At 42.1% G+C, this 140,889-nt stretch overlaps 17 protein-coding genes and 1 long non-coding RNA gene across 44 annotated transcripts; 8 read left to right on the top strand and 10 right to left on the bottom strand.

Moving 5' to 3' along the window:
- Nucleotides 1-23,678: 23,678 nt before the first annotated feature.
- Nucleotides 23,679-108,012, top strand: LOC6527303 (calcium/calmodulin-dependent 3',5'-cyclic nucleotide phosphodiesterase 1). 9 transcript variants are annotated; one of them, XM_039371026.1, is made up of 10 exons: nt 46,482-46,745; nt 61,612-62,293; nt 82,548-82,820; nt 85,183-85,735; nt 87,727-87,840; nt 88,354-88,416; nt 90,241-90,771; nt 103,029-103,278; nt 103,467-104,604; nt 104,856-105,111. In XM_039371026.1, exons 2-10 carry the CDS (start codon nt 61,822-61,824, stop codon nt 104,888-104,890), a joined length of 3,429 nt encoding a protein of 1,142 aa, XP_039226960.1. In that variant the 5' UTR covers nt 46,482-46,745; nt 61,612-61,821; the 3' UTR covers nt 104,891-105,111. The 9 variants fall into 9 exon arrangements, with proteins under 9 accessions (XP_015053143.1, XP_015053138.1, XP_015053141.1 ...); XM_039371025.1 differs by lacking the exon at nt 104,856-105,111 and adding an exon at nt 105,377-108,012 and having other exon boundaries at nt 46,495-46,745; XM_015197657.2 differs by lacking the exons at nt 46,482-46,745; nt 61,612-62,293; nt 104,856-105,111 and adding exons at nt 23,679-24,203; nt 105,377-108,012.
- On the bottom strand, nt 67,139-71,310 carry LOC6527311 (maltase 2). 4 transcript variants are annotated; one of them, XM_039371031.1, is made up of 7 exons: nt 71,247-71,310; nt 69,727-70,888; nt 69,516-69,666; nt 69,263-69,458; nt 69,056-69,196; nt 67,760-67,846; nt 67,139-67,685 (listed from the first exon to the last, which is right to left on the bottom strand). In XM_039371031.1, the coding sequence occupies exons 2-7, from the start codon at nt 70,864-70,866 to the stop codon at nt 67,526-67,528; spliced, it is 1,875 nt and encodes a 624-aa protein (XP_039226965.1). In that variant the 5' UTR covers nt 70,867-70,888; nt 71,247-71,310; the 3' UTR covers nt 67,139-67,525. The 4 variants fall into 4 exon arrangements, with proteins under 4 accessions (XP_039226965.1, XP_039226963.1, XP_039226964.1 ...); XM_039371029.2 differs by lacking the exon at nt 71,247-71,310 and having other exon boundaries at nt 67,139-67,435; nt 67,492-67,685; nt 69,727-70,970; XM_039371030.1 differs by lacking the exon at nt 71,247-71,310 and having other exon boundaries at nt 69,727-70,980.
- Nucleotides 71,787-74,266, bottom strand: LOC6527310 (maltase 1). The gene is given in 3 exon segments (XM_002088367.4): nt 71,787-72,392; nt 72,470-72,816; nt 72,876-74,266. Coding segments are annotated over 3 exon segments (1,755 nt in total). The 5' UTR covers nt 74,067-74,266; the 3' UTR covers nt 71,787-72,175.
- On the bottom strand, nt 77,237-77,550 carry LOC120320422. The gene has a single exon (XM_039371034.2). The coding sequence runs from the start codon at nt 77,543-77,545 to the stop codon at nt 77,312-77,314; it is 234 nt and encodes a 77-aa protein (XP_039226968.1). The 5' UTR covers nt 77,546-77,550; the 3' UTR covers nt 77,237-77,311.
- LOC26535341 lies at nt 77,623-78,140 on the bottom strand. The gene has a single exon (XM_039371033.2). It carries the CDS (start codon nt 78,138-78,140, stop codon nt 77,829-77,831), a length of 312 nt encoding a protein of 103 aa, XP_039226967.1. The 3' UTR covers nt 77,623-77,828.
- On the bottom strand, nt 77,623-78,487 carry LOC6527309. The gene has a single exon (XM_002088366.3). It carries the CDS (start codon nt 78,454-78,456, stop codon nt 78,322-78,324), a length of 135 nt encoding a protein of 44 aa, XP_002088402.3. The 5' UTR covers nt 78,457-78,487; the 3' UTR covers nt 77,623-78,321.
- LOC6527308 (trypsin inhibitor ClTI-1) lies at nt 79,045-79,766 on the top strand. Its single transcript, XM_002088365.3, has one exon. It carries the CDS (start codon nt 79,105-79,107, stop codon nt 79,342-79,344), a length of 240 nt encoding a protein of 79 aa, XP_002088401.1. The 5' UTR covers nt 79,045-79,104; the 3' UTR covers nt 79,345-79,766.
- On the bottom strand, nt 81,056-81,438 carry LOC6527306 (ovomucoid). Its single transcript, XM_002088363.4, has one exon. The coding sequence runs from the start codon at nt 81,389-81,391 to the stop codon at nt 81,185-81,187; it is 207 nt and encodes a 68-aa protein (XP_002088399.1). The 5' UTR covers nt 81,392-81,438; the 3' UTR covers nt 81,056-81,184.
- LOC120320674 lies at nt 83,270-83,625 on the bottom strand. The gene has a single exon (XM_039371037.1). It carries the CDS (start codon nt 83,599-83,601, stop codon nt 83,458-83,460), a length of 144 nt encoding a protein of 47 aa, XP_039226971.1. The 5' UTR covers nt 83,602-83,625; the 3' UTR covers nt 83,270-83,457.
- Nucleotides 86,034-86,311, bottom strand: LOC120320673 (serine protease inhibitor dipetalogastin-like). The gene has a single exon (XM_039371036.2). The coding sequence runs from the start codon at nt 86,276-86,278 to the stop codon at nt 86,075-86,077; it is 204 nt and encodes a 67-aa protein (XP_039226970.1). The 5' UTR covers nt 86,279-86,311; the 3' UTR covers nt 86,034-86,074.
- On the bottom strand, nt 86,508-87,272 carry LOC26534959 (serine protease inhibitor dipetalogastin). Its single transcript, XM_015199080.3, has one exon. The coding sequence runs from the start codon at nt 87,224-87,226 to the stop codon at nt 86,531-86,533; it is 696 nt and encodes a 231-aa protein (XP_015054566.1). The 5' UTR covers nt 87,227-87,272; the 3' UTR covers nt 86,508-86,530.
- On the top strand, nt 90,781-94,032 carry LOC26535667 (polycomb protein esc). Its single transcript, XM_015199164.2, has 4 exons — nt 90,781-91,936; nt 92,009-92,142; nt 92,213-92,384; nt 92,832-94,032. Exons 1-4 carry the CDS (start codon nt 91,877-91,879, stop codon nt 93,741-93,743), a joined length of 1,278 nt encoding a protein of 425 aa, XP_015054650.1. The 5' UTR covers nt 90,781-91,876; the 3' UTR covers nt 93,744-94,032.
- Nucleotides 108,013-108,353: 341 nt separating the features above from the next.
- On the top strand, nt 108,354-112,163 carry LOC6527301 (cyclin-Y-like protein 1). Its single transcript, XM_002088358.4, has 3 exons — nt 108,354-108,430; nt 109,562-110,636; nt 110,728-112,163. The coding sequence occupies exons 2-3, from the start codon at nt 109,817-109,819 to the stop codon at nt 111,108-111,110; spliced, it is 1,203 nt and encodes a 400-aa protein (XP_002088394.1). The 5' UTR covers nt 108,354-108,430; nt 109,562-109,816; the 3' UTR covers nt 111,111-112,163.
- Nucleotides 112,164-112,795: 632 nt separating this feature from the next.
- On the top strand, nt 112,796-127,568 carry LOC6527299 (gastrula zinc finger protein XlCGF57.1). 15 transcript variants are annotated; one of them, XM_015197663.3, is made up of 8 exons: nt 112,797-113,104; nt 115,931-116,043; nt 118,112-118,218; nt 118,329-119,631; nt 121,638-121,805; nt 122,463-123,203; nt 123,891-124,103; nt 124,191-127,568. In XM_015197663.3, the coding sequence occupies exons 4-8, from the start codon at nt 118,563-118,565 to the stop codon at nt 124,805-124,807; spliced, it is 2,808 nt and encodes a 935-aa protein (XP_015053149.1). In that variant the 5' UTR covers nt 112,797-113,104; nt 115,931-116,043; nt 118,112-118,218; nt 118,329-118,562; the 3' UTR covers nt 124,808-127,568. The 15 variants fall into 15 exon arrangements, with proteins under 15 accessions (XP_039227614.1, XP_039227613.1, XP_015053149.1 ...); XM_015197660.3 differs by having other exon boundaries at nt 112,798-113,104; nt 118,329-119,097; nt 122,466-123,203; XM_002088357.4 differs by having other exon boundaries at nt 112,798-113,104; nt 118,329-119,097.
- Nucleotides 127,569-127,685: 117 nt separating this feature from the next.
- On the top strand, nt 127,686-129,430 carry LOC6527298. Its single transcript, XM_002088356.4, has 2 exons — nt 127,686-127,886; nt 127,962-129,430. The coding sequence occupies exons 1-2, from the start codon at nt 127,865-127,867 to the stop codon at nt 129,263-129,265; spliced, it is 1,326 nt and encodes a 441-aa protein (XP_002088392.1). The 5' UTR covers nt 127,686-127,864; the 3' UTR covers nt 129,266-129,430.
- A 67-nt stretch (nt 129,431-129,497) lies between these two features.
- On the top strand, nt 129,498-130,736 carry LOC6527297 (tetraspanin-12). Its single transcript, XM_002088355.4, has 3 exons — nt 129,498-130,363; nt 130,423-130,530; nt 130,587-130,736. The coding sequence occupies exons 1-3, from the start codon at nt 129,617-129,619 to the stop codon at nt 130,704-130,706; spliced, it is 975 nt and encodes a 324-aa protein (XP_002088391.1). The 5' UTR covers nt 129,498-129,616; the 3' UTR covers nt 130,707-130,736.
- A 147-nt stretch (nt 130,737-130,883) lies between these two features.
- On the bottom strand, nt 130,884-132,165 carry LOC6527296. 2 transcript variants are annotated; one of them, XM_039371682.1, is made up of 7 exons: nt 132,091-132,165; nt 131,879-131,998; nt 131,764-131,820; nt 131,643-131,687; nt 131,552-131,584; nt 131,437-131,493; nt 130,884-131,370 (listed from the first exon to the last, which is right to left on the bottom strand). In XM_039371682.1, coding segments are annotated over exons 2-7 (639 nt in total). In that variant the 5' UTR covers nt 131,881-131,998; nt 132,091-132,165; the 3' UTR covers nt 130,884-130,925. The 2 variants fall into 2 exon arrangements, with proteins under 2 accessions (XP_039227616.1, XP_002088390.3); XM_002088354.3 differs by lacking the exon at nt 132,091-132,165 and having other exon boundaries at nt 131,879-132,004.
- LOC120320838 lies at nt 131,776-133,729 on the top strand. The gene is made up of 4 exons (XR_005560422.2): nt 131,776-131,812; nt 132,132-132,215; nt 132,270-133,131; nt 133,180-133,729. It is a non-coding gene; the product is annotated as an uncharacterized LOC120320838 (long non-coding RNA).
- Nucleotides 133,730-140,889: the final 7,160 nt, after the last annotated feature.

Genomic DNA, 140,889 nt, shown 5'->3' with positions numbered 1-140,889 from the left:
TCTTACACAAAATTCTTTTTTTTTATTCAATAATAGTAGAATTGCAATAAATCCTACAAACTTAATGGTTGGATTCAAGATATTATGCAAGAAAAATATAGTTTTTAAATGTTCGTTTAATAGTTAGTTGGTTTCATTCAGAACCGAAACTAGGCCAAATGGGCAACACTATGTGGCAAAGAGGGCTTAAAAATGGAGTGGATGGGCCGGGAGTGATGTCCCTCATCATCAAGTGGTCCAAAAGTGAGCTTAGCATGCCCGTCGCCGCCACTCGAGGAAGCAACATGGCAAGGCGAAATTAGAAGAGTTGCCATCGCCTGCCTCACATTTGCCCACGTTAAACATATCTCCTGAGTGGAAACTGTTTTCCCATTCACTTTTCCCGACACCCCCAATCCGAATCCGCTACAGAACACACTCATGTCAAAAGGCCTGCTGGGTAAATGGGCCACTTGCACTGCCAGCGTCGAAAAAGGCGAATGATGAGCTCAGGAAGGAGGATCCTGTAATGCGGGGAAATGTTCTTTCAATCTGCTCTCCTTGAAGCCATGGCGCCAACAGGAAAATATCTCACTCGGTAGCCGGTTAGGTAACGTGTTTTTCCACCTGGTAAACTTTAAAACAAAAATGCAGCCAGACAATTAGGATAATAATTAAGTGCACATGTGGGGTTCTCATGAAATTGTTTGTGCACCTGTTTTTCAAATATTTTGCGCCGTTCGGCAATGAAATTAAGGAATGCTTGAGGTCAGTTTGTACTTTTGGAAGTGTTTTTAAATCAATTGCTGAGAGTTATTCCTACTATTTAGATTAACTATCAAAATTAGACATTTTATTTATAGTTATCTCTTTTTTTAAATTGTTGAATGTTTGTCTTTAATTCATGCATTTCTCCATTGTTGGAAATTACTAATTCATGAAATCATGATCTCAATTATTTATACATTCATATTTATTTGGCTCAATTCAAACTTTTTCTGATTCGTTATGCAAATGCCATTAAGGTAAATGCATGGCAATGAAATTGTGTTCCATGAACTAGGTAAAAATTGCATTTGTTCAAAACGAATTTAATAGCAAACCAAACTTCGTGTCGTCCTTAAAAAAGTATAAGCAATAAACACATGTCACGTATTTTACTCTTCCACTTGCTGTTCTCCTCAACCTTTTGCTTTTCTATACTTTCTTTGCCACTGCCCTCGGCGGAATCAGATGTCAGCGTGGCTCGAGGATTTTCCGGCCGTGGATGTGGATGTGGATGTAGATGGGTATGGGTATGGGTATGAAGATGGGAATGTCGTCGGACGGCTCGTGGCTGTGGCCTCGGTGCTAAGGTCTCGGATATGTCATTAATTGCCATGGTCGCCATTTTGGCTGTGGGGCTAGCCGCTCCTTCCGGTTACCAACAACCCGTAACCGTAACCCGTAACCCGTAACCCATAGCTCGTAGCCGTAGTCGAAGCCGTAATCGTAACCGTATCCCTGTCGCCTGCTGCCCAGACTCTGGGTAGTTAAACAAATCAACGGTTTCATGGCCACTAATGCAATCAGGCCGCAATAATTTTAACGCTCAGCGTACTAGCAATTTGTCATTTTCCAATCCGACCTGCAGGGATTGTGGCGAGGGGCGGTTAGCCAGGGGGGCGTGGCAGGACGAGCAGCTTTGGCATTTTCATTTCCATTTTTATGCGCTTGTCATCGCTGGCTCGGAATGGGTATGGCTATGGTATATGGTATATGGGGTATGGGGTGGGCTTAAGTGCTGCCATTTGCAGCTAGAAGCGCCTTAGTTGCCTCAGTCTCATTTGAGATACACACACACACATAGTTATTCACGCACACACAGATACTCTCACTTACGTGTTAGCGCGTGTGTGTGTGCGGACACACGTTGAGATGCTTTTTAGTTGATGGGATTGCTTTAGTTTCTCCTTCGCTTGCTTTCATTCTCCTTCCACTGCACTTAAATGTGACCAAAAGGTTGCAGATTTCTGCAGATAAATATGTATTGTCAAAGACTTACATTCCATGCCATGGCAACTTGATTTACTAAATAGCATCGTAAAGTTGGAATCGAAAATCTGGAACTATCAGAGCTGCGCTACTTAGTGGTATATAAATGGCGTGTGTTAGCCAGTAGTTATTGTCAATGAAATAACTGACATAACCTATACTGTTTTTTTATAGATTCCTTGAAATCTTTTTTTTACTACTACATTACATTGAATTCTTATTTTCAAAGACACAAAAGCTTCCGATTTGCTTGCATCCACATATTTTCAACCCTTGTCAACAAATATTCTACAAATCAGACAATAAATATTCCACAAAAGCAAAATAAACAAGAATCTTTAAATAAACGTACAGATCGGTGTCTGATTGTAATATTTTTTTATTGGATGCTAATATTTAGGTTATACATAACTATCCAAAGTTAGTATGCACTTCCTATGGCAGAGGAATGAAAAGAATAACAAGCAGTCAAAGAAAAAGCCAAAGGCCAAGTTATTTTCCATCGAGTGATGCAAATGAATCACTTCCCTTTTGTGGTGACCCAATCAATTGGTTTACAATTATGTCGAAACCGATAAAACACAGAAAATCAATTTAATTCCCCCAGCAGCAGTAGCAGTAGCAGCAAAATGGGGAGAAAAAAAGCAAATCCAAGTCAAAGTTATTCCGCCTTTTCTCTAGTCTTGTCTAGTCTTTTTGGTTTGTTTTTTTGGATTGTGGTCAGCCAAGCGTTGAATAGATAACAAACTGACACATATAAGCCACACCAACACACCCACACACACACACACACATGCGAGGCTCACTTACGCACACTCACACTCACTTAACATCCATTAAACACTTCATAAAATGGTCATTTCTTGTTCCTTCGTTCACACTGCCTCTGCCTCGTGTTTCGTTTATTTTGTCATTTTATGGCGGCATACTTTTAGGCGTTCGCTGCCCTTTTTTGTTTGTGTGTGTGTTGTGTATGTGTATGTGTATGTGTATTTGTACAAATGTATTGTGTGACCCTTCTTTAGTCACTCGGTTAAGCGGAATTTTTGGTAGTGCCGCCGACTGAAACGCTAAATATCAGTCAATAAATCGATTTCCCATGTATTATTTATAATGAGTGCGGCACGCAGTTGGTTAGTTAGCAAGGCCAGAACCAAAAACAAAATACAAAAACCCTTCGGGAGTTTTTCCCACCGATCCAAACAACCAATTCCATTGTCTATCATTACAATCAGTGTTTTTGGTGTTTTTGGTGTTTTGGTTTTTGTGCTGCCTTGTTGGCTGATGTTCATTAATTGCTTTGGCTTGACTGATTACTTTTATTGATTCCGATTGAAACGAGCAAATCACAAGAAATCTACGCAGTTCTTTTGTGGCTGAATAAATCATTTTAATCATTGGACATCAAAAAGAAGGTATTTTCATGAAATATGTTTCTCCCAATGATGTTTGGAAAATATTTTATCTGGTTAACTAAACTATGCGTAGAAATTCCATTTCCGGTAAATAAGTTTTAAGGACTCAATGGGTTTGTAAATATAATTTATTTAGTATTTTTGTTTGGCACACATGAATTCCTATTTATCTACTCTTCACCTTTGGCCAACATCTGCTTGGCAAATTGTGTTGTATTTTATTTTATCTGCAAACATTTGGCTGTCTTCTTGCTTTGCCATTTTAAATCGTTTCAACTCGGCCGAAACTCAATTAGAGTTTGTTGTGATTCCATTTGGAAGCCAGGCAACAAATTCTGATATAACAAATTTCATCCTTCTTTTGGGGCCTTTGGTGTTGGCTTTTCGATTTCAAGGCTCTTGACGCTCTTTGCCGAGCACTTTCCCAGTTTGGCCGGGTAATGGGAAAAGTTTGGCATTTCTTGTTATTTTTTTTTTTTGATTTTATTTTATGTGCTGATATAGTTTTGGGTTTCAAGCGCGTGAAATTTGGTAATTGGCTAAAGGAGAGATTGAGTTGCGAGATTGTCGTGGACCTGTTGTCGATAATGTGCAGACAATTGGCCGGGCATTTAAATGGGCTCCTCCTATGCAGTGGCTTGTGGCTTGTGGATCCCCTCAGCTGTGGTCGAGAGAGTCATACATTATGTATGACATGATTGGCGTATTTGTGGCGGCATCAAATGGGATTACGGCCTTGAACTTTTTCATCCCATCCCATCCCATCCGCCCACACGAGGGCCCATCTCCATCTCCATCGCCCATTGCCCATCCATTCCCATTACCAGCCTTCTTCGCTGGGCTTGTCATTGATTTATTGGCTTTCAGCCCTCAGTCTCAGTCTCAGTCTCTGTCCTCGAAGTCGTGTGTGTACGTGTGTGTGCCATCGAGTGGGTGTATTTTGTAGTGGGTGGAAATTTCATTTAAACTTGCTCTACGCATATTACTTTTATCTAACAACTCCCACTCAGCACATTGTTTTAAAAGTCCTCTTCGCCGCAAAAGCAAACGCAAACGCCGCCTACTCTTGCATAATTAAACAATGGCAAGACAGGTGCAAATGAAAGAAAATACTTGTGAAAAAAAGAACACGGAAAAGTTTTCGCCATGACATACTTTGCGTCTTACGCCACTAAGCGCCTTTTGGTCCTTTAATTATGCAGTTGACAGGCCACCAACCGCCTACTTCTACTTCCCTACTTCTACTTTCCTATTCTCGAAGCGCGACACTTCCCATATTCCCCCATTAATGCCCAACAAATTGCCAGCGATTGACATAATTTATGTCAAACACAAATCGGCCACGGTGTCCCGACTCCCGAGGGATCAATAAAAATGCCCAACAGGGATGAAATACTAGACCTGACAGCCAAATGGACAAGGCCAAAATCCTCCTCCAAACGGCAAAAAAAAAATAAGGAAAAATAAAACAAAAGGATTTTCCCACCGTCACCATGTCCAATCATCTATGTAAAGTTTCCCAAAAGCTGGTCAAGCTGATGTCCTTGGGACCCAAAATTCACCAGTGATCGATCTACTGCAAAAAGGGAAAATGTATAAAAATATATAAAAATGCTTGTGTCAAGTGCTGACAATCAATTTCGTTTTGATTTCAGCAACTCGATGAGTGAGTTTGCTCATCCATTCGCTTTGATTCGAGTGAGAAAAGTAGAAAAATCGCCACTGTGACATTGATGAAATACAATTGCAGATTGGTTTCAGATTTTGTGACAATTCTATCAAATCAAAAAAAGAGCATATCATGTTTTACGAAAGCTCAAAAGTACTGCAAAAATTTTGATCGATTGGGTTTGATTTTATCTTGAAAGATTTGTATCTTAGATTGATTAATATTCCCAAGGGAGTGTGCCTTTTTTAATGAAATTGTTCCCAGCTTAAAATAAGACTTTATCAAAGTAATGAGCACATCGCTGCTAGTAAAATTAAATCAATCAAATATTCATAAGGTCATAAAGAACGCTTATAATTACCTCAATAAATCATAATTGTTCCCTAAACTTAATTAATTGTCACGGGCTTTGTGAACTGGAATAAATGATGTGCTCCTTCTAATTACAATATTTACTGCTCTTAAATGTAACTAATTTACTAAATGTTTCAAACAGAGCAGCAAAGCCAAATCAATAGACAATTTCCGAATAGATAACACTGCAAAACCAAAAAAAAAACCATCAATTGTCGTTGTTTTGTCATGGACTCACCGTATTTCATACGCGGCGACATCGAGTGAAATGGATGAAGAAGGTTCAGTCGAGCCGACGTCATCGTCCATCACCCATCATCGTCCATTCCATCACTCTGCCACCAAATCCCATCACAATAGCTATGGAATGGGAGTGGGAATGGGTGTTCCAGATCCCAACCCCCATGGTAGAGAAGTATAGTAGTAGATCCAGCCGATGTCCGCCCTGTCGCTTAAAGCAATGAACTTTAAGTAATTTGCTTTTACTGCCTGACAAGTGACGAGTAAAACAAAATGTGGCGTTTACTTTCGTATTTTTTATTTCTGCCGCAGGACCTTCCATCCAGTTATTTCTTTTTTTTTGGCAGATGACGTGGGGACGTGGGGTTGCGGGAGCGGTGTCATGTTATCAAAATCAATTTGCGGGGTCCGAGAATAAAATGATAGACGGGGGGGGAAGCACTGAAGGACTGGCTCAGTTTGTCGCCTATTTCGGTGCTCTATTTTTGAGTTTGCAACTTGCTACTGCTGCTGCTGCTGCTGTTGCTCTGCCATTTTATTGTGCAATGTTCCGGAAGGCTGCTTTGTTTCAGCAAAATGCGCTATAAACAAGAGCAGCGTATAAAAACACAACAAAAGTGTTTTCACCATTTGCTAGATATATATCTCGACCTGCGCTCCTCCGTACATACAATGTTTGTCGGATGATTGAGTTGGCCCAGCTGCAATTTATGCTCCTGCTCTCGAGCAGATCACTTTGCTTCTGCTTTCCTGCTCCCCGGACGGGCATTTATCTAAATTTTCAAGCTTTGCTGCGTTGTAAGTGCTGGCTTAGCCTGGGAAATGCTTAGAAAAGTTGGGGATTTCATCTGAAATATGTGGTCAAATGAGATATTCTCAGTCGCTATGCATTACGGCAATTGTTCTGATGGCGGAATTTAAATAACATTTGTCTTCTTTTTTTTTTAGAGCTATAAGGCAGTACATTCATAATTTCAACTTTCTTTTTACCATTTATAAGGCATGTATCCAAATTGCAATTTACGCATTTCAACATTTCCGCAAAAGAGAAAAGCTTATTAAGGAAATTCCTCATCGCATTAGCCTCCCTATCATTTGCGATTCCTAGTTCCAATTTAAACAAACTGTCAGGTGAACGAGCAACTGACTTGAAGCTTTGTATTAGAGATTGTTTTTCATAAGCTGCTTATTACAGCCAAAAGAAAAAAAAATGTGCTGGCTTGCAATTTTGAGGAGACGCAGAATTGTCAAAAATATATTTAGGAAAATAAGTGAATCAGATTTAGCCCAGAACCTTTGCTCGTTGCCATTGTGACTGCCGTGTCCCAGAATTCTCAATACATATATAAATACATATAAATAAGAAAATACCAGCAACGTCCGAGGTGAGCTCGTAACATTGTTTTAAAATGGCAAACGCCTTTCGTATTTGGGTCGAAAAGCACTCAGACATCAGGGCCCCGGAAAAGTGGAGTGCCTCCGAGAGGGCGCCCTCTTCAAAGGAAAGGAATTCCACACGTCCACAGTGGCTCGAAGGAGTGGTGGTGGTGTGGGTGTGGGTGTTGGTATGGGTGAGATTGTGTCTGTGTTAGCCAGGTGACAGAGTAAGCGCCTTAAGCCGCCTCAGAGAGCACGCACACACACACACCTAACACACACACCTGCGGGAAGGAGCACAGTTGCTACTTGGAGGGGGAAAAAGAAACCTACTAAAGCACAAGTTACATAGAAACGGATATTTAGTATGTAAGTGCAAGAATACACTCAGAGAAAGTTTTTTTTAGCAAGGAAAACACAAAGCTGCACTTCTCAATATCTGGAATTGTAGTTTATGTGTCCTTACTTTTAAGTAGGTAGTATATATATATATTTATTATATTTTATTTTATTTTATATTAAATTACACCAATAACCTTTTATAAATTGGCTTCTGTTGCAATTGCTTATCAAGGATTCCAACAGCACTCCATTTTGCCACAGTGTAACTACCTTTCGCTATATATAAAATGTACTTTATTTCACGTCGTATCTGTGACCATCTTCTGCACTCTTGACATCCTTGGCTGAGCAACCTAAATTTAAAAGTTTTTCCTATACACATATGAGTGAAAACTTTCCACTAAATTGAATTGTCTGTGTGGGCTGAAGTGAACGAGGAAAATCGGATGGGGCTGTGGGTGCTACCGGTTTCCCAGCATCTGTACTTAATTTTCACTTCCGTAGCAGATTGTCTAGCAAATTGAGTAATTTAAATAAAGCGCAGCACAAATGCGCTTGACAGCCCTGCAACCATGCAGCCCAGATCCTTGCCTCCTTCGCATGCCCCACCATACGCTTTCCATGTTAAGGAGAAGTCATTACACCAACACTGTCAAACACACACACACACACATATAAAGACATTCTGTTGCAAGCAAAAGCCGATGCAGCATCGGATACAAAGATACATTCCACAGTGTGCAGTTGTGCTGACGTTTGGCTATTTGATACAATTTGCCATCCCGGACGTTGCTCAATTTTCGGGGCAGTCAACTGTGCAATGAGTCGTTGGCAGAAAGAGAGAGAGAGAAAGAGAAACAGGACGAAAAGGACATTGCGAGCTGGTAACAATCGCATAGATGCATATCTGCCACTGTGCCGCCACATTCATGCGAACAGCACCAGAATTTGCATATTGCTGTCCCACGATTCTGCTGCTAACGCTCTAAACATGAACACCGAATGAAATTCTGTGCATTTGCAACAGCTTTAACGCCTCGAATACACTGCCTAATTGGAGCAAACAAATTGTTTTGAATGGCAAAACATCTAAATAATGCAGAAGCAGTAAGCGAGGGACAAGTAAATTTTGTACACTGCCACCTCTTCTTGCGAACTCATCAAAATTTCATACGTTGAAGAAATTGCTTCTTCGCTACCCCAACAAAATTCAGCACTTTACATTTTTATTTTTGTTTATTGCCTCGCCGTGTCCGTTTATGCGCATAATTTATGCATAAATTTCAATTACCTAGCCCTCGAAAGTATGCCACGAAAATGTGCGCCTGTTCCTGTGACTCGCTTTAATTCACTTACACTCGAGAGTCGAGTGTGCAGACCCAAATCGCAAAGGACATTGTCATAGTCATCCCGAAAAGCCGCGTGGTGGAGGGTCCTTTGCCTATACTTTGATTTGATTTATAATCTGCGGTGTCTTGCGGGGAAAAGAGTGTAAACTGGAGATCGTTCTAGTATTCCAAGGGGAAAAATTTAGGTAGGGTAATAAATTCAGCGATGAGATCATAACATTTTATTTTAAAAATATGGTTCTAGAACAACTTACAGATTTATTTATACTGATGTAAGAATTATTGTTTTGTAAAATATTTAGTGTATCTAACAACGCTATATATACCTAAGTGACCTTTATGAGATATTTCTTATTTTCATCCATTCATCATACCCACAAATATTATGCAAAATTACATAGAATTCTACTTCATATACCCAAAACGCTTCTTAAATTCTATTAGCAGATATAAATACTGCCGAGCCATTTAATTTCAATTATTTCTGCTTTAAAAACAATAACCGTATGCCGTATCATGCGATCCATTAATTTTATGCCCCAACATTACGTTCTCGAAATTCATATGGCTGGATAGCCTCCAGTAAAATTTAGATCTCGTTGGAACCTCGCATATTGGCGCCCCGCCTCCAGTGACCTAGCAGTCATGTCCATATTTTTGTGTGAGAAAAACAAAATGATGGAAAAAAGTGAGTGTAATTTGAAATTCAAAGCACGTAAAACGTGCCACGCGTTGTCGCTGCCACGCAGATACGAGTATGTCTGTAATTTATATCAGCAAATATTTGCGTGCCCCAATATCAGGATAATGCCACGACGAGGGGTAGTCACAAGGCTGCAGTTTGCCAGGACCTGCGACTTCCCCTCGACTCATTACAACTTCATTAAAATGTCGGGTCCTGCCCTCGTCCAAAATGTTGCACACTCGGCAGAATTTTCGCCCTCAGGGAAAAAGGATTCTCTCGCACACATGCACATGTGCCCACTTAATCGAATAGCAGGACCGCTGCCTCAGTGTGTGTGTGTGTGCAAGTGTGTGCGAGTGTGTGTGAGTAGGCGGCAGCTGCAGCTTAACGTAATCATTAAATTTTTATTGATGACCAGGGCTTTTGGGTGTGACAAAGTTAATGGAAATCCAACCGAATGTCCGACTGGCCAACCGGCGTGAAAATATGCAAAGCGACAAAGCGAAAGCAAAATCCGCCGCTAATTCAGATGGATAATTAATTTTGTATGACAGTGCACTGGGAAAAATAACGTCAATACCTCAAATTGGTCCATACTAAGAATATTTCAAATATAACTTCAACTTTTAAGAAGTCTTTAAGTACATAAATGCTTAAGTTGCTTTTCAATGTAAATAGTACACTTGCAAATTAAAACAAATAATACAGTTAGAAAGCCCACACAATTTTTTCAGTGCACTTCTTTTTCGATGCCCCTCCTAGAGAAACATTAATGAATTTTCACAGCCCCATAATTAGATTGCGCTAAGGGGAAAATGGCCAAGAAAAAGTTGTTCTAAAAATAAAAATTTGCACACAAAAAGATCCAAGGAACGCTGTCTGGCATTATGCAAACGGTGCAAAAGCCAAGACGATTAGCAAGGACTCCTTGGTTCCTTGGTCCGAAAGGACTCCCCATCGTTGTCCCTTGGGCTGCGTTAATGAGTGTCATTACCACGCCGTCCAGCCAACAACTTTCGTTTCGACCTCAGCAGGACCCCAACCACGGCTCCATTAGCCAACTCAGCTTGTTTGGGTCAAGTTGTCGGCAATATCTTTGTCCGAGTTGGCCAAGAACCATTAGGGCCACGACCTGGCGGACAGCTTCAAATGCCACATATGTTTGGTTGGTTGTCATAAATCCGAGATGCCCAGCATCAATCCATCAGTGGCCACTCGAGTCACACTTCATCTGCAAAATTTTCCGGCTAGAATGCTAATGACTAATGGGTGACAATCTGCGCAAAGTTAGGGGATCCTTTGGCCTTTGGCCCATAAGCTTATTGAGCCGTAACATAATATTTATAAGCTGCAAAAATATGCAAGTCAAGTGAGTGAGAGTCCCAGTGCGGGCACTTCAAGTCGAGATGTCCTGGCAATCGGCTTAGATACCCAACTTTTTTGGGGGCATCTCTTGAGCAGTTATCCATCCTTCGGACAGTCAATCTCCATCTCCATCTCAATCTCCATCTCAATCTCAGTTTCTGTTTGTGCTTGTGCTAAGCTTTTAGTTCTCCATAATTTGATATTCATGCATGTATGTGAATCCTGTTTATGCAGCGTTTAAGTCTCTGTCTTGCCCTCCTAATCGACTCCCTTACCATTCTCTTTCTTTGCAGGCGACGGGAAAAGGCGAAAAAAGGTAAGTCCTGGCCCTTTGGATGTCCATTGTGATCGAGTGAAGCACCCTTTCGAGGGGTCAAAGGAACAGACAAACAATTTGCATATTTATCACGCCTGACGAATGCTTCACTTTCTGCTGCCGACATGGGTATACATAAATAGCCAGTAAAATATCATTTTTCAACGTCAATCTGCATTTGGCATATGGCTGTGAGATTGGCGAGTCCATAAGTTATGAAGCTGCAAAGTGACTTTAATGGCTGTAGAGCTCTTTACATTGATTAAAACTTTTAAAATAACATACGGGTAAATACAAAACCAGAACTGCTTTACTTTAAAGTAAATTGGTAGTAGCTTAAAACTGGTTAATTTATAGTACTATGTACTATGGGCTTAGTTTTCAGGGATCCATTTTCTCTGCAGCAAATTCTCTAAGTAAGATTCTATGTTATATACTTACTGTAAGTAGTCGAAACGAAACAAACTTGGTTCTTTCTTGCATAATTAGCAGTCTTTGCCTAAACTCTATCCTTTAGATAACGGCTTAAAATGAGTATAAGTCTCGAAAGCCAATCCTCGACGCAAGTATCCTGTTTTAAATTTTGAGTTATATATGTATCTACTAAGCTCGTGCCCGAATATTCTGTGTGAGCATTGGTGCGTATTTGCCGTGATAATTAAAAATCCACACATTAACATTGTGCCGCACGTGATTAATTGTTCCTGCTGTGTCAATATTTATTAAGACCCCACCGGGAGTTGGGACCCCCACAGCCAGTTGTGATTTATGAGTTTTTTGGGCAGGTGATGAGCTTTGGACCCCCACAAAATCCATTTTCCGTTCCGGCAAACAGACATCGGCAAATTGACTACGAACTCGTAATTAACAAAGATTTTGCCCGTGGTCAAACAAAAGTGCAACAAAGCCTGTCCATCTATAATGCGCATAATCATTGCCATTTAAGCCCACCAGATGGTTTTAAAAGGCTTATTGTATTGGGCTGCCTTCTTTTCTCTTTATTATTGGCTGTCACTACTGACAGCTTTATCGTCGCAATTGTTTGCCTGCGGATTTCCCGTCCAATTAATGGCATCGATTACCAATGCAAGCAAACAAGTTAAAGTTTCAGTGCATTATTGTTTGTTTTCAATTTATTTTATTAAGGAACAGGACATATTTACTCATTATTTGCAGTTAATTGACCATTATTTGCGTTTGTAATTACGTTAATAATATTTGGTGAAATTAAATAATTTATTAAAATATAATCGTACTGACGTGCAGACGATTAAAAATAAATATTAATTTAAATTACACACATATCTGAACTAGCATTACATAAAAGTGGAGTCATTTTTTCCAGCACATTAAACTAGATATTGCCGCGTTAGCTGTGATTTTTCCCTATGCCAAATGATTAAAGCTGCCGCTTGAAATAAAATAATTATTTCAGCATCAAACTTCAGTGCCACTCGCTTTAACGACACAATTCTGATTTTAAAGCTGGCATAAAAAGGCGAGCAGGAAAGAAGGCGAAAGCCACTTTCATGGGCGTTTCCATAAAACGAAACCGACAGTTGGCGAAAAGTCGGAAAAAGGGGGGCGTTGTGTGTCGACTTCTGGTTTTTCCGGGAGTATCACGAGAATCCCATGCTCCCCGTCGAAAGAACGGCGTTAATTTTGAGCGGCGGCACCAGGCGAAAGCTAAATAAGTTATGTCATTTTGGGGCGCATTTCATTTTACTTGGTTGCCATAGAAATTTAATAAAGCAGCGTCGAAAATTATTAGCATATTTAAAGGGCCAACAGCGCAGCATGAACCTGAATGTCAGCCAAGGATCAGTATCAGGATACCAGGATACCAGCTCAAGTTCACATGGGGTGGCTAACCGAAGGAGCGCCTAATAAAACGAGCTCCTTGGTTATGCACAGCTCTTCTCGGCCAGAAATGTGACAAGTGGTAAGAGGTTTTTCCTTCTCACCTGGCCATCTATATGCAAGCAACTGCATTTTCCCCACCGGAATTGTGGAGCGGATTAGCAATGGAAATGCGAACAAATTGAATTGATGAATGGCAAGTATCATCACTCACCCAGGAGGCAGCCAACTTTATTTAAGTACACCACTTTATAGTTCTCCAGATGTGAGCGGTTGTTTATAAGATTGCGTTTTTTAATGAGCCACATTTCTCTGCCACTTTAGACTATCATTACATTCACCTGGTTTCTTCTATGCTGTTTACTTACTTCTATCTTACTTCTTACTTATTGCAGTTACCTTGAAGGAAGAAAATGAATTTCGCTTGTTAGGTGACAAAGTACTTCGTATATTTTAATTTACCCACAGTCATGGGCGCAGTCCAATGTATTGAAATGGCTACAATTGTCAATTGATTTGCCCCTTAAGCTCTCTGCAAACAGTCCTCATTCCTATTTGTGTGCAAAGTGTGTGAAATGGTCAAGGAAGTTGCTCAGCATTATCGATGGAGCAAACTGAAGGCAGCCTCAATCTGTGGTCGCCTTGGCATATTTGCCAAATCCGAAAACCATTAGCTATGCCGATTATTTATGGAGGCCTTTGGGGGGTACTCTTGGAACTCTATAAATAGAAACTATGCTCCTTTGTGGGTTCAACTACCAGGAGCTGCCTGGCAGTGAAAGTATGTGTGCAGTTTGTAGGAGAAGCAGTTCGACCCCAGATAGCTGACAACAGATGTTAATGCCTTGGTAGGCAAAGTGCGTTTTGCTGTTGGCCTTTTGTCTGCTATCTGGCCCGATTGCCAGCGACCAACTTGGCCATTTTCTTGTGGCCAGTATACATCCGTTGGCTGTTTGTGGTCAGCATGGGCATGGGCATGTTGGCATTTGTTGTTGGCATACGCAATGTGGCCGCAAAATTGTTTGGTCTACATGGCTATATAGCTATATGGCTGGCCCGGTTTTTATGACGGTGGTTGGTTTGGTGTACCGCTAAGGGCATTATATCGAATTATGTTATAAATATGAAATATATTTGGGCATTCCGGGGCAATACGTGTGAGCATGTTGACGCTCTGGTCTGCTCTTCTCTGGTCTCTGGTCTCTGGTCCTGGCCCCATGAAAAGTGCTGTCAATGGCACTTGGCAGGGCTTTTATGGAATTTTATGCGATGTTCGTGGCCCGAAAAAGGGAATCCTTGTTGCATAATTAAGGCATTATCATTGCGCCCCTTGTCACATTTTCGCCGCCTGATGGTTGTGGACGGCACTCATTGAAGCGACGCGGACATCCATGAATATTGAAAGTGGACACAACGAAATATGTGGCACGACATTGAATGGCATTAAATTTAACATTATTAATTTTTTGAAATTATAAATCGTTTCCCAACTAATTATTTGTATTTATATATTTATTTATATATTTATAATATATATTATATGTATTTATATATTTATACCAAGTGCACTTATTTCCCAAAATAGAGAATATGCTAATATAAAAATATACTTATTATGCAATATTTTGTGGAACACTGTAATAGCTTTCAATACATTATATTTGGTTCAAAAGAGATAGGATACACAGATAATATATATATAATAATTATGCAGTATTTTTCAAATCACAACGATATTAAAATGGCAAAGAATACATTTTGACTCAATAATTGTAAAGGCATTCGTTGGAAAAGCCAATAATTGAATTGTTCAACAGCGGACACAATTTTTGTTTAAATGAGTTAGGCCATTAACTATTTGGTAATTAAAACTAATAATAAAATGATTTAACCCCCATGTGCCCGTATTACATAACTTCAATTGCATTACAACCTTTACGCACTTAACCCTTTGTAGCATATGCATGTGTGTGTGTGAGCCTTGTTATCCGCTTACGGCTGATAAATCCTCTTATGATTGCAAATTAGTTATCGCGGACATTTGCCAATAAAAGACATCGTCTGGTGGTTTTTGCTTCCGGGAAATGTTGAACCATTTGCGGTTTAGCTGGAAATGGCAAAAATAGTCAAAGCGCCAGGAATTCGCTGTCCGAATCAAATTGGCTTTTCAACGAGCAGCTGCACAATATTATCGTTGCATAATATCCGCTAATTTGTGCGTTCTCAAACGCAAAAAGGGCGACAAATGTGGGCCAAACATGGAAATGCAGCCAAAAGTGGGTACACCACCCACTTTCGGTCAATGCCGCCAGCTGTGTGGGTCATTTGCTGGTTAATGCTGACTGCTGACTGCTGACCCCTGACTCCTGACTCCTAAGACCTGCCGTTTACATAATGAGCGCACAATAAGTGACTCATAAATGTTATATTAATAATGTGGCACAATGACTTGCATTTCAATGGCGAGCTGTGGGAGAAATACGACCGAGTGGTGGTGTGCTTGTAATTTGTCCGTTTGTCGCATTAATCAGCTCGCATAATAATAATACCAAACAATTACTGCAAATCAATATTTGGATTGCATTGTATTACATTGAAATCCCAGAATGTAATTTCGAGCAGGCGTCTTTTGTGGGCGGGTGCACTCAAGCGAGCCCCGAGGTTGATCCAAGTGGGCACTCGAGAATCGAGACCGAGACCGAGAAACCGTCTCAAACTGAAAACCGAAACCCAAACCAAAACCAAAACCAAGTCAAAACCAAAACCTAAACCCATGTCTCGGGCCAAGAGTTTTTCATGGCTGCCTCGAGAACATTTTATGCCTGGCCATGCTTTAGTTTTATTGATTTATTCGCTTTGCCTTGGTCCAAAAGCAAATTACAAGTGCCTGTTGCGGTCCACATTTTTTTCGCTCTTGTATTTTGGGGGAAAACTATTTCGATGTATTTTACGGCAGGATGAAACGAAGGAAAGGAAAAATAAGCTGGGCTTTTCCGCAACTCTGCGTTTGAGTGCAGAAGCTGCAATGCTTCCGCACAAATTTGTTAGAAAGCAAACCCATAATTTAATGGAGTCGTGATGGTAGATCGTTGTCAGGTAACTTTAATAGTTATAAGCAAACGACATTTTGAAGTAATGTTGATATAAAAACTGATTTAGTTGCTTTTTTAAAAAAAAGGCCTACAAATGTACAAAATTATCGCCAAATTTTATAGTTATAGTTAATAGTTATAAGCAAACGACATTTTGAAGTAATGTTGATATAAAAACTGATTTAGTTGCTTTTTTAAAAAAAAGGCCTACAAATGTACAAAATTATCGCCAAATTCTTTACTATTTTTAACTTTTCTTTCCGTTAACTCCAAACCATAATATGTTGTATTTTATCGTATAAATAGGAGGTAAACATTAATTTACTTAAAACACAAATATTTTGAAATATGAAATTTTCACGTTGTAAATGATAAATTTATTTTAATTAGTATATACATATTTTTTTAAGCTTTCCTCACAATTTTCGGGTTTTGTAAAAGTGCCTTGACATTTGTGCAACTGCAACATTTTGGCCACTTTGGTTATGTTATGCATGTTGTATTTTCGCATTACTTTTGCCTGGCCCAAGCTGGCATGGCAATTTGTCTTGCACATTTTGGGTGTTTCAGTTTTGTTTTCCGCCTTTTTTCCTCTTGCGAATTGTTTTGTTTTCGCTTTTCCGAGCTCTAATTGCTGCGGCTGTCGCTGCTGGGTCCGCAGTTCTCGTTGCCCCATTGTGGCAAATTATAAAAACACAAGCAGCGGCGGTTACTAAGGGCGGTAGCAACAACAACTACAATAACTACAACAACACCTGGAGCACCGGAGAGGAGCAACAATTGTGATGGCGTCCTTGGCTGACCTTGCGCTCTGCGGGACTTGCATGGAACGCTCATTATGCGCTGCCATGTGGGTGGTGGTGGGTGGCGGTGGGTGACGGTGGGTGGCGATGGGCGGGGAAAAGCGTCGAGTTGCGCTTGCATCTTAATGGTAGCAATCAAAATTTCAATGCATTGTTATGAAGAGCTGGCAGCAGCGAAAAACCGACCAAGGCAAAGAGGCGGTAATAATAAGGAATTGCTGAGAAAGTGTGCGACAAGCCAGGGGAAAATTGTGTCTGGCCTACGCTGCGTATACTTAACCTTCTAATTGGAAAGTTTACCCAAAATTATGGCCCTCTAAAAAAGAATTGTTGCAAGCTTCACTTTTACGGCAGTAACAATGAAAAAGTTCTCCAAGCTGTAATTAGGCCACGCCCCCAATGGGCGGGCAGAAGCACAAAAAAAAAAGTAGAAGGTACATAAAGAAAGAAAAGATGGCCAGCTCATTCCACATCCGCCCTGTGGGCGTGAGCGAAGTGATGAGACAAATGAATGAGAATTTAATAGTAAAGGCAAATAAAAGCTGAGCAACTCAAGTCAAGGACCAAGGACAAAACGGGAGCAGTTTAATTTCATCAGAAGATGATGCGTCCTTTTGTTGTAAAAAGGAGCGCGGGGCAGAAGTGTAAGCACATCAGCAAATGCCTGATGATAAAATAAAATGCCAAATGTGCTCACATTATTCAAATGTCATGATAGCATAGTCTAGTGGCATACACAAGCAGTGGAGGCATTGGGGCAGATAGCACAGCTTGAGACCGAGGAGACTCCATCCATTCCACTCTACGCAGTTCCACTCAACTCGACTCGACTTGACTTGTGGCCAACATGCGAGACTTGATATCCAGCTAGATATATGGCCAGAGAAAGCCACAATATTTAGGGCCAATGGGGAAGTGGGACAGCATTGCAGAAATTTGAACTATTGTTTAATTTGCCGTGAAATTTGCAATTTAAAAGACTGGAAAGCGGAGTAAGTGGCTCACAAATCAGCACAGAAAGCTATTAAATGGTGGAAAAGAATTTAATTTAAAACTTGTTCTTGAGAATGCTCTTTTTATTGGTAATATTTTGGGTTCAGAATAATTTTTTATGAAAGAAAGTCAGGCTTTCTAAGAATGGAAGATATGTGAAATATTTATACTGCATAAAAAATATACTTCCACTAAAATAATTTCCAACTCAAGCTGGTCCAGTTTAATAAAGCCTTAAATTAATAATTACTTGTAGTTATAAGTTGGGTTGATGTTGTTTTAGTTACGCAGAGTAAATATACAATTATGTTTGCAACAAAAACGACTACCTAGAAACCAGATCATTCTAAAGATATGTGTGTTAAATGCATGTCAGAAAACATCCCAGCTTTTAATTAACAAAATTTCTTATTCATTTAATAGTAGTTTCACTGCGATGCAATCTACCCAAATGTTGAAAGGCATTCCTTAATTATGGATCACAAAACACTTGTCCCTCCCCCGGACAACTTTTTCAATTAGAGCTGTGCATATCTTAGCAGTCACATTATTTTCCGAAAAACAAACCATCAACATGTAAATGTGCATACTTTAACTTGGCTGAGGCAGCTGCTCAAATCTCGTTTATACGACCGCCCAATAAATGTTTTTATTGGAGTATTTTCGGCACTTGCAGAGCAGTTTGAATGCGGGAAATGGGACACAGTGAGTGAGTAGAGTCGAGGATTGGGTCAAATCCTTTATGGCTGAGCCAAGGAGAAACCCATTCCGATGATGTCTGCTCGCACTCAGCAAGGAGCCTTTGTTTTGTTGCTTTATTTAGCATGTGGAATGCAGACGTCGGGTGACAAGGCATAAATAACTAAACACCTGCAGAATGTTGGGAGACAAGGACTCCTTAACTTTTCCTAATCTTTTTTTGGGTTTTTTTCCTTTTCTTACTTAGCTGTCCCCGGCTGTTTGTCGTGTCTGCAGTGGCATTATAAATTACACACGACTCGTCTGCTTTACGCCGCACATTTGTCAATATATCCTTGGTGCCGGGTCTAACCAAAGGAATGCCTTCAGATTTTCCTCCGAAAGGAACTTGGAATTCTTACAGGCGCCATCCTGCGGCCAGTAGCGGAAACTCAACTAAAGAGTACCCGAGCTTGGCGTGGTGAAAAGCTTTCGCAGTTAAGAGCGAAAAAAGGTCGTTTTCAATCAGCTGTTGCAGGATAAGCAAAACATATGCACACAGCTAATCAATAGAAAACTCAAGGCTGTTTCGGTTGATAAGAAGTGTGTGGAGTGGAAGTGCCTAAAAATCATATTTATGTGCTAAGCCTATCAAGATCTACATAATCTTCATAATGATAAATATGTTATTTACAAAATTAACGCCTGTTTGTTTAGTTTATGTATTTCTATACAAGCCAAATAAATGCAAGGGCCTAATTTAATAATTTTGCTAAATATTTAATAATAAGATTAAGGTTTATTCATAAATTTCTACAAAAGCACTCTTGCGTTTATTGGTATGTTTCTATTCAAATATTTAAATAACCATAAAACCATGCATTAAGAGAACCATTTATTAATATATTTGAACTGCCTTAAAGCTACACTAAAACGCATTAGCTGAAATGTAATCAAATATTGGCCTCATCAATTAGCGCTCCAAAACTATTTGGTGGATAAATATACTTTCTATAATTAGCCAATTGTGTGTTTTCATTTTGGCTGATAAACAATACAATTTAGAGCATTTTCTGAGCATTTTCGCTCTTTGATTTGCCCAAAGCTTTTATCACTGAGCTTCCGCTCTTGAAACGCGCGCTCTTCCACTTCGAAGGAGCAACACACAGCCAGCTGAGGCAAGGACATGATTTGCAGCCAGTCAGTTGATTGGCAACACGTTTGCCGGAAGGTAATACGTCCAGTCGAGAGCAACAGGAAGTGCCTACAATCGCGACTTGGCCACTTCCGAATCGGGCTCGTAGTTGTCGGCCTCACGGCTTCGTTTTGGCCCAGTGTGTGTATAGTGTGTATGCATAGTTCGTGTGGCCCGCGTTCAAGTGAAGTTGCTGGCTGAAATGAAAGAAAGAAAAAGTGATTCGAGTGGCAATTTTAATTACTCAGGAAATTACTAACGAAAATATATGCGAGGCAAAAGGAGGCAAATTGCGCTGAAAGTGGATGGGTTGAGTTGCTGGGCCAAGTCAACTTGTTGCTTTGAGTCTGTTTTCAGAACCTGTTGCCATTCTGGCTGATGGCTAGTGGCTGATGGCCGATTCCCCCAATAGGAGGAACCACAACAAATCGCTGGCTGACAGCAAATATTTGCACAGCAATTTGTTGGCTTTGTCCTGGTTATGCGCCTCGATAAATTAACAGCTTAATGCACGGCTTGGTTGTCAGCAATTAGAGCATTAGGGCATAAGGACAACTGAACTGCACATTAAACACGTTTTAAATTAACAATTATGTAACCTAAAAGATGGAAAACCTGAAAACCTCCCGGCAAAGGACACCTGATCCTCAGCTGTGTGTGCCAAACAATAACAAAAGCGGATTAACACTTAACTCGACGGCAATGATATGACCCGCCGACCTGAAACAAAACCCTTCTTACCTTAAAACCAAAAAATAAAACACCCGCTGGCGTTTGTTTGACCCAAGAACCTTTTGCTCAGTCAATCTAACTGGGGTTAGGAACCCTTTTCAGGTGTTGCTCGGACTTTTTCGAGGCAACTTTTTTGCCTGGAAATAAAAACTCGAAAATTACACTATGCAACAGGAAACGAGCTACAGGAAAGCACCAAAAAAACGAAACACGAATAGCACAAACCCAATTTGCATAGGCCTTTGATCGCATTTGGGGGAAAACAAGCCGCACAACATTTTTGATTAATTTTCATTAGAAGTTCAAAAGTTGCTGCCTTTGCTCTGCTGCCTTTTTGTTGCCCAGTGCACCCAGAGAAGTGAGCAACCAATTGTTGTCCTTAAGCCGCAAAATTTACCCAAACTTTCTATTTGCTGGCCCTTTATTTTTATTTATGTCCGCACACACACATATAGACACAAATATATATTTCTGGACCCAGTCTCAACAATTTGCCTTTGTCCATTGCGGGTTATTCTTCTGTCTCGTTTCTGTTTTTTTTTTATTATTGGTTTATGGCTTGGTAGCTTGGCATATCTGCTTTTCCGGCAGTTTCCCGTTCAGTTTCAGTTTCAACGCGAAAATGTTTCCAACTGAGTTGATTATACTGGGCGCAAATCAAAGGCTGCCAACGGCCGCCCCTTTGTAGCCTTATATCCTGGAATCCTTAAATTTTCAACATTCTCTTTACTTTTCCACTCCTTGTTCAATATACTCGTATATATACATGGCGTAGTCTTTTATCTGCGTCGAGCTTCCTCATGACGTGACCTTGTGCGAGGGGTTGGATTTTCGCTTTCGTGGGGGTCGTGTGTCCATTGGGGGGATGGGTTGGATACTTGCGACCTAAATATTTCAGAATTAATTTACCAAATTAAAGCCGGTCTGCTTATCCGACCCACTGAGCATCGCAATTTATCTGCGAACATGCCCACACACACACCCACACACACAGATAAGCACTAACACCTATGCATGAGGAACACCCAAAGGTATTAATTAATCTGGCCCAGCGAACAAAAAATCAAGTGAAAGCGCTGGAAAACACACAACTATACCTGGCAATGCATAGAAAAAATGCTTATCTTCAGGCTTGATTTAAAAAAAGTAATAGTATTAATTTAAGTTGGTTTTTAAAACATATGTACGTAGATTTCGTTTGAAACCAAATTCACTTTTTTAGGTGTGCAAAGTCGTAATCCATTCATCCAAGTTACATATGTGGAAATTTGTATAAAAAAGGCTTTTTAAGAATATAATGCCGGAAATTCGGTTGATTATTTCCATTCACCTAAAGTGTATGACATTTTTCCTGTGCGTACATAAAACTCAGGGATATAAAAATCCATAATCCCAGCCTGGTAGTTCCGCCTCTTTCAGACTATCTTTTAAGGTATTGACACAGACACAGATGATAAAACCTGGATCGTCTATATAGCACAGTAATAGCAGCTTTTTTAGCATTTCGACAGGTAGAAAAATGAGCAACAAAACTGTCATGTCAATTGATGGCAGACAGACAGAGTCACAAAAGCCAGATAGAAAGTTCAGTGCTTCTTTGTGTGGATTATGATTTGTGCACTGCGGCAGGAGGAACCACCAGTTGCGGCTTAAAATCCTTTTGAAATCAGCTTAAGTATAGAGTATTATTCCAGAACTCTGCTATTAATAACGCACCATTCATGAATAGTGACCCATCTGCGATTGAATTTATTTTTACAGCCATTGTTTGTGTACGCTTTTTGCTTCTATTTTTTTTCCCATGGCATTTGATGTGGCAATTCCCGGCGCCTTTTCCGCAGTGCGATAAGCGGGGAAAAACAGCGTAAACCTCATACCACTAATGTATACATTTGAATGCCATTATCACAAAAAGCTGGCTGATAGGCGGCGGGCAGGAACCGGTGGCAATTTAGCCGCAGAAAGCCAGCCACTCATTGTCTGCTGGTTTTGCCTGTTTGTGCGGGTGTGCCTGTTGTGCTTGTGGTCGTGTATCTGTGTCCCTGTGTATCTGTGTCTCTGTGTATCTGTGTCTCTGGGTATCTGTGTATCTGTGTGCTTCTAGGCCTGTGTATGGCACTGGATGTGATTATTTCCAAGCAATTTACTTTAATTCGTCGCATTTTAGAGGGCCCGGCCAGAGAAATATGCCAGAGACAGCGGCAAAGTCATCAACTCATTGCCAAAGTACCGCCAACCCCGTTTTCCCCCCGTTTTCCACTTAACCCCACTTTGCATTCGCTTAACCTGTGCCGCCCCCCAAAAACCCAAAAACTCCACCCACCGAAAAACGTTGGTTCAGCCTGGGTAATTCCGTTTTTATTGACTGCAATCATCATCGTCGTCATGATCACCATCGCCATCAATGCCTTGCTTGCTTTACGGGGGGCATTCGACATGTGTTTGTATGCGGACAGTAATTTTCCAGGATTTTGCTTTTCACACACACTCACACACACAGAGCTCAGCTGTAATTGCAATTTTGCTTTAAATTTTCGATGAAAGCAAATTGAAACTGCAAATGGCGAAACAGTTGGAAGATAGAAGGTGAAATATATCTATTGTGGAGCCGCACATTCCCGCACAGAAATACAAATTGCTGTTTTGCGGTTAAAGCAAAATATTTTCGAAATTTAAATTAACTTCGGTAATGAGACATTCGGATGTTTTTTATTGCTCAATTAAATGTTTCAAATTGGGTTTGGCTGGCATGCTTGCGGCAATTCCAAAAATACTTCGTGCTGTGAAAATGGAAACTGTCCGAAGTTCGCATTTAAACTTTCTAAACAAAAGTAGTAATTTAAGAAATAAATGTCTTTGAATGGCAGAAGAGCACCGATTTTATCGAGTTAAAAGTTTCATGAATGTTTGATTACGATTTGGAAAAAATCACTCGGTTTGTAGGAGTCAGCTTAAAAACAATTCAGGCAAATAAGTAATCCGATTTCGCAACTAAAACTATCATGTATTTACTTTTTGAAACAACCAAACGATTGAAAAGCCAATTGATTTCCGTGGGACACATTTTCGATTTACAAACGGGACCGATATTGCCATTTAATCCGTGCCACAGGCGAACTAATTTCTGTTTGCCTTTCAATTTCCCAACGTTAATTGCAACAAATTGGCTTGGTCAAAGGACCAAACTCGCACCATAACTATTTTTTTCGGATGAGCAGGTGCCTAATTAAAACGCTGACCTTTGTTCAGTGCCAAGCAAAATGAGTGTTATCAAGTGACCAGCGACCGAAATAAAGTCCACATAGCAAAAAAGGAAACGAGCGACGGGCGAGTGTGCAAAATGTCCAATTTGAATCTGTCGAATCTGTCGAATGCTCCACCACGTCGCTTGGCCCCCGGTACGGCCACACCTGTGATGAGTAGAGCTCCTGTTCCCGGTTCCAGTCCGGTTATTCCGGCGGTTCCGGCGACTCCAGCTGCTGTGCCCGCGGTGCTCACGGCACGACTGACCTCGGACAACACGGTGGCCAGCGAAGTGGCAAGCCAGCAGGTGCTGCTGCACCATCCGGTGTCTTCGGAGCGGCATGCACCCAGTTCCTGTCCGGACTCACCCATTCGCCGGGTGTCGTCGAGCTTGAAAAACTCAGCTCTGGACTTCGCATCGCGGTTCTTCAACAAATGCAAAGCGGCCACATTTACGGTGGATGGTGCCACCTACACAATCGGTGAGTTAACTGCTTAGTACACTGAACAAAATATAGCAATGAAAATTCAACTAACACATGAAAATTCATCTAAAACAGTAGATAAAAAAGAATTTTTAAAGGTGCCAAAAGGTGCACTAGAAAAACATATCCTTATTCCTTTGGGCTTCCAAACTAATACCAATACTGTTGCATACTTTCATGCGCTTGGAGAAATAAAATAAACATTTTGCCTTTGAAATACCATAAAAGACATCTTGGTAAGACAAAGTGCACAATAAGTACTTGTAAATGAATTAAGACCCCTGTAGAACACAATTTCGCAGACGAAAGTAACAAAGTTTCATACGAAATGGAAATGAAATCTTTAAATTTTCCCGTGTGCATCAAAGGCAATTACAAGGTCAACAAGTGGCTGTGTGGAGTGTGGATGCATGCATAGCAAATGCGTTATTTCGGCATTTCCACCTTTGTTTTATATGCCAACCACGCCCATCGTCCATCGCCACCGCCCACCTGACATTGTGTGGCAAGGTCACCGATTGACATTGGCCAGGTGTTTCCCTCACTCTGGTTCGATTTTGTTTTCGCTTTTCGTATCGATCTGCCACAACTGTCACAGCAAAATGGGTAATTCAGTGTGAAGCGTCTTCGTCTTATGTGTCATGTTCTGCAGAAAGATGGATTGATTGATGTGAAAACTAAATCAAAAACGTTAGATATGTCTTTAAGAATTATATTTTTCAATATTGACAAGATCCCTGAGCACCTTATTAGTTAAACAAAATCATAGATTCTATTGAAGATTCCAGTGAAGTATGCCTTTTTCAAGAACAATATCTGATGGCATGTCATTTCTTATTCAATTAAATGCGATGCCTTACCAGCAGAGACGTGTGTTGACATAGCAATTGTCGCCGAAATTGGAAATCACGTGCCTAGGTGTTAACTCTGTCTTACTGGTCCATCCTTGAGCGCCGCTTTTCCGCTTTTCCCAGTGATATGCCGAAGATAACTTTGATACGGCACGCAACTTTGAATCCTGCCAAGTCCCAGGAGGAAAACAGAAACAGATTTTGCTGACTAAAGAGGATTTTGCTCGCTACCTTGCCTAAATTTGTGTGCGTATCTGTGTGGGTGTGTGTGTGTGTGTGTGTGTTTGTGCGTGGGTGTGATGTCCTGGAAATCTGCGTGAAATCTGCGTCGGCTATATGCAAATGGTTTGATATCGAACCTTCGAGCTTCGCGTTGCCAAGTGGAATTTAAATTGCGCGCAGACAAAAATATTTTTAATTGAGAGGGCCGTGAAGCGACAATGAAATGTAATTGCATCTGAATCGCTGTATCTATATCGCTGTATCTGTATCTGTATCTGTGTCAATGACACACGTGTCACTTAGCATTTTTTAATGACGTGAGGTTCGTTTTATTTATGGTCAGACAATCAGAGCACCTCTCAAAGGAAATGGAAATGGGAGAGAAGAAAATGCCTCAGCTGTGTGCCATCAATTAAAACTTGCAAATGGAATGGGGCTAAGAGTGCAGGGACTCTGGTTGCATCCATGGCAATTTCCACAGGGCGTAATGCAATTAAGAGTGTCACCAGCAAAATGGCTAAGGAAAATTGAAGAAATTCCCAAGTCCAGGCGACCTGGCAACATGTGCGTCTCTCACTTCTCCAAGAACCTTTTATTAATAAGCCTGCCTGCTGGCCAAACTTTGTCTGTGGCGTTTTAATCTTTAATTGTTGATTATGTATGCACAAGTGGCAGCGACGGAAGCTGCCCCACAAGTGTGCATCAGCCTTTGCCGGCGACCCAAGGAACCACAGCCCAACTTCGTCCTTCCACCTTGCAAAGTCACCCCCTTTGATTCCTGTGTTCCTGTGTTCCTCGGTTCCTCGACTCCTTGGTTCCTGGTTCCTGTGCTCCTGAGCTCCTAAGTTCCATTTCAGCCGTCGTCGTTGTCTACTTGTATACTTTGCAGTCGGCGGAAATTGCTTTGTCAACCAGTCTGCCAGTGTGCGAAATTCAGGCCAGACTGCAGCAGAAGGTCCTGCACGATGGTAAAAGCTCCTAAGGTCCTGCAGCTCGTCTGCTGGCTGACTGATGTCATAGATGCGCAAATTAAAAATAATGACAACGGAGATTTCCCAGTTAGAAGTTCAGATTGGCCTTTATACATATATATGTATGTACTAGGTTTCAACAATCTATCTATTCTATATGCAACTCTATTTAAAGACGGGTGCTATATCCCACGTATATATGTATGTATATATTTCAAGTATTGCCCATTAAAGTAACTTGGCAACTTTGCCATTTACAAGTTTAATAGCCATATCAAGAAATCAAAAGTGAAACTTCTCTTTAAACTTTCCGAATGACTTAAGCCCTTTGTGACTTTGTCTTACAACTTTGTGAGCTACCTCGTTCACACAAGGGTATTTGGCAATCAACGCCTTTCTGCACCTTGATTGCAGTTTAAGGCGACAGGAGGGACAAGGGAATGGCACCACAAATCCAATAGCGATCCCAGTGGCCATTCCGCATCTTCCACTCGCCGATCCATTCTGCAGAACGACATTAATCAAGGCAGTAAACGATAGTGGGATGGGCATGACCAGAGCCATTACCATAGCGCAGAGTCGTTGATTTAGTTGCTTTCCACTGGCCATTGGAACAGTCGTACCTGTTGCAATCGTGAATTTATCGATTTTCGCCATAGAAAGGTCCTTACGGTCCTTGCAGCAAGTCCTGCCGTTAGGCGAGCAACAAGCGTGGGGGGAGAAAAATGAAAATCGATTTCACGCTCAAATTGATTTGGTTTTTATTGCTTTGGCCATTTAATTTATGTGCCCACGACAAAAGCTGACTGCTGTGCCAGCATGCTAGAGGATATAACACAATGCAAAAAGGATCCGATCCGACGGAAGGACTCCGAGTGGAATTCTTTGTTGCGTTACGCTTTGACAATATTAGCGCTTATAAATTTAAAACGCTTATAGGGCTGGCAGCGGCGGCAGAGGCGTTGTTCTTTGTAGAAAAACAAGGAAACAAGGAAACATGTCGACTTGTGGGCGGAAAACATTCCTTAGCCATCGAGGTGACGACCCTGACAAGATGTCTCCGCTCCTCGTTTCTCTCGTCCTGTTTCGTCCTCGTTCGTCCTGTTCCTTCAGCTCCTCTGGTTCTTCCTGTTCTCCCTGTTCTTCCTGCCCATGCTGTTGTTGCTGGCAACATTGATTTTCTGCCCTGCCACCAACTGCCACCTGCAGACTATACCAAAACCCAACCCCACACCAAAAACCAAACCAAACCAAACCGAAACGAAACGAACAGAACCCAGAACGCAGCCTTTAGGAGCCACGCACAGCCATACATTATTTGGTTGTGAATGTTGGTTTTCTTTTTTCCGGGCAAAGAGTGAACAAGTGGATTCGCCACTAACTCCATCGTCCCATGTCGGAGAATTCTGTTGAGGTTTGCGGGCATATTTTGGCAAAAACGTTTTTCCACCAAGCCAAACAGAAAGCTATAGGGGTATATAGGGCTTATCTGTCTGGCAAATTTGATGGCCTGAATGCAGAGCTAGAAACAAGCAAAAAAGGAATTAAATATTATTTAACAATCAAGTTAGTGTGCTATAAAGTTTATACAATTAAAAATAAAAATGTTATATTATATATTAACAGGAAGCATTGGTTAGGGTAGCAATGCATGCCATAACTACCCGCTCATTAGTGCTCCCATAGCAGAGTAGCTGTTCCATCGTTAGACATCCTGTTGGCATCCTTTACTTCCTGCGCCTGTCGCTGACTGCCGTTGTCACTTTCAACACTCTGCCACCGCCTTTTGCAATTTGTTTCGAATTTGGCATTAATTTTTCACACGGGACTAGGGAAATTGAAATGTTGCCATAACGGAAAGTCGTTACGTAGATGGTGACGAGCCACAGAAAATGTGGGGATGATGGCAAATTGTGCAGGTTTTCTAGTTCCTAGTTTCACTGAAGGCTTAAAATTCAATTAAAAGTTTATTAGTCAAGCAGGAGCACGGACCAAGTTAACTCTGTGGCTAAAGCTGTGTTAATCGAATGAAACTACTTAGGCCGAAAGTTTTCAAGCCTAACATTTGCGAACAGCCCCCAAACGTCGAGTGAGAAGCTCATAAAACACTGAGACCAGACACTGGATAAGTACTTAGAAATCAGTCGAAAATAAATATACATTTCCAACACCCACACCGGCGGCCATCTAGTCATCTCATCTTTAATGGCGCTGGCATTCAATTTAATTGCCATCGTTTCCGCAGCCGATTGCTCTCAATACCCAGCCACCAACTAGGCCCAGATCCATAGGCCTTCCTTCTGGCCTGGTCGCCATGGCCAGGTGTTTGGCAAGTCGTTTGCCAACTTCAATCAACGGAAATTGAAACGCAAACGTCGAGCATCCATTTCGCCCCCTCGTGCCAGTGATGAAAGTGAAAGCAAGTTTGCCTCGCCATATTCCCTGTACTACGCGTATACTATGCCATTCAATACAATATACATTTCGGGCTCTGTGGCCATATCTATTCCGTCAGTTATTGTTTGCCCAATCCATTGCTGCCTTCATATTTATTTTATCGCCGGAATAGAGAATGAAAAGCAAACCCAAACCCAAACCCGCCCGCGTGAATTTCCACTGAGGATAACGAACTTTTTGTTTATTTCCAAAGCCCAAACTGCAGAGAAAGAAGCGAGAAATTTAATTTAAAATACAAGCAGCTCGATTGGCAGCAGTCTCCACCCAATGTTGGGTGAAAAAGAGGTGGGAAAAATAAAACTGAATTGTTTACATTTCATGGCCCAACGCCAAAGCCTCTGCGTGGCGGGTGACAACATTGCGAGAAAGAGGAAAAAAGGAAACTATTTTGAATGGATTGTCTATGGTGTTAAAAATGCGATTCGGGCTTATGCTGATGAAGGGCGAAAAAAGCACAGGGACTGCTTTTATTTGTAGCAGTTAATAAAGGCAAAAAAAAACCCAAAAATTAAATACTATTTTTTAAAGCTCGTGTAAAGTGCGCTCGAGTGTATTTGAAAAGCTGAACATTTTAAGAGCTCAAAGGGCACATTTTCTGGCTGGAGTGCTGCGCACTTTTCACAAATATTTCACACACTTTTTTCCCTCCAATTCATTTACATCTCGAATGCAAAACCATATATAACCCAACGTCAATGGCTGTATACAAATATCTCGTGCATGACGGGAGAGTTCATCTTTCCATCGTGCAGACCGCAACCTAATTGAAATTGTAGTAGCATCATCAATCATAGCCACATAACGTATACGCAGCGTATGCGCACTTCAGAGCCCGCCAGCATAAGCAATATTCTTATCAATTTACCAAAACACACTCCACACTCCACACAGCACACCAGAGTACACCAGAGCACCTTGCTAACCGACAGCCTCGATATAAATTATTATGGCAATCATCGGTGACTTTTATTCAGGTCCCGCGTCAGCTGAGGAAAACCCAAAGGAAAATGGTTTTTGGCCAGTCCGAGAACAAGAACGAGAAGCAGAGAAAAACAATAACACAGCAGGCGATATTTTTTATGGCCAGCTCTCGCATACCTTTTGGCTCCTTTATTTTTTGGGTACTTTTTATGGCTTTCTCTCGTGAATCAAACTGCTGGGCATTCATTAAGCATCCCTATTTGCTTTGCCCTCTTCACCGTTCAAATTCCTCGTGTAAATTTAATTTAAAGTAAACTTTTCAACTGCAGCCGCTAAAAGTTTTCCACGCACAATAGGGGCGTGACTTGCTCGGCACTTAGCAGTAGTGCACCTGGAAAATGATGATGCCCCGCAATGATCACGTTCTACCGACTTTGTTAACCTCTCGATGGTTGAGAAAACCAGTTTATCCCAATGCCGCGTTCGCACTTTGCATAATTTGTAGCCGCGGGCCACTTTTGACTCTTCTGAGCCGCTTCGTTACTTATCGAGGTTTGGTTTATAAATGTCCATAGACAGTTTTCCATTTACCAGTCTCTGGCAATTTATCTGCAAATCTTTGCGACAAAGAAAAACTTTCTGCTTTATACTTTTCCCCCTTTATATATATATTTTTTCTTTCAATTTTTACTCAACCAACTGGTTGTGGGTAAGCGGAAATGTAGAGTGAAAAAAGTGGGATGCGATGGGCATTACTGGGTGTGTCGCACTATGGAGGACGTCATTGCCATCGCACACGCTAGAGAGTTGTGTTCTTGGGGCGTGCCGGCCAAGTTAGTGCGCTGCTGCTTGGGTTTTAGCCTGTTTATTGGCCTGCCCGCAGTTTTGCTCTACCTCCCCTTTTCCCTCGGGCGCTGATAAAAATCTACTAAACTTCGCGCCGCGTAATTGAAAGGCCAGAATGGATGGATGCACACACAAGTTTTCGCTGAATTTCGTTCAAACATGGAAAATTTAGGCACTGTCTTGAATCATTGCGATTGTTAAAGTGTACATAATATGAGCTCCCTTTGGTTGCTCAGCAATAATGTTGAAAGAGCTTCAGTTAAAATATTCGCCCTGATAGTCCAAAGTCCAAAGTTGAGTTGTGTTTATCTTTCAAAAGTCCATTACAGATAGTTGACATTAGAAGGAACATTTAGTCTGCGGAAGATAAAATAAACTTTTGTATACACAAATGTAGGTTTTTTTTTTGTTAAAATGTATAATATAACTTTCAGCTCAACATTATGAAATTAACTATAAAGATCTTAAGATTCTTTTGTAACAAAAACGTTGAAAACTTAAGAACATAATCTTAAGCAATTTTTTTCGAACTGTGAAAATGAATTACAAAGTGAATGAAAATGATAGTCACAAAAGAACAACAACACATAAACCGATAAAAAGCACAAGCTCCTTTTCATATCTCTCGCCAACCGTTCGGAATCAATCTTCATTTCGCTGTCACACGCTGCGTATACGTAACATTTTTGCAGCTCCCTCTGTTTTATGGAACACAAATCAAATTTATGCGCTGGTCAACGATTTTGATGGCCCTCACTCGCCACTTCATCCCCACTAACGTGGCCCAAACCCCACACTTCACCTCCTCCTCCTGCGCTCCTCGAACACTTGCTACGTGTTTGGAAAACTGATTCCACTGCAGCTGCTGGTTGATGTTATTATTATAACCATTCCCCGCGATATGTGTGTATATGTGTATTTGGTAAAAAAAATCCATAGATTTGTATACATGTGACCTTTGATGGTTCCTATTCCCATTTCCGCTGGAGCCGCAGTACCCGATGCACACGTTGGCCCGGGCAAATTGAAATTGAATTGCGAACTTTAAAAAGTTTATGGCCAAAACGAGGCGAGTGGGCCAAGAGCGCACTTAGCGGGCCAAAAAAAAAAAAAAGGGGTGTGGAGTGGCTTACTGGAGGATTCCTCTACGGCATAAATAGAAAAAGTTGTCTCCTTCGGCTCGACGCTCTCCTCGTTGGCAAGTTTTGTGGCAACTGCTTTGCCCCCAGGACTTTGGTTCCTCCACTTTGGCATCCTGGACTGTATTCTCTATATCCTTGTACAGGATAACACTTACATCCATGTGCGTATGTATATATTTGTTTGTGTTGTGTTTCAACTGTAATCAGACGCACACGAGCAAATAAACAAAATTTCATTTTTATTGTTGACTGCACTCAATTACTTATTTATTTATTTTTCTCCTGCTTAGAACTCGAAGGGAAGGGGGTGAACTGGACTGTACTGGTCAAATGTGCGCAATGATTTTTATTCGATTTGTTTGCAAACTCATTTAGCTAAAAAGAGCGGGTTAAGGCAAAGGATGTGCGATGGTTCGATGGTCAGGCTGCGGTTTATACACGCCAGTTGAGTATCTTTAATGATATGTGGGTTATTAGGCAGACTGGCTCTGACCAATGAAGCGATTACGGAAAACCTTTCGATCAATGGGTCTCAGCATTTGAGTTATGTTAGTGCCGGGTGAGTTTGGGTACGAGATTATACAGGGTGCTCTTCTCTTAAAAGGAAACTAGATAAATCGGTACAAAGCAAAGATAAGTCTTATCAAATCTTAGGATTCCTGGAGTTCATAAAAAAGTATGCATTTAAGTAAAACTCTTTTCAAAAGCACCCTGTATTGGAATCCCTGGCCAAAAGCCTGGGCAGTAAGTCATGCATGAAGCGAAACTCACTCGTCTTTTCGTCAGTCGGCCTAGAGAACATAAGGACCTCCGGTGAATTCAGCAGGAAGGATATTTACCATCTTTCCCCTTCATCACCACCACCATTCGTTTTTATTCCCACTGTGTTGTCATTGATTTCTGTGCTCCGAAGTGCTTGGCAAAGTTGTTTGCTTTTTAAGCAGGCGACTTGACCAGCAGATGCCTCAACGAGTCCAATGATTACATCTGGGCCTTGGGCATCGGGATTTACTGAATCCTTCGTGCAGGCACACAATTGCAATCAGCATCGAATCGTACGCATAAATAATCAAAAAGATTCCGTGATATCGCACAGCAAGTCAATAAATTAATGGTGAATGCAAACCAAATCGATTCTCATTCGCGACCCGTACAATTTGTTGATTAATTCACAATGCGACTGCTGAATATGCAATGCACTTGATACACTCACAAATTATAAACTCATTTCGCATGCTGAACATATGCTGAAAATATGCTGAAAATATGCTGAAAAGGCCCGAAAAATGTTCAAACTTTTCGCTGCCCGGTAAATAATTAATTTGTATTTCGCAGCCAAAGGACATGGGGAGAAACGAGTATGTGTGCATATATGCGGGCATATTTGGTCGAAAGGACGAAAGTGAAGGGTATGGGGCACTTGAGCCAAACTAATTAGGAGCGAAAATTTAGTATACTAACAAGCTCGAGATTGTTACTGTGGCTGCTGAATGTTTACCCGTTGCCGGCAGCAGTTGTTTTGCGGCACTTGCACTGAGAGAAACTGGCACAGCTTGGGATAGAAATTCATTATTATGCTTTTGGTTGTGCGCAATGCACTGCCTTGGAAATAAATCTAGTTCTTGCACAAATTTCAAGTATATGATGATCTATATTTTTCTCAGTGTATGTCATACTTCCTGCTTCCACAACGTTCGCTTTAGAATTAACCCAATAAAGTTTAAAGGCGGAGACCCCAAGCATACATACCAACGTATTCCCTCCGTGCCAGGTGAATTGCTGCCAAGTACCTGGCAGCTCTTTAACACTCTCTTACAGCTCTTATGCTCGTGCCCAGGACTTTTAAGTGCATTAATACATAAAGTCATCCTGCGACTTCTCCACTTCTCCACTTCTCCTGCTCCCTGCCTCGTAAAGTCAAGTGGACTGACTGTGATTTAAGAGATCTCTGCATCTCGCACGTAGCATCAGCTGGCCCGAGCTGTCACTTTTTGGATTCCGTACTCTGGATTCTGGGTTCTGGATTCAGGATGCTGGATTCCAGATTCTGGGCGACTGTGACCGAGAGGCATCAAAATAACACAGCGATTGCAGATGGCAGCTTTACAGGCCATGGTCCTTAATAAAACTTTTATATTGCATGTCAGTTCATGAGAAGAAAAGCAGGAAAAATCGCAAAAATACATGAAAGGTGGAGGAATGGCAACGAATAAGTTGGAGTTGAATAAAGTTCGCTGCTCTTTGTTTCTCGCCAAGTGATTTACTTCGCATAAACGCACTTGAGTTAAATTGAAACTGTGTGCGAGTGGTTTAAATTATGGAGATTAAGTGCATTGTTATGCACAAACATTCAATATGGTTCCATAGGAATCGACAAACTTAAAAGTATTTTAATCGGTCACAAAAATGTGATATTCATGAATGCCTTTTGAGCGAATTAAATAACAGCGAACATGTATTCATTTAATTTCCACCACTAAAATATTCACAGTTCATTTTTATGCAATTGATGAATATTTAAGCCATTTGCGTATTAATTACATTTGAGCACATAACTCATTTCGTAAGTGCATCGCAATCAACGTTTAATTTTTTGTCAGCTTCAAAAGCCTCTCGTTGAAATTAATTCGAGTTCCTTTGCGTATAAAAGTTTACCCAACTGACGGCAAAATCGATCGGCAGGGATGGGTGTTATCCTTTTGGCTATCGTCGCCTCTTTGCCGGCAATTCAATTTGGACAATTTTCATGCTAGCCTACGATTGAAAGTGCAGCAAAGTGGCAAAGTGTTGGCCAATTGCCTTTAAATATTCCCCTCGGCAAATATTGATTTATGTGTGTGTGTGTGTGTGTGTGTGTGAGCAATTCCTTGCCAAGGACTTTCGTGTCTGGCCAAATTCGAAATATGAAATTCCAATTCCAAGTCCGGAGCAGAATCCGCTCACCGCTTGCAGCTGATGGCTGCAATCCTTTGGGTTCTCCGACTCTTCTGGGTATCCTGCAATCCTGCAATGGGATTAACATTTGTGATTGCAAACCGACTGGAGGATGGGACGAAGTCGGGAAGCGGGACAACGTCTTTCAGGATTTTCCTGCCCCAACGAGGCCATACAATTGGCCAGCGATTGTTGCTGCTTAGCCCTGTCATTGTGGCAACTGTTGTTCGTCGGCAATCGAAGGTGGGCGTGTGGCAGGTGGCAGGATGCGCTGGGAGACAGGTCGTGCGGTTTCCTGTGCCTGTAGCCTGTTCCCTGTTCATGGCAATTGCGAATGCCATTGAGTTGTGGCGACAGTTTGCCCATTTCAGCGTCAGTGTGCAAGTGAAAGGCTCGGATAATTGGTTTCTTGCGAGGTGACTAAATGGAAAGTACTAGTATTACTATTATTTAATAAAATATTCCCCAACTCAACTGGCCATTTCCTTACCTTTTGACCCCATCGCATGTCTGACTGCAGTACATGCATTAGCCATCTGATTTATGTCCTGGGATAAGCATGCAAATGACCCCCAAAGCCTTGGAATAATTTGCGGCTTTATTTTTTTAATTATTAAACAACGTCGCGGTCTGGCAAGTTATATACACTCGTATGTCAACGAACTTGCTCATTAAGCCGAGCTGAAGGCAATCAAAACTTTTCCCTTCCATTTTTTCTTTTGTTTTCTTATTTATTTTGGACAAAAGTTTGAGGCCCGTCAATTAGGGTACTTTCGGTAATACCAGCCAAGTTTACCGGCTGCTTGATTCGCCAATGACTTTTACTCTTCAGCTGTCATCTGGCCGGCAATATTCCCCTGGGGCATTTAGGACATCTCATTAATGGCGCTTAGAGATGGGGTAATGCCTTCAGTACGCCGGATTTTCCCCTAGGTCGTCCTCGCGTGTCCTTGACATAATTTACAATTTCAATAACATTGTGCCAGTGCGGGTAAGCTAGGGAAATGTCGAGCAATTTATTTAAGCATTATCCTTTTGGCACAACTCCTTTGTCGTAAGTCGCAATCATCATTGTCATCATGACGATGACGAGGGGGTGGCTGTGGGCGGTGGGCATTTGTCATCATTAAGGATGGCTTGCAGGACTAAAAATTAGTCCTCACTTGCCGGAAAGGAGAGAGAGGAGAGAGGGGCAGACCCTTGGTCCAGGATACGATTTATGCGTGTGCAGTTCTACTCAAGAGTCACGCCTCGGCATTCGCTGTTGTTGCTGCTGCTCATTATGGCTTAAAAAATGTTGAGCACGTCGACGCTTGTTTGCATGAAAATCGTCCTGCCGGAGTCCGTTGTCCGTTGTCCGTTGTCCTTAGTCCGTTGGCCGTTGTTCTCCCTCTCCCTTTCGTCCTGTCGTGGACAACACTTGAAGGCGGTCGCTGGGGTCCCAGCAGCTCTGCTCACCACTGCGGCCACTTGATAGTCAGCGCTGACATCTCATTATGGTTGTATGCCCGTCACCAGTGCGTATGCGTGATGTCTTCCTGCCGCCTCCAATGGTCCGCTTTTTCCCCAGCTGTTACATTTATTTTTTGTGCTGGCAAAATGTCTGCAACGCGAATTATTTTTATGTGTCATTGTGGACCTATTTCTGTGTGCGACTTGTACACATGCATTTCCTTTGCTTTAGAAAACAGTCTCTGTACATTTCACTAGCAAGTGACAGTAGAAAGTAGAAAAAGTGGAGGCAGGAAAAGAGTTTTTTATCTGATTGAATTTACTCTTTCAGAAAAGAAATGTGGTGCAGAACTAGCTTAACATATTCTAGACATTTTTTAAATAATTTGAACATTTTACAGCTCTCACAACAATGCACAGAATCACTTAAAATAATACATTCTGTAAGCTCCTTGACTGCCTGAAAATCTAAGCACACAATCAAGCTCAAACTGCAACTATTGGGAAATCTCGTTAGCAATTGAAATTCAATACTGGAAATTGTTGGCTTTGTGTAGCAAGTTTATTTCAGTGGCAACTCATACAATCATAAGCTGTGAAATTTATAGGGAGCTTAAAATAACTGAGGGCAGTCTAAATTCAGATCAATCAATGGAGAATATGAAATATGAGAACAAATGTGCTGTAAATGCCCATAAAACAAAAAATACTCCCACAATGCTTATACCCTAATTGTACTATATACACACAGAATAGTAGAATTACACATAAATTGAATCAAATTAAACCGACTGTGAAATATGCCATTCCTTATAACATTGAGTAGAATTTACATATCCTGACCGCTGCCCAGAGAGTTTTCATTTCCAGATTCCCAGAATTCCTGCCCTCCAGTCAGAGTCGTATATCTTTCGCTTGGCCCTTAATGCAGCCAAGTCAATCATGGCCCACTTGACCACGGCCACTAAATCACATTGAATGAGCCCGTTTCTCTGTGTGTTGGCCAGGCCCAAGCCACTTATCAGATGTTTATCTTGGCAGGGAGTACTCAGGGACTTTGGCACGAGTTTGGGTACGAGTGTGTATGTATGTCAGTCAGTTTTGTATGTACAATCTCTGCCCTGCATGTTGACAGCGACATTTACATAGCGGGCGTCCTCACATCCTTGTGGGCGTGGCAAAATCAATTGCATTGTTGCCAAAGAGCACAGGATGGGACCCTCCTGTTTGAGGAGTCGCTGGAGCCACTGACAGCACATTAACCCGCAGACAGACAAAATACACAAGGACGCATGCATTATTTATTAGCATTTTCCGCTCGAAAGACAAAGCGGCGTGGAAGGACGCAACCTTGGGGGCCCCAAACAAAGGCAACTTTCGAGGAGCTGCCGAAAAAGTGCTCAATCAGCAGGTCGAATGAATCGCTGACTGACTTCGTTCCTACGCACGAATTGACACTTGAGATGGATTAGCATGACGCCTCAACGGGCCGAAAAGCGGGCTAAAAACGGAAAGGGAGAAAGGCCTCGGGGTGGGACACAATAAATCAATGCGATTGGAAATTTACAATCCCAAGAATGCGGAATACTTAAATCCTCCTGCAACACTTATAGGGATGAGCTTTTAATCACGCATTGCCACTTAGAAGAATTAAAAAATAAGGTACTTTCAATTAACACAAATTAAATGGGATGTGGAATAGCTAGATAGATTCATAAATGGCTAATGCTTCAAAGCTCGCAGGTGCCAACTTTAAAAATTGCCATAGATTATTACACATTACAATTACACATAATGCTGGCATTGTTTTATACTTTTCATTTAATGTAACATACACAGTGAAAAATGTTTAACATCTAAAATGAAAAGATAACTATGTGTACATAACTACATACAACTTTCCAGCAAAAAAGGTTTTCCCTCCTGCCAATTTTTGCCTCCATCAATCCATTGGTATCGTTCATAGCTGAGAAAAGCAAGTGAAAGCAAGAATCCATTATGGCGAAATTCCTAAAAAATGTGTTGTGTCTTGTGGTCGCAGTTGGGGCGTTAAATTGGAACAGCTGTTCCAAGTTGTTAGCCTGGTTGGTTGGCTGCCAGTAGACTTTGGCTCATTTAGTCCGGATCCGCGGCGCTGAAAACTAACCACTTTTGTTGTCTTCGCCGCCTCATTTTCCTCCTTCAGCCGCATTTCCTCCCGTCATGCCATTTTCCGTTTCCGGCAGTTCCGCCTTCTGCTCTTTGATATCGCAGTGGTAGCAACAACAATTACGCAGCGTTTTCCCATTATTCGGTAAATTATGAATTAGCTGTGAGTGGGATCCTTTTGCCACCAACGCACGGCAAACTCCGTTGTCATTACTTCCTTCAATTCAACCCAACCAATGCTAATCCTAAGTGGGCTTTCCGCCAGCTCCTTTATAATTCATTTAGTGGATCTCTGTCAACGTTGATTTAAAATTAACAAAAACCTCAGTCGTAAGTGCAGAAGCCTCCTGAAAGAAGGCTTTCATGGAAAGAAAATCCACTAAATTGGTCATTAAGGTGCCTAAATAAAGTTAACAAATACGAGTTAAACAACCAAAGACGATGTCTTATCTTCGCTGATTTTAATAATCACATTTATTTAAAAAAGGCAATATTTAATTTATATATTTATTATTTAAATGTATATATTTTCTTAAACATAAAAAGCATATAATTCATATTATGCACTTTAGTTATAAATAAACTAAACCTATAATGTAAAAATTATGTTGTAATCTTTTTTAAATAGTTACGTTCTTCTTTATATTTTGCCTACCAGTGTATATGTACTTTGGCAGCACTTTTGCTCCTGACAACTTTCCAGGCAGGTCCTTCATATCCTGGCCCGTGTCCTCGTCCTATGTTAAATCCTTTGTCGTACATCAAAATTATGTCGGCATTTATTAATGAGCTGTAAATGTGATTGATGCGCGTGTTGTTGGCCCTGTTCATTATTTCACTCCGAATTTGGTTGTTGTGCACAGCTGCAATGGTGGGGCATATAAAAGAGACTACTTATAAAGTACGCGTACATATATTGAAAGCTTTAAATTATATTGCATGCAATTTACTTAATTCAGGATGAAGTGAAGCGAAATGAATGAAAATGAAATAGAACGAGTGCCTGTCTGTGACTGCCCTCCGCATTTTTGCATTACTCATCACGAGATTGTGAAGGGAGGATTTTCTTGGAATAAGAAGGAATGAAAAAATCAGGTGGATAGACGAGTAGCAGATTAGGGATAATCTAAGAATGGGTCTACTGTAGTCTACTGAAGTTCAAGTCTTTAAATTATTATCTAAAACTTTGCAAAGTTTATGTTTGCAATTGTTAGTGATTTTTATTTATTTGCTTAATTAGGATCAATCATTATTGTAGTCACTAAATAAGATGTTATTGTTTGATTGGCACCATAATTTTTTGTGATATTTAGAGCAAATCTAAAGAGGAAATTTAAATTGCCTTTCCTCTTCTGATCTTTGTCGTACAAACTACCAAGTCCCAGCAGTCGGCTTCTTTCCTTTGGGTACTTTGCAGTCCAGCACATGCTTCCTGTTTATATATGGATCCTATTTCCATTTCCGACTGCCGCACAATCCTCTTTTTCCGCTTCGTATTTGAAGTCCCCTGGCACTTGCGAGGCAAGAATAAATATATTAAAACTGAAAGAGGTAAATAAGCAAAGCTTCTTGGCTGTGTAGAGTGTGAATGCAAAAGCAGAACACGCTCCCCAAGTTTGTTTCAACAATCCGTGCAACGCAATAGGAATCAGCAATTCAACTGAATTCAACTGACAGTGTTCCAAGCAAAGCATCTAATTTGGCGTAAAAACGTCCCCAATCGCTGCATTCCCATGGCTGTCCTTCATTTCGGTGTAGTGTAATTACACGTAGTCAATTAGACAAATCATTGGAGCCCAATCTGGAGAGCTGAACCAACAATGGGCCAACAAAAGAAGATTAACAGGCATCCTGTGTCGGTAAACAAGACCGGGCCAAAAATACTTCCTATTAACCTGAGCAAGAAACTCTGTGAAAGGGTTCCAAAAAAGCTGGGATTTGGCTGGATTTCGGTGCCTGGTGCATTAAAAGTGCATTACGCCAGCTGCACTATAGGTGGTGGGTGGTGGGTGGTTGGTGGTGGGCGATTACGACAGAGGGACAAACAACAGGCAACAAACTAAGTGAAACAGATTGCAGCTGCTGGAGCTCAAGCACCTAACTTCTCCTCCTCCCCCACCGCAGCAACCCGGCACAATTTAAATTAATTAAGCTGTCAGGGGTGAGAGAAAGCAAGACATTGTATCTGCTTTAAATGCAAGCCAAGCTTCTCCTCGTATTAAGCATACGCACTGTAGTGCCACAGTGCTTAGCCCATTAGCCATCAAGACACCAGGATTTCAAGTTTGAAATACCTTGCTAAATGCTTCTTGGGAATTAACTTAACAACATTTCAATTTTTAATATGCACGAATAGAAAGAATCGTGTTGAGTGCTTAGTGCATTAGATTAGTAGTTAAAATGGAACATTAAACATTCTGAAGGAATGTGTTAATACAAATATACTGAATAAACTTTTTACATAGTTATATTAACTAGTGGTACATATTTGTAAGATTAAGAAAGGTTCATTCTACACGGATTGATGGCTGGAACGCAGCTAATTAAGGGGTTAAGCATACGCACCGTGTTCAACGCGGCGAGTGGGGTGTGGGATGTGCGGTGTGACGTTGCTAACCCAGCGATAATGGCATTTTTAGCACCTGACATAATTAAACAATCAAGGACCGCCGCCGCTTCCCCGGTGGATCCACAGATGCAAGGATCCAAGGGATTAGGTGTCGGCTTCATAATGCGAGCGCTTGACCTTCGGCGGAGGAGCGTGAAGTGAATCCAAGAATCCGGCAAGACGGAAACGCGCACACAGTGGGCAATGTGCGCAAGGACCTGGCAAACATGAACAGGGATACACGAGCACACACATTTGAACCTATACACAGCCACATGGAGGGCACTAAAATGCGCTTATGAGTTTTTGCGGCAACCTCGACAAGCTCGGCAACAACAGCAACACCACCACCAACACCAGCACCGCCACCCCCACCAGCAACAACTTAAATATGCAAATATTTGCACAATGGCAATGCAAAGACAAGATGGGAAATAAGGGATGTGCAGGGTGTGAAAGGGTGTTGATGATGACACACTACCCCCCACCATCACCCTCGTCATCATGTGGGTAGGGCGTCACTTGGCAGCGCCAAAAGCCCGAACCATCCAACCGTTTATGATTTACTATATACTTATTATCGTCCATCAGGCCCAGCGACTCTGGGCGCCGCTTTTGTGGCTTAATCTAGTCGAAAACCGAAATTGAAACATCTCCATGCACATTATAATATCAATTTTGGCCAGCACACACATAATGACTGCAATTAAGACGGGTTAGTTGATGAGATTTTGGTGTTGCTGGTGTTGGTCCCTTAATGCCATTTTATTTTCTTGGGCAGCGGAAGTTGGGCGTCCTTATCGTTATCACCGCCAAAGGCTAAGAGAGTATGTTGGCCAGCTAAGAGCATTGCATTTGAAAGCTTTGTACATTTTGTACAACATTTATTTACAAGTGAAAATGTGTGACTCTCTTTGTGTCGCTCTAAGCAGAGCTTTTCACCACTGGGAAGGCTTTCTGAAAACTTTTTGCAAAAGCTGCTTACTTGTTGGTTTGAATTGCGGACAAAAGATGGCGACTGCAAGCCAGGAAAGGAGCTCAACATCTATTAAAATATATTTTAAATATATTTTTAAAAAATATTTAAAAATATTCCCTTCTAATCGATTTTTGTTGAGTTTTTAATACTACATTTAAATTATTTCAGCTACGTTTAATTTATTTCAGCTACATTAAACATTGGCCTCATACAATTTAGTTGCCCTAATAATACCTTTTTCATAAAACAAAATTGGTTTTTTTTACCAGAGGATTTAGTTGTTTCTGTTATATTCTTAAATATAACCGATGCAGTTAAGAAGTTTGAAAAAGGAATAAAAGTCTTAAAATGCAGGTTAAAAGCCAACAAAATCAAGGCTCAGCTCTCTCAGCGTTGTCAGGTGGAGTGCGGCGCACCTATGTATTTGGCCGGTATTTAACCGCCCGTTGACAATTGGGCGATAAGGAAAAAATGAAAATGGCTAACTAGCTGTCAAGTGGTGTCAAATAATAGTTTAGTGGCAATGCGTAGACTTTGGATATGGCATCGTCGCAGCGGTAATTCTGGTACCGCCGCTCATTAGGCAAAGCATCGAAAGTTGCTGCGATCCACAATTTGTAGCGCCCGCTGATCGACTGGCTCATTGAATTAAATTTAATTGGAGCCCAGGTAAGCAGTCACTCAGTCAGTCAAACATTCGGCGGTCGCTTAAGGCTTCTCCCCACCTCAAACACGCGCTGCCCAGCCATATAAACGGCATTTTCAAATCGGATCGAATCGGATTGAATACTCCTCGCCCCCCCTGCTGACCAAAATATAAAGTAAAATAGATATCCCCGCAATGTGCGCATGCGTGGCGCGCATATTTCATGGCAAGGCGATAATTAATGCAACCAAAAACTGAAATACAAAGTGTCTCTTGTTGTTGCTGTCCAAAGTTGCGGGGTATAAAAAGTCCAAATATTATTTTTATTAAATTTGTACGTTTATGGATACGCTACATAAAGTTGGTAGCGGCGGCGCTTTTATCGATTGGTAAAAAAGTCATGTATTTTAGATAGCTTATAACAAATAGTTGCAAGTTTTGAAGATTAACAGTTGAATATATAATTTTCTGAGGTCAGACTTTCGTTGAAACAACAACTTGCTTGCTTGTTTTATACATTAAATTATTGTTGACCTTAGAACAAGAAAGTTTGTTGACTAAGAATAAGTAAAGTAATAAGTAATTTACGCCAAAGATCCTTCCTTTCTTTTATTTCCTAGTTTCCCTTGACTGCAAAATAGCAAAACCTCCTCTATTAAACCAAAAACCACTTGATATACAATTTCAAGTAGTTGACAGCGAATCCCTTTCCGTGTTAGCCAAATGCGATTTTCTGGCTAATCAATCGGCTCCGTAGGGCAGTCAACAAATCGGCCGATTGCAACCAGAAATTGCTTTCATGTCTGTCAACAGGTTTTTGACGTTCCACTCTCCCGTTTCGAGGGGTTGAGAGGGGCAAAGGTATCTAGATAGCGACTGCAGCGCGGCTCAAAAATCTGCGCATGATGATTTATTGCCGGTGGCCCGCTTTTGGCATTTGACGCATTTGTGCAACATGCGTTTTGACATTTAAAGCTGATTTGTGTGAAATTTGAACGAACAGGCAGCAACATCTCGCGGCGAATTAGTAATTTTATTTCTTTTCATTTATTGCACCTCGCATTTGACGCTTGTCTAGTTCCAATTTTAATTAGAATTTGTTATTGATTTAGTTGTTGATTTATTAATAGCAGTGATTAAGTGCACGGCTCCAGACCGCTGAGACTGTGGCGCCCGCAGCTTATTTGCCTGGCACGCAATGCCAAGATCTGTTGCGAATCAGGCCAGATCCGAGCTCCAAGCTCCAAGCTCCGAGCCTGTCCAGTTTTGGACAGGCCCCAAACCAGCTTTCTGGCCAGCACGCACCACTAGCACCACCAGCACCACCAGCACCACCAGCACCACCAGCACCACCAGCACCACACGCACCACACGCACCACTCGGTGGTTGGGCAGCTGCAGAAGTGCAGCGTCGCTTAAGCTGATCACAAGGCTCCGGTCGCGTATCGGTGCAGCATTTAAATCGGCTGATAAAGTTGAACAAGTCCGAATAAGATATAATAATTAATCAGGAAACCGGCAAAAGCCTATGTAGTTTCAAACTGTGGATAACCCTGAGGTGAGTGCCGACATAACTGAATAAATTCTGTGTCTGCTCAGATGTACAATATTAATTCTCTGTAATATTCCAAGTGGTTTAATCAACCACTCTGTGAACGTGAAACAATTGTATTTCCATTTGGTTAGTTTTGAAATGATTATTTAGAGGGAAACCGAAGGACATAACAAAGTAGTTTATAGTGCGAATATCACAACTTATCAAAAGCAAAACAACTAAAGCCAAACCTAACCAAATCTAAGCAGACTTTCCCTTCAACTTGACTTATCTTGTTGGAAGTTATAGGTGCTCATAACTTTGGCCGAATTGCAATGAATTTAGCAATTAGCTTTGGGATAATTATTGCAAGCCAAGACAGAGCTCCTGATGCCCTTTACTAATTGCCTTGCCTAATTGTTAGTGCCAAATGCAGAACGCCTTCTCCCGCAGATATGTATGGCATTCCAGGCGCACAACGTTGCGTATGAGCAATATTTAGATTTGTGCAGCTGTAAATTGCATTTTGCACTGCTCTGCATAGCCCAAATTTAATTACGTATTTGCCGAGCACAAGTCATAAACATTGAGTTAGCCAAGAAGCCAAATATTTAATGGATGAAATCATGAACTTAAATTCAATTTCTGAATGTCGGACGTAGTCTTGTAAATTCAGACATTTAAATGCAGTTGTTGCTAAATTCAATTTTCAGAGCGTTCAAAATTTGACAGTGTCCGTTGATGTGTGTAAAGCAATTTGTCATGCACTTGATCAGTTTAGGAAATGCAGCTGAACAGAAATTTTATGGGAATTTCAACACATTTACTTAGAAAGATTTTCGGTTTCTATATCGCCCAAGGTTAATCTAATTTTCTGCCAAACAAGATTTGTGTCTATTATTTCCTGAAAAGGAGCGACTTTTCGGCAGTTTATATTGAGTATGCAAACTTAATCATCCCAAATACAGATGTTACCATAATATTGGTTTTGGGCATCGACGCAATCGCTCTGTGAACATTTTGTAATAAGGTGAACTTCAATACATGGTTTGTTTTTTATTAAAGTAATAGAAGACTTTAGCGATAGGAAAAGCAAAGGTTTTCATTAATAATCATGCGAATGGGGCTACTATTTGAAGGAGCCACCCTTAATAAATATTTAATGCTGAGTGGGCAACAAAGAAATACGAACAGGAACTTCTAATCTTTCCGTTGCGATGCTTTTTGTAATATCTGGATACCAGAACATCTGTTAATTATGAGATATGTTCACGCAATGCCGCAATCTCACGTTTCCCTCAATTAATATTGATTGCTGACTGTTTCATTACATGAGCCTAATGATTCCACCCTCCTGAAAAACAGGATTCTTCATTTAAATCCTCGATAAGTCTGCTCCAATTATTACACGTATTACAATTGTTTTGATAACTGTTTTCCATCTGCTTTCTTACAGGTAAGTCGCTGAGATACTCCGTGCTACTTAAAATCTTCGAGGGGCTTTGGTTATTTTTGGTGCCTGGTAAGTCAGCCCTTAAAAGCAAATAATATGCAAAACAAAAGGGAGTGAACGACAGGCAGGAACTGAGAAAGGAAGTTGCAAACACTTGTACAACTTAAGGGAAACAAGAAATTTTTAGAATATTTTTATCTCCAAGGCGCTTCAAAAAAGGGGCGTAGGTGTGCGCGTGCTGGGGGTTATTTTATAAAAGTATCTGTATGATTATGTATGCACCAGTGTATGTGTGTGAGTGTCTGTGTGTGTGTGTGCCCCAAGGGTCGCCCTGCTGAAAATGCTTTTCATTTTGTTTTGACTCCCGAGCAGCAGCAGCAGCAGAAGCAGCTGAAAAAACGCCCAGTTGTGGGTGGCAACCTGTTGAAGGCGCCCCTCTGTAAACAACAAAAAAGCCCAAATAGAGACAAAACCCGTGCTCCGAAAGCGAAGCCATAGGAGAGCAGAGAGTCATCGATTTTGGGAGAAGGAAAAGCTGGCGGAAAATATAGGGAAATTCATAGATACGTTCCAGTTTTCGCTTCCTCAATGAAAAGTAACTACGGAATAAGATAATAGGATAAAAGACAAAAAAATATATTTAACAGGTCACAATTACTATTTAATATATGTTCACTAATATATTTTATTATTGTAAGGATATTAAATAATATAATGTTTTAGATTCAGCATCTCTTAGAAGCTTTTTGGCATGCTAAGTAAAATCAAGAAAATAAAATATTTTTTTTTATATTTAAATACTGATTTAAGTAAAACACTTCCCGAGTTAAATGAAATTTTAAGCGGCAGCTTTCTGCAACTTTTTCCAGCTTTTCTTACCACAAGCTCTTTGGCTGGCCGAGCTTTAAGCCAATTTCCCCGTGAAAATAGCGGGAAATGGCGGCGAGCTTGGCAAATTTTCATGCGCAGATTTCTTCGGGGCCTGAAAGCTTTTTGGTGTGGGCCAATATGGTTGTTGTTGCTGCTTCTGGACGGGTTAGACACTCGTGAGTGTGTGTGTGTGTGTGTGTGAGTGTGTGTATGGGTGTGTGGGGTCTCTGTTTTGGATCTCGGTGTCTCTGTGATTCCGCCACTGCTATCAACTCCGAATCCGAAAAATCCAGTTCCAGTTTATCCCCAGCAGGCAGCATGTGCGGACGTAGTGCTGCTCCTGCTCCGCATTTTCTTATCGCGTTCGCGTGCTTTCCACCTGAGCATCTCCATCCGCCGGCTAATCGTGTGTTTATCGCAAGCAGATCGGAAGCTAGATCGGAAACTCAGATATCGCAGTTAATTTCCGTGTGAACAACAGTGCTGTTCGGAAATCCGTTAAGCAGTAATAATAATAATAATCGTTATAAGCATTATAATCACTTGAACAAGTGCATAACCAAACGAGTGTCTTTCCGCTATTTTGTTTTGTAAATTTCGTTCGGTTTGTGGAACTTTTCGTTTATCATTATCAAAAGCGTTCACGCCCCTGCCTATAATTTGTTATTTATGCAATTGACTTTTTATCTCACTGTTAGCTTTATTACGCCCTCACACACCCATCATAAAAAGAGAAAAAAAAAATGGAAGATAAATATATATATCGGTATATTTTCACAAATTTTGCTTGATTTATGTTCAATGCAATCAGCCGAATGCAATTTGTCAAACTAACAAAAACAAATCGATTGTATCAATTACTGAGCTCTGCCCGTCGCAAGTAAAACAAATAATTTTGCAATCCAAGTGTAAAAAATGGCACAACGAGAATTGTTGCTAATCAAATTTATATATCTGCGCTACCGATTCGCATGGGCGGGGAAATCAGACTGTCAGATTTGACGTCATTATATTAGCATAAATAAATACAATAATCCATGCCACTCCATTAAAAAACACTTAAAAGAAATAAATAAATTTATACAAATGATTAACGCAAATCTGACTCTCAATATGCTGCTCGGCCTCGTTTATGATATCATAAAAATCTAGTGACTACAATAATAATATCGCTATACGCATTCGAGGGCCAAAGATTTATGCGTACTTTATCGGAAAATTTGTTCGTCGACAGAAACGGAAAATGAACTTCCTCGATGGTTAACGCATTAATGCTCAGCCCAATGGGCTGGCATAAAAATGTGTAATAAAAATACGTGAATATTAAGCATTTGATTTTCAATCGTTTCACGCATTTCCAAACCACTTTTATTCAATGTGTAATGGGCGAGACATATCGTTAAAATCACATCTAAATGTTGCAAAATGTTTATACAAATCTCAGTAAACTGTGGCCACATCATTTCGCCGCTTTTAACATATATACACACACATATGTACGTACGTACTTCAATGCAAACAAAGTTGAAAAACTTTTGGCCACTACCGCCCCTCCCCCCACCGCCCCTACCACTCCCCCACCACATTCTAGTGCTGATCAAAGCCAACTGCGCACCGGACGCACGCGTCTGCGCTGACGTCGCAGTCGAAGTCGAAATCGGCATCAGAAAAAAAAAATATATATATATTAGTAGTTGGCCGAAAATTCACATCGTTTGCATTCAGCCACACACACCTAACGGATGCAGTATCAACAGCACACGCACGCCACAAAAAGATACGGAGATACAAAAGTATCTAGCACGTTTTCAGCATTTCGCCTACGTCACGCCGCCAAAAGCAGACTTGGCCAATGTCTACGAATAAGAAATATCGCGTATATATAGATATTGTTAATTGCCCGCAGCAATTGTCGCCCCCGAAAATCGGCACAGTGGTCGGCACATGAAATCGATTCCACTGTGCGGTGATCAAATCTATCGTATTTGTTAGTTAAAACTCTGGGCGATTGGAAAATACTCTGGTAACATATTTTGTTTTGCTTCAATAGGCAAAATAGAGTTATGGGGTTTCCTCGAAAATATATTTTTATTTAGTAGTTATCTAAAAGATGGATTATACTTTAATCAAACAGTCTCGTTCTAAGATGTTTTTGTAAAGAGAAATCGCTTTTCAAGCGCATAATTATATTACAAATTTATTTCAACTCGGAAATATTTGATATGCAACATTATTACAAAAAAAGAAAATGAAAGCACAAAAAACTGACCAATGACCTGATTATGAAAACCTGTTAAAAGTTACATTTCATATAATTTATTCAGTTCCACAACCTATGAAAACCAAATTCCCTTATTCACTTTCCTTTGAATGCAGTAGCAAACTAGGGTAAATTTTAATTTAAATATTTATAGTTAAATATATAGATATTCTATTGTAAATATATTTATATTTATTAAATCAATTTTATTCACAAAATTTTGGATAACCCTATTTCAAAAGCATTCTTACAACCGTAAAACCGCATGAACTATTAAAAAAATAATGCTGCAAAGCTTGTTAAAAATGTTCCTTTAAGGTATAATTTAAGAAAGGCACGGAATTTTTTGATTGTAAGCACAATAGTCCCCACACTCTGAGCTTTTGTGAAAACACACTTCCTTCTCCCCCACTTCGCCCCCAAAAATGTAATTACTGCTATTGCATTTGCAAAAATTTGCAATGAGCGAACGCTCTCTGAATAGCTATGTCGCAGCTCTCGGATACGATAATGGTTGTCATTCTGGTTGGCTTGCCATTGTCGATGTCTATTTCTAATTTGGACTATTGTTAGACATGGTCAAGATCCAGTCCAGCAGCTGCGGGATGCGAGATGCGGCAGACGAAAAAAAAAATGAGAAAATAAGTCGCGTCGAGGTTTTAGAGTGTCTTGAAGTGGACAGCTGGTCGAGTGTTTGCTTTGGGCCAACATGCCAAGTTGGCCAGCTAATTGCGCCCATGCCCAGGGGATCAATTAGAGAAACAGCCAGGTAGTGCACTCGCGATTCGGCTAGGCCTAAATGGTCGACAAGAAATCAAGAAATACTTTGATATTGGAATGCAATTCAAACAGCGCGTGTACATTGCCCGATTTCGGTTACCCTTTTTAAGCGGCGACAGGCACTCAAGAAATGCCAAAAATGTTTGACCTACATTCAGCGAGAAATTAATACAAACAGTTATGATACTAAAAAACAAAAAGCTGTGCCGAACAAGAAGGCAAGCAACGAAAATCTCATTAAATTTCATGCAGCATTCGACGCAGATACAGCGATACAAAATGTTACAAGACAACCAAAGATATTGAAGCGGCCCATCAATTTTCACTGCCCATCAGGCGGCGAACTTGTTTCGGGCTTACACGCAACGTTGCCAAAAACTACATGGCCAAAACGGCGGTGGTGCTGGAGGATAAGAGCTGGCCTCTCAGGACAGCGAGACAGGCAATTTAATTAAAGGCATTTATGCTTTTTACTGCCAGCTGCGGTTGACTCTTCAATTTCTGTATTTTACGAGACATCGCAGGGTAACAGATTCTATGGAGCTCACATTTTGTGCTCACCAATAATATTTGGTATTTCTTTGAAGTATCTGTTAGTGTATCTATAAAGTTTATAAGTATATGTTTTCACTTTATTACTTTCTTATAAATATAAAGATATTATATTCGAAATTTTGATATGTTTTCCATTTGCCTTATTAAGCAAAGCTCGGTATGGTCATTCTTAACTTGTAAACATTTTTAAAAAACATAATTCTACATCACCTACCATCAATTGGTTTTCACCATCCCAAAAAAGCTATCAACATTTTTAAAGGGTATCCCCATGTCGAGTTTAAGCTCAGCTTCCTTCCAGTTCACCGGACACTTCATATTCCAATTGCCTTTTGTCATCGTATCTGCATTGTCCACTTGCCATCTTCGCGTTGCTCGCGATGATCACAAGTGCAGAGCTGCGAGCCAGAAACGGGTTTTAATCTGGTTAAAAGAGGGAACGGGGTGGACCACTCACAGGGCGCTTTTCTGGAACTGTCTTAACTGCCATAAATGATGTTAACGATGCCCTTTGGGTGTTAATTACGAATACGATTTAATCTGGACAATCAAGTGTCATTAAGTGCAGCGCAAATGATCCGCAGCTATGTGCTAATTAAAGCGACAGACCTTGAATAATCGGACATTTTTTCGATTCAAAGGGTATAGAAAAAAAAACGCGTATAAAGATGCGTAATAAATGCACATTAATTCAATTAGCCTGTCATAATGTTTTCGCGTTCGTTTTTCGTTTTTAAACGAATAAACAAGCGAAGATAAATAATGAAAAAAGTAGATTTGTGGTTCTTGTTTATAGATAAATTTAGATGTCAGCGAGCGACCTTAGAAAAGTTCACAACAAAAAACCTCTGACGCCACAAAAAAGGGGAAGAGCTTTCCGAAAATGTTCTCAAAATATTTAATGTGCGGCTTTTCTTTCTGCTGACTTTTCACAGCACTCTTTTCTTTTAAATTTTCGGTGTGTTTGCTTGGCGGCGTGGAAATGCCGACGCTTTTGTTTTGTAATTTTCCTTCATTGTTTGGCATTGTTTTCGCTGCCTTTGTTTTGTTTTTTCCTGCGCTTTTCATTTTTGGATTGGTGAGAAGTGAGGCGGAAAAACGTCTGCTATAAAAATTAAACGCCGTTTCGAGCCTTTTGATTGACTGACAGAAAGTTTTGAAAATGTTGGGCAGGTGTCAACCAAATCAGATAACGCATAAAATCATTTTTGTGACTTTGATATGAATGTGTTGGGTTTTGGGGTACTGTATAAATTTTAAAAAGCAAACTAAGTGAAATACATTTTATGCAAAAAAAAGTAAATTTGAAGAATGAACAAAAAAGAAAAGTTTAGTTTAAAATGTTATGGAAAGAGAGTATTCTACCGTGAAAGTTTTGTTAAAAAGTTCTTAAACATACTTCGTATTTAACATATTTGTTACACAGTCACTAGAATACCTTTGCAGTAAAGAGAAAGGTATTGCAACATCCAATGGGAAAAATACATTAAAGTAAAAGTAAATTTCTGGGACTTGGAGTTTCTTTGCTAATCGGGGAGATCTTATGCTGACTCAATATATTAAGAATACTGTCATTGTCTAATTCTCACCCACTCTCGACTTATCGAGTAGATAACGGTCGCTCCCACTGGCCAAGTTAAGTGACTTAAGTGCCGTCAAGTTTTCTTCTTTTTTTTTTTATTCAAGCTTTTACGGCCTCGGCTTTGCGCTTCTTTTGTTTTTGTTTCCACCGCCCTTGTTCTCTGGGGCTTTCTTGTGTGTGTGTGTTTTTATCTAATCAATAATCGCAAGAAATGTCCGAATAGCAAACGTGTAAAACCGTTGGGGACCACGATACAAGACAAGGACGTGCTTAAAAAAAAAAAAGGAAAAAATCAAACGCTGAGGCCAAAGAGCAGACAACATTGACTTCGTTGTGTGGGAAAAACTTTTAAGCAAACAATTGTTGGGCGAGCCTAATAAAATCAACACACACAGGCGTACGTCAGCACACACAGCTTCATCGGCACTTAAGTACACACACACACACACACATACAGACTCACACTGTCGCACTCGTGCTGACGATAATGGAATATTGGCGAAATTGATGAAGTTATTTCGCCGTCATTGTTGTCGCTTTTCGTAGCATACTTCGCAGCGCAGCCTTGCAACGAAATTCGATCCGCAGAGGCAGAGGCGTTGCCTTAATGGTCCTGGCGACGCTCAGCACACATCGACACGTGCCAATCGCTGCCTGCCAACGCCTAGCCGTATGCAACGATTTTCCGATCCGCCAGGCACTCACACACACATATATACGGGCACCAATACATGGGCACCGCAACAACTGCGGCCATTTGACGGCTTGCACTTAATGCCATAATGAATTTATGGCGGCTAGCCTAATTATTCCGGCGAGAGTGGGTGGCGAAAAAGATAGCAGAGTGGCTGAGACAACAGCTAAAGGAGCTTATAAGTGGGGAAAATTAAATTATTAATACCTTATAAAAGAAATCTTTAGCTAATTTAGATTATTAATAATGCTATAACAAAAACATTTTGGTTCAAGTATTATAAATACAAGTAATGGTAGCGTTCAAAACCGCACAAATGACAAATATGCAAAACAATCCCTCATTAATTAAAACTAAATATTATACCATTCATCATTTCATGACAAACATCTCACATGAATAATTTCGGACGCTTGAGGGCACATAAATTTCCCTCATTTGCATTCATCTCCAATTAGGCGTAAGGCCACACGGCGTATACGTAATGTATGCTGAATATTTATCAAGAGCCCAAAAGATGACTTCTGCTTTGAGCATCAAACTTTTGGGATAACTTTTGATCGCTTAAATTGGCTGACACACGAAATCATAGCCTAAAACTCGTACTATTCCCTTGTATGAATCAAACCGCCTGCCAGAAATCTCGCAACTGGAAAATGGTAAACGAATGATAGCTGTGGATGTGGATAAACCGAAGCCGAAAACTTTTTCCTGACAATTTGAAACATTTTGTGAGGTTTTGGGACAAATTCGTATTCATTGCCATTGTGTGTCTGCGGGGTTTGGTGCGTTTTGGAGGCTCAGAGAAATGGTTTCACATTTCAGCGCGCCTAGAACTATGCTACATTGTGTATCTGTGTTATTTTGGTTGCCTGCCAGCCGCAGAGGCCGCAGAAAACACAACGCAGTCATTTGTAGTAGAGCGAAAAAGGTCCTGGAAAATGTCTTTTTACTTGTCGGGTAAATTTATTTAAATTTTTTTCCTTTTCGCTGTCATGCCGCCTTGCTACCCGCTCTTTGTTATTTTGTCATTGACAATTTTTCTGGCATTTTTCGCAGAATTTTTTTTTTTACCGATTTTCCGTTGCGGTTTATTTTGAAAGCCCATTTAATTAGGAAAACTTCGGTTGCCGGGGCCAGCTGTTGTCCTGGGAACTCGAGCAGGTGGAAATCATTGCGGGAGGGTGAAGAAGTCGAAGCATTTGAATTGCTAATCAAGTTGTTGATTCATGAAATGTGACGCAGAACTCTCAGCTAAAGAACAACCAAAAAAAAGGAAAGAAAAAAGAAAAAACTGTTCTAAGAAGTTTTTAATGATGCTGCAGCAAAAAGTTTCTATTCAGTAAAAACAGAAGCAAGTGTAATTTGCTTTTAATTAATGCCGACAAAGCAGTTGAGAGTGGCATGGCCAAACTTGGCCAACACTGTCTGACCTGACTGGATTGGCCCTCGGCCAATTGGGCCATTTCAACTCGGTTCGAGCGAGGCGATAAACATGCCAAAAGCGTCAAAAGTCGGTGCTGCACAAACTGCTCAGGAAGTTTGTGCCTTGGCGAAGGCATCGAAAGGGGTATAAATCTGGGCTGGTGGCAGTAGTTTCTGCCATTTGGAAGTTCCTTATGCCGTTCCGCATTCTCGGAAGCCAAAAAGCTGTGCGAAAATGTTGCACACTTTGCCGGGCTTAGCAAAAGTTTGTTGCACCATGCAAATACCAAGGATTTTTTGAGGGCAAGGGACCAGAAAGCAAGAGGAATTTTCCAGGATATTGTATATAATCATAATTGCAATACCTTGCTCTACAACCGGGTAAAGATATTTCACATTTTTCCTTATTTGCTTGCTGGAACGCCGTTGCCGTGATGTTTTAAAAATGTTAATTGAAAATTTTAATAAATATTTTTGCCACCGTAAGCCATTGGAGTATGCAGCTAACAATTTACTTAATTCTTACTCATAATTAATTTGAATATCTGTTAGGGTGTAGTCAAAATCCCTTTTCATCCTTTCTTAGAACACGTTTATTATTTTTATCAAAATAATTCACTTTAGACGGCATTGCTTACATGAAGGTATTCCATTATAATCCGAATTTTCCTCACATTGCATCATTCTAAAGATACACAAATTTATAGCCACACTTGAGTATGCATGTGATGATGTCACTAATGTTCATTCACCCTTCGTGCTTTCCAAAAACTCAAGCTTATGACCTCATAAATCGCATTTAATTGCTTGAATACCTTAACAAATGAATAGATGCTATGCCCAACCCCCCAGCAATTTTACTCCGCTAATAAACTTGATAAATGACAATGACCGAAGGAAAAACCTCCGGGCGCCATTTTGAATTTCACACCATTAGATGTGAGAAAATTGTTCAAATCGCTGTTGTTGCGTGCCCGAAAAGATTTGAGAAATGGCGCATCATTTGGAACGGAACAGGCCAAGTGGTGTCGAGTGCCAGGACTCCCAAAGTGATTCGCCGAATCATCCACAGAGTGTTGAAGGCACTCGAGGAGGCAAGTGGTTGGGCATGTTTATTTACCCAAAAAGTCACAACTTTGTGTGTATGGCAAATACAAATAAGCAAACATCAAAACGAAAATTGCACAAATACAAGCGAGTAGGGGTAAAATTGGGAACGAGCAGTAGGCTATCTGGAAAAGTATATTTCTGTTTATGATGTAACACATTTAACTACCCCTATTCAACTCTTTTATAACCGGATCAGAGAGCATCCTTTGAATGTGCACTTAAAGGATTTTCTAAGATACTTCTCTTTAAACGTCTAAATGCGATAATAAACCATTTAAAATTCCATAACCAATAAATCAAATAAATTAAGTATAAATGAAATATATATTTAAACGACTTTGTTAACATACAAATTATGTAGCCTAAAAGTCTATTTAATCCAAGTGTTCCCAGCCAGGCAGAAAATACAAGTTGCATTTTAGAAATACGAGTACATCCATTCGATTTTCCCAATTTTTTGCCATTTCCCGCCTGAGCGGAGCAAATTTGGCCAAGATTACGACTTTCGTACAAACGTATGTACGCTCACAGAGCAACTTTTATGGCCAAAACAGTTAAGAGACTTTGTTGGGGTTCGTGGCCAAAGTTGGTTGGCCATTTTGGCACTAATCGAAAGTTCCTTTCTGTTCCGATGGCCAAATGAAGTGTTTGCATTTAACGGCCCAGGCAACAATTGTGTTTGAATGGGGGGTAGGGGGTTTTAGGGGCATTATGCAAAAACTGTTGCAAAAAGTTTGCAATTCGAAGAGAAGAACAGGAGAACGTGCCACAAAAGCAGCAACAATGACGTTGCCGCCATGATTTGTTTTGAACCACACTCGGATTCAATGAATTGCACAAGAACCGAGCAAAACTTCCAGACAATCAACGGTGGGTGATGTTAGATGGGTGGTGCAGTCGTTCAGTGGCTCAGTGCTTCAGTGGGTGCGGTGGGTGGTGCTTGGGTGGCCACAGCAACACAGCAACAGCTGCAAGTGTAAACAGAATGAGGTCAGTTCTTGTGTTGCATGTTGCTCGGGCATTAGGGTAAACTGTTGATAGACGTTGGACGACGACTAATCACCAACTGCAGAACGCCAGATAGGAATAGATAGGTTTTCTAGTCGAGAGGACGTAGCCAGTATGCAAATGAAGCCACACTAATGACTTTAAAAGCTGCCCGCCGGACTTTGAGTATAGATTGTAGTGTACAATATAGTGCAGCTAACTATACTATATGTACAAATTGTGTACCGGTTAATAGAACTTTTAACTTCATTTTTAAGCCACAATAATCTTTAGGTGCGAAATGCTGGGCAAAAGTTCTTAAAGTAAATCTAACAAATAGATAAACAGGAATATTTCTTAATTTGTGAATAACCTGCGAAGTAAAAGTAGGAGCAATCTTCGAGAAACACCTCTGCAATGCTTAGACACGCTTAAACGTTTAATGCAAAACTACCGCAGTTTGAAACTTGGCAAAACGGCTCAAGATTTATCGACGACTTAAGCTTTTCCCTACGGACGGCGGCAATCCTTCTGCAAACTGACACCCCCATTCCCACCTGGGGGATCCAATGCTTCCCCTTCTGCACTGCGTATGCCATAAATAATAAATACGTGGCACATCGCCACGTTCCACCCCAAGTGGAACTTTTCTGCAGTGCGTTCTGAGGTTCCTTTGTGGTCGTGCTCGGTGCCAGAGCCCAGGGCGAGCTCCTCTCAACCTTTCGTTTAATTGACAATTGTCTGCAGCTGAGCAGGAATAAGGCCATAAAACATTGGCAAAGTCAACAGTGTGAAAAAAAGTATCCAAGAAAAAGGAAATGTACGAGAAGAGCCTTGGGAAAAAGTTTTGTGAAACAGGTCTCCTCTACTAACATTTCTATTTGTCGCCCTGCCAAGTACATAAAGCAGAGCTAAAATGTAAGCACAATAAACACATCTAAAGGATACTGCTTCCGTGCCACGCCCCCTTCCGAGCCGCCTTCATGCTCTGGCACTTCCTTACGTCCTGTTTTTTGCGCACATATTTTTTGACAATTTATTTATGCGTTTAATAACGACATCATCAGCATGTAAGCGAGCACACGCATAAAGGACTCACTTTTATATACGTACTAACATTTACATGTATGATGTGTCCAGGGGCGGGGAAAAATGAAAAGGGAAACGGGGGTGGCAATAAAAATGTCGCTGATTTGACAATGTTCTTTATGTTCAGAAAGTCGGTTGAAAGGCTTTCAACGCCACAGTTTTTCCCCATCCGCCTGTGAAAGGTGGCTCAACTCATTATGCAGTAATTTAAAATGACTTGGAACTTTTCCGCGGATGGGAAACAACCTTGGGTTCCCCTTAAAGGGTTAAACAAATGCTTCCTGTTCCCCCATTAAATATTTAATATGGTTTCCTTAGCAATGAAATCAGATCTTAGGCTACCGTAAAATGTACCATTAAATAAAACTGGCTTCATTTGAATAAGTCCGATTTGATATATATTTGTAATATATATTCCACTAATCCCACCTGCTCGCTTACTAAGTGAAATCCATTCAACAATGCCCAAGAAAATGTATTATTGATTACGACGATAAACTGCCTATCTGAAATACACAATTCCTGCCTTAAAGAAAGCGAAAGCCAATTGTTGCATGAAGTTCCGCATGGTTGATTGCCAATCTGTGGCAATTATTTTACGCCGGGAATAAGCCAACTCCCCTATTATCGTTTTCGCATTGTTTATGCGTCAATGGGAAAACGAGTAAACAAACATGGCTATAAATAAGCGGCTAATAAGGATAATTGCCTGCTTTACAAATTGTCGCAAACTTGGAGGTGACAGGGAGGGAAGAGAGGCAAAGAGGCAAAAAGGACTCGAGATAGCGATACGAAACCACAAACACACAGATAAGGAGCAGCACATCTACAAGTCAAAATAGTAATAAATTGCTAAAGAAAATTGCGTGGTGTGGCGGGAGAAAAAGCCCAGTCGCGAAACCGGAACATATGGACAAGGATGCCGAGGAGGTCCTTTGAATTTTATGTGTGTGCAAAATGCGCGGGACGCGGTGGGGTAACCGAGGACAGACATCCTTATTTATGGTCGTGCGGTGCGGCAAATTAATAATGCGACTTTTCTCATTTGTTTGCCGTTTCGTCTCTGGCTTTCGTCCTTCTATGTAAATGGGACTTTGTGGCAGGAACTGCATTTACCCCACAGCTGGGTGTCCTGTTTGTATGGCAATGTATGGCTATGTGTGTGTATAAATAACAAAAAAACAAAAGCAATTTGCAATGTAAATGCTGACGATAATGTGGTTCCCGAAGCCAATGATGACGATGATGAGGTGGACAAAGTCAAGTCAGCCTGTCTGGCTTCCTCTTTCACATTTGGCCTCATGTGGGACCGAAGTTTGCCTTTTTCCTTTTGCCCCAAAATGCTAATGAGCCGAAGTCAAGGAATTCCCACTCTATTTCCCTGCTCTCTGTGTGTGTATTTTCCATGAGTTTTCCTCAAAGTGTCGCCCCTTCGGGCAGTTGAACAATTTATTGCACACTTCCTGTCGCTCGGTTTGTTATTCCTGCTCCCCTTCAATTACATGCAATTCCTTCTGGCTTTTTATGGCATCGCGCATCGATCCGTCGCAGAATGTCGTGTGTGATTAACGGGTGCAATTCGCCGGGTCCTTCAGCCTTCAACTTTCGTCCTGACAGGCCGACATCCTTCTCGTCTGCAGGCCTGCTGTCCTGCGCAACATTCTTGGCCCCAAACTATCGCACTTTAACTCATCTTTTATTTACACCACTGCCGAGACAAACCCGCCACGGCGACGCATTGGCGACCCCCCCAAACATCGGGGAAAATTACACCAACAAACAACAGGAACGGGTCATGTCAAGGGGCAACGCCAACAACAACACCCAATTACAACAATTAAAACAGGGGGAAAGCGTAGCGCAGGCCCAAGTATATACACACTTACACTCGTTTATATGCGCAAATGACAAGGACGACACTGCAGCTCCATTTAATATACACTGATCAAAAGTGGAAACAAGTTCCATTTACCAAATTGGGTTTATAAAAGAATGCGAAAAATCTGATTGGATTTTTAAATGTGCTTGCAAAAAATTCTATAAATCTGTTTAATTGAATTAAAATGCAGTATATGTTCTAAAAGTTTTTCTACCTAACACATATTTAAGAACGTCTGTTTTGTATTTTAAATATTGCTTTAAAAATCATCAATTTAAATGACATGCTGCAAACCACAAATTTATTGTTTGCACAGAAGCATAGAACCAAAAGCACTGAAGCGCACAAAAAAAAAACAAAGTGCATTCAATAAATGAACATTTTCCAAAATTACCACTTTTAATTGCCTGCCTTGAATAGTGCAGAGCCTTATTTAAAGGAAATGCCTGTTGGTTTTGCGTTGTTGTGTATCACTTTAAGTGCGGTTTTTCCTTTTCCCTACGCTTTTCCATCTGAATTGTCTGAATTGTGTATGCGCTTTTAATTATTGCCATGAGATGGCGTTGTCGCTTCACTTTTATTATTCTCCTGTTATTTGCAATGTTTTCCTTCGAACACCAGCCCTCACAAGGGACACGCCCCGACTTAAGTTGGCTTCAACGCCCACATTAACTACATTGCTACATGAAGTCCTGGCAAGTGACAGCTTTTAATTAAATAATTGACTATGTTCCTACTATCTTGTGTGTGTGTGTATGTGTGCCCAGTTGTTTGGGTCTCGGTTTCATCCAGCTTTCATCTGTCAGATCAGCGAGGCAAAAAAGGCCAGGCTAACAAGATGTGGATGTGGATGTGGAGTTCTCCCGATAGACGTGTTTATGATGCTGGCTAGAACGACTGACGGACGCGAGTTCATTGAAACTTTTCGACTGCTGCTGGCTGACTTTTGTGGCCCATCAGAGGCACATATAAGTAGATATACAATAGTAAACGACATTAGTTATGCGGGTCGCTAAACTTTGCCCCCAAAAAACCAATAATAAATGTGGGCGAAGCTAGATAAATGGCCAAGAACCTCGCTTTCGTTCAAGCACTGGCCAATGAGTATCAATTTTAAATTTATTCCATCAAAGGAGTTCTCTGAACTCGAAATGTCTCCATTTTTAGGGGTTAACCAACCCCTCAAACCTCAAACAGAGATAAGATGGATTTCGCAATTTATGATGCCACAAACGAAAATTGCAACGCAAAATGTTCTCCACGCGGTCATAATATCTTTCTGTTCGTTGCCCAGAGCACTGGCATTGATTTTAGGCGAACATGAACATCTTTCGTTAATTGAGTCGTAAATGCGGTGTTATTGATACCTCATTAGGCAGGCTGATAAACGCGGCGTATGCGCAATATTCCAGCTCCTTAAAGAGACTTTAAGCTGAGTGCTTTAGGCCTGATTATGTAAGTCCTGTCAGCTGCTCCTGACATTTGCCTCTCGATTTTGCACCACTCATTCAAGTGGACGCCCTGTGGCAGCGGCAACCACAATAACCTCGACCACAAAGCAAGAGGATAAAGGACAAAAAGGCAGGCAATTGGGTTTTAGTTCAATGCGGGCATTCTCGAGCAGCAACGAAACCCATTTTATATATATGTACATAAAAGCTTAATTAAAATTTTATGATTATCATTTGGAATTCATCTGTTTACCTTGCAGGGGTTAGAGTTTAATAAGCGAAAACAATCTCGAGACACTTCTGTTTTGTTTGCTAATTAAAGTCGGTATACAACAGCAAAGTAGTTGAATTTTATTCAACATTTTTATAACAATCTTTATGTCCCCAATATAACATTAAAGGTCTGCAGTAGAAACCTTAATGCTTTATTACATTTATTTCACCACAAAATGCAGTTTGATTAAAGTTATGGCTCTGCAAATACGCTTTAATTACAAGCAGACTTAAATTTATTAATTAAATGTGAAATACTCTTAGTCTAGATGAGCTACAGCTCTGAATGCTCCCCTCGGCCCCATTTGTTTACGTTTTAATTAGGTGGCTAATGATGATAAAAGCACCCTTTTCACATTTTGCAAATAATCCTTCTTCTGCGGCAACGACCTGCAACATTCCCAAAAGACGGCACGTCTTTCAAGTGTCTTTTTAGCCAAGTTAAGTGGTGTGAAGCGCTTGGGCCACGTGCCAAAAGTAGAAAGAGTTTCCACCCTTGTGTCGCCATTTCGCTTTATTTGGCAAACGTGACTGCAAAATATATATACAGGATAGGTTTAAAATCAAAATAAATACAAATAACTTTGAGCGGACCACACGTGGCGCTCCACAACGATTTCAAAGAATTTAAGCGTTGACATCGGTGTTGAGTTAAAACAAATGGTTTTTGGAAGCATAAACAACAATAAAATGGCAAACAATCATAAAGAGAGAACCAAAGCCATATGGCATTGATGGATTTTTGATAAATGGACGAGCGTTATGACAAATATGCAAAAAAATCCAATGACAAACTGACCAACCAAAGAGCCATGCGAAAGGCGATAAAATCCGAATCAAATAACGCCAAACAATGTCAGTCAAAACAAGTGGAGTGGCGGGACGATTGAAGGGACAGGCAGCCGTCGAGTGAGCCAAATAATTGACAGTGGAATCAGAAAAAAAAAGTGCAATTAGAGTGCGGGTTTTGTACACTGAAAAGAGTACAAATAGAGAGCCTTGCAGATTTCATTGCACAGCAGGGTGAAAATCATCAGCTTTGTCGTCGGAAATATGAATTTTTGTCAGATATGAAGTCATAATGAAAGCCGATTCTGTGTTTTTTGCCTTGAAATACACATTTTTTTGTTAAGAAAACTTTCATTTCACATTCGCTTGTGTAATTTTATTATTTGGAATGCATTCGAGTGCACAACGCTGCGTATGCGTGATATCAGTGCCTTTCTATTGTTTTGCCCGATTTCAATTTTCCTATTTCATTTTCATTCAAACTTAATTTCAAACAGAAAGACATCATAAAAGTCCATTGCAAGAGGACATTGTGAGTTCAAGTGAATTTCAATAGTGAAAAATGAATATAAAATTTAATTCCAATACAAATTCAACTGGCATGCGTCGACAAGGCAAATTGTATCCCACGGTTTCGTAAAATGCATTTCGAGTCATAAATTAATTCCACCGATATACGTAGAGCGTGCTAAACTACATCGTTAACAATGGGCGACACATTGGACGAGACGCCGCCCACGCGACGCGACAAGCCACAAACATTGAACATTGGCCAGGAGGGGCAGGTATCCGAATCCGCCTCCACCAACACCGTCGCACCCGTGTCCTCAATCGCCATTCCCGTTGGCCGCGTACCGCGCCATCGATTGCGTCACGCGGATCGTGATCGGGATCGGGATCAGAAACGTGATCACTCCAGCGACGGCCTGGTTTCGAGTGGCGAACTGCGGGACGAGTTCATGGGCATCGATGCCCAGCCGCGTCGCGAGAGTCTGAATAGCTGCGAGGTGGGCAGTCCGGGAATGATGTCCTCCAGTCTCGGCAAGGCGGGACGACTCAACAGTTCCAGGTACCCGTCCGGCGGCACTGGTGCCATTGGCCTGAGCGTCATGGGCAACCTGGTGGGCACCACCACCCGCAAGTGCGTCCTCACGCTGGACGGGTACTCCTATGTCATAGGTAAGTGGCTGCTGGTCGGATTTAATGCAACTCAAAGCTCCCCTTTTATTAAGTACATACGTACAATGAAAGGTCTTGCAGCGGAACCTTTGGACGTTGGCAGGATAAAAGAGAAGTGGGTTGGTGGGCTTAGAAGCAACCTAGAAAATACAAAAAAAATATACTTTTGCAAATTAAAAAAAATATACAAACCACTAACAAGCGTTGAAAAACTTTCGAAGTACTGACACATTCACTTAACATAACATTACAAGAAACATTATTTTCCTAAAAACTCACAACCACTGTGCGGCGGGAGTCACCTTTTTTTTGTTTCCAAGCTCTGATCTGACCTTCCCTGAACTCCGTGAACAATGAGGCGAACAACGAAGTCTAAGGAGTCTCAAAGATCCAGTTTAAATTTCTTGCCACTCTGTTTGCCTCTTGAAACTCATAAAATAATACGTGTATGCGGGTGTGTAACTTATTTTTCTATCATTTCATTGCAGGTAAGTCAATTCAAATGGCAACAAAACGAACTCCACAAAAAGCAGCAGATTGAGGGTAATTCTCTGCGAGGAAAGGTACGTTGGTGGCTCGGTGCAGCATTAAATTGAAAATGAAATTGAATTTCCAACGAGCTGGGCTATTATAAAAGTTATCTCTTCGCCCCACTCCACCCACATGGCAGCCATCATCCATCCGGGTAGCAACAATTCATTTAGGATTCTTGTTGGTTGTTGCCCGGTTGAGGTAGAAATTTATGAGAAACTTTTTATGCCTCCTGCATATGCCACGCAGATTTGCTGGCCACCAAAGCTTAGATTCCCAGCCAGTTGCGTACACACGGTGGGTAGATTTTTAAAGTCCATGGCCAGGCAAACAAGGCTCGCTCCCCGATCCATTTTGAGTGGCAGCCAGGTTCTGACCAACCTGGATAACCGCCTTCTGTTGGCCATATGTACGATATACGATGTATTTCCGTTTCCTCCGCGTGCCCCTTTCAACTTGGCTTACATGCTGGCCAGCCAGTTGTATTTCGGCTAATAAACTGCCCGGGACCACAGTGTAAGCTCAAGAGGGTTGGGTTCCATTTGTGTGTCCATTTGAGATTAAAATTCATGAATTGTATTTCGTAGTAAACGAATTCACCCGGCACCGATGGAGTGCATCAGATATTCCGCAGAATACGCATGCAATTTCGGATTTTCATACCAACAGATGGAGGAAATGAAAATGAAAAATGTGTTCTCGTTGGTTGTGAAAACCATTAGACAGATGCTGGTTTTATTTGAGAATTTGCTAGGGTTTTTTTTTTATTCAAGGTGCAATAATTATTGATTTTTATTTTAGATTTTTTGAACTGCCACATATAAGTTTCCAGATTAATAATTAAAGATAAATTCTGTTCTAATAATTATTTTATATAATTATTTTTTGAGGTTTCCAGACATAAATAAATACATTTTTATCCTAAATCAAAGTGTTATCCTCGTATTCATTAAAATCGCTTATCTCCTTAAATCGTTTGCGTCTTTAAACAGAAATAGTCAGCCAAAATTAAGCATTTGCCCATAATACTATTGCCAATTCTTTTAGCCCAAGGTCAGGTTTGTGCCACACGGCTCCTTTGAGCCTTTAAATGTCCTGGCATGTCCTAGCTTGCCTGGGGTGGCTCGTTTACCCGGTCACGTAGCAGCCACAAATCGTGTGGCGATTTTGAGACAAAGCCATGCCACGTGGAGCTTGAACCCCACCACTCCCAAAAGCCACGGCCCCCGATTCCTATTCCGATTCTGATTCTGAAGCCTTCCTTTTGTGCCTTTTCAGCCAAGGCGCTCGGCGGCCGCCTGTCCTTTTGGCTTTCAATTTATGGGCGCTGCAATATTTCGCAAATATCCGTAGCATATCCTGCGGCGACAGCGCAGACAGCATTGCAATAAATAGTCAGGAGTTTGCCATGGTGTATATATATACATATGTATGGAAGTGTCCTTCAATTGACATATTACACTTGTTGTTGGCCTGGTCGCGCCTGTTTTGTCTTTCGCCCTTTTACTGCTTATTGCCGTCGATTTGTTTGGCCCCTCTTTCTGGGCGGGGGGGGAGGCGTGTCTGAGAGGGAGGAGATGGATGTTTCTGGGGACAGGATTTGTATGGCTCTCGTCTGGCTGAAGGCACCGCTTGGCTGATCAAGCATTCGACCAACATGCTCGACCCATAGGCAGCCGTCTAATTGATGTGCCGGCAAACAGCAGATGGTTCCAGTCCCTATTTTTAGGTATTTTCTTTACCCAAAAACCCTTGCGCTTGTGAAAAAAGGGTTAAGTGGCTCATTTAGTTTGCGGCTCATTGGTTAATTTCAGAAATTGCCTTTTAAGTAATTAAATGCAACAAGGAAAGAGGGACCAAAAAGGTAACTCAAATGAAGATCGATTAAGATGACTTAGAGTTTCAACAGAAATTGCTTGCAATGTAAAAACGAAGGGAAATCAGATTTTAAATTATACCTAAAATTAATTGAAACCTATTTATTTACCAAGCCAATAATAATGATCATTTTTCATCCTAAAGTTAGTTTTTAATTAAAAAGCCACTTGGTATTATAAATAATAATATTTTTTATTATTAAATAAAAACCAAAAATATTTTGTACCACTTAGGCAAGTTAACTTGGTCCAATAATGCAAGCATAATCCAGTGATGTTTATGGGCACAGGGAAAAAGAAAACTTTTTCAATGGAACCACTTTCAAATAATTTAACCCCGAATTAAGGCTTGGCAGAAAGGAACTTCTAGCCACTTTTGGCCGGGATCCCAGGACGTAGCTTCCAATCGTGAGTTACCAGAATCCGTGGCATTCTCTCAGGCGTGGCAATGGAGCAGCACATTACTGGGATGCCTTGACCTGAGAGAGCTGCTTTTCTGGCGAAAAGCGTTGAGGAAATTTAATCAAATTTGCATAAATTCCGCTTGAACACAAAACGTTCAAAAATTCTCCGAATGCTAAGGAATGCGACAAAGGCAAGGAAAGTCAGCCAACACATATACATACATATATACGAACATAAAGTTTTATTGTCATGTAAGGGAGCTTCATTGAATTTTTCTTGGCCAAAGCATACTTTAAAGGATAATATATGCAACTCGCTCTGTCCTTTTTGCGCCCCCCGTGGTTTCTTTTTCTCTTTCTCTTTTATGGCAATGGCCTCTCAATTGGCAATCAATTTGCCTTGGTCTCTGTGGGAAAACTTTTTCTTTCAAGTGTCAGCGACAGCCATAACAATAAAAGAAAAAAAAAAGGCTTAAAATCAATTTTTCGTTAAACCCTTCGAAAAGCACACGGACAAAGGCACAGACATAAAAATGATTATCAATGGCCCGAGCTCGGAAAATTTTTTAATTAAAAACAGTTAAAAGCGGCGCCAACGACTGTCTGCAAAATGTATGTACATATATAGCCAAAAGTCCTGCAGAAAAAAGTCATAAAAAAAGGGAACTCCAAAATGGCTGCTGCCAAGTGCAGAAACACGCGCGCCGAAATGTTGGTGAAAATCTGTCGGAAAGGATGCCCACAAGGATACCACTGCTCACTGCTGGCAAGGACCAAGGTGCCTCCATCCAGCCTCCTGCCAGAGCTTTGCCCTAACCTGTCTGCTACAATTTGGCTAACTAGCACAAAGGCTTAAACACACACACACATCGCTTAGCCAAACAGTGTGCATGGGTATGTGTGCCTGTGCATCTGTGTATCTGTGCGTGTTTGTGCCGCTTGTTTGCCTTGTGCCTCCTCGAATGTCAGAGAACAAAGGGCAGACATCGCAGCGCCGTTGTCCTGACAATTCGACAAGGTGTTCTTGTCACAATTTGCAACTCAATTTCGCAGATTTTTGGACCACTTTTCAGTTAGACGTTGTAAAGTTTGTTCAGCGCAAATGTTTCAGTGAGCAAACTTAAATGTAATTTAAACTTTTTAAGTACTACTCAGCATGCTGCAAAATTTTAGGCGCTAGCTAACTTTTTCGAGGTTTTAACTTTCGCCCTTTGATTGAAGTTATAGGCTCAAAGTAACAAAAAACAACTTTACAAAGTTATTTGTTAGGGACAAGATTTTTAGTATTATAAAACCACATACATGGCACTGTTATGATAACATTGAATCTCAGAACACATTTCCTGCTAAATCCGAGTACCAGCTCACCGAGTTAATCGTTCACTCGTGGAGGTCCTTGTTGTCCCAGCCAGCTTTTCGCTCTGGTTAATTTGCAGGCACTTTGCTGTAATTTCATTGGCATATCCGGTTCCGGCTGTAGCCTCTTCCATTGCCAAGGCATCTGTCATTGGGCCAACTAGTCAGCTTCGGAGGATGTCTTCTGTTCGAAGGCATCAATGCGTTAAATTCGCAGTGACGGCTGTCCTTACAAAACGCGAAACTATTTGAAAGCGGCAACAAATTGAATAGGAACCAGCCGACACTTTCTCATTCACCGCTGAACTCGCGCTCACTTCAAATACCTCCGTGCCAGGATAATTTATCAAGTTTGTCAGTGCACGAGTGCAGATGGAGACAAAAAAGTAGGACTTCCTTCTCAGCATACGGATTTGTAATATGATATAGAGGGATGCAGTTTCAGTCAGAGGATAACACTTACATTTATTTGCTTTTTGCCTTTGCAGAGTGTCAAACGCTTAGCAGGAAGATAAGTGCCTTTACCAGGAAAATCTAAAATATTTAATAGGGCACTAGGATGAACGAAAATTAGCCTTCTGGTGGATAATTTATTTCATTCTTAATTTGTATATTGTTGGTTAGTAGCAGGAAAGTCAATTAAAGTTTAAGTAACGAATAAGGTAATTCCATTATTATTATTATTGTATAAGTATTTTATAAGGTAACATTTATTAAGCCTACTTTAAATATATTGACTTTATCAAGCACTATAGTGCTTAACAATACAAAGTTGATCGGAAAAAAGCCAGTCACGTGGAAATCAGTTGCGCATTATATTCCACTCAAAAAGGAAAACCCATCTATCACCGCTTTTCCCCCGCAAACTTTTCTCGCCACTTGACAGATCCACTGTTAGAGGAAATTAAATTTGCAAATCCCATCGGCCACATTCAGGAGTCGTTAATCCTGGCCAACTGTTAATGACATTTAAGCTGATGTTCGATTCATTAATTAATCAATCAATCAATCAATCAGCAAGCACACATACACACAGAAATTGCCTGGGGAATAGCTAAAATCAATCAAAACCGATGCTGATGCTGCGGCTGCGGCTGCTGCTGCTGCTGCTGATTGAAATTCACTTTGGTCCATTTGTGACGCCACAAGTTGTAGACCAACAGTCCCACTAAAACCACATTGGCCGACTTGATGAGCTGCTTGACCAAGTTGCGACGTTGTTGGCTAAATACGGAAGCGCCATCATTATCACCAGCATGAAAATGGGTACAAAACAGCCATCTTGGGCCGGAACTCACCTCATTATAGCCAAGCTGCGCTCCTTTAAAACAATTCCGCCTCCAGGGGGCAGATTAAATCCAAAGTGCTCGGCCAAAATGATGTCGCTGGATTATTCAGATAGTTTATATTTAATACTTTCACCGATTCCGAAACAGACTCGGTTAAAAGAGGAAGAGAGAGAGAACGAGATGAAACGCAGCGGGGCATATAGACAGCAAAATATATGTACTCTTAATCCGATGAGAGATCCGGTTCAACGTGGCGTATGGGTAATGAAATATTTCAACTTGTGTGAATCGGTAAAGCCTCGAGCAATTTGTAATTGACGTTTGTTGAATTGAATGTGCACTTATTGTTTAAAGCTCTTAAAGTTTTACTGAAAATGGCTAGGATTTAAGCTTTAGTATTGTTAGACTTTTAAAATTTTAAACACTTTGCTGTACAAATAATTGAACAGATCGGTAGATTTATAGTTTTCATGTTGTCGAGCTAAAGGAAATCTAATGAAATTGCTTGGATTTTCACAACATTTTCGTAATTTTCCGGAAATTTTCAACTATTAACTTCTAGACCCAACAACTTGCATTTGCTGGGAAAACATTTGTACAAGCATCGAGCAATCAAAAGTTTCCAACAAGTTTGCCATAGTTGCCACTCACAAATATTAAATTCAGTTATTAAAGGACATTTAAAAACTTTTGCATGTGGTATCCTATTTTTTGCCGGCCTTGCGACATTTCCGAAAGGCTGGGCGGATTCTGCACCAGTTCCATAAATCTTTCTGGGTTCTGCCACCATACATACTCGTACATGAAAAATTACAGTGGCCAAGCGAGAATGAAACACCAACATCATCGGCGGCCAAGTTCTGGGCAAGTTGCCAGGAACAGGCGACGCTGTGGCCACTTTTTCCGGACTGGATCCGCCCTTATTACCACTGGACAGCGTTCAATTCAATCGAGTCAAACGAAAAAATGCACCAGCTCCATGGCCATTAATTTTCCCCCATTATGTATTCAATCGCGTGACATTTTGAACTGGAAATGCAATTAAAGAGCAAACTTTGCCGCCATCAGCTGGTAATTCCTCTAATCCCATTCCCGGCTAGACCAGCCGACAGACGAGTCCCTCCCGGGCGGCCAGGAGCAATGCACTTGCGGCGAGGGGTTGACTGCAGCGGGAATACAGAAAGAAAATGGTATAATGGTATACTGAGAGTTTAAGCACTTCTTTAGGGTTCTAGGATCAAATACTAGTATTTTACAGTGTAAAGCGGGAAATGAGTGACCGGCATTCAAAAGGGACAAACTTACCCGGTCTGATATTTGGAGTCCACTCCGGCAACTTCAACAACCAGTTTCTTGGGCTGGCTGAGAAACTCTGAGAGATCCACCAGCTGCTCCTGGTCGCTTACATTTATCACGGTAATTATGGACTCGAAATTGGGATAGCTCCTATAGCAAAACGTTTTCCAATTAATCAATAATAATTAATCATAGGAACAGATTTCGTTCATCTACCGCTTAAAGGCAAACACCCAACGAGAAAGGGGTTCGATGTTGAAACGACCCACACGCATAATGCCCGATTTGCGCAGCTCCAGTAGGTCCTTGTACACCTGGTAATGGCTCCTTTTGGCCGCCTTCTGGGCCTCCAGGTTCAGTTCCAGGTAGTTCGGGTGCACAGGCAGCCAGGTTTTCGTGGCCGTGGAAAAACCTGTGCGAATTAGTTAGTCAGACAAATTAAATTATAATAATCTTATCAATGGTTTACCGGCATTTGTCGCGTTACTCCATTGGAACGGTGTTCGCACCGGGTCCCGGGATACCTCCTTGTAGTGCTCCTCGCCAACATTTCTGGCCGGTGGATCCACCGTGTCCTCCCAGCTCAATTCGCGGTAGTCCACCATGCCGAGTTCCTCGCCCTGAAAAGTGGAGGGATAAAGGACCACAAGCGAGAAACCAACTCAACAGCAAAATCTCACATTGTACGTGACGGCGACACCGGGAAGGGTGAGCAGCAGCATGTTCATGGCGTCCACGCTGGCTGGACCAAATCGAGAGGCGACCCGGGGGTTGTCGTGGTTGCCCATGACCCAGTTGGCCGCGTGCCCGCGCGGCATGTAGATCAGCCACTTCTCCACGTTGTAGACATAGTCACGCGCATCCGAGTCGCCTTTGACATCCGTGATAAAGTGAAAGTTGAAGGGCAGATGGGAGCCCCGAACTCCGTTGGAATCCTCATAGTAGTCCGCCAGCTGGGTGAGTCCTCCGTACGCCTCCGTCATCATGATGCGTGTGGGTCTTTCGGGATGCTTGGCACTAAAGTCATCCAGCAGCTGCCTCCAGTGATGAATCATCTCCAACACTTCGGGCAGATCCCTGGAGTAGATGTGCTTGGTGTAATCATAAGAGAGTGAGTCCGCTGTTTTGCCACTCAATGGCTCATCTTTGAGAGATTCATCCTCGAATAAATGATTCACTGCATCGATGCGGAAGCCAGCTACGCCCTTCTTTAGCCAGAAGAGCAACACATCATCCATGGCCTGCACCACTCTCGGATTGCGATAGTTCAAGTCCGGCTGCTCCTTGGTGAACTGGTGAAGGTAATACTGTTGCCGACCTTCGTGCCACTCCCAGGCGGATCCGTAGAAGACCGATGGCCAGTTGTTGGGTGGCACTCGAGTGCCATTCTCCTGCAGGATGCCATCGTGCCACACATAGAAATCCTCGTAACCCGGCTCCTTGGCCGCAGACTTCTTGAACCACTCATGCTGATCCGAGCTGTGATTCGGCACAAAGTCCAGGATAACCTTGATGCCCAGCTCGAAAGCCGTGTCGATTAGCTCCTCGAAATCCTGCATGGTGCCATACTCCGGCTGGATAGCCTTGTAATCGGATATATCATAGCCGAAGTCAACCATGGGCGACTGAAAAATGGGACTCAACCAGGTGGCCGTGATGCCCGTGTCCGCCAAGTAGCGCAACTTCGAGGTGATTCCCTTCAGATCGCCGATGCCATCGCCGTTGCTGTCCTTGAAGGACCTCGGGTAGATCTGATAGAAGACCGTGTGCGGCCACCAGTCGATAAAGTCCTCCGTGTCGCTCTTCACCAGACCGGCCATAATGGAGCCGCAGTTCAGCAGACTAAAAAGAAGGATTTGGATTGGGATGAGTGGAGCGCGCATTTCGGCCAAGTATTCTGATTCTGTTCGATGTGCTCGAGGGCTGGCAGTGCGACAGGCACTTTTAAAGCGATTCTGCCATATAATTAAAATATTTTTTGCATTAGTCTTTGTCTAATTATCAGCAGTCGTTTTAATGCTATAATTTGTTGGAAGATTTCTATCAGCTCTAATCAAAACAAATTGCGGTGCCAATGAGTAAACAAAATTGTTTTCCCAATTTTACGGCACACTGCACTTGACAAGCCAATCGGTGGAAAAACTATATGCTTTTTATAGATACTTCGGCGAACGATCTGGACCAGAATCCCATTGCTCACCTCAAAGAAATCGAAATAGACTAAACACAATTGTATTTCGCGATTTTAGCATCTGCCGGCGACCAACTCAAAGCTCTTGTGGAAGTGGATGCCAGCAGCTGATCGAAAGCTTTGGATCCACAGCCAATTGGAGCAGATCACGATGTGCAGAGATTTCAGGTGGCAAACAAACGTTTCGGGATACTTTATTATATACCATAAAAAAAGCAAAAGCCGGTTATAAATAAATAATGTATTTTAATAAAATATAATTGTATAATATCAGTTATTTTAGATTTATTTTTCGTAGCTTGTAATGTGGCAGCAGTTTGAAAATTTTCTTTCACTGCACTGAAAAACTGCGAATTGATGGGAAAATTAAAATTTCACATTGTCAAGTATGTAATTATACAACGCAAAAACGAACAAAATATGAGATAGCATCAGTAAATTGTTATAAATTTTAAATAATGCCTTGGCTTAGAGAACACCTACTAATCAACTTGTTTGGAGCAGCTGATTAGAAACACAATTGAAATGAGAACACCAATCAAAGCCAAGTTTAAGGTCGTCAAACAGCGCTAAGTGGAAATTTAATTAAGTTCGGCAACAATTTATCAGCTGCCACAGCCCCAAAAAGGGCCCAAAAACCTGACGACAATTATGAATTACGACTTTGAATCAAAGTCGAGGGCAAAGAGTAGGGAAAGTGAACCAAAGTGAGAAGTAGACGAAGTAGAAGGTCCGACACCAAGTGCTCTCAATTCAATTAAAATGTTTGCAATGCGCTAATGCAAATGTAAATGTGTTTCGCTGTCAAATGAAATGGAAACTCGATTAGATGACCCCTGTAAGATACATTTAAATACGAAAATAGAAAAGCACGGCTCGCTGGCAAATGGAAAGTTTTCTCGTACTTTAACGTGGAATGCCAAGTAGTTCGCCGCCGCTTACTTTCGCTTATTCAGCTGAATAACTAATCCCTCGTTGGGCGCCAACTCAATTGCCTCGGCCTTCAGTCGTTCCCCCATCCGATGTGGCGAGTCCACACCCGCCACAAGGACAACCAGTCGATTGGGTTGATCGATGAAGTCCGCGATGTCCACCAGTTCGGTGCGGTTCTGCACGTTCACAATGGTCAGCAGAGTGTGCTCGTTCTTCAGTTCTCTGGCAATATAAAAAGGAGAACAATATATATAATAAATAAGTAGAGATGGTCCATGCCAATACTCCTATTAACTTACCGCTTGAAAGCGAACACCCTGCGATTAACCACTTCGGGCACAAAGGAGCCGTTCCTTAGAACTGGCATCTGCCTGAGCTTCAGAAGCGACTGATAGATTTTGTAATGACTTCGTCTTGCCTGCTGCTGATTGTGCAGATTGAGTTCCTTATAATTCGGATTGACAGGCAGCCAAGTGCGATTGGCGGAGGAGAATCCAGCATTGAGATCACTGCTCCATTGCATGGGAGTACGCTCGGGATCTCTAGAGATTGTGTTGTAGCTATCGATTCCAGCCTCACAAGCGGGCTGATCCACCGTGTCGCTCCAGCTGATGTCCCTGTAGTCAGTCATGCCCAGTTCCTCACCCTAAAGCAGAGTAAAAGCTTTTTAAAATTATCCTTAAGCGACTAATTTTCTGTACACACATTATAGGTAATAGCAATGCCAGGCAATGTCATCAGCAGCATGTTCATGGCGTCCACAGATTTCTCACCAAATCGGGATGCCACTCGCGGATTGTCATGATTTCCCATCACCCAGTTGGCCACATGACCATGTGGCATATAGATGAGCCACCTGGAGATGTAGAAGACAAAGTCCGCAGCTGTCGAATTAGCATTCAGTTCGGTGATGAAGTCAAAGTTGAAGGGAAACTCGGGACCCTGAACACCATTTGAATCCTCGTAGTATTCCATTAGTTGGGCCACCGAAGCATAACCCTCGGTCATCATTATCCTCAGTGGTCCCTCGTGGCTAGCTGTATAATTATCCAGAAGTTGCCGCCAATGCTGAAGGAGACCGTAGTCCTCAGGCTGGTTTCTGGTATAGATGTGGCTCAAGTAGGCCTCATTATTCGGGTCATCGGTGGTGCCACTGACAGGCTCATCCCTCAGTTGAGCATCCTCATATATATATATAATGGCATCGATGCGGAAACCGGCAATACCCCTGTTTAACCAGAAGAGCATCACATCGTCCATGGCCTTGATCACGGCGGGATTCCGGTAGTTGAGATCGGGTTGTCCATAGGTAAACTGCCTCAGGTAGTACTGCTGCCTCTCCTCGTTCCACATCCAAGCGGATCCGGAGAAGACCGACAGCCAATTGTTGGGCGGAACACGAGTTCCGTTCTCCAAGAGAGTGCCATTCTCCCACACATAGAAATCCTCGTATCCTGGCTCTCGGGCCACCGACTTAATGAACTAGGGATGCTTATTCGAGCTGTGGTTGGGAACAAAGTCCAGGATCACCTTGACGCCCAGTTCATTGGCCCTGGCTATCAGGGCGTCAAAGTCCTCAAGGGTGCCATATTCCGGCTGTATGTTCGTGTAGTTAGATATATCGTATCCAAAGTCCACCATGGGTGACTCATAAATGGGGCTCAACCACACGGACGTGATGCCCGTATCCTTGAAGTACTGCAGCCTAGAAGTAATGCCTTGAAGATCGCCAATTCCATCGCCATTGCTGTCCTGAAAGGATCTCGGATAGATCTGGTAGAAGACCTCGTGCTGCCACCAATTGTATTTCGCATCCAGCTCCTTGGACTGGTGGCTGTGGGCCCAAATCCCCACTAGACCCACACACAAAATGAAAGCTATTTTCACTACGACCATCGTGGTCAACGAACGAACTTGTTTTCTATTATCATGAAACTTTTGCCGGCTTTTTATACTGCTGCCGGCTTTTCAATTCCGGTTTTGTTTTGTTTATTTGACTTGGCGATTTGATCGCTTAAATATTTGAGCAATTGCTGAATCACTTTGAAAATGGTTTGTACAAAATTAAACATTTAAAGTTTTTTGTTTCAACCGGCTGTTACAACGGCCAGTTGACCAAACAGTGGGAAATTTTCTGACCTTTCCATTTAAACAATGGAAATGTATATGTGGCGGGAAGGAAGGACTGAACTAAATTGATACATAGTTAGTACAAAAAGAAAATTGTAAAGTATTGTTCTCTACTTTGCAATTCTCTTAAACAATGCATAATGCATTTACAAATATAAAACAGAATAAACATTTGCTCTCTTAATAAAATGTATTATTTTCAAGTTTTCAGAATTTTCTAAATATGCCACTCTATGCAAAACCCCTTTCATTTTAAATAACAGATTTTTACCCACTTCACAAGCACCTATTAAGTATACGCCAATTAAGATTTCCAGCCGCGAACTTCCGTTGCGTGACCAGGGCGACCAAATGGAATTTCACCCAATCCCCCAATCCCCCATGGACTTCATGTGGGCTGAATCTGGCAGCTTAATTAAACATTTTCCTGGAGTCGAAACAAGAAATCCAAGGAGCTGCTATTGTGTTTCATTTTACCTTTGAGCAACCTGCTCGCTTAGAAGTTTATGTATATTGAGAATTTTTGCACAAATATGTGCAGAAATCTTCACGTGTAAGCGCGCAGAGTCGGCATAATTTTCCCGCTTTTCACGGCGACATGAAAAGGGTTTGACAAGGGGGCGTGGCTGTTCGCATTGAGATTCCTTTTTCGACCGAAATCAAAGCGAAGAAAATTCGCTGTAATTTTAAGGCCACACCTCTGGGGAAATGCGTAGGAGGCGGGGAAAGTGGAAAGTTAAAGCGAAATGTTTTAGGGGGAAAACCGGGCTAATCCGCCGCCTGCATCCCCAAACTGTGGCAGCTCTCAGTCACCTGTCTCAGCTGTCTGTGGGTTCCTTGCAGGACAGGACACCGGGGTTTAGCTTTCATGTCGCGACGCTGATTGAATTGCCTTTTGCGCGAGCAGAGGACGCGTTTCAGCAGCCTTTTGTGCTGGGGAATTCCGAAAGAGGAAGGAAATTCATTTTTTACAAGCACTTTTCAATTTGGCTCCTCTGGCTGCTCCGGCTCGAATAAATAAATATACACGGCCTACATTTTTTATTATGTAAATATTTAATCATATCACAAAACTCGGGGTGTACCAGCTTCCCTTCACCAGCTCCAGCTTGGCATATTTAAAATCAGCTCCCACTAATCCGGTAGCCCCAGATATATTTACGAATTTAGCACACGCGCCTAAACATATGCTACGGTTTTCCCTCATCCGCATTTTCCTCTGTTTTTTTCGCCTTATCCAAGCCATTTTTTATGTCTAACGCACACAGACACAGTCTGACAACCCTTGAGCATCAGCAAATTTGAGTTGGGCGGTCTCTCAGCCAGCATTTTATTTTTTTTTTGGGGCTGCTATTTAGTGCTGTCAATAGGTTTACGCTTATCAAATACTTGTTATCAGAAATCGATTACAAAAACAGCGGCAGCAGCGGTACGATTTTGTTGGTTTGTTGTCATTTGTTGAGATTGTCGTTGTCATAAGTAGGTTCCACATGTAAATTTCCACACATCAATGCCGGTTTATTTGCCTGTTTTTCGTTTGCCGCCCCAAACCAAACCGACCTTCACTATCTTGCTGTTATTGTTATGACTCCAGGCGGGGCAATCCTCTTTCGGCCAAATATTATCATTTTATCTGCTTTGGCTCTGTTTGATAAGCTGACAGCCAAGTCACTGACTGATAAATGTTCGGCATTAGGGCACTTTCGTTACAAATTGGTATTACAAATTGGTATTTGCCCATATAAGTTATTTGTTATAGAGCTAGTCAGTTAAACGGGTAAATGTAATCTAGGTTTCTGTACCCATTGTGACTATTTAACAGAAATATAAAAGTATAAACCAATCCGAAACGAGGGGAATTACTTCACACTCTAAATAAGGTAAACAGAAATATTGATTGTGCTAACGAACAGTTGAAAAGAGACGTGTGTTTGCTTTTCCATTTTTACATATGTAGGTAATAAGGTATTTTGGTAATATGTGAACTTACAAGAAATATTCTATAAAGTGGTTGAACTTAGGTTTTCAACTTACTTACCCAGGAGCTCCGCTGAATTGAGCTGATATAATATAATCTTTCTCTAGAACGAGATAAAACCCCATATAGGACTGTGATTCAACCCGCTTATTATTATCTTTTTAATAACATTGTGGCCAGTAGAATTCCGGACTGCAGCTGTCAGCTTCCTGTCATAAATCCAATGGCAGTAGCTCCACTGAATTCCGTAAAAGCGCCCCATTACATTTATTAGACTTGCTTTTTGGGGCTTGTTAGTACTGCGCCTTCAGTATTGGCTTGTTTGCACCCAATTTGGATGTTGAGCGACGCACGTATTGGGATTCAATTAGTCAAGCCAGTGTGCAGAGTTAATAAATCAAATCCCAACCATCAGCCATCCTCCAGAATATCGAATCGCTGCTGGCGAACGATTAATTATGCATAAATTTGATTGATGTGCGTGAGGCGACTGTTTAATCGGTGCCGAAAGCGCCTTCGAGCTGCTGGAACCAAAAGTGTCAATGAAAATAAGCTCCGACCTAAAGTCACCAGTTGATTAACGAGGTGATGACGCGCTCGACGGCGATTTTAATTAGCATTGAATGGCGTTTTTTGCATATAATACACACCGATGCGCTGCGTCGAGAAGCAGATTATACAACAGAAATGCCACTTTCTTATAGTTACCTCTAATTGCACATTAATTGTAAATAAGATCAGGTGATACAGAATTTATTATTTAGGAGAATTCATATATAAACTAAAATACAGATGAATATTGAGAATAACAAGTCCAGAAAGAGTCTATGCCATTAAACTAATGGCGCATTACCTGAAAATATGAATACACATATAGTATTTCCGAAAATAACACCACACAGCTTATTCATATTCAAGTGAACACTTGAAGTCGTTTAAAGAAAAAAAGCTCATCGAGTCTAATGCTGAAGATATAATTCGTTATTCTTTATTATTTTTTGTTTATTCATTTAAGTTTGAAGTAACTGCTGTATCAAGTGAATCGTATAGCTGAACAAGATCCCAGTTTTCGGATGTTCAGATTTCTTCCGAGCTTCCTATATTCCCGCTGAGTGCACTCGAAAACACACCGATTTTGGTAGGTAACCCCATTGGTTCCACAGACCTCTGCCTTTCGGAGATTACAGGGACAGTAGCTGGCCTCCGATGATGGCACAAATAACATGGCCAAAAGGCCCAAAAGCGCCATCATAGCCAAGAAATTCATATTGCCCTAGAAAATGAAAAATTAACCGATACTCGCAGTGCTATTTCACCGAATGTTCTACCAAGACTGCGTTTCAGTTTAATTAATAAACACACGGCTTTATTTGTTTTGAGTATCTTGGTTATAATATACATTACTGATAAACGAGAGAAAGCATTTTCAGATGGTTTCAACAAGAGTATTAAGCTTTTGATAGTTACTTATTCATCTCAAGAACTATCTCACCGCACTCATCACTACAGTATCTATGGATCTCATTTTGGACCGAAGATGTATTAACATTTCAGATCGTCGAGCTGCAAGGTCCTTCATTCCTGATGTTCAGGGTGCGTCCAAGTTTCTTGTAATCCCTTTGGCTGCACTCGAACTCGCAGCGGTTTTTGAAGGTAACACCATTCGAGCCGCAGACCTCACTGCCCTTGGTCTTCAGATCGCAAGGACAAAAGCTGCCCTCCGAGGATCCGGCAAAGAGGGCGATCAACATTCCCAGGACGAGCAGCAAAGTCAGAAACTTCATGTTTTTTCTACGATTTACGGATTTATGGAGTGAATAGGTTTTTCGGTGCGGAACACGTCGTCGTTTCGCTGCGAGCATTCAATTAAGACTGAGTTTCGAATAAGTCGTTTGTCGAGAGTGTGAATAAAAGTTGTCGATGCCTTTGTGAGTGTTTGTGTGTGCGTAAGTTTTGCTAATTAGTCAAACAAGCTGCTGATTACTTCGCACTGCTCTCCCGACCCCCAAAACATCAAAAACATCCAACACTCGGCACTTTTTCTCACATCTGCTGGGTACTCGTTTCATTTGCATGTGCCTTGCGGGCTTCCAGTAACTTACACGGCTGGCAGTTTAGAGCCCGGGCCGTCAGAATGGCGAAAATGAAGAGCATCAGAACCAGAAGAAGACCTCTCATGGCGGCAGTGACTCCACAACTGGATCTAACTTAGCTGGATTTCCCCAGGGGCCAGGCAGCCAAGCTAATGGAAATTGAATGGCAATTGAAATTGAATAGCTAGTCTCGTGTAAATTGACTCACAAAAAGGCTGGCGTTTCATTAATTGCCGTGCCTCTTAAAAAAGCGAAGCAAAATGCATGTAAATTTTGTGTAGAGTGGGAAATTCCCTCGACTATACCTGATCGCTGATAAGAAGGCAGAGAGAAATGGGGGAAAAGCTCTTGAATGTAGTGAGTAATAGAGTGAGTATCGTTTAGCTTTTCTGTGTGAGCTTTTCTGCGACTATAAACAATTGCGTGTTTGGTTCTGCGATATGCTAAATAAGTAATTAAGCTGGAAGTGCCGGAGCCCATAAATTATTCAAATAATTCGCAATGCATATACTTAGCATACCGAACTGTAGGAACTGGAATACTCGTTGCTCATATCTCAACTGCAAGCCAATCACAATGTACTAAAAAAACAAAAAACACCCACTACTTCAAAGCACCACGAGTGCTGATAAGATAGGTGACCAAATCGAAACCAGCCAAAGCTCCATTGAATGAACAAATATGTGGAGCTCCAGTATCGAATCAGTCTAGCAAGTGGATTAACCCAGTAACAATGAAATTCCTCAGCATTTTAGTGGCCCTGTGCCTCTTCCTGGCCCTCGCCATATCGCCAATTAGCTGCGATGACACGGAGAAGGTGGAGAAGCCATTCTGTCCCTGTCCCCGGAACTACGAACCCGTTTGTGGATCCAACCTGGTCACCTATCCAAATCGCTGCGAGTTCGATTGTGTACGCCGCAGTGTCGAACGCCAGGGACGCAGTATGGGAGTTCTGAGGAGCGGAACCTGCTAAAAACACACACAATCCCTTCGACAGAAGAACCAAAGAAAAATCAAAGAAAAATCCAGAAATCAAACCATACAAGTGCCTTGTATTAATCATCAATGTGAAAAAGAAGAAATAAATCAGCTTATCAGCCAGAGTATTTGGCATTGCATTTGATAGCGCTTAAACACTTTATCACCAATACGAATCGTACGAAACGCGACACTGGGAAAAACTAGTACCCACTTCCGAGGGTTGCAGAGATTTATGAACCTACTACTTTCGATCAAGTGGCCTTTGCTACCAGAGATTACGAAGAGTGTCTTGCGCGAATTTTAAACAATAATGAGTCACTTTTAATAAACTTGTCTTTTATACATTACAAATTGGGACTTAAAAATGTAATTACTTGTTAATTTTTAAATAAAGTGACACTGATTTGAATGCCATGTATTGCCTTTTTTCTTTGCTTAAGTATTTAACTTTTGTTTAAAACGATTTCAAGCCAAAGAAATTTAGTTCTCTGTGAACAGTTGTTTTTTATCTAATTTATGTTAATTTCGCCTTTGTTATACCAATTGAATAAATAGAAATATCTGTTTACTTAAATGGATTTTTTTTCATTGGCATGAAACTATTGGAAATAAATACTGCGTAGTCAGAAAAAATGTTAAGTAATTACTGCACTTTGGAAATTGTTTGATTCTGTGTTTATTTGTACCACAGAATATTTAAAAAATAGAATTTGTAGTTTAAACTTCGTCCGATACCAGAAGCATGGTATTTATAAGTTATTTACACATACTAATGATTTATTCACTTTTCATCATACAAATGTTAGTCGACAACCAGTTGCGATCCAGGCTCCGTTTCCTAGCACTTTCCCTTCTTTTCCACGGTAATGGAGCGTCCGTTTTTAACTGCACAGTTCAAGTCACACTGGTTGCTATAGGTCACGGAGTCGGATCCGCACACAGGATCATAGTTGCGAGGACATGGGCAAAACACCTTGGATTCCTCCTGGCCCACAGCAAAGGCCAAAAGAGCAAACAGGCAGAGTGCGACGAAAGCTAGACAACGCATGGCTATAATGCTAGACGGGTTAGACAAGACTGGAGCTTTCACACTTGATCGCCACTTATTTATAGATAAGCCAGAACCTGCCGCCTTCGCAAGCCGCTGTTCGCTGGAAAAACTACAGCAATAAATCGAGACTTTAGCACTTCGCACAGTTCAATATAATGCGATGCTCTCAGTCTTATTGCTCCGAATGTTCCAACAAGACTGCGTCTTACTTTAATTAATAGACACAAGGCTCTATTTGTTTAGCAAAAATATGCATTACTTATAAACAAGAGAGAGCATATTCGATTTTCTTATTTGTAGTGCCAATCACAATACCCGATGAACATACTTTCATTTCGCAGCCATGGTAAGGCTTTTTATTATTATTTTTTACTTGTTGGGTAAATTTATGGCAACATTTGTCTAAATAGAATCCAAGCCAACAATTGGGTCAATAACAGAAGCCTGAAAAAAAGGCACACATATAAATTCAGTGCTCTGTAGACAGTTGTTTTTCATCTAATATATTTCAGTTCCGGCTTTGTTATACCAATTGAATGAAAGTGAATATTTCAATATATTTTGCATTGGCATGAAGCTGTTGGAAATAAATACTGTGAAGTCTGAAAAAGGTTAATACGTCACTTTGAAATTATTAAAGAAATAGTTTAAGTGTTGTTTAAACACAGCTTAAGCTAAAGCTTAAGACACATATTTATTAGTCACATATTATTTGACAACCAATTGGGATCCATGCTCCGTTTCCTTCCAGCTTCCCGTCTTCTTTATGGTAATGGAGGCTCTAGCATTTTCCATTATGCTTAATGGTAATGGAGGCTCCGTTTTTAACTGCACAGTCGAATTCACACTGGTTGCTATAGGTCTGCGAGTCCGATCCGCACACAGGATCATAGTTGCGATGGCACAGGCAATAGTTTATCTCCTTCTCGGCCACAGTCATGGCCAGAATGGCAAGCAGGCAGAGTGCGAGGAAAGCTGGGCAACGCATGGCTATAATGCTAGACGGGTTGGGCAAGAGTAGAATCTCCACACCTGAATGCTACTTATTTATAGATATCCGGAACCCTTAAACGCCGCAGTTTGGTAGAAAAACTGCAGTAATAGAGGGTGTCAAAAGTAGTTTTTCAGGTAAATGAATTATATGCGGTTTCGTTTATGAATTGGCACGAAAAAACTGATTTTAACTGTAACTGTGAAAATTGTAGGTAATCTAATATATACATACTCGTACTCAATGGGAAATGCCCATCATCTCGACGGCGTGGCGTATACGCAATAAAAAAGTGGAATCTTTCTATACATATATGTATATGTAAACTCTTATTGTGTCTAGTTCGCTAGTTGCTCGCAGCTGTTGGCCTTGGCAACTTTCGCACAAAAAAAAATCTGTTTTAGCTTGGCCTAATAAAATCCTTTCAACGAACAAAAGCAATTTCAGTCTAATCTTGTAGTGCCAAAGGAGGCAGCTTAGCCGGGTTGAATCAAAGCAGAGGATATTACACGATGAAGCTGAAGAAAAGCTTAAGCAGAAGGGAAATAAGTGGGGATTCTCGGCTGCCATGGTGATTGGCAAATGCTCTTTTTATAATGCAAAGCATGTTTAAACTTGGACTAAAGTACATGAATATTAATGTACGTATAAGATTTTATTTTTCGACAGACAACGTTTATAAAATACCAGACTCAAAGCAGCAAATTTCTTTTTAAATAATAATTTATCAAATTTAAACTATTAGTTAAAATCTATTATAAGAGTGATATATCTTGTGTTCACCATCTACTGAACCACTTTGTGTCTTAGTTTAATTCACGTCCTTCCGTTTCCGGACCCTTTTGGCCAAGAAGCAAACAAAATACACAACACAAATACACTTTTGCTAAGTCCGACAGCATTAGAAACGAGGGATTTGCAGCAAGTGAAGGACAACAAAAGGATTTGGGGCTCACATGGATGTGTGCACAAGCGGGTATAGTTTGAATGCTGATTGCCTTGCAGAAACCTGTTGGATCCCACACTGAAATGTAGATACATGTTTAAGAAAAACATAAGTTAAACAATTGAAATTTAGTTTTAATGTGGTTTTTTTGATATTTTTTGTATTTTTATAGATGTATTTATTTTATTATTCGACTTCTATTTTCAGTTGCCAGCACGCCGGAGAGTTTGCCCAGCAAGCGGGACGAGGCAAGTGGTGGGGCGGGCACCACCGGCGGCACAAGTGGTGCGGCATCGAGCAGCAGTGGTGCAGCGAGCGGTGCGGCGAGTGGGTCAGTTGGCCCTGCAACCGGAACGGGATCGGCGTCCGGAGGAGCAGGTGGTGTCAGTACGCCGGCACAGGAAGGCGCCAGTCCCACGGTCTCCGAGCTCAGTGGCAGTGGCAGTGGCCCAAATGCGACAATAAATGGTCAAGTGGCAAGTAAGTAAAGAGCAGCTCATGGCATTTTGCCGCCGTTGTGTCCCCGCTGTTGTGTGCATTATTTTTGCATATTTCATCATCTAAACCAAGTGCTCCTGGTTTTGTGGCTCAGTGGGCAGGAGGAGGGGTGGTGGCATTATAGTTTCCATTTGGAGGACAGGATACCGCTTGCATAATCCATCCTGCACCAGCTGCGGAGATTGCGGTGGCTAAGTCGATTTGACATCGCTCGGAAGTTGCAGGAATTTAGATGGGATAGCAATTCGTGGGTTGTTGTGGTTAAAATCCAAATCGGCTAATTGAAATTGCATTGCAGCGCAGTTGTCTTAATTGCATTCGTGGACATTGCTTGTATTAACCAAATTGACCACAAATAGAGAGCTTATCTTAAGACCAAAAAAAGATATAAAAATTCATAGCCATCCCCACCGTTAAATAGCATTTCATAGTTACATTTGAATTATTTATTCAGTAACTATTCTTGTGAGGCTTGAAGACAACGTTTGCTTGACAACCTGATCGTTGATTACACACCTTCTATTTCGAATGACTATTGCCATTGACCTTAAATATTAAATCTTTTTACATAGCTCTAAAAATGTCAAAACCATCTTCTGAATACTAGCGTTCACCGCATTTATTTTCCCGAGGGCCACAAATTATATCTGTGATCCCAGCACGTGCCGGGTACACAATAAGTAGACCTTTCCTTTTCGTTCACCCCGTTTGTCAAATCCAAAAGGGCGAACAGGCAAAGTGCAATGGCAATGTAGCAATGCATATTCGCAGAATAAAGTGAACATCAGCTGATGGTAATCTTAGTTTTATACCCAACAGCCAGGAAGTCGTTCGACTTTAGAGCGTAAAATCCAGAATTTCGCACTATATGAGCAGTTTTTAATTTGGCATATCATAAGTCTGCAAATGTCAAAACATACAGTTTATGTGGTAAAAAATATATTGAGTTGTAAATATAAAATAATAAAGAAGACATAGCAATACTGATGAATTAGGTTGTGTATTGAATAAATAAATCGGTTGGCATTTATAGAGTGAACTGATTGAGCTATTAAAAAGTTCTGTAGTCAGGATTAGGATAAATCAGAAAAATATTATTTTAGCGGAGTATATCTAGTAAAAGACTGCCAAGTTTTATTCCAAATATATTACATCACATCACTAGGTGTAAACTTGAACTATCTTAGCGTATAAAAAAGATTGATGGTGGCCGATCGATCATGTTACCAGTGGCAAAACGCACTTTAGGCCATTTAATTGCCGGCAATTTCCACCACCGCGCTCACATGGGTCAAAAAAAAAAAAAAAAACAACTGGAATTGGGTTTTTAGTTGTAAGGCGATGCCAGGTGGGGTCAGCAGAGCATTTTCCCCAACATTGTGGGGTAAAATGAAGCGTTGAAAGTCATTAAGGAGGTGGAACGTGAAGAGGCGCCAGTAAAAGGAGCATAAAGCATTTCATCCCAAAAACTCGACTCGATAAAGAGCCCGCGTATCTAGCAGTTAAGCGAAGGAATCTCGGGTGTAACATAAATTTAAGTGCAGCATAAAGCGGATTTTATGACTGCCCCATCACCTTTCTCTCGAGCTTCTAGCTGCCTGCACTGTCCAAATAAATGGAATGCAGTTAAGATTCTCGCAGCCACTCCACTATTCCCCTCCGCAGCTCCATAGGTTGGGGTATTTGCAGATAGATTGCTCCCTGCACCACCAACTTGCCACTTGACAAACACACACACACACAGATAAATCCTTTGCACTCTTCGACACGCCCGGAATGGCAACTTAGGGCCAACTTAGGATGATGCCACTCAGGGGGAACTGGCAGAGAGGGTGGGGGTGGAACTTCTTTGGGGCTTTTGTGCGCTGCTCGTTAAGCATTTTCCCCTCACTGGGGGCTAAACTAAATAAAGAATTCCACGCTACAATGGCCTCAAATGATGGAAATAAATTATTGATTTCTTGTCCATTGCCCTGCTTGCCCAACGATTTTTGATCGAACAACGGATGAAAAATGGCAAAATCAAAATTCAAAGGTGTCTTAATTTTTTATTCATGGCGAATATAAGTGTTTTCACAACCTCATCTTTGTTTAAATTATGTATTAATATAAAACCAAATACCATACACCTCTTGAATCTTATCTTGCATATGGTTTGCATAGCCTGTGGCCACTGTACTTGTTTCACCCGAAACCCCACCTTTTCACGACCTTTGGGCGGCTTGTGTGCCTCGTTAGATCCCAGTAGGTCCTTAATCAATGTGTCAACAGTGAGAGTGATATAACTATATAAGCAGCCGAATCAGCTCCTACGCCCACTGAATTCTCTCCGGCTTTCTTGCAGGACACGGCTCACTGACGATTATCCGACGCACCAACAGCCGCAACTTCAACCAATTCGACGGCCAACTGGCATCGCCCTCAACCACCGCCTGCAGCAGCACAGTGCCGGGAATTGGCTTCGCCCAGACGCCGCTCAGTGAACCACTTGCGGAGCGACTGTGCTACCGTACCGGTGGATCCAACGGATCCGCGTCCGCCGGCGACAGCCGATCCAGCAATCAGGTCCCAACAAATTCCGGACCAGCCGCCGCGAAAATGCAACCATCATCGCCGAATGCCACCAACTATCTGGCCGATAATATTCAGATCTCGTCGGCCAATCTATCGCAAACCGAAATGGTCGTGGGTCGCGATTCGGCCGACTATACCGCCATGCATTCGATAAACGTGGGCGTCGGCAACAATTCGTTGCTGCGGGGGGACACCGATATTCCGCAGGAGTCGGGACACTCCTTTGAAACGCCCTCGAATATATCGTTCGCCGCCGGGCAATGGGATACGGAGAGTTTGCCGCCAGTCGACACGCCAGATGCTCTTAACAAAGCGGCCGGGAGGTAAGTTTCCTATCAAAAGCAACCAAATACTTATAATAACTATTGTACGTATGTGGTACCAAAAAAACAGTACTAAAACCTAGTGACGAACGCACCTTTGACATACATATGTACATACGTGTAGGTCTTTAGTACTAGGGCAGTACATAGCTTAGTACAGATTCCCGATCGACACTGGTTTGTAAAGGCGCCAGTAGATGGCATTGCATTTAATTCAGCACTACAGCTTAGCTGTGCCAAATCGGTACACTACCACGGTAAATTACCACTATAAGGTGAAATCTTGACATTCAATGCGTTTTGTATACATATGTACATTTATTATGTGTATCTGTGACATTAGCATCTGCCCGTCTTGACCATTTCAATCTGTTTAACCTGCGCTGCACACTGCAGTTCGCAAATGTTGACGTAGGTGATGTGGTCCGATCCGCAGACAGGGGCACGTATTCTTGGACACGGGCAAAGGGGCCTCGTGACTTGGGCGCCAGTCAGGACCACGACTGCAAGCAGGCACAGAGCGGTGAAAAGTGAGCTACTCATGGCTTAGGTTCTGGACTGCTCAGAGGCGAATGTGCAAGTAGATGGTCAGATGTACTATATATATGGTTCATTTTGGAGGCGATACATTTTAATTTTACGTTTTAATTTAAGACAGTCACACATTTCACTCCGAATCGAATGATGTGTTGGTACTAATGTTAATTTTACTTAATTCCTACTATTTGTACAAAATGTTTAGCCGTTAATAGCCGTTAAAAAATGCACTTTATATAGATAAACGTGACCTTACATTTATTTGTATTTTTTCAATTTCATGACTTCAAATAAACCATTTTTATCATCACATGCTCCACGTTGCCACAACCGAACCTTACTGCATTTTAGACTGCATTGGTTGGGGTAGGTTTTCCCGTCCGATCCGCATACAGGACTCAAATGTAATGGACACGCGCAGGGGCGTTCGAACCCAGGTTGAGGATGATTTTTGGAATGTGGCCTTTGAAGTCCAAATGTATCATCTTTACCATCACATCTTCCTTGTCTAAACAACCGAACATTTTGGCATTTAAGAAAGCATTCGTTGCCGTAGGTTTTCCCGTCCGCTCCGCATACAGGATTCGAATGTAATGTACACGCGCAAGGTTCAGAATGATATATGGTTGGTTCCTTTCTAAATTCTTCATCTCTACTATCACATCTTCCTTCTCTAAACAACAGAACACTTTTGCAGTTTAGAATGCAACCGTTGGCGTAGGTTTTCCTGTCCGCTCCGCAAACAGGGGTATATATAAGTGGACACCCGCAAGGGCGTGCAAATTCAGGTGGACTTGACATTCGTTCCTTCTTAGGCCCACCGAAAGGAAGAGGATACATGCCTCGTTCCTTTTTAGGCTCACGAACAGGAAGATAATCGCGTTTTAGTCCTTTAGCATTCGAATGGCCCAGAAGTGCGAGAAGGCACAAAGCGATCAGGGCAGCACAACGCATGTCTACAGTGGAACTCAGGTGGAGAAAGACTGAACTAGTGCACCAGATAGTCGCCCATTTTTAAATAAACCCCGAGAAATTATACACTCATGGCGGGACATTCCAATTTATCACGTTCACGTTTATGATAAACTGATTCTTCCCTGACGAAATTGTAGCTAACGAAGAACTGACTTTTACAGGGCTTTTCCACTCCTACTTTCTTTCTTTTCTTTTCAATAAATAAATATCATTTAATTACATTCTAGCTTATCTTAATATTGTTTTTTATCACCACGAAAAGCACGGATTTTAAGTTAATCTTAGTTATGCTGAAAGTTTGAAAGCATTTATCGCTTTATCATTTCCAATATATAGAAAATATATACCATGAATGAACTCCCTTTAGAGTATCTTTGCTCACACATATTTTTATATAAATCTACTTGCAAGGGTAGAGTGATACTATTTCTTATTTACCCATTCACAGTACCAAACTTATGATCTCTTTCATTCCACAGAATACGCAGTCTTCTCCGCCGCATGGATCATGAGGCCGTGGCCTACGAGGACATGCAGCGGAATCTGCACTACGCGGCTCGTGTGCTCGAGGCCGTCTTCATAGACGAATCAAGGTAGGTGAAAGCGGTGGCTTTAGGCCATGCGGAGATATTCCCAAAAAAAAAAACAAAAAAAATCAAGCATTTTGCCAGCTTCTTGGCGAGCTAGCCTAACCAAGAGGATAGCGAGTCGAGTCGAGTCGAATCGAACTGATCTGCGATCTGCGATCTGTGATCTGTGGACAACTCTGCTTCAGCTTGGGCTTCTTTGGGGCGCCCATCGAATTGGTGTAGGCCTTGTTAACCATTTTGAGTAGGGCCCAAGATAACTGTAATGCTGCGTAGTTTCAAAATTTCGGATTTGCACCCAAGGCAAGCTTTCCCATCAGCGATAACCTATAGTCAGTCCATTTACCACCCATCATCAAATCATCTAATTTCGCTATATAATAAACATACTCCCCAAACGAACGAGGGTTCGAGGTCCTTGTTATACCTACTGAATGTATCTGAATATATCTGAATATTTTTCTTTTTATATCCGTTCTGTTACTGTTACTCTGTGTGTGTGTCTGTGTTATTGAGCAGAAGCCCCACAACAGGTAAAACAAAGTTGGGGCAGATTGCGTCCTCATCCGTTGAGAGCGAAGAGTAAGTGTTCCCATCGAGCCAGCCTTGTCGCTTTGGTTTTGTCGTTAACTCTGTTGATTTTGAACTCTAACATCTCTTCTATAGTAAAACCATATCCCAATTCGCGCCCACATGAATCCAATAACCCACAATAACCACTATTATCTCACCAACTACTATCTCACCTCTTTCTACTTTCTACTTTCAACTTCTTTCTAACTCTGTTACCGACTTTTGCTATCCTCATTCTTTGTAGTGCTCTCTTCAGTTCGTGTATTTCGACTATCGAGATCTATTCTTTGCCTTGCTCTACCAGTAAAAAAAAGGAACTCTAGACTATCATCTCCATCATCATCATTCCCATCAATCGTATCTATACTGTCTTCTATAACTCATCGAACTCATTGCCATAGAACGTTTGCAGAGATCGAGTATTTCTTAGCCATAGCCTAGCCTTACGTAATGTATACTGTGTAACTGAACTGTACTGTACTGTATCCTTCGGCTCTTGAGAGTCACTAAGCTAAGGTTAAGACCCCAAAACACTGACACCGCCCCTAACGAATCGCAGCACCGTATTTTATTGAAGATCTGTCTCCTAACTCAATTCTCGGTGTCTTACTTATGTGCTCGCCATTTCTTTCGGTGTATTGCATTACGTCTACTCAATTCGCCAGATGGAATTCTCTGTGTGCTTCTACTGAATTTAATCCGTTCTCTTCTCCTCTGCTATAACTTCGCCTTTGAATTCGACATACAACTTCAAGTAGAATATTTTGAAGCACTGAAATTGGAACCATATTTTTAGGCATTTTTCCAGAACTCAGTCTTCCAGCTAGCAATAAAGCATTTTGTTAGCTTGAATACTGAGCCTAATCCTGTTTAGCATGCCGGAAAACAACGAATTTTTATTGATTTTGAAAATGTTAAAATCGTATTCCGGTAAGCAATGCATTTTACAACCCGATTTTGGTTCGCTTCCCAGCCGCAGAAGTGAACACTCCGCAAATACAAGCCCAGTGCATCAGTGCATTTTTATTATTTACCGCACTTTCAATTAAATCCCCCCTCCCCACCAAACCAATCCCGAATGTCATCTGCATATGTATGGAGTATGCGGCATCCATTGTGTTCAGGTGCCGGGGTACATGAATTAATAAACATTTTTCCACCGACAAAACCCCCCCACACATGACACGATTCTTCGATTTACATGGCCAAGTGGGGTTGAGTTGAAAGTCGTTTTCCCATTTATTTTAATGTTTTTCTTTTTCTTGAATCAACTCACAAAGTTACGGAGTTAACTCCGATTACCACTTGGTCTACTTTTTGTTTTGATTCAAAAGTTTCGAATCGAAACTGATGCATTTTTAAAAAGAATAAATGGAATTTTGGATCTGTATTTCTGTAGTGCATTTTTATATTGTTTATTTTTACCATTTTTGTATAAATGAAGGGCGAATTTTAAAACAAGACAGATATTTTGCTTATAGTGAGGCAATCTTCGTGGGAAAAGTCCAATTCTGTGCCCCTACTAAACCCAAAAACCCAAAAGCTTTATCACAATCTCTCAACTGATGTTCTATTTATATATTCTTTCTTTCTATTGCCAAAACTATTTACCTAAAAAAAAAAATAAAAATACATGAAAACTTGTACACAAAACACACAAACAATCCGAATGCCATGCAACATCAAATCAACGTGGTGTCTCGTAACCCAAAAATTGCCCATTCGCACCGGTTCGCTGTTACTCACTGCCAACTGCTGGGCGCCGAAAAACTTGACCGCCTGCCTTGGCACTCGAAACTGGCACTCAATGGTCAATGGCCACTAATTCTGCAGAGGGGGCTGCAATGGGAACTGCAAGAACCTGAGCTGCAATCGCCACAGCCACAGCCACGGACGAGATGACCAGCAGCAGGACAACAACAACTCGAATAGCAGCTGCAGCCTGCAGGAGGCGACGCCTGGAGGAGCAGGAGCAGGTGCAGGTGGAGGTGGAGCTGACAACCAGGACAGCATAGAGAGTCGCACCAAGGGCGTTTCCCAGGCCCCGCAGACGCACAGTGGGCCAACGGGTCCACCACCAACCGCCAACACACCTGCCCCTAAGCTTCAGCCCGCCCTGGAAACCGTGAGGGAATCGGTGATGGAGGAGAGTCCTTCGAAGGACCCCGGCGACAAGGGACCTGCACCACCGACCACCACATCCAGCAGCTCCTCCAGCGCAACCACAGAGCCAAGTGCCAAGGCGGCCGAGAGTCAAGCGGGAAGTGCCGGCAGCAGTGGCAGTTGCAGTAACCCAGCGGCGGTGCACCGGCAACGGCGCCTAAGGACACCCACCTGGGCCAGGTCCATGTCGACGAACAAAACGTACTTGAAGTTTGATTTCTAAGCTAGACTAACGTTATCCGTTATCCGCCTCTTCAGTTCGTTCGATTTGCCTTTATCGTTTCACGTTTGCGTTAACAAGCCAACAACAACAGCAACAACAACACAGCTCCAGAATGAACTACTTTCTATATATACACACATAACTCTATGAACTCTGTCTCTCTATCTCTAAATCTCTCTATCTCTGTATATCTCTGTATATCTCCTCTATCCAATCTATCTGTCTGCTGACCTCTGTCTGCGATTTCCACTGCTGTAATCTTCTGTCTAGCCTCTGTCCCCTTCCTCAAATCTCTTGCTCGCTTCTGTTGTAAATAACTATATTATCCTAAAGTAATCAAAAAAAAAAAACAAAAAGGACACTTGTTTCGTTTCCCACCCTCACGCTCTGCGTGATTGTAAATGTTTCGTTGTCGCGATTTGACAAAAAATTAAGTTACTCCGTGATATTTTTAAATCTTTCCAAGCTTTTGAGGGCGTAAGAACTGGAAGATGTGATAGTTGCCCAAAATATATTTTAAATACATTTAAAATTACATTCTTTCCAAAATAAAAAAAAAATATTTTACTTTAGATATAATCCAATCTTTGAATATTTCTGGAAAACTATAACTTCCACTTCTTACGCCACTCGCAAGCTGCATTTCTCCTAGTCCTGTCGACCAGTGTCATTTTGTGAATACGTGTACAAAGTTTGAATACCGCACATGAATCCATGGCATGTAAATTGTCCTACATTTGTTTGTTTTCTTCATTCAACAACTAGCTTGCGCATGTGTTTTGTCGTTTTTGAACTTTTTAACTTTCCCGCCTAACTGTGTATAAAATACCGATTAACGTTTGCCAACACTGGCCAACTGATCGTGACCAGGTGGCCACGCTACGCACTGGTAAGACCGTACTGCCTGCAATGCCTTGGCATTTTACGCGATCTGTGACTGGGGTCACACTATTGCCGCCAAAAAAAAAACATTTCTTACTCGCCTCGCTATTTAAACCTTAAAAACAGCATTATCGAATAGTTTATTGAAGTCGGGGCCTAATTGGGGTACATTTAACCGTGTAAACGTGCCGCGCGTACGCAATGAGCAGTGATAAAGTGAAAAACGGCAACGAGCCCGACGAGTCGGAGGAATCATGTGGCGTGAGTAGCGAATGACAAATGGCTGTGCGAAACGAGAATTAATGGATCTTTTGGGCCTTGTGCCGGCTGCAGGATGAGTCGGCCAGCTACACCACCAACAGCACCACCTCGCGCAGCAAGTCCCCGTCGTCCAGCACGCGGAGCAAGCGCCGCGGACGCCGGAGCACCAAATCGAAGCCAAAGAGCCGCGCCGCCTACAAATACGAGTAAGAAATCCAATTACTGCGCTGGCAACTGATTCTGAATCGATTCCACCACCAATTAATCACCCCGAAGCACACACGTGAAGGAGAACCACGGTGCCAACATCTTTGGCGTCGCCTTCAACACGCTGCTGGGCAAGGATGAGCCCCAGGTCTTCGCCACGGCGGGCAGCAACCGGGTGACCGTCTACGAGTGCCCGCGACAGGGCGGGATGCAGCTGCTCCACTGCTACGCAGATCCGGATGTGAGTCGCCAGGATACAGAACCATCTTCAGGACCCTATTGATCAGTTGGCTAAAGTTAGGGCATCTAATGTTGAACATCGGATTCTTAGTCACCGTTTAAAATAGTTCATTGTTTTTGTTATTTGTTTACAATTTGGTAAAAGCTATTCATTTTCAATTTGATTTCGCAATATCCAGGAAACTAGCACTCCAAGTTAGAATTTTATTAGAAGTCCTTATACAGAGGTACTAAAGCTTTAAGTAGCGCATCTACATGTTTTTTATACAAATATGATTTAAAACCAATGTGCGCCGATTCTGAAAACAACAAATTTTATAAAGAAAGTAGAAATCTATTAAGTTAAAGCTGATTTTGTTAGTAGAGCCAAGAATAACTGAGAATATGGGTCCGAACATGGGTTTTACACACTGGAAATATATGAACGAAACTTGAATTCACTTCACAGCCCGATGAGGTATTTTACACCTGCGCCTGGTCGTACGACCTTAAGACCTCTGCGCCGCTCTTGGCCGCGGCTGGATACCGCGGAGTCATCAGGGTTATTGACGTCGAGCAGAACGAGGCGGTGGGCAACTACATCGGCCATGGACAGGCCATTAACGAGCTGAAGTTCCATCCGCACAAGCTGCAGCTTTTGCTGTCGGGCAGCAAGGATCACGCGATTAGATTGTGGAACATCCAGAGTCACGTGTGCATTGCCATCTTGGGCGGAGTGGAGGGACATCGCGACGAGGTGCTATCCATAGACTTCAATATGCGTGGCGATCGCATTGTGTCGAGCGGCATGGATCACTCGCTGAAACTGTGGTGTCTGAATACGCCCGAATTCCATCACAAGATCGAGCTGTCGAATACTTTCAGCCAGGAGAAGTCAACCCTGCCATTCCCCACGGTGACCAAGCATTTCCCCGACTTTTCTACGAGGGATATACACAGGAACTACGTGGACTGTGTGCAGTGGTTTGGCAACTTTGTGCTGTCCAAGTCCTGCGAAAATGCCATTGTCTGCTGGAAGCCGGGACAACTGCATCAGAGCTTCGAGCAGGTGAAGCCAAGCGACTCCTCCTGCACGATCATCGCGGAATTCGAGTACGACGAATGCGAGATCTGGTTCGTGAGGTTCGGCTTCAATCCGTGGCAGAAGGTGATCGCCCTGGGCAACCAGCAGGGCAAGGTGTATGTGTGGGAGCTGGATCCCAGCGATCCGGAGGGCGCCCACATGACCACCCTGCACAACTCGCGCAGCGTGGCCACGGTGCGTCAGATCGCCTTCTCCCGCGATGCCAGCGTGCTGGTCTACGTGTGCGATGACGCCACCGTGTGGCGATGGAACCGCAGACAAGCGACTTCCATTTGATGGCGCATCAGGGCGCAACCACAAACCAAATCTCTCGTGGCCAAAACTTACAACATTTCCCTCATTTAGTTCCTAGTTGATTAGCCTTAAGATACATTTACAGTGCTTACTGCCTCAAATTATAACTAATAAATCCAATTATAAGTTGGGTGAGGTTTCAAGATGTAATAATGAACAGTTGTTAATTCAATTTACTGATTCCTTTATTTATTGCAAATAAAGTGAAGACAGTACACTTTCATATGCATACCTCACATTAAAGACATATGTATTATCTGCTTAACTAGAACACAAGCTGCTGCTCTTTAAGCCAAGTAAGCGTCTTTAAGTTGGCTGCGTGTCCCCAGTTGGCAATTCTAATTGTGAAACAAAGCAAAGCGCCGCAAAACAAATGGCTTGCAATTGCTACGTCATTTATATGCATTGCTGCACTGCCATCCAGCTTCAATCTGCTGCCGTTGCGCTGGTTGAAATGTGTGGAATAATAAGGGCGACGAAATTGAAACTGCGAAATACGAGAATGCGCATGGGGATGAGTGGGTAGCCAGGCGGCGGACAGCGATCCCAGCCAGACATAACAGCTCCCAGCAGACTGATTAAGCGCGCAGAGGAGTCAGGAGTCCCTCAATGATTTGCCATGCCCTAGCTGAATTTTTATTGAACGCTCTCGTCTGATGAAAGTGCAGGCCATTTCCATCATGGCTCTCGTGTTTTTTTGGGTGTATCTAATGGAAGCTTATGAAAATAGCTTGTTTCATTACGCTGGCAATGTTGATGGGGCTCCCAAATGGAACACTACTTCGGCAACATAAACATGAAACGGAATTTATGATGGAGGTTCAGCCTTATTTTTCATTTACTGTGCAAACATGTACATACTCTTATTTTTCCTGCGGTTCTATTGGCCTAGTTGAAAAAACTATGATGATGAAAATGTATGCAGTTAAGTAGTATGAAACAAAATTCAAATCAGTTATGCTAGCATTTTTATTTATTTTTTTAGTTTTTAAGCAGTAGCACGTGCAGGTTAGGGTATCTAAAAGTTCCGAGTATGGCAAACATATATATGTATTTTGACTCACATCGTTCTTGGCTGATTGGGTTTGGCATCTTCTGTGTCCGTCGCTGTCCTTGGATCTGCGTTCCACTCCACTTGGTGGTTGTGAGTAATTAGCTGGAGTTGCCTCGGAACGACTTGGCATCGGCATTAAGCTGTCGAAGTTGGGCGATGATTCCCAGAACTCGTCGAGGCTTTAGCCTTGGACACGCAAAGTCGAGCTAAGCTAATCCGCAGCCATTGTTCTAGTTTGCTCCTTCTTTCGGGCCATAAATTAAATTGAAAAGCGAAGTGGCTGCCCCACGCGCTGCATTATGTTTGTCATCCGTACCCGTTTGTCTGTCTGTCCAGATGCATCTCGGCACGCTCCTCGGCCACCAGCTCCACACACGTCCTCAGCTACGCCCGTCGCCACAGTCACATCCACGAGAACGACTACGACACATCCAACTCCAGCAAGCGACGCATCATCCGCCTGCGGTTTGTCCTCCTCCATCATGCTCCTCCAGCTCTGCTCCATGTTCCACGCTGTCTGTCTTGGTGTGGTTGCACTCGAAAAAATCCCACTGCAATATGTACCAGCTTTTGCAACAAAGATAACATTTTTACCCAATTTCACTTACATAAATTAGTTATAGAATAGAGTTTAAGCGCTCTATTCACAATGTTTTTATGTCACTAGAAACTGTCACTTAGTTTATAAAATAGTTTTTAAAATGTGTTTCTTTCAGCATTCTATTGAAGAAGTATACATATATGAATATTTCTAATATTAAAAACCATACCTACCCTTTATTTTTTTTGAGTGCATTTGTCTGATTGCTTCTGCTGTCTGTTTGTGTGCTCACTCGCAAAATACGCAATTACCCGCACCCTGCACCGCGTCACCACGATTCCGAATCCGAATCCGAATCTGAATCTGAATCTGTATGTGAATCCAAATCCCAGTCCCCCACAACGATGATGATCTGCGTCTGCCACTTGTCGGTCCAAAAATTAATCAAGCCAAGAGCCGCGCCGCCGGCGAGAAGGAGCCACTGGAATGGGGAGTAAGTGCGTCCTCCTCCTTCGAGGAGCCTGTCACTTTAATTCGGTTTACATGTGCCGTCGACACCGAAATAAGTTAAGCGTGTCAGTTTGTGGCAAAGCTCACAAGTCAGCCAGTTGGTTGAGTTGGGGGTGAGGGAACTGTTTCCACTAAAAGCCCACGGAATCAGGCCGAGAAAATCCCCGAATTAGGTTCTAAGCTCTTAAAAGGGGGGGGGGGGGGGGGGCGTGGCGTACGCCCACTTTCGATTTATGAAGACAAATCGTCTAAAGGCGGCCGACGTGCACTAAGAATTTCCAAAGCCCAAAAATTACTTTAATCTAAGAAGTTGAAAAGCCGCAGTGGAATAAGAAACCTCAGGGGAATATACTCGTAATCAGGGGGCATTTTTAAAGGCATTGAAGTTGGCGGAATATTTTTGAAGAGCTGCAAAATATTTCAAAGAAATATAAGTAATTGTGCAGTGTGAAGAGTATTAAATATATCTTAAACCCAAAAGGTTCTTTATACTGAAATCCAGAAATATCCTTTCCAAATATCGCTAACTAAATGGAGCTACAGCCAGTTGTAATAACAATTTGTAAGTTACCCATTCGATTAGCATATCTGCTATCCACACTGAAGACCCATAAAACCGACGATATCCAAAGTATCTTATCATCGCCGCTGTTGCTGACGCAATTTTGGCATTGTTTAATTATGATAAAAACAAATAATAATAAAACTTCGAAAAAGCCTTTACTGGGAACTACAGAAATCGCCAACTTTGTAAAATTTCAAAGGCAGACTGATAGGGAAATGCGCATGTGAGTGTCGCAATCAACGGCCCAGATATCTATTGTTTAAAAATTCACAAATTAAATGCCATTTTCCATTTTGCGGCTCCATTCATGCCGATAAGGTGGTAAAAAATTTAATGTGTTTTCGTTTTCGGACTTCGCGCACACACAAAACGCGCGGAACGGACAAAATAGTGGAAAATATGTGAAGAAAGGGCTGTCAGTCGGCGAAAATAAATAGCAACAATTATTCAATAAATCCAATAAATCACAATTAAAGGCAACCAATCTGCAATTATGCCGCAGAAGAGGCGACAGCGGCGAGAGGGCGTGGCAAGCAAGTAATTGGAACTGTACCATTTATAGTCATTAACGCTGCTTGTCAGCTGCGATTAAGTGATGTATGTGCATTATAATTAAGCGGTTTGCATATATATATGTACATACATATATAGATATAGGTACGTAGAAGTACGTACATCAGCAGCAGGGTCCAATTAAAATGGCGACTAATATTCAAATGAGTCAGAAGGGAGAGCAGCACCCCCATCGACCGCTTAGAAATTGGGTCAACAGACCCCAAACCCCATCCACTCCGCCCAAGTTGAAGGTTACAATACAGTGTTGTATGTACCCTATCATCAATCATCTTTTGGCGAGTACAATGGAAGTGACCCACAAAAAGAAGGGAATAACCCCGCAGGACGCAGGACAGCTGATATTACTAATATCCAGCTCTACTATCCAATGCGAAAATCAATAACAAATGATGTTAACTGCCAATTTCTGCCACATCGGCAGAAGCTCGAAGGTGCCGCATGGATTGGGGTCGACCGAGTTGCCCAGTTGAAGGAGGGGGGATATGTATCCAAGTATCCAAAATAGTCGCATCAAGTGAAAGGACCTTGGGGTCCTTCTGCCGTTCGGCCATTAGGTCCTGCTCTGCGAGCTCCTGTCTTCCGCCTTTCTGGTAACACAAAGCGAATACGCACTTTAATCGCTCAAAGCCGTGGGCGTGCTTCCAGCTGCGAGGGTCGCTACTGAAATGTTTCGGTAGTAAATTTGAAATATATCAATTTGTTAAAATATTTAATCTATACATATGTACTTTGAAAGTTGGCCAACTTTTGCTATAGACCTAGTAAATTCCATTGAAAACAATAGGTAAACTATTTAAAATATTTTATTCATGCAACTATTAACATTGGGGAAACGATTGTATACATACATATATATATCGCACTATCCTATTTTATATTTACTTTTTTATATTTCGTATTTTATATTTCCTATTTTATATTTCCTATTTTTTATTTCCTATTTTATATTTCCTATTTTATATCTCCTATTTTATATTTCCTATTTTATATTTCCTATTTTATATTTTCTATTATATATTTTTCAAAATAAGCTTTAATGAGATTTCTGATTGAAGATTACTACTTAGCTAGCAGGGGAACTCTTGAAGCACCCCTCGTTGTATTTTTCCGAGTTATCCGCTGGCTTTTGTATTATGTTGCACGTACGTCCTTGCGCAATCTCCGCCCATTCCATAAATATTGGGAAGTAGAAGTGGGAGTAGATTCAGAGATTCAGCTTGGGGCTTGGGGCTTTGGGTCATGTGAGCCGATTTCGTGGGTGGAGTGTTTTCAAAAGGCCGCCCGTCAACGCAAAATCATTGGCACAAAACAAAGCTGTCAATTTGCCAGCAATTTCCCGTGTGCCTCCGCTGGCGATGACAACCAGGAATGGCCCACAAAAACATCCTGTGCGCAAGGACAAAGCGCTTGGGGCACAAGTACTCATACAGGAAATTGCACGCATAACTATTAAGTAGCATGATGTTTCCCGGGAAACCCAAAGTGGGTGGTGGGGCGGTAAAAGCTGGGTTTTCTAGGCGAACGCATTATCATTGCGCCTTTGTGTGGCAGTAGTGGCAGCTTCCTTCACCAAATGACCCAAACTAATGTCCTCAAAACATCAAGGAACCATTTCCATACAGTTTTAAGATGAAGCTTTAAACTATGATGGGTTTTGAAAATTACCAGGCAGAGTGTAAGCAAACTCTTTTTTATGAAACTATTTGAAATGCAACTTGCAGATATAGATCTAAGAATATGCATTACACTTGCAGCTGCACTTGTTTCAATCCAGCTGCAACCTGTTGCAGACTTCCAGCCATTTTGCCCAGCTTAAAGCTCGCGTGCTGGCCAACTGCATATCGCAAAGGAAACGAGGGAATCGAGGGGAGGAAGTCGAGTGAATGCTCATGGAGAAATCATGCAAATGTGCCAATAACTGATGCAATTTATTTTAGCAAACGCCGCAGCACGCAATTTGCCGCACGCTCGCCAAATGAAAATTGAATCAAAAGAAAATGAGTCGAGTGCTCACGAATGGCGAATGCAATTGGCCAAAGAACTTGCTCGAAATTGGTGGCTTCTTGGCACTCTCTTTTTATGACTACCTAACAAAATGCCTTCAAAGCCATTCCCTAGTCCATAAAAATGAGGCATGAAAAACCAGAGGGAGGGGAATGGTGGGTGGGAAAGTCATTAAACAAAAGTTACTTTCAGCCACAGATACTTTTGCTCTGTTCCGAATTCTGGGCAAATGAATTCGTGACGTTGTCGTGTTTATCAGGCTCCGGTTATTCCCACTACCTCTGCTGGTTATTACGGCCAAAGTCGCTCTTCCTCAGGATACTTTGCTGCTATTGTATTGTTTCGTGGCTGCCTCTTGGCATTTTGTGTAATTGTTTTGTGGCAAATAGTAAAAGTATTTGCGAGTGGACTAGATCCAGACTTGGGAGTACGCTGCCAGGAAAAAGGGGCACGAAATTGTAGAGTATTGCAAGCCATTGAAAAAACCTAAAAAACTTTGTGGGAAAAAGTTGAAAAAAAGGTTGGAAAACAGGCAAATCATAGTTGTAAAATCACAGCTTTAACTTAGCTTTAACTTTAGTTCTGCCAACAACTATGCCACTTCTATGCAGCTTCCCATATTGCAGTGTTAGTTTGTGGTAACAATAATGTGTATTTAACTTGGGGAGCATATAAGGAATGTTTCTCTGTACTCCTCGATCTTTTTCATTTGTTTGCAAAGAAAACATGGTAGTTTTTTCGCTCAGTGCCTGGCCTTTGGTACATAATAGTGGGCTTGGCATGACTCGGCGATGTCTTAGCGCTGACATAATTGATATGGGCCAGCTGGCCCAGTGTTTTCCAAGTTTTCCATTTGGAAAACTCCCGGCCTTAAACTGGAGGTCGGATCCAGTTTTCTTCCTCCTCATCCTGCAGTTGGCGTGTACACGCAATCCTGCTGGGCCAGGACTCGGCGTACTCCCAGTATCACGCAACTGAAGCCACTGGAGCAACTGGGGCAACTGGAGCTCCCGGGGAATGGCTTCTTGTGGCAAAATTTCGCTAACCATTTGCGGGCATTTTTTTTGCGCTCCCGCTCGCCGCAATTCAGTTTAAATTTAACTCGCGACGGGCCAAGTACACAAAAATCGAGCAACGAGCGGCGACTAGAAAGAATATTCATTGGGCGAAAAAAAAAAAAAAATATAAAACGAAATAGCCGAAAAAAAGTGCTGCACAAATATTTGCTATACCGCCGTCATTAAAAGCGCATTTTGTGTTGCCAGCTAATTACGAAAGTGAAGTGGCAGTGAAATTGTCGCCCCAAAAGAGCAGAGCACCCCCCTTCCCCACCAAAAACCACCCAAAAAAAAGTGAAAGTGATGTATTAATTTCCAAGTGCCAAAACAGCGGGCACCACATTGCCACAAAGTCAACCTCCAGCTGAACTCCATGTACGAACCAGGTTGGAGCCGCGAGGAGGGTGTTGTATCTGAGCTAGAGCTTTTGCCTGAACCAACAGGAGTATCTGTATCTGTATCCGTATCCGTATCCGTATCCGTATCCGAGCAGCCATCGGCGAGCCGCTCCAGCCGGCTGACCGTCATTACCATCGTGGTCGTCGTCGCCGTTCGCGCCATGAGTCGTCTGAGGCGTGAGAGCAGCCGACAAAGCGTCATCACCGTCGAGCTGATACAGTTCATCATTCAGTATCGCGCCAAGGAGACGCAGGAGAAGAAGAAAAGGTGCGATCTTGCATAGCCAGTTGGATTTCCATAGTGCAAACTTTGCAAACTTTAAACACTATGTTCTGTGTGTCCGAAGTGGAGCATGCCATGCTGAGCGAATGGTATTAAAATCGGAGTAATTCTACTGCAACAACCCGAAACGCAAAACGCAAAACGCAAAACCCAAAACCCAAAAAAAAAATCCAAAATCCACAACCAACACAGTCTGAAACAGAAAAAAAGCCCAGTGATTTAACTTGCTGCAAGATAAATAGTGCAACCGCAACATTGGTAGGAAGTGCACAGAGAATAAATCCACATGACACACTGTCGCCGCACTTTATAGCGAATGTCCTGCGAGGACCTCGTCCTTGCGGGATAAAGGACGCCCATTTCTGGGGACTTCATGGGGACGTTACTGGACCAGGAAGGAAAGGGTATTGCACACTATAGTGAACTCTACTATAACTGATGATTTTGCGACACAAAAAAGTGAATTATTCATATAAGTGATGCAGAAAACCGAATTATTTTACTAACTTGTGATACTTCTCTTCACCACATAGTAAAATTAATTGCTGCAAACTAAATCTTAAATCCTTGAATTAGTTAATAAATTGAATAAATAACCCGTAAAACCCTTCCGGATTATCAAAATCCCAGTTCCACTTAAGCCAACCGCGTTCATTAGTTCTGAATTTATGTCGTGGTTCACCCACCAACTATGAGGGCATCACCTCAAGTTAACCCACTAAGCCAAGAGCCACTCGAGAATCTTGGCCAGAAATCGCGTACATACACTCTAGATCACTTGTGAGCGGAGGTGGCGAAGGGGGGGGGGCCACTGAATGAGCTCTGAAGTTAGTCTAATTAACCATAATTGAATCATTCGCTAATTTGCTTAAGTCTCTTTTCCCATCACTTCTTTGCTGGGATTTCAGTTAGAGTGCTTTTATATTGTGGGTACGAGGAAAATGGCCAGTAATGTGAGGAAAATGAAATGATTTTCCAAGAAAACTGTCAATTTCGTTTGAAGTTTTAATGGGAATTTGATGCTCACCATTGTTGTCATCCAATATTTTAAGCTCTTAGCCAAATTTCAGCTACCTTGGCTAGCAAGTGACTTAACTTTTGAGAAATTTACTTAACTAATATTTAGAGTATTTCAGTAAATTCACAGAAATATTTATATACGTATTAAGTTTACTTAGTCGTTTAGCTATCTATTATAATTTATTATTTCCATATTCCCATTCCTGAAACACTTTTTGGGTCGAGTGTGGGTTGTGTTACATCCACCTACGTAATAATAAGAATTTTTCGAGGGTCAAACCTACAAAAGCTGGTTGTCAAGGGAATGCATTGATTGGGTCATTGATAGCTCCAATTATTACGGATTTGCCAACTGTGCGTGGGTGGGGGCCAGTGTGGGCGAGTTCCGGAGCCAATTAGGAAGACTGGGCTGGCTATTGTGGGCCAGTTGGCGACTTGGGCAAGTGAAACTGGCCGTAGCTAGCACGAAGTTCGGTTGTCGTTGCTGTTCTCGTTCTTTGATGTTGCACGTGATATGCACAGATACTTGGCATGCAATTAAGAAAATCTGTTGACTTGCCACCGACCGCGCCCATAATACACACGCACACTCACTACCACCCACAAGCCACATGCCACATGCCGCATGCCACATGCCGCATGCCACATGCCACATGCCACTTGCCACACGAAGCATGCTCTTGTTAGCTTTTTGCATAGTAGAAACTTTGCACCACCACCCACTCTACTGCCCCCACACGACCACGCCCCCAAACTTTGCGAGTTGTTAACTAGCTAGTGCAAATATATAATGTGCAAAAGGAAATTACCTATCTGTATCTGTATCTGCATCTGTATCTGCATCTGTAATTGTTACTCTAACCAACTGAAACTACTTATTTTCCTGCGCTCTCACTAATTAAACTTTTATACGAAAACTAAACTTTGTTTCTACCCCAAAAAAAAAAACACGAAAAACTTTCCTTTTTTTCCATGCAAAATTTTAATCAACACCGAAACTTGGTTTCCTCTTGAGTTTTGCTTGTTTCAAATTTGGCTTACATTTTGAGTTGAACTTAGCAATAGCTTGTCGAACTCGAAAGCAGATAACCAACTTAAGATTCGGTTTCATTTTTGTACATTTACTCTGAGTATTGTTTTGGTAACCGATTAACCCGGCAAGCCGCTTCAAATGCAACTCAACTAACAGATGACTCTTTTCTCCACCCCATCCCAACACCAATCCAACTCCGCATCACCTGGATCTCCTTCTAAACAGGCGCCTGGCCGACGAGGACGATGAGCTGTCGGAGGTGCAGCCGGATGCAGTGCCGCCGGAGGTGCGCGAGTGGCTGGCCTCGACCTTCACCCGCCAGATGGCCACCAGCCGGCGCAAGAGCGACGAGAAGCCCAAGTTCCGCTCGGTGGCCCACGCCATCCGTGCCGGCATCTTCGTGGACCGCATGTACCGCCGCGTCTCCAGCTCGGCCCTCACGGCCTTCCCACCGGACGTGGTCAGGCTGCTCAAGGTGGGTGCTCCAGAATCAGTACATATATAGATACCTATACAGTATCCATTCGATACAAGGTGATATCTTGTAAATATAACAATCCATTCGATACAAGGTGATATCTTGTAAATATAACAATAAGAAATCATATTGGGAGTTATAGAACTAGTTCTCATATTCCAAACCAATCTCTTAATCCGCCACAGAACCTGGACGACTGGACCTTCGACGTGTTCGCCCTCACGGAGGCGGCCAGTGGCCAGGTGGTCAAGTACGTGGCCTACGAGCTGTTCAACCGCTACGGCTCCATACACAAGTTCAAGATTGCGCCGGGAATTCTAGAGGCATTCCTGCACCGCGTGGAGGAGGGCTACTGCCGCTACCGGAATCCGTACCACAACAACCTGCACGCCGTGGACGTGATGCAGACGATCCACTACTGCCTGTGCAACACGGGTCTGATGAACTGGCTAACGGACCTGGAGATCTTCGCCTCGCTGCTGGCCGCCCTGCTGCACGACTACGAGCACACCGGCACCACCAATAACTTCCACGTGATGTCCGGCTCGGAGACGGCACTGCTCTACAACGATCGGGCTGTGCTGGAGAATCACCATGCCAGCGCCAGTTTCCGGCTGCTGCGCGAGGATGAGTACAACATCCTGTCGCATTTGTCGCGCGAGGAGTTCCGCGAACTGCGCGGCCTGGTCATCGAAATGGTCCTCGGCACCGACATGACCAATCACTTCCAGCAGATGAAGGCCATGCGCCAGCTGCTGACGCTCCAGGAGGCGACCATTGACAAGCAGAAGGTGCTCTCCCTGGTGCTCCACTGCTGCGACATCTCGCATCCGGCCAAGCAGTGGGGCGTCCATCATCGCTGGACGATGCTGCTGCTGGAGGAGTTCTTCCGCCAGGGCGATCTCGAGAAGGAACTGGGCCTGCCCTTCAGTCCGCTGTGCGATCGCAACAACACACTGGTGGCCGAGTCGCAGATCTGCTTCATCGACTTCATCGTGGAGCCCAGCATGGGCGTCATGTCCGACATGCTCGAGCTCATCCTGGCCCCCATTGCGCCCATGAACAAGGCCAAGCCCTCCACTCTGGTGGAGCACGAGCCGACCGCCAACTCCACGACCAACTCGGCCATCGTGATACCCAACTCGGGCATCACGCCCAGCATGGAGAAGCCACAGAGTCGCACCGAGGCGAAGACCACCGCCGCCGAGTGCCTCGCCCGCAAGAGTCTCACCGGCAGCGCCGCCTCCAAGTTCAACATACCCAAGCCGTGGCTCAGCTGCCTGGTGGAGAACAAGCGGATATGGAAGGAGCAGGCCGTCAAAGGTGAGTTCCTTGCACTGCGGCAAATACAATGGTAGATAAGATATATATACTAGTAAACTAATATTACCAAATGCCAAACTATAGCTTAGATCTCAGTGTAGTGCGCTTTCATTATCATATTAATTGCCTGGCGACTCTGCCGCTTTTTGTAGTCACATTAAGGGGCGCTAATTGAGTTTGAGCTGTCCTTCGCTTTGATCTCCCGCCTGCCAGTGGGCGTTTATTATTCATGCAAAAACCTTCTTACGCAGAGCTGATGGAACGGCGCCGAAAGAGCGGTCATTAGGCATCCAGCGCCAAGAATCGAGAATCAAGAACCATTCCCTAGATACAAAAGACAAGCGCAATCCTATTACGATCTAAGCCAAGTGACGGGAGGAAGCTTGCAGGATTTGGCGGCAGCAGGTCCTTTAAAAGCAGTACTAGCTACGCCTTGAAATTAGTTCGAATTTTGAATTGGTTTACTAAACTTCCTTCTATTATTTCCTTTAAAAGCACTACTTGAAATTCGTTGGCATTTTGAATTGGTTAACTAACATTCCTCATATTATTTCCCCACAAAATCATTTACTTGCATAATACATGCATTTTAAATATACAAAATAACCACTTTCATAATCTGAGTCTGGCTTAAAAATGAAACAAATTGGGAAACATTAATATTTCTGGTTAAATTAAGGTACAGTAAGTGGTTCAGAAAGTAATAAAATTTAGTTTAATTAACTAACGATGCAGTGAACAATTGGAACACTAAAAATTCACCTGTTTTCAGATGCCGAGGCCCGCGCTTTGGCCACCGCAGCGGAAGAAGCTGCAGCCGCAGCAGCAGCAGCAGAAGTGAAGGAGGAGGGCGAGGGGGAAAGCAAGCCGGAAACGGAAGCGGCCGATGGCGAGCAGAGTGAGTCGGCGGCGGAGCCGGCAGATGGCGCTGCCGCCTAAGGGGGGCCATGGCGCCACCTGTCGGCCGGCGGCAAGCTGAAACGGAAACGAAAACGAAAACGGAATGAAGAGAACACAAGAGGAAACTTTGATGGTTACACTGAGAGAAGAAGCTGCAAGAATATTGTTTACTAAGCTTAGAATCAGCCTAGAATATTATTGATAACAAACCGCTTCAAATGCGCTCTCTATGTGAATTGTGGTAGAGTTAGACTAGCGTACATCATCTACATATACATAGATATATAGGCTTAGTTGCGGTACACTAATATCGATATATATATATATGTATAAATACTGTACACTGTACACTTTGTTGTTGCAAACGGAAAAGCTAATTGAAAAACAGAAGAAGAAAACCCATGAAAATGACCATGCACAAATACAAACGAACAGAGGAAAATAAACGCGTAGATGTAAATAGCGAGGAGTTCAACTGGAATTTGTTGTGAATTTGTTGGTTCGTTGCGAGCATTTATATTTAGAATTCAGTTGTACTTGTACTTCGTTAGTTTTAGTCAAATGTGGAATTTATCGTATGATTTGTATAAGTTCGATGTACGCCATTTCGTTCTAATTAAATACATATATTTTTGTAATCGTTTGCACCTTTTATTTTCGACCTTAGTTTTTGGTGTTTTGTGTGTTTTTGTGTGTTTGCATTTACCAAGCATTCGAATTGCTCAATTTAACGAGTGGTTTTCGTGAGAAGTGGTGACAGACTAGAGGATCTGTCTAGATATTAAGTACCTAACTAAAAGCTAAACCAAAAAATACCTGACAACTAGCTATACGACTTGTATATACTCTCCTCTCAAACCAACCCCAACCCCTAACAGACTTTTACCTAAAAAAAAGAAACCAAACGAAAGCGAGGATTTCGAAAACTTTCCACTCTACAAATGCACATAGCTACCTATACGATGGGATATATAATATTTATTGTTAAGGATATAATAGTCACGTTTCTACAAAACATATTTATTTTTATACGTGAGCGCGGGACAAAAGTGAGAGGAGAAAGTGAAGGAGAAAGTGGAGGAGAAAGTGAAGGAGGGCTTGAGTCGCAGGAGGTTTTTGATTTTCTTTCGTTTCGGTTTTTCTTTTCCTTAATCAACTTGAAATGTTTTCAAACGTTTTTCAAAATGTCTGATAGCGGGACCATTCTTTTAAGATTTACCACTGCTCTTTACCAATTGTGAGCAGAGGGCGAAAAGCGGCGGAAATGTGGGAAAATTGAGGTGGAAAACAGTCGAGGGTCAAAGGGCAGTGGTAAAAGTGCTTAGCAGTAAGGTACCAAATTATCAGCTGAAATTGGGATCATAGCTTTATTAAGGTAGTCGATAAATGTACGAAAAATCGTGGTGCAGATGCAGATGCAGATGTGTATAGCGGATGTCTACTAGTAGCCATATAGCCATAGCCACAAATTAAAGACAAACATTAATCTACTCCTAGCCCACCCATTAATGGGATAAATATAGCGCCAGAATACCAAACACCGAATACCGAATACCGAATACCTATTATGCGGACCGTAAATATTATTGAACAAACAGTGTGTGTTAGTGTATATCAAACTCGAACGCTCAAAGCGATGCGCTTATACATCGTATATATCGTATATATCTCTCAAAAATCTGTACAAAGTCCTGATTAAAATAGCGTTAGGCTGCAGACCTTCAAAGGAAACTGAATAAAAAGTTGTTATTTATCTCTGTTGAAAATGAGAAAGCCATGAAAATGAGTAACACTACTAATCGATATATACATATATGAGGTTTACGATTCAATGTTATTAGCAAAACGTAGTCTAGTAGTATCATTAACACACATAGACATATTGCTATATTATATAGTTCCGGCCGATGTGGAAACTTGTTATCGAGAAACTTAGCTGATGGAACAATATGAAATACACACTTGCATACGGTAAATAAGTTGAAAGCAATCATTACATTTAATAATAATAATATAAACTACTTAACTATAAAGCCCCCAATAAAAAAATATGAAAAATACATTTTGTGTAAATACAACTTGCACAGGATGCAAAAAGATGTAGTATACTAGCGAATGCACTCTAACTAAAGGGAATAAAGTAGCCATTCCACACCAAAAACCAAAAACAAAACCCAAATCGCATATTACTGAGATCTGTAAATAACTTTGGTTCATCTGTTCATTTCTAGCCCAGTTATTGATATATCGTATAAGCAAACTAATTGTGTACTTTACAAGTTTTCTCAAAACAAAAGCCTACTAATGAAACGTTTTTAATTTTCCTACTATGTTAAACTCAACATATAATATGCATAAACTAACGGCGATGGTCTAAAATTTGCAAACAAATATTTGAGATAAAGGGTATATGGCTGAGATGTATGCTTATTACGAAATACTTTCAAGTAAATTATAATAACACCATATGACTTTTAATATACTAATAAAAATTCTTATTAAACCTAACTTTCGAGGGTCTTTTCTTACGGAAAACTTTTAATAACTGAATTAAACTATTTTTTCATTGAAAGCCCGCGCTTGTATTTGAATTCAATGTTGCCACCTGGTCAAAACTGTGACATCGATAAATACAGCTTCATCACCTATCGGCTTGTTGAATATGCCTTCTTGGATTTCATATTTATGTTATTATAATACAAATCGTAAATGCTCATATACTTAAAGGTCTAATTTATAAGTTCAAATAAATTGTTACGAGAAATGCCATGTTTTTAAAACCGGGTATTATGGCATTTGTTTGGTATCTTTTTTTCCAAAAATCGACACTAAGCCGGATGGTAATTTCATGCTAACCTTCAACGGCCACACTGGCACTGATACTTATCGATATTTATAAAATACGATACATTTCATTTTCGAGCAGGTAATTAAAAAAAAAACGCGAGTAAAACACCAAAGATGTGTGAAAAGTGTTGGCTCAACTGCTCGCCCAACTGGCGGCCAACGCTCCAACCGTGTGATAGACACCAAATTTGCCCAATCTCGGCATAATCACCATTCGGTGGCCATTCGTGGGTGTTTCTCCGGGCAGAGGCCGAGCAGCGCAGCCGGCGTCGACAGCGGCGCCAGCGTTCATTCATTCATTCACTTCAATGATTAATGTGCGGGGAAAAACGCTCGAAGTGATTTGAGTAGTGATACGATACGGCAATCGGGGCACTGGGCCATCAGTAGTTGTCCACCCGGTGACAAATCATCCAATATTCCCGGTATTCCACGCCGTAAACAAAGTCACAAGCTTCGCTGCCACCCCGCCCCTCCCGAAAATGGGAAAAAGAAGAAAAAGTCGTGCTCCCCACGCAGAAAATCAGAAACAGCGAAAATAAAGCAAAGACCTCGCCAAATTAGGCAACTTGCAGCCCAGTGTCGTGTCGCGGGCTAATTAACTTTTCGCACAACAATCTGGCCGGCCTTTAAGCCAAAGCGATTCCCCGCCTGTAAACAGAGCAAATAATCGGCAGATAGTAAGATTAGCACAGCCTGCAGGTCGAATGCTCGAATACCCTGCCTTTCTACAGCCTTTCTAAACTCCACTGCATTGTCTTGTGCATGGAATCTTTTGGCTTCGTCATGTGACTTGTTTCACGCCACTATCTTTTAAAACAACAACGTTTTTATCATATCTACAGCTGCCTTTCCCCACAATTTATATGATACTATGTGTGCATCAAACTTTAAAATCAATCAAATAGTCAGTTTGCGCTGTAATCAACCTCTTATTTTGATCTCAGTTCTCTATAAAGTAGCTTGTTTTAGATGCTATCACTTAGATCATATAAAATATCAGTTGGCACTCAAATATATATTATAAACAATAGTTTCAGCGCCAACTCAGGTAGCATACAGAATAGGAAAAGTGGCAAACCTCCTCTGAATTCGAATAGCACCCAGCCGAGAAGGGCAGTGCAATTAATAATGGGTTATGGGATGAGAACAGATTTGCAGATAAGATCGAATAGAAGCCGAGGCTAAGCGTTATCTCCATTCTTTGCAGCAAACGCTCGACGGGCAGCGGTAATTGTGGAGCGATAGAAACGCCAGCGCCATGCCCATAGACATAGACGCACGACGACCAAGTGCCAAAAGCGAGAACCGAGCGTGAGCGACTGCCAGGAGCAGGATCCGTATCCGGGGTCCATCCGCTAGTCAAGAGATCGAACGAGCGAGGGAGCGACGGAGCGAGTGAGTGCCAAGCCAAGTTGCATTTAGTTTGAGCGCCCGACCAACCGACCCCATTCAAATCGGCGAAATGGGCAACAAGAACTCTTGCTGCGCGTACTCCAGTCCGCAGTCGGACCGCAAGTCCAAGGACATGCCGCCCGTCTTCGAGGAGCGCCACCAGCTGAGTCATCCGCCGCACACGTCGCAGCACCAGCTGGACGGCCACCATGGATCCGCGTCGACGGTGCACCTGCACCATCACCAGCACGGCCACAATCAGCAGCACAACCAGCAGGGCGGCGGCGGTGACAACTATGAGAACCAGCAGAATCTGCAGCACATCTCCGAGCGAGAGGCGCTGGAGGGCGAGGAGGATCCCTCGGTGGATCCCACCGCAGCCACCATGTTCCTGGAACGATCCAAGGTGGAGAATGGCGGCATGACGCGCAAGCGGTCGCAGCAGCAGATTGCCCAGCAGGCGGGCAGCGGCGGAGGAGGCGGTGGCAGTACGCCAGGCGGCAATAGTTGCGGCGGTGGTGGTGGCATGAAGAAGAGCTCCTCCTGCTCGACGATCTATCTGGACGACAGCACTGTGTCGCAGCCGAATCTTAAGAATACGGTCAAATGCGTCTCGCTGGCCATCTACTATCACATCAAGAATCGGCAATCGGACCGGCGGCTGGATATCTTCGACGAGAAGCTGCATCCGCTGACCCACGACCAGGTGCCGGATAACTACGACACGCACAATCCGGAGCACAGGCAGATCTACAAGTTCGTGCGCACGCTCTTCAACGCCGCCCAGCTGACGGCCGAGTGTGCGATCATCACGCTAGTCTACCTGGAGCGGCTCCTCACCTACGCCGAGCTGGATGTGGGCCCCTGCAACTGGAAGCGCATGGTGTTGGGTGAGTTGCAGTTGCGATCGGTTTTAAAGCAAATAAATAACATCTTGAATGCTTTTACTAATCTATAACTAATCCATAACTATAATGGCAGGTGCCATTCTGCTCGCCTCGAAGGTGTGGGATGACCAGGCCGTTTGGAACGTGGATTACTGCCAGATACTCAAAGACATCACCGTGGAGGACATGAACGAGCTGGAGCGCCAGTTCCTCGAGCTGCTGCAGTTCAACATCAATGTGCCGTCCTCGGTGTACGCCAAATACTACTTCGACCTGCGCACGCTCGCCGAGGCCAACGAGCTCAACTTCCCCACGGAGCCGCTGTCCAAGGAGCGGGCCCAGAAGCTGGAGGCCATGTCGCGTGTGATGCAGGACAAGGTCACCGCCGAGGCCCTCAAGAACGGCATCAAGAAGTGGTCCTCCATGGACAACATCAGTCAGGGCGGGCCGCGACGTAGCGTGGCCATACTATCGTGATTTATATTAGCTTACTAAAACCGAACAACCAACAACCAGCAGCAATGAGCAATGAGTCAAGAGATCCGTACTCTGTAGTCCCGTAGTCCGATCGAATGTTATTTGAGAACCGTAGCTCTCCGCTGAATCAGATTTAGATTCCGATTCAGATTCAGATACAGATACAGATACAGATTCATTTTGTAGGCCACCCGGTTGCGTAAACTTTTCGGGAGGCTTTTTAGCCAGCACACTCTAAAGGAACACCTAAATACGTGCAGAATCACAGTCTTATATATACACGAAAAGCGTTTTAACCACACGTCTCGAATTAAGGACCACTTTTTACATATACATGCGATCGATGTATGTTAGCGAAACTACCGATGCAGCCAAGGATTTGGATGATGATTTTAAACAGAGACACAGAAAGAAGTACTACAGCAACGCGTAACCAATTGCCAAACGAAAGATCCAGATCAGAACAGTAGATCCGAACAGAACAGTAGAGAATTGTTTGTACAAAAGGCTTAAAATTATAATATTGTATTTGACTTGGCCACCCAGCAGCTGGCATCCAATCAATTTAATCTCAACGGTTGGCCTCGGCCACGAAATCGTCATTTACTTAGCGTCCGCGCCCAAAACATTTCCCTGTACATTTGTTACGAATTTAATTTGTTTACTTTGCAACCATTTTCTTAATATCCCTACATGATTTCGTGTGATTCTTATAGTTTCCATTTAGCTTTATGCGATCAACGATATTCGGATATTCGCATATTCGGCTTCCCCGCGTCTTCAGGCTTCAGGCACAAAAGGATTTAGGGGGCGTGGCCTGCGGCAAGTTGATTAGTTGATTTGTTTTTTGGTTCTTAGCATTAGGAAAAGGAAAATAAACAAAATCCGAGCGAAAGTTGCAAGGAGCACAGCGCAATATTAACCCAAAAGATTTGTGAGTAAATTAATGTACTAGACATATAAGGATACGAATTATATGCGAAATGTATTTTATTTTGTAATTTATTTTACGATAAAGCTAAATAAAAGCAAATCAAAGAAATACACTTTCTATATCCTGCATTTTTTCTCCTTTATAATTATGTTTATATTAAAGATTGCTCAGATCGAATTGGAAGCTAAAACTATGGCTATATTATATATATTATATAGTCTTGCTACAAAATATCATGAATATAAACCTTAAATAGTTCGATTTTTAAAATATTTTCCAAACATCATTGATTACATTATTCCAATCAAAAGTAATGTCACAAGAATTATTTTTAGTTTCTTATAAAAAGTGTCGCATAATCCAAGAAGTGCATGTTTTTAATGAAACACTTCCCGCAAAATCTGGGTTAAAAATTGTGTAATTTTCGTGACATATTTCATTTATTTCTACAAATTATGAATGCTCAATTTGCATATATGAGATAGCACTTATTTCAAATTAAGAATATCAAACCAGGTCGGTTAAATTACACTACAAGATCTTTCAAATTTCCGCTGCTAAATAGTTCTTTTATTTAATAAAAATTTATTAATAAATAAAAAACTTTATTTTCCAAAAGCTATCGACGCAGTGCCATCTTTACTTCGGTATTTTTGCGCGTATGGTATTTTTCAAGTTGCAATGAAAATTTAGCACGGTCACACTGCCGACGCTGGAGAACTATCGATTCCTGCTGGTCCCGATGCATCGCTGTCATATCGATACTTCTTCCAGCTCTATACACTGCTTCTCTCGCTCTTCCGCCCGCAACTAAAACTCTGGATCCGCGATAAATGTTAAAAAAATAAAGACACCGCTCTAATTAAATGGCCAACCACAAGTGTACAGTGCGCGCAATGCATTTAGTGATCAGTGAAGAGTGATATCCGAGATCGGGGCACAAAGCCAAGATCGCCATTGAGCAATCCGGGAACGGCGTCTGTTGAAAAGGGACGCTGCTGCAACCAGAAAAAGGAGTGGTAGCTTGCTGGTCTATGGATAAAACTTTACTCTATCACTGGTGAGTGAAATTCGAATGTGCGATTCCCGCATTTATATTCCAATTGACCAAGCGGACCCGGTCGAATTTGTGTGCTTAACCGTTTTGCCGCCTTTTTGTGCCCAAGCCCCAAAAAAGCAGCACTACTGCGAGAGGGGGTCGGGGAAGGGAGAGGAGGAGACAGCGGCAGCGAATCGTTAATAAGAACAACGCAATCGCACGCACACACATACACACTCACATGCGGGTTCGAGCACGCATTGTATCTGTATCTTGCGGTGTCTCTCGTACTCGCTCTCGCTCTCTCGCTGCCTCCACACCTCTTGTCAGTGCTGCCAATTTGAATTCCTCCTAGCCAGTTTTTTTTAATTGGAGTAAGTGCAGTAGTTGCTTGCTCTGATTAATAATCGTATTTGAAATAGTGTTTGCTAATAAAAAACTAGTTTTAGGGGAAAAAATGTAATCAGTCATTATTATTGAAGTCATTATTGGGAAGCTTATTTAGTAACAAACATTTAATAATCATTTTAATGTTACTTGTAACAGCTACTTTAATATATTAAGCCTTTGTCCAATTAAAGGATGCCAACATAATTAAGAAGATGACAGCTGATTATTAAACACCAGTAAATGAATCAGTCAACCTATAACTAGGTTACCACATTTAGTGAGTTAAATAAAAAACAACAAGAAAATAAAGTAGAGTCGCCCTATAGATCCCCTCGCCAAAGCCAAACCGGCTGCACTGGCGCTCCCACTGGACTTTTGTGCTTTCGGCTGCCGCCCGAACGCGCCGCACGAAGAACTTTTACATCGGTCGCCTTTGCCTGCTCGCCTTCTGCTGCCTCCGCGTCTCATTCAGTTTTCAGTTTGCTTTGCTCTGTTCGCCGTTCACCACCGCCTCTCACCCGCGCGGCGTTTCGATTCTGATTGCCACTACTGTTGCACACACACACAAACACACATTCGCCGGAGAGTGTGCCCGCCACCACCACCGTTGCAATATCAAGTAAATTTTCATATACTGGCGTCATAAGAACGAACCGAACAACCTTTTTAAAGCTGGTAAAAACTGCAGTGTTGTACGAGGGGGGAAGCTGCTAGAGGGGTCGGGTCAGGAAGGGTAGTGTGGAGAGGGGGGAGTACCGGGGTTGATTGGAAACAATTGTGTTTATTTGTGAAATTCGCATGCAAAAAAGAATACGAGAATTCTTAATCAAATGACTTTGCGGTCGACTTTACTGCCAGTGTATTGGTGTTTGTGAGTGCGAGAGTATCTGTGTGTGCTTGTGTATGTGAGCTAAGCACATCTACAGCCACAGAGTTCCCATTAACGTCATCATCGTGTCATTCTTGCAAGTTGTAGAGAGGGAGAGGGGAGGCGCAGGGTTGCATTTTTTGAAATTTATTAACTATAGCACTTTAAGTGATCGGTAGCGCTCTCCGAATTGGCACCATATGTTAGAACGCAGCTCCCACTTCCGATTCCTTTGGCTTTTTCAATTGTGCCTAGATGTGTGCCTGTGTGTTTTGTTTAATAATTATGAAATGCACACTAATTGGCTGGAATGAAAATGTGACGGACGACTCTCCAACTCGATCCTCCTCTCCTCTCCCTCTCTCGCTTTTTTCCTTTTTCCCATTCGATTCGCAGCTCTCTCGTTCGAAATTTGAGCGACAGCCAAACAAAATTAAAAATAAAAAGCGGCAGCAGCGGCAATAATTATAACTATAACTCGAGTTTCGGATCTCGGCATATAGAATGTGAGCCAAAAGGCAAAACTTGTATCGACGCGCCGCCTGTACTCGCTTCTCTCTTTCCCTCTCTATCTCTCGCACTCTCTCGCTCGCTCGTTAGGAGCTCTCTCAGCTTTCATTTTTCTGTCTCGCCTCCTCGCTTTATTTTGTACTTACGCTTTGCGATTCAATTCGTTTTTATTGGTTTTCCGCTTTAGGCGGCTGGGAATTGTACGTAGCGTCGTTCGTGCAAAACGTTGTTGTTGCTGGGCCAGGGGGCTAAGGGGTGGCGTTGCCGTTGTCGTTCAATGAATAATGAGAGACAATGTAAGGCAAAGAGAGGGAGAGAGGCAGACAAGAGAGAGCGAGAAACGAGACGAGAATAACAAAAAAAAATAATAAAAAAAAGCAAAGCCGTGTACAAAAGTGCACGAAAAGCAGTGGGCAAGAAGGGAACAAAGAGCAGGCGGCATGGCAAGAAAGACACAACTTTTTTTTCCCCTGCTGGCAGCCAAAAGCAAAGCAGAGTGGGGAGAGGTAGAGAACGAGGAGAGGCCCCCCGTCTAGAATCTAGAAGAAAAGCAGAGAAGACTGGCTGGCCGCAGAGATGCACGCACATACAGCACTTCTAGATATAGATACAATTAATTTGATTTGTTAGCACCGAAACCGCACCGCACCGCTCGTTTCGAATTGGAATAGTTGGAAATGTAAAATTTGCAATACCCCCCCATACCCAAAAATTCCAATTCCCTTTCCAATTAGAGTTAGAATATTTTTGCTCTTCTTTCCACGCAGACGCAGCCTTAGTTTCGATGTGTTGGTTACTTTTGCATACATATGTATGTACATATACATATATTGACTGCAAATAAATTTTCGCTTGATTTGCTTTCGCCCCCCGTCCGCTCTTTCCACACACGTATGCAAGTATGTAGGTATGTTTGTGGAAGTGGAACCAAAACTGAAACCGAAACTGGAAGCAAAGGGAAAAGGGGAAGACTGTACCGCGGGCCGTTTGAATATTTCGCGTAAACATAAACACCGCAAACAAACTGTTGCTCACTGGTTATTATTGTTGCCATGTCTCCCCTCTCGTTTCTGCTGCAGGTGGCCCGCCCCAAAGGAACCTCCGCATCCGTCTAAATATACCTTCAAGTCCGCTCCTGGCGAGCCTCCCCAGTAAAATCGGCGGAATCGGGCCAAGAAGAGAATCACATGAGGTAAGTGATTTCAATTGCCGCTGCTTTCACATCAAAATACAGGGTGACTTTACCCCTCACCACCCAAAGGGTTTATTCAACCCCATTTGATACGGATCATTAATGTTTTTGGACCATATGGCTTAGTTTTTATATAAAACAGCGATTTTGAAATTTATAATCCCTTCCGTTACCACTAACATAATTCGCTTGAAAACAACTACTAGAAGGGCAATCTCAGAGATACAAATGAAACTTGTATGGTGTCGATTTTTTCTTGCTCCTTATATGCAGCTAGATACTACTTCATTAACAGATGTGTTTTCCCGGATCATTTAAATGATATATTAAGCAAGCTTGTCTTCCATATTACTTTCCTCATATAAACTTTTTAAACTATGTCATCGGTCTATTGTAGATCGATCCCAATAATTCTAGTACAATTAAAAGATGCCTGATAAATTCTATAATATGCATTAGTTTGCAGATCACCATAAGCTTTAAATGAGAATAATTGGAAAAGTTCTTTATAGGGAAGCGATTTACTGAATAGTAAGTAAGATATTATCAAAGAACAACTTATGTAGTTATTATCTAAAAGTATCTTAAAAGTAATCCAAAAGTATCTTATGCTAAGTTAATTGAATTTGGTATTGTTGCCGGTAGTTACCTCAAAATACTTTAGATCCGATGCTGAAGTGCTAAGGTTTTTGACCTGCGTTTGTGGTTTGCACTCGATTAATTCGTTTTGTGGCGATGCTTGAGTTACAGTTACTTAATAGGGGGCGGGAGTCCACCCCCTTTTCAGATTGGGCCATTTGTCTTGTGCTCTGTGCTTGGCTTCATCAGCACTTTACATGCCCCAAACGAAACCCGCCCACTTTTTTGTTGTTTCTGTGTTTCTGCCCGGGCTGGGCCATTGCACACACACTCACACATGTGCGTGCAGAAGACATACATATGTATTTGGAGATTTGCACACACACATCAATGAAACATTCCTACCTCACCACATTAAAAGTGGCGCCCTTTTTTAGTGTCCTTTCTCCTGCTCTGCGCTCTCCTCGATGTTTGCTGAATTATTTGCTCGAGAAAAACAAGAGAGTGTGAGAGAGCAATCAAGGGGGAGCTCCGCTCCGCTCCACACCTCTCCTCTCTCTCTCGTTACCATTTGCTTAGCATGTAAGCTGTAAGCTGTAACTGTAAAGCGCTTAGCGAAAAGGGGCGAAACCAGGACCTATGCAAACACTCCCCACCTCTCCCGCTCATGCGCGCGCTCTCCCTCTCTTCTATTTTGGAGCTCCCCTTGCTCTCGCCCCTCGTGCACTCTCTCATCCATCTTTAATTCGCAGCTCGGTTTTTCCTACACACGCACACACTTACGCGTTGTCTTTAATCGATTTGTACTTCTTGATATTTACATCAGCTCCCCCTGCACCTAACTCGTTTTGCTCTCCCCTCTGTCTCTCTCGTTGCGCTCTCACACTCTTCTGCTTGCATTCTCTGATTGGATATCTAAATCCTGGATCCTGCCCCTCCCTCGACTTAACAGCCTCAAATTCCAGCTCCACTCCCATTTTCGTGTCTCTTGTCATTCGTTTTGCTGCCTTTTGCCATTTACAATTTATATAAAGTTATTTCATTGTGCGCCCTCTTCTTCTTCCTCTTCCTTTTTGGTGATGAAGACATACATAGCTATATCGGTGCGTGTGTGTGTGAGTCCTGTGGTCCGCTAATGGGCAATTTATATCACTTTTAATGCCCAGCAGCGAAATCAATAAAACGAAGAGATAGCTGCCCAACATCTTTTTACATAAATTAGTCCTAGGTGATGATTGTTTACTTTAAGTATGTGTGTGTGGGGGTTAGGCCTCAACTGTACTTGTGTGCAAATGCATACGTGCATATGACATTTGCATTGTTGGATATCTGTAATGTCCTTCGGCATTAAGGATGCTGTCAAAATGCCACAAGACCAGCACCTTCACCTCGACCATGCAGCATTTTAGATACATCATATTCTCGCAGATGAAATACCAAGTTTTCACAACCAATAGATTTGATTCCAATAATTTTCATCCATTTGCAGGTGAACAATACAGATTGGTTGTGCGCCAATTACACATTCACATGGATAAACTGTAGCAGCCACACCATCAGCCCCACAGGATCCAGAGCAACAGCAGCAATTTCATGGTAATTGTCCCCCGTCAGCGTCGATAAGAAAGACTTCGAAAAATACCTGAGCAGCCAGAGATTAAGTGACACCACCTCCACCTTCCACTTGCATTTTTTGTTTGTTGTAGCCACGCTCAGCGAAAGCAGTCGACAGCAGCAACAACAGCAATATGTAGGCGCTCCTCAGCAGCAACACATGAAAAACAACAACCAAGAACAGCAACAACAACAACAACAACTACTACTACTCCCAACAACAACCAATAACTCCCATAAACAACACAACAACAAGAACATCATTAGGATATTAAAAAACAGGGAACGAGCAACGCCACAACGATCGCCCGGATCTGGACACAAGAATGCAGCACGTGAGCGCTGCCAGCTCGGTGCCATCAGTAGTAACTCCTGTTGTGACCACTGGTGGGACAACGATCACCTTGGGCGGACCACCACCGCTCCCTAAATCCGAGCACAAAGAGGATGGCAAGCCGCCGCACGGCATCGAAATGTACAAGGTGAACATTGAGGACATTTCGCAGCTCTTCACGTACCACGAGGTCTTTGGCAAGATCCACGGCGATGTGGTCAATCATCAATTAGCAGCGGCCCACGGAGGTCAGTTGCCACCACCTCCTCCGCTTCCGCCGCAGGTTACCAGCCATGCGGCAAGTGCAGCGGCAGCCGCAGCAGCGGCGTCCACGAATAATGCTGCCGTTGCAGCGGTAATGGCATCAGCGAATGCAGCAGCGGCCGCGGCGGCAGCTGCATCGGCGGGGGGAGGACTACCGCCGGCCACCAGCGGCAATGGGGGCCAGCAGGTGACGGTGACGACGACCAGCAGCTCGACTAGCAGCGGCGGGAGCACCACCAGTGGGGGCACCACGACCACGGCGGGTGAGTTGCTTATGCCTAAAATGGAGGGCGGCATTCATGGCGTGGACGGCAGCGGCAATGGCGGCAATGGTGGCGGGCAAAACGTGGCGCTGGCGCCAGACGGTACGCCCATTGCGACGGGGACGCACGTCTGCGACATCTGCGGCAAGATGTTCCAGTTCCGGTACCAGCTGATCGTGCACCGACGCTACCACAGCGAACGGAAGCCGTTCATGTGCCAGGTGTGCGGCCAGGGGTTCACCACGTCGCAGGATTTGACGCGCCACGGCAAGATCCACATTGGCGGGCCCATGTTCACCTGCATCGTGTGCTTCAATGTGTTCGCGAACAATACGAGCCTGGAGCGGCACATGAAACGGCACTCGACGGACAAACCGTTCGCCTGCACCATTTGCCAAAAGACCTTTGCCCGCAAAGAGCACCTGGACAATCACTTCCGCTCGCACACGGGCGAAACGCCCTTCCGTTGCCAGTACTGCGCCAAGACGTTCACGCGCAAGGAGCACATGGTCAACCATGTGCGCAAACACACGGGTGAGACGCCACATCGTTGCGATATTTGTAAGAAGTCCTTTACGCGCAAGGAACACTATGTTAACCACTACATGTGGCACACTGGTGAGTGTGATTGATTGGTGGGGGCGGACAATGCGAGCGGCGAGCGCCAAAACAAAAAGACAGATCAGATTCTCTCAGAACTAAATACCAAAAAAAAATAAAAAAAAAAAAACCAAGACCAACTCCAGTCAGACCAAATTCTATCCATAGAGTACAAGAACAACAACAGCCATCACCACATCACACCAACCAACCAAACCAACCAAGAACCAAATCAAAAATTCAACCAACCAACCAAACCAATCAAAAAGAATTGACAAAAAGCACCGCAAAAAATTTATATAAACTTCATCGTGCGTCCTACGTCTTCTTCCACCCACTCTCTCATACACTTCTATCTCGCTCATCGCTTGTGCTTCTTCTACCCGCCAACTCCCACAGCCCCGCCCACTGTACTCACACAGAGAGAAAAAACATAAACTCAAAATGGTTATATTCATTTGGTACCTTTCCTGGCCAAACCTCTCACTTATCTGACAACCTGCTTAGAAAGTGCCAAAATCCAAATTTCAATTTGTTCAAAAACATCTTACAAATGTTTTCCAAATTCCTAGATATATACTCACACTAGAACCGCATGAATTCCTTTCTTTAATCATTTTTTAAAGGATATAACATTCTAAGGATAGTATTGCTAATCAGTTTCAAACAATACGGCACTCAAGCAATTGTTTGTGGATCTGAATAACTTTGGTATAGATATTGTTCTGATTTTTTTTCTCTGTGTCAACTAACGCTTCAAGCAAGCGATTCTCCAGAGAATTGGAGAACGCTCCTTGCCTAATCCCGCTACAAAATTAAAAGAAAACACGCTCACTCGCTCATACCGCTCCATTTCCCCCCAACCATGATCTCTGCATCACACATCCCCAGCTTCACCAAGTCTAAATCATGCTCACATGCACCACCAATCCAAACACTTCATCCAGTGCTCGCTCCACTCCATCACTCCAAGTCCAAGTCCAATCCTTCACTCCCGATTCGATTCGATATTTAATGCCTGTGCAACTTTGTCTACGCTCTCTCTGCTGTCGAACAGGGTGTCCAAAGCAAAGAAAAGTCAAGAAAGTAAAGAAAAGCTAAGAAAAGTTCGTTGTTGCTGCTTGTCGATTGCCAACGTCTCTGTGTAACTGCGACATTAAACACTCGATCACACGAAAGCAATTGGATCACACACAACACATGAAACACACACTCACACATCCCAGCTCATAATCTGCATAATATCTGCTATGTAGGCTTAGACACCTACCTTAACTTTAGCTCTTTGGCGATACTTTCTTCTGGAACCCCACGTTCCGCACAAAAACGTTAATAACGAAAATAAATACGAAAACCAAAAATAAAAACAGAACAGCATCCTGAGGACCAGCAATGAGTAGAAGCAGAGTTGACAGGCACACACAAAACAAAACAAAACACACACACATCCAATGAACATCCACACCACATACAATCCACACCACATCTGACACCACCACGCCCACGTCCATATGCCCGAGCCAGCAGCCTCCGTTCGCTTCGTTCGTTCGAAACCACAACAACGCAAGCCACGGCCAGTTTCACACCAAACAGAAAAAAAAAAAAAAAACGAAGAAAAGATACGAAAGAAAAAACCCACCCACCCACGCAGCCACCACTAAACCACTAAACTATCAAAAGAAAAGAATAAAAAGACTGAGCGGTGCGCGAGGTTGGGTCGGGGGATCTGAAATTTTGTTTTTTCTCCGATTCGCCAACATTTCTCCAATGAGCTTCCGCAAAGATCCTCGTGGAGAAATGGCCGCTGATTCGAGTTAAGCGAGAAAAAAGAAAATGCTTGCGCTATCGAATGCGATTTTGTCTTGTCGAACGAGATCAAACGCCATTCCCTATATACAACAATTCCGTTCTGTTCTGCTACCCCTTTCCCACAAATCCAGGTCAAACGCCACACCAGTGCGATGTCTGCGGCAAGAAATACACGCGCAAGGAGCACCTAGCCAACCATATGCGATCCCACACCAACGAGACGCCGTTCCGTTGCGAGATCTGCGGCAAGAGCTTTAGCCGCAAGGAGCACTTCACCAATCACATACTTTGGCATACAGGTAAAGAGACAAAACGAATCGTAAGCCCGCTTCCTGTTCTGTTCCTCGTTCCCGGGCGTATCCCACCTACCACTCCGCCCGGCCTCCAGCTACAGTCCACGACACATACACAGACACTTGGCGGCGCAGCGATAACGAACTCTCGCTAGGATTGGGTTAAAAGCTAGTTGCACTCCACTGGTCTTCGTGGAACAAATACTTTTCCATATTTACTAAACATGCATTTTAAATAGACAAACTATTCCGAATTCTTTCAGAGATAAATGTAGGTTTAGATCTCCTGAATGCAATAATATGTTCTCATAGCCATTTACAGCCTAGATTTGCAAATTTTGTTGCACTGTACAAAAACATGTTTTGATAAGACTTAACTTAGAGGTCATTAAATCTTTAAATCATTTTGTCAATATATAGATCTAGTTGTGAATCGGCCTCAAGGTTCAGATCTATGGTTTGTTTTGTAACGTTTGTAACACGCAGCCATTTCCCCCGTCGCTAGAGGAGATGAAACACAAAAACCAATCCGCGCCAGGTGTCCAGTGACCCGCAACCTGCCAGCCCAAACCATGACCGCCCCTTTGTTCCATGGCGATGATTACTAATCTCTAAACATTTTCTCGTCCCATTCGCGCGACACACACACATTTGCCACGCAAGCAGGCGAGACGCCGCACCGGTGCGACTTCTGCTCCAAGACGTTTACGCGCAAGGAGCACTTGCTTAACCACGTGCGCCAGCACACGGGAGAGTCGCCACACCGCTGCTCCTACTGCATGAAGACGTTCACGCGCAAGGAGCACCTGGTCAACCACATACGCCAGCACACGGGTGAGACACCGTTCAAGTGCACGTACTGCACGAAAGCGTTCACGCGCAAAGATCACATGGTTAATCATGTACGGCAACATACAGGCGAGTCGCCGCACAAGTGCACGTACTGCACCAAGACGTTTACGCGCAAGGAGCACCTGACGAACCATGTGCGCCAGCACACGGGCGACTCCCCGCACCGCTGCTCCTACTGCAAGAAGACCTTTACGCGGAAGGAGCACCTGACGAATCATGTGCGCCTCCACACGGGCGACTCGCCGCACAAGTGCGAGTATTGCCAGAAGACGTTTACGCGAAAGGAGCACCTCAACAATCACATGCGCCAGCATTCGAGCGACAATCCGCATTGCTGCAACGTTTGCAACAAGCCGTTTACGCGCAAGGAGCACCTGATCAACCACATGTCCCGGTGCCACACCGGTGACCGGCCCTTCACCTGCGAGACGTGCGGCAAATCGTTCCCGCTCAAGGGCAATCTGCTCTTCCATCAGCGCAGCCATACCAAGGGCCAGGAGATGGAGCGGCCATTCGCCTGCGAGAAGTGCCCCAAGAACTTTATCTGCAAAGGTGAGTGAGCGAGCTCTATGATTGTTGCTGTGCGTTGCATGCATCCAGTGGAGGCACGCGTGGCGTGGCGTCAGCATAGTGTCCCAGCCCCAGCTCCAGCTCAAGCTACAGTCATAATCCAAAAACCTTAATCCCAATCCTTTCCTCCAGTTGCTGCTGTGGGGATTGCTTTCACAGCCTTCAAATGTCGTATTCGGGGCTCATGTCTAGTCAGAAACCAAATCAAAAATCTTTTTTTTTTTATGTTTAGTTAAAAGACTAAATTACTAATGCCTTAAAAAAATATTGTCATGTTAATATAAAAATATTTGTAGTCTTTATAATTGAACAGTAAAGAAAAACAATTTTAAAAATAGTATATCAACTCATAGGAAAGGAATTTGTTTATGTTTCTAAAAATATTCTATGATTTACATGTTGTGCTCTTAAACTTTTCGATAAATAATTCAAATAAGTACGTTTTAAGATCAGTGCTAAAATGGTTGATCTATTAGATTTTTTATAGCAATATTAAGGATATCGATTTCATGGCAACACATAATATGACTAGACATTAACCACTTAAGACTAATTTGCATGCCGACAACGACTGTGAGAGCAAGCCCCCAAAACTTACCTGAACCGTTTTCGAAATTCAAGATCCCCGACGATCAGATCTTCATGTCGCTTCCATTGTCCGTTTCGCAGGTCACTTGGTCTCGCACATGCGCTCCCATTCGGGTGAGAAACCACACGCGTGCACACTGTGCAGCAAGGCGTTCGTCGAGCGCGGCAATTTGAAGCGCCACATGAAGATGAATCACCCGGATGCTATGATGCCGCCACCACCCGTGCATCCGCATCCGCAAATACCGGCTGGTGTGCTGACGCAAGTCAAGCAGGAAGTGAAACCGATCATAAGTGAGTCGGCAAACACGACTGAGCTAGCGCAAGCGAGTCTCCCCGTGCCCAAGTCGCCCAACTTAACCGGTCCTCCTACCGTTTCAGTTCCCCATCACTCGGCGACCACCACGATGCACACCATCCAGCAGATCACGGCGGGAGCGGCGGGCGCAGGAGGTGCGGTCCAGTTAACTCCGGGTCTGGTGCCTCTGGTTACCTCCACGCTCATCTCGCATAATGCGGCTGCCCAACAGCAGTCGCAGAAACAGCAAGCAGCCGCTGCAGCAGCTGCACAGCAACAGGCCGCAGCCGCCGCTGCTGCCCAACAGCAAGCAGCCCAGCAACAGGCGGCTGCTGCACATCAGCAGCATCAACAACAAGTGGCCGCCCAACATCAACAGCAGGCTGCGGTGGCTGCTCATCAGCAGCAGCAACAGCAGTTGCAGCAGCAGCAACAACTGCTTCAGTTGTCCATCCAACAGGCGGCTCACCATCACCAGCAGGAGCAGCATCGTCAACAGCAGCAACAGCAACACCAGCAGCAACAACAGCAGCAGCATCACCAGCAACAACAGCAGGGTCATCCCCAGGCCCCGCCACCACAGCAGCAACAGCAGCCGCCGCCCATTGCCTTGATCAGTGACCCAAGTGCTCTGGCACGCGCCGCCATCCAGCTGCAGCATCTGCCTGCGAACGTAGAACAGCACCCGGTTGTTTATTAACAGTAGCCCCTCCTGCACGGTTACACTCCCACCACAGCTCACTCCAGCAGCACGACCAGCACCTCAATAGCTGCCACTGCGTCGTCGCAAGCGGCATGGTGAAGGCAAGCGTGCCACCAGTGAGCCAGTGCTAGTGAGCCGAGCTGACGCGACTTCTCTAAATAGGACACACACCATAACAAGCGCACCCCATATAAGCAGCTAGTTGTATGTACAATAGTTTTAACAGCGCGCTGGTTACGCTGATCTGTGGCCCCAAGTGGAATCGTGGTATGCAGGGTTTCTAGGGTGTGACGATTTTTACAGCAAGTGTTGGTAGAAAAATTTTACTTTCGGGACGAAATGGTACAGTCCTGTCTTCAAAACCCCGATATCCAAGTGATTTCCATTAAATATTTCGTTGGCAAATATTCATATTTTTATTCGTAAAATATTCTAAACAAACAATTTGAAATCAAGTCACCCTAGAAACTCATTGAGCTTCTCCGCAATCGCAATCAAGTTAAACACTTCTCAACTAGTCTGCCGCCGCCAGCTTTAACGTGCAATACGAATCATCTCATAGTTTGTTCTTGGTATCTCTCTTTTTGTGTATCTTTAATGCTTAGGCGCATAGCGTCTAATTTTATTCACGTGTTTTCAACATTTTTGAAATGTGTGCCAGGCGGCGCGTGATTTTGTTTGGGTCGATCGATTTGGTTTTGTGTGATATCCAGTTGTTCCTAAGCTGCGCTCAGTGAAACCAACGGACACAAGAACCAATCCGACTCAGCCAATTTTCTCGCTAGACACTTTAAGAAAGGGGTTTTTGTTGCCGTAACCAGCAAAAGCGCACCATCTTATATTTTTATTGTGTTTTGACTAAGTTATGATTATATCCATATGGAGCGACATTCATAGAAAGCATCCTCATCATACATAAACATATGCAGATATGCATAGGCATAAAATTATAATATATACTTATAGTTTGTAAATAACACGCAACAAGACCCTTGGAAATCTATCGAAAATTGTTATCACAATTGTATTATTTTTGCATTTTCCAAGGAGGATCATTGATAACGAGCAAACGCGCGAAAACTTTCACATATATTGGCCAAGTGTAGTCCTTAACCCAGTTTACAATATATCAAGCCCTGAAAGAGTGGGGCTGTGATGATTACGAGATATATATTATTATATGACAGCGGAAACAGAAGCAGCATAACGGCAGACCCAACTAACGAGATAATGAAAAGGGATTAAACAAACAAGTTATTATATTTAATGTTAGTTGAACTACTAAAAGTAATAATTGAAAACGCGGATCGGAGAAGTGGAGAAGCGAGATCCCGCATAGGAAAGCGAGTAGTTTTTAGTTGGGCGCGTCGCCCAATCATTATGATTACAATTACAATTACGATTATGATATATGAATACTAAACCTATAACAACAAGTTATTACCCCACTATTAAAGTTAACAAGCAACAACAACAACCCATACATATACATATATACGACTAGGCACAACTCTAAAATTAATTATAACCCTTAACTGTGCTTGTGTTGAAAACAACAAACATTAAGAACAAGTTAGAACCGTAACGAAATAAAATAAAATGAAACAATTAACGAGAAAGCCCCAAGCGCCACAAGCAACAACATATCTGCTTTAAATTTTACAACAAAAACAAAATGAAATCTAAAAAAAAAATATTAAACACGAGTCAAAGTTTAATAATTTAGTAAGAAAACACACAATACACAGACAAACTGACAGACACACGACCCACACATTATGCTTCCTTTTAAATGCAACATTTTATGCATTTAATTATCAACAATTAAATGCTTAAAATACAATTTTAATTTAATTTAACAAACTGTAACTGTACACGAATAAACGGAAAATGTAAAACTGTTTGTTTCACCATTTAAAGACACAACTTGGTTTTATTTAGCCTAATTTAATTTATTTACGATCATCGCAGCAAAGTGCACATTTTAAATACACTTAGAATGCAGGGAACAATTGAAAATTGTAAAAAAATTATCATTGATATGCATGTATTTTGCTTTCACACTGAAAATTCTCGTTTTCGAAGTTGCAAACGCACTATCACACCTCTATGATTATGTAGTTGAGTATCCGTGTTAGTTTTGGGTGTTTTTGGATTTTTGGTGATGTGTATAGAGCGCAGTATATAGAATGCATATAGAGATATATATTATTGTACGATTATTGACTAATATATAACGGATATGTGTGCGTAGTACGTGGAGGGCAAGTTTAAGGAGAACATTCACTTGTGTTGCAATATTAATGAACAAACGAATTAATTTACTTGTAAGTTGCGTAGTGCAAGCCGTGAGAATAGAGGTAACTTTCTCCACCACACACTCACTGATCGACAGACACACACCCATTAACCTTAATGATAAACCGCTGGGATGGCGCTGAAAATGTTTCCTAGGAGAAATGAACAGAAGCTGAAGAAAACGCTTGGAACGCCCCAATTAACGTAAACATTAAAAGCAACAAACAGTAACAATACTAAATAGAAACAATAATGTACTATAAATCAGATACAATACAACACTATATATACCTAAAATATATATGCCTATACGACAGAAATTGGACAACAAATGAAATATATATATATATATAGTATATATTGTACAAGTTACGAGTAAAATGTAATTAAAATTTATGAAGTAGTAAGCACTAAACAAAACAAATAAATGAGCAGCAAAAACGCGCAGCATAAGCATAAACCCCGATTTTACAAGAAACCTTTAAAATACATTTTTCAGCTGGTATCTGGGCTTAAAACTAGGTATATATCCATGTTAGTTCATGTTGTGGATAATACGATATTTGGCTACATTGAAAACTATCGTTTTGTTTTCCCATCTCCAGAAGGATAAGTCAGTTAGGTAGCGCAAATTCCGCCCGATTTGCCTGGAAACCCACCCCTAAATGACCTTCGCACTAGGTAGCATGGGACTGACCGTGGCAACGGCTGGAATTCGTTAGTATTCCAAGCACCACGATCGAGAACAGACCGCAGATGACGTCCGCAAGCGATACAGGTAAGGAATTGGCCAAAAACAAAAAAAAACCTATAACCTTGAGCGCATTCAGATGATTGTCCTTCAACTTTTTAGAACCCACTGCAGCATCGCTGCTCCAGCTAAATGACGATGTCCTGGCTTTGATCATCCGCCAGCTGAACGTTTACCAGCAGTTCCAGATCGGCAGGTTGAACAGGCGCCTGGAGAGCATAGTGCAGATGCTCTGGAGGACCCGGGTTCGCAACGTTGTCCTGCAGGACGAGATGTTCGGTCGCTCGGTAACCAATTCCCGACAGTTTGTTGCTTTCATCCAGGCCCTGGCTCCGCACATGCAGCGCCTGAGCTGCCAGCAGTTGGATGTCCGAAGACTGCGGCTGCTTAGTAGCCACACCCTGGAGAGCATTCACTCCTTGGAGTGGTTGGGCAATGCACATAGACGGGGGCGCGTACGCTTCGTGGACGAGGATGTGCGACTGCTGCACCGGGTATTTCCAAATTTAAAGAGCCTCAAACTCAGAGGCTGCCAAATCACCGGAAAGTACCTGTGCGACCTGGAACACCTGACCGATCTCCGCCTGGACGATTGCCAGTTTCTGGAGTCGCAGCACTTTAGGGATATCTTCCGCCAGCTGAGACTGCGCAAATTTGATATAATGGAGGACTGTGACGAGGTGAATTGCTGTGATCTTGCGGATTTGCAGCTGTGTCCCACCTTGGAGCATATCAAGATTGCGGATTATCACCTGTGCATGGAGTCGGATATTACGCAGCAACTACTGCGATTGCCACACCTGCGGAAGCTGTCAATTTATTCCAAGAACTTTGTCTTCGATGTGCTATCGAGGATAGCTCGTCCCACAAGTCCTCCCGGTGCAGTCCGACTAATTGAGGCATTTCGTTTCAGTGGAGTTTTGCACGATTATGGCCGCTTCTTTAGGGAGCTGGGTAATCTCAGGCAGTTGACGCGACTGGAGCTGCATGGCCAGCCGGAGGAGGAGGACGGCGATCAGCTGCAGTGCCTGGAGGATCAGATGCTGCGGCAACTAGCCAGTCAACTGCGTGAGCTAACCGAACTTCATTTGTGTGGCTATCAGTTGGAGAGTCCTTTGGGCCTGCTGGAATTCGTGATCAATTGTCGACAGCTGAGAGTCCTCGACATCACCAGATCCCGGTGCCATGGAGAGTCCTTCGTCTGGAGCTGCATTGCCATTTTGGCCAAGCAACGGTGGCGCAGTCGTCCCCTAGAGCTGTGGATCCGGCATAGCGATATCAATCCGGAAATAGTTCAAAGTCCGCGCTGCCTGGACAACACTAAGCTGATAAAGGTGGATGCCAAACAGATCGGACCCAACATGGACTACACGTCAGGCGTCCTCAAGTTTAGCTTTGTACGGTGACCCACTGTCCCATGAAGACTACCAATTGTTCGCAGCATGCTATTCTGGGATATGCTCCAACTGATTGGGCTCCAAATAAAAAAGTTTTAAACTGAAATATAATTAAGTTTATACATTTATCAATTGCATACCAAATAAAAAAGCGTTTTTACATATTACTTAAAAGTACGCATTTTTAGTTTAAATATCTTTGGTCATTAATAAGATGGTTTATTTAGGTACAAGTTTTAAACTTTAAAATTCAAACATCCGAGTCCATGCCATCAGCGTCAATCCAAATGAAATTCGAGTTCAGAGCTAAAACCTCGTCGACAAGCCAAACTTTGGACCGATGCCCACGAGGATGACCAAATGCGCCAGCCCTTCCGCCGAGCCTCCATCTACCTCCACCTGCTGCTAATAACCGAGGCCGTGATCGGACTGCTGATCCTGGTGGTGACCGCCTACTACCACGCCGTGCTCACCGGCTATCTATCGGAGATCGAGTGCCGCCTGATCTACGGCTATCTGTTTGGGATCTACGTGTTTGGGGCTCAGCTAGTGGTGACCTTCCTCTGCAGCATTGTCATGTGGCGGCGAATTTGGAGGCGACGTTGCACGCCCAACATCCGCCTCCTGCTATCCGTGTGGGCCTTCTACTCCTGCGTAATCATTGCCTCCGGTTTCGGGTGCGTTTGGAACCTTTACCGAGGTGTCGATGTCCTCGAGAATGCGGCGGACACCTCGCTGACCCGGGGCATCGACATGTACTATACGTGTCCCGAGTGGAAACTCCTGTGGGACGGCCTGCAGTGGCACAAGGAGTGCTGCGGGGTGCATGGCTACAAGGACTGGATGAACGCGGAGTGGATGCCACGTCGGGAGAATAACTGCTCGTCGATGGTCCTGGCACCCTTCGCCTGCTGCAAGCGCTCCTGCGACAGCTGCTTTAACAACTTCCTCCCGGGTGAGGGGCAGTCCATCAGTAGCCGGCAGCCTTTTCCCGCTCTCACCGTGGACTCCATCAATGCGAACGGATGCTTGCCGGTGTTCGTTAGTGCGGTGTGGAACTTCTTTTACATCCTGCTGGCCCTATGGGTCCTGGCCCTTAAGTTCCTGGTAAGTAATTGGTAATTGATTTAAGCTAAAACCTACTAAGCTAACAATCCTTTTTCTAGATCCTGCTTTGCTGTATGACCAAGTTCATAGTCCACCGGCAGAATGAGGGAGATGGCTGCGATAATGTGGGACTCACGGACGAGGATGGGCATCCCTTGGTCGTGGTGGTGGGTTAAGAATCCTTATAATCCTTCGATAGCACCTAAATCAGTCTATTCCCCAGAAATATCCCTGTAACGTGCGCTGCGTGACGATTGCCGAGGATGATCTGGTTTCCGACAACGTTCCCGATGTTAACTATTGCAATTGCACCGAATTGGATGACGAACAGTGTGGATACTAATTTTGTTTCATTTTTCTTTTATATTTTATATTTATTTAATTAAATATTCGGATTTGGGTTAAATATATATATCTAACTTAGTTTTTCTATTCAGTAACATTGTGAATGAGATGAAGTTTTACTGTTTGGGAGAAAGTTTTCTACCATAATAGGTAGTCAAATTATAAAACTAAATCGTTAGTAACCAATTCCATTTTATAGCTTTAGATGTTGCAAGGATTACTTGCGCATCTTCTTAGAATCCTTCAAAGTCTGGGTCACCATGCGAGCGATCCGTTTGCGCAACTCCAGAAATGGCTTCAAGCAGACGCGCTGCTCGACGAGGCCAACAGAAACACGATGGAAGAACTCGGTGATATCCACGGGCTTGGCCAGCTGACCTGGTGATACTGGGACGGTATCATCTGAAGCTTCGGGAGCAGTGTTGATGCTACGGACGTATGGTGCCCAACTGCCCCTACTGCGTCTGGAAACGCGAGCTCCAATAGTTTCCGATGGAGCATAGTTGGCGCGAGAGAAGATGAGACGCTTGCGCACTCCCCAGCAGTGGGACTGCGAAGTCTCTGGCTTCAGAAGATCTATTTTAGGTGAGGTGGAGTTTTCCGATGCATTTCTGGGTACCTCGGGAATTTCGGTAATCTTCAAGGGATTGAAAGGACGTCTCCTGTGAAGAAACCGGAATGAATGAAAAGAGGTTCTTCATGTATGATATTACGTATATATAACTTACGGTGCGCCCGCCTCATAGGTTACATATGGGGACCAGTCCGCGCCATCCAGATCCATTCTAAAAGTTCATAAATGGGTAAGAAATTAATTTGCCCAAAAACTGCGTAACTACCCACTCATCTTCGTTGTCGTCATCTTGTTCGCTTTCCCTAGTTATAAAGTAAGTTTTAAATAGATTATCAAAAATGTATAAAACATGAGACTTACAAAGAGGACTCGTTTGTATTCCCGTCACTTTCTGCAGCACTTTTCCTATTACATACACACAAAGAAAAAATATATATGTACATATGTAAATGCGTTAAAACCAAAACTAAGGAAGTCTTACAAAGCTCCTTGGGATTCATCATCATCGCCCACAATGTGAGGAATCTTTGGTAGGGACCTGTAATGAAGAACCTGTTAATATGTTATCTATTATCCACTGCTGTGATTTTAAATACATTTTTCACAAATTTTTAACGTCTAGCTCCGCCAAAATGACAATGTGGAAAGCCTTGCGAACAGTGTGTACACTCCCAGAAATGTTTAGTAAGCACTTTAGTGTTGACTAATGTAAAGTTCTGGAACATAGATGTTAAATATGATATGTGTGATATATGTGTTAAATTGAGCTGAAATTATAAATACATGCTCTTGACATCTTATAATTTACCTAAAAGTGTCGATACTGATCAATTTCCCTTTTCATTGCAGCAAATCGTAAAAAGTTGTAATTCCTAGAAAAAGCAGTAACAGTGTTAAACAACGGGCTTAATATACAACATTCCATATGCATATGTATGTACATTAGTATGTATGGTTCAAAGCCTTTAATTTGTTTCTCTTTTTTAGTTCAAACACCAATTAACGAAATTCGTGTGTTAAATGTTCATAATATTTAATCATAACTATGTAATTTCAGTTCTGAAAATTTGACGTTTCTGTTTTTGTACAATTTTTACAATCCATAAGATTAATTATGTATTTTGAAATTGAAAATTCGAGTGATTCCAAATGCTGTTTGGGTAGACTTTTGGGAAATCATACAATCCTTTAATGTGACATACATATAGGGAACATATTCGAGTACTCATTTCATAGACATGTGGGGGCCATAAACATTGTAAAATCATTGCTGCATTCGATTCGGAAACATGAACCACAAAACATTGGCAATAAGAAAGAGCTTATTCCTGGCTAATTTCATTGACATCTGAGAAATCCGAAACGGCGACGCTGCTGGTGCTAATTAAATGGCGATCGGGCATCTCGCCGATGGAAGGAAAAGTGCTGCTGCCGCTGGCGCTGGACAGAGATACCTCCTCCCAACTGACGCCGGAGTCGCCCTCGTTGCCCGGGAGAACGGGTGTGACATCGCCATTCTGGGGCTCCTCCTCCGGAGCCTGTCCAATGCTGATAGCCGGTGCCCTGGAGCGTTTGCCAGGTATCTCGACCATTTGGTTGTTATCCGCGGCACTTCGTTTGCGATCGGGAATTCGATTCTGCGACGTGGGACTCCAGTCCATGGCATGATGCACCAAGGCCCGGAAAGTAATGCGGATCGGCTCGCTCGGTGGACTGTCCATGTCTGAGGGATTCCGCCTGGCCATTTGTGGCGATATGATCATCGTGGAGTTGTGCAAAGCACTAGGGTGCGAGGTCAAAAACTCCAACTCGCTCTCCTGCCGAAATCAACGAGTACCAACCAAAGCAAGTTAGTTATTATTGAATATTATTCATTTAATACATTTCCCACCTGCAGAGCCCTTTCTAGATCTTCGTCCTGGGGACTGGTACTAGCAGATTCCTGCATGACACTGGCTAACTCGGTCATTTCCTCGATATCCATGCCTTCCTCGTAAACGCCGGCGCCTGAGCAAATAGTTAGTGATATGTCTCAGGACTACTAATATAGTACATCTTACTTTTAAGGAAGTCCACTAGTCTTCTGTTCGTTCGGCTGCGTAACTCCATTTCTATTGGGGCAGAGAAAACAACTTTTGGAGCAATATTATTTGGCTACAATGCTCTACCTCTTGTTCTTGCTGCTAACGGAACTTTTTGCCGTACTGAAATCTGCTATAAAGCGCCATATCGATAGTTAAGAAATGGGATCACAATCGCAGATAATGGTCACACTTAGAGATGGTGCAAAAAGTTTTCGAGTCGCGTGAAATATATAAAAAAGTGTTTTTGCAAAAATATGATTTTCTAAAAAATGATAATCTTCTTGCTTGTTTTATACTCAGTATACTTCAAATGTATGTATGATTTTAATTGATAAAATTGTGTAAATCTTCCATGTAATTTAAGTCCAGTCTTTCAAGTAACTCAACAGAAGGACTTTAAAAAAAATGTTAAAAAAATAGACATGCACACTTCGTTAGGAATCGGGCTTAAAAAACAATTTATGTGTAACAAGCTGAACTCCAAAACGGGGAAGTTTTAACACCAGCTCTGCGAAGTTGAAATGCGTCGTGTAAAAAGTAAATGCTTTGCGAACTTTTTGTGTGGTCAACCTGCTGACCAAAGTTGCAGCTTTTACTGCCCACAACGCTGGCAATTGTTTTTCTAATTTAAGTAACAAAAAAATATGCGTCTCTTTGCATTTCGTTTGCATGCCCAGCCACCTGCGAGTTTTCTGGCCCCATTCACTTTTTACCCCAAAAACTCCCATCGTTTCAGCCCAAAACGAAAACCGAGTTGAAATTCAACAAAATGTCAAAATGCCACTTGAAGTCAGTTTGCCATTTTCGCTGCCATGAAGCGCCTTTTCGACCCGAAAATTGTTCTTTATGTGGGGCATTTTTTAAGCTCGACTTTCTCCCCATGGAAAGTCATAATACCCTAAATATTTTGAGACCATATGCGGACTGGGGTGATCCAGGAATCTCTATGTTTTTATTTAAGAAAATTAAAGTTTCTCCAATCGGGTTTTTATAAAAATACGTTTGTTAGTTGGATGCCTTAGCTTGGCTAGAAAAAAAACACATTTAAGTAACTTGAGCATTTTTTATTAAAGTTTATTAAAAAAAAAGAAGTTATTTATTATATATAATTCAGATGTACATATTAATTTAGTTTACTGTTTTTTTTATGTATTTATGTGAGGTCTTTTTCACTGAGGTCTTCTGTTCTGTAATTTTTTTATTTTTGGCATCTCTTTTTTTCTGACACTATTTTTAATATAACCAAACTATTTTGCTGGTTTAAACTACGACACCAAAAATAAAGGGACAAAAAACAGGAAAAGTTTCGATGTCGTCGCGTTGGCGAGCACTGCTTCTTTTGCATAGGAGTCGCCATAGAGTCCCAACTGCATTTGGCTTTACTTTCCCCTCGCTGTCGACCCACCCAAACCTCAGTTTTAGTGGCACATCAAAGGCAAATAAATAAAATAAAAAAAAATGGAAAAATAAATAGAAGAAAAACCTGGACCAAAGCCGTTTGTGTTAGCCCGCAGTTTGTGCAAATTTTGGCTGGCATTTAAAGTCCGTTCAATTACCGCGAAACACGTTTGACAGGGCAACAATAAATAAAATAAAACGCCAACTTGAATTATTTTTGTTAGCTAAAGAAACGAGTTAAAGCGCACTGAGAGGCGAAAATGTATACAAATTTTATGCGTTCCTTTAACCCTCTAATGCCCCCCGTTTTGCAGGCAGTGAAGCAGCTAACACTTATTGGATTAGCAACTATGTGCCGCTGTCGATTTGCTTTTAGTGGCTTCGTTTTATGTTTTCATTATGGGGAGGGGACTAAAGGATTTTCGCCATTAACTTTTGCTCGCCAGCTTTCCGGCACATTAGGCAGCCATTATTTGGCTAATTTTGCATCTTTCAGCCATATAATTTACACCAAATAACACACGACTGCACACACACACACCCGCAAATACCTTGAACATGCCCAGTTGTAAGTGCTGCGTGACTGCTGAAATATTCGCGCAACACTCATACGCCATGTTGGCCATTGCTCCGTTTCCGGCCTTCGAGCTGCCTAATCAATGATTTGGAAATACCTTACACAACATTGATTTTACGCTTCGACCCTTTCTTAAATTGGAATTTTTAGGCTGTTTTAATAAATATAACATTTAGTAATAAACAACAAATACTGGTTAGCCTTGGCAACGATTTTGTTTGTTTTCTTGGTAATTATACAACATATTTGTCTTATATTGGGGGTTTGGTAAAGAGTAGTGGCATTCAAATTGCTGCCGTTGTTTCCTTTTCATAAAGCTGTTACAGGAATAAAAATATACAATATCCTTTCAAGTACCACAATCCCATTATCGCCTTTTTTCTTCTGCTTTAACATTTTTTTACATTTATAAACGAGTATCTCTGGGCCGATGTTGGTCACAGCTCCTGCATTTGCATTTGAATTTTCACAGCATACGCTACACAAATAAAATATGCAAGCAGCAAATTTGTAGCCACACACAGTCAACCGTACAAATTTATTGGCAATTTTTGGGATTTAGTCTGCTGGCAGCTCCTGAAACTCCGGTTCCACCCAATTCGAGCCTTGGCAAGAGTTTGATTGTGCAAAATTGCAAATCAAACATGACTAAGGGACCCACTCGATTCCAGGGAGGAATTGGGCGGTCTGTTTACAAATGGCAAAGAAGCGGCAGCAAAATGGTTCGAATATTTTACTGATGACGATGGGAATGTTGCATTTTCCGGTTGGTGTTCTTTTTTGTTGTCCACTCTGCACATCTGTTGCTAGCAGGATTTCCAACTATAAAGTGAAAGGCTAAGGACAGCCAGTTCTGCAGGCGAGCATTTCCCTGCACTTTTGATTATCATACATTTTTAGACGTCACTAATATACATACTATATATATTATATTGAGGCTACAATAATTTTAATGCGGCCAATGGTTTGATTATATACACATAAATATTAATACAGTTTCGGAAAAAGATTAACGTTTAAATTGAATGTGTAATGTGCTAGTGTGATTCCTAGGGGGATTTTTAAATTCATTTTAATAGGATTAAAATCATTCATTTAGTTATGTGTAACCATTAAATAACATTAGATTGCCTTCGGGAAAATTCACATTATTAACGTGTCTAATAATTTCAATTCTCCATTAATCACTTGTCATTTGTTTTGTTGAAGCTTGTTTGCTGACCAAATGTTTGGCTGGATAAAATCCACCTAGATATTGGCATACCTAAGTTGTGCAAATGGGAATTTACATTTGAAATGCATTTCAGCTTGTGTTTGTTTGCTGATGGCGATTTTCATATATTTATTTCTGAGTTCAAGGAACTGCAGCGTTAAATTTGAAACTATCTACACGTTCTGACCATTTGTCTACTAATTTTCCAACCACTCACATAGCAGCTGATGCATTTTCAGCAACAGAAGCACCCAGGGCGCTCAGAAGTATGCTATGTTTTTTGCTTAGCTTTACCGCAAATTTCGCGTGGTGTATGCGGAGATAAATGAGCGTGTTTCAGTTGCATTTCCGTTCCTCTATGCATTTCCCCCAGAAAAATAAAATGAAATAAAATATACGCAAATAAACATAAATAACGTGAAAAGAAGGAAACCACAAGCAGACATAACTAACAGTGAAAAGTGAGTGCGGAATAAAAATGAAATGAATGCCGGGCCACGACTAACGCATGTCTTGGTGTGGGTGTGTGTTGGCATGTGTGAGTCCTGAATGCGCCATTATGTGTGTGTGTGTGTGTGTGTTTATGTGTGCATATGCTTATATTTATTCAGTTTTTCACATGTATGCATGTGCATTTCATAGCGAAATAAATATGTTTGTGCGCTACTCATTGTCGCAAATTTTGCTTCCTTGCCCGCATTTATTTCCGCTTTTTGGGAGTTGAGTTTGATTAGCTGTGTTTGAATGAAAAATATGTGTATTGGAAAATATTTTCATATTTGTTCAACTTTTCAAGAGGCATTTTTTTTGGAATTAAATATGAACAGCAAACTGAAAGCAGTCCAAAAAGGAAGGAGCAGCTGGACTAATTTGTCGAAATAAAGCTGTTGTGTAACACAAATAATCAAATCTATAAAAAATACTGCAAAATATTCACTGATCTACATTTAAGAAAATCTTTTTTGGTTCACAAAACATTAGTTTTAATAATGCAAGCATAAATATGCAAGCATGTAGAGCTACTTCAAAGCATTTCTTTTAAATAAAAATGCCAAGAAAATAAATTGAATAGCAAACATGTCGCTCAAAGCAGGTAATATGGAAATCTTAAAATCCCTGATCAACAAATCCGTATGTCAGAAGCACCCACTTCTGCCTGCATACCAGTGTCTTGAGTTATATTTTATATCATTTTATTACATTTGCATGTGCTTGGAGTAGACAACGTTTTGTGTCCCCAAGTCCTTGCATCATCATCCTTCGGATGCAGTGCCACATCCGGTGTGTCCTTTTCCACATCCTACTCTCTTCAATGGAGCGAATATCTCCTTGGCATGTGTTTTGCATTTTCTGCGGTTGCCCTTACTTTACATGTATGTCTATACATACACAGTGTGTGTGTTTGCACACATTAACACATTATTTTTGCTGTTTTCGCATGCACACCAAAAACTTAACGAAGCAAAATATTTTTGGTTGTTGCATTTTCATTTTTTTTTGCTAAATTGTATGCCAATTTTTCTGTGTTGTCTCTCACTTGGCGCTTAATTCTCGACTCCTTCGTTTTGCATTTTGGCATTGCATATGTAATTGCAGCAGCAATTTTGAAGCAAAAGCAACAAAGAAAGCGCTTGTTTCACAGCTAATATTTAAACGTTGATAGGGAAAAGGATAAAAGGGAAAATGTGGGGGTGGCTGATGGGTGGTGTGTGGCCTCGGAAACGTTATCTTAGCTTTGGTTGCAGCCGCATTCCCAGCTGCATTTTCAGCATAAGGATCAGAGGCGGCATCCAGTGGATTTTAGTTTTAATAGCCACAAAAAAAAATATTTAAAATATGTAAACTAGTTTTTTTATTAACAAATTGTACGTACCTTCAAAACCACAAAATTTTTTAAAAAAGATCAACATTTTCGTAAGAATACTGCAGATAGGTGATCTAATTGGCTATAAAGAATATTTAAATTTGTTTCAAATTTGATTTTAAGTAAACGGATTTTAAAATCCAAAATTTAAAAGTTGTTAAGCCCCTTTGAAAGGGAAATTCTTCAGAACACGCCCCTGATATGAGGAGCATGTAAATTTTTTGTTTGCCCAACAACGTCGACATCGACATTGACAACTTTGTTGTCTTGTTGCTTGCGTGTAATTTCTTTCTGCTGTTGCCCCTTGTTTGGCTTGTGGTTGTTGCATGGCTGCGGCCTTCAGACCACCCACCACCCCACATTTTCCGCCCAGCATCAGCTGTCTGCCTTTAAACGTGTCAAACTCAAGTCCCCGTCTAGGTGCACTATGATAGTTCCCCAGCAGCCCACTTCCGTTTCTGCGGAAAAGTGTCAAACGCAAACGCACTCGCAAAGGCAAGTCGCCTGGGGAAAAGTCGAGGAGCTCACTTTCAGGTGGGAAATGGCTTTCCTGGTGTCCAGCTGTGGTTTTACCAGCCGTGTAACTGGAGCTTTGTGCTTGCGTTTATTAAGGCTGCTCGGTTTCTTACTTTCACTCAAAATAAATTATTCATCATTGAATGATTGAATCGAAAACAGATTTTTAGATCTTTCAGAAAGCCCATTACAAAATTGTACTCTCTGGAAAAGTATATTTTAAATATTTACCAGTAGTAATAAAATTACGTAGTGCCAAAGCATTTATTTAAATCCATTATTAATTAAGCATTTACAATGACCTATTTATCAACTCTTCTGCTGTTGAAATAGGTGCACAAAAACATGATTTTAGGTAGCACACCAAAAAAAAAAAAAAAAAAACACACAAATTCCAATTGGCGTACAAGAAAATTAAAAATCAAAAATATTTTCACATTAGGTTCATTAATTTTGAATGTACATATTGGCGAGCATTTTGCAAATGGCTGAAAGGCATTGCACGCACATAATTTTCATTGGTGATTTGTATAGTTCAATAATCACAATCAATAATGAATTTGCATAAATATTAAATGCCATTAGTCTGTCATCACAATACGATATGTTGTTTTACGATTGATATTGTGTTTGTGAGGTCTTTTTCGGTTACGTTTCAATGGCCAAAATGTATTGCATTTTGGCATAAGGTACGCAAACTGATTTAATATTAATTTTAAAGGCATATTGAAAGGAAGGTTTTGGCATTTCATCTGAAACTATTGAGCGTCGACACTGCTCTCTTCTATATTCCCTAGGGCTGCCACTGACATCTTTTATGGGCGTAATTAGTTGGTACTGCATACTGGCGAACCCTAAAACGTTTACACTATAAAATACAAGGTTTTTTTTAGAAGCCAAAATGAGTATAATATAAAATTTTTTAGTGCTACTGCAGCAAGGTGTAAAATGTGTCCAGGCAACGGGAGGTCCTTGTTGTCCTTGTCAGTCTCGTTTGCCATTCTCCGTGGCGTTTGCTTAACGTCTTCTTTATTACACAGAATTTATCACCGAAACTGAAATTGGCCTCGTCCCCAGACTCCTACGTTCTTGTCCTTCTTCCGTGTCGTCGTTTAAGCCAAATCTGTCTCAAGTTCCCAAGCCTTTGCACATTGGCCGGACGCATTGGTCCATCGGTAAAGTTAGGCATTTAAAATATCATTTAAATATTTTCAGCTTTTTTTAAATAGTTGTCTTTGAAGTTTATTTATTTTTCTATATATCAATAAAAAAAAACCTTTAAACCTACACTGCGTATGAGTCATTTTTACAAGCTATTTCTGTAATCCTGGAAGAGAGAGATAGAAAAATATTTTAAAGATTATATATTCCTTTAAAAAATATAAATGAAAATAACTATCAGTTTGTTAAAAAACAATAACATTTGCTTTGTTTAAAATTTTTAGGTTACATTCAAGTTTCCAGCTACAGGGCATTTAAGAGTCGTAAAACTGCTATATATGATTCCTATTTTTTCGCCTTGAGTTTTCGATATTAATGCTGCAGTCGTGGTGCTACATAAAGTTACCAACACATGCACATTTTAGGGCGTGTTAAAAACACGGCTTATATCCTTTATAGCACACCAGCATGCATTCTTACTCCCCGAGGATTAAACACCCACACAGAGACAAGGAATTAATGTGTGGGTTTTGTGCTAATGAACGCCACATGGACGTCTGTGTGTGTTTGTGGGCACTGTTTTTGAATTATAGCATAATTTTTACCACTAAAGTGGGCGGCATCACTGCCTTTGTTGCTGCTTGGATGTAGATTGTTCAGGGAAATTATTACCACATATATTTGGCCAGTACTTAGGAGGAAAAGAAAAGGCGTATGAAAAAATATGCAAATGTCTGCTCATACGTAGCTTTTACCATTTGAATTTTTTTCTTTGAATAATCAGTGGTTACAGT

The sequence above is a fragment of the Drosophila yakuba genome, chromosome 2L, assembly GCF_016746365.2.
Source record: "Drosophila yakuba strain Tai18E2 chromosome 2L, Prin_Dyak_Tai18E2_2.1, whole genome shotgun sequence".
In the NCBI taxonomy this organism is placed as follows: domain Eukaryota; kingdom Metazoa; phylum Arthropoda; class Insecta; order Diptera; family Drosophilidae; genus Drosophila; species Drosophila yakuba.
Note: the sequence above shows the minus strand (reverse complement) of the source record. Positions and strands in the feature narration are given on the sequence as shown.

Coding starts and splice junctions, on each gene's coding strand:
- LOC6527303 (XM_039371025.1), top strand. CDS start 61,822: ATGGGCGACACATTGGACGAGACGCCGCCCACGCGACGCGACAAGCCA. Junction 82,821..85,182: donor AATAAATGGTCAAGTGGCAA/GTAAGTAAAGAG, acceptor GCTTTCTTGCAG/GACACGGCTCACTGACGATT. Junction 103,279..103,466: donor ACGTGGTCAGGCTGCTCAAG/GTGGGTGCTCCA, acceptor AATCCGCCACAG/AACCTGGACGACTGGACCTT.
- LOC6527311 (XM_039371030.1), bottom strand. CDS start 70,929: ATGCGCGCTCCACTCATCCCAATCCAAATCCTTCTTTTTAGTCTGCTG. Junction 69,667..69,726: donor GTGTCGCCGTCACGTACAAT/GTGAGATTTTGC, acceptor TCCACTTTTCAG/GGCGAGGAACTCGGCATGGT. Junction 67,847..69,055: donor GACTCCAAATATCAGACCGG/GTAAGTTTGTCC, acceptor TGAATAATCCAG/CGACATCATTTTGGCCGAGC.
- LOC120320422 (XM_039371034.2), bottom strand. CDS start 77,545: ATGAATTTCTTGGCTATGATGGCGCTTTTGGGCCTTTTGGCCATGTTA.
- LOC26535341 (XM_039371033.2), bottom strand. CDS start 78,140: ATGCTCGCAGCGAAACGACGACGTGTTCCGCACCGAAAAACCTATTCA.
- LOC6527309 (XM_002088366.3), bottom strand. CDS start 78,456: ATGAGAGGTCTTCTTCTGGTTCTGATGCTCTTCATTTTCGCCATTCTG.
- LOC6527308 (XM_002088365.3), top strand. CDS start 79,105: ATGAAATTCCTCAGCATTTTAGTGGCCCTGTGCCTCTTCCTGGCCCTC.
- LOC6527306 (XM_002088363.4), bottom strand. CDS start 81,391: ATGCGTTGCCCAGCTTTCCTCGCACTCTGCCTGCTTGCCATTCTGGCC.
- LOC120320674 (XM_039371037.1), bottom strand. CDS start 83,601: ATGCATTGCTACATTGCCATTGCACTTTGCCTGTTCGCCCTTTTGGAT.
- LOC120320673 (XM_039371036.2), bottom strand. CDS start 86,278: ATGAGTAGCTCACTTTTCACCGCTCTGTGCCTGCTTGCAGTCGTGGTC.
- LOC26534959 (XM_015199080.3), bottom strand. CDS start 87,226: ATGCGTTGTGCTGCCCTGATCGCTTTGTGCCTTCTCGCACTTCTGGGC.
- LOC26535667 (XM_015199164.2), top strand. CDS start 91,877: ATGAGCAGTGATAAAGTGAAAAACGGCAACGAGCCCGACGAGTCGGAG. Junction 92,143..92,212: donor CGCGCCGCCTACAAATACGA/GTAAGAAATCCA, acceptor ATCACCCCGAAG/CACACACGTGAAGGAGAACC. Junction 92,385..92,831: donor ACTGCTACGCAGATCCGGAT/GTGAGTCGCCAG, acceptor TTCACTTCACAG/CCCGATGAGGTATTTTACAC.
- LOC6527301 (XM_002088358.4), top strand. CDS start 109,817: ATGGGCAACAAGAACTCTTGCTGCGCGTACTCCAGTCCGCAGTCGGAC. Junction 110,637..110,727: donor CTGGAAGCGCATGGTGTTGG/GTGAGTTGCAGT, acceptor CTATAATGGCAG/GTGCCATTCTGCTCGCCTCG.
- LOC6527299 (XM_015197659.3), top strand. CDS start 118,563: ATGCAGCACGTGAGCGCTGCCAGCTCGGTGCCATCAGTAGTAACTCCT. Junction 121,806..122,462: donor TCACATACTTTGGCATACAG/GTAAAGAGACAA, acceptor TTGCCACGCAAG/CAGGCGAGACGCCGCACCGG. Junction 123,204..123,890: donor CAAGAACTTTATCTGCAAAG/GTGAGTGAGCGA, acceptor TCCGTTTCGCAG/GTCACTTGGTCTCGCACATG.
- LOC6527298 (XM_002088356.4), top strand. CDS start 127,865: ATGACGTCCGCAAGCGATACAG. Junction 127,887..127,961: donor GACGTCCGCAAGCGATACAG/GTAAGGAATTGG, acceptor TCAACTTTTTAG/AACCCACTGCAGCATCGCTG.
- LOC6527297 (XM_002088355.4), top strand. CDS start 129,617: ATGCGCCAGCCCTTCCGCCGAGCCTCCATCTACCTCCACCTGCTGCTA. Junction 130,364..130,422: donor TCCTGGCCCTTAAGTTCCTG/GTAAGTAATTGG, acceptor TCCTTTTTCTAG/ATCCTGCTTTGCTGTATGAC. Junction 130,531..130,586: donor GGCATCCCTTGGTCGTGGTG/GTGGGTTAAGAA, acceptor TCTATTCCCCAG/AAATATCCCTGTAACGTGCG.
- LOC6527296 (XM_039371682.1), bottom strand. Junction 131,585..131,642: donor AATACAAACGAGTCCTCTTT/GTAAGTCTCATG, acceptor CTTTATAACTAG/GGAAAGCGAACAAGATGACG. Junction 131,494..131,551: donor GATGACGACAACGAAGATGA/GTGGGTAGTTAC, acceptor ATGAACTTTTAG/AATGGATCTGGATGGCGCGG.